The sequence below is a fragment of the Sinohyriopsis cumingii genome, chromosome 1, assembly GCF_028554795.1.
Source record: "Sinohyriopsis cumingii isolate HCF-2022 chromosome 1, ASM2855479v2, whole genome shotgun sequence".
In the NCBI taxonomy this organism is placed as follows: Eukaryota; Metazoa; Mollusca; class Bivalvia; order Unionida; family Unionidae; genus Sinohyriopsis; species Sinohyriopsis cumingii.
This window is the reverse complement of record NC_142961.1, coordinates 103,700,737-103,810,252: the sequence shown is the minus strand read 5'-3', so window position 1 is coordinate 103,810,252 and position 109,516 is coordinate 103,700,737. Positions and strand designations below refer to the sequence as shown.

Sequence of the window (109,516 nt, the reverse complement as noted above, 5' to 3'; positions counted from 1 at the left end):
ATGAATAAAAATACTTCTTTGTAGATTCTTTTTTTTACTTTAGTCTGTTGTGATACATTGAATTGGAGATATACTGCTTGGCATGTCTTTGATAACACACAAATGACTTGTATTATTTTCCCTCGTAAAGCTAGTATTTACATTATGGATTTCTATGGCTGTAATCAGAATGGTTCTTCCACCTCCATTTCCAGATGAAAATAATCAGAATGGAATAAAACCTATTAATAGTGTTGCATTTGAATCAACCCCCCCCCCCAAAAAAAAAAAATACATCGGAGCAGAGAGAAAATAGCAAGTACATAGATGTATTGATAGATAAACTGATGATCGAGGAAAGGATAACTGAAGGTATGGAATGATATACCTTGATATAGACATACATACAGACAGAAATGAATAGGTAAATATAACTATGTGCTAACTTGTCAGTGTTGAACAACCATGTCAAACTGGCATACAACGCACGTAATAGCAATAACACACATAAAACAGTAATTTCTTTCATGGGGTCAATGTACACATTTGTTGAGAATGGACCGTAATGACATTTCTAAGCCAATGATATTACTGCCAGACAATTCTAAAAGGAACCTTATTTCTATATGTGTACTGAGATTAGAGTTTTCTCGGAATAAAATGGGGAAAATGGTAAGTCATGCGCGATTTTTTTGAAGCTAATGTAATCCAGCAACCTCACAAATTTATCTTCAATTCGAATTTTTGCTTATTAAATAGGTAGGGGCTTTTACATTTTCGCACGGTTATATATATTTAGGAAGGTTATTTTATCCTTCAATAAATATTGCTCACAACATTCAAATTGATTCCAAACGCCAACAAGTTGACAATGTTTGGGATCCCCTGACGACAATCAGGTTAGAAATTATAAATCAATAACGAAATAACTACGTTTTTTTCTTCGCATTTGTTGTATGCCCTTGAAACCTTTCTTGTTTAAAAACAGTAGGAGGGGGGTACAAATATCGGGCTGGTATGCGAATACTACAATATCGTGGAAATGATACAGTCTGATTCTGATTTCCTATGAAAACATCAAATTTTATTTTATTTCATATAGCTATCAAACCAGACCATTACTACGATTATTATGGACAGATAGTCCAAATCCTGAGGGTCCTCAATAAAGAGATCACTGCAGTAACAGTACTTGTTGATACAGATCGTTGACATTAGTCATCGCTAACGGATTTTTATTACAACTGTATGGTGCACGAAAAAGATAACATATCAGAACTGCTTATCAGCTTTTACTGGTATTTTTATAGATTCGCAGCTAGAAGATAGTGGTTCTACGCTTTCAATCTGTGTCTGCACGCCATGGGGACTCCTGAGTAATAGAAGTCATAGGAAGAGAGATGTATATTCCGAAATGAAACGTAGTTTGCTCGACATTCAGTGATTGTCATGAATACAAATAAACGTGATTTTCCTTGGATAAACTTTTCAATCCAGGAAATTTAATTAATTTTAATCAATGTTTATATGCACCATACAAATTTAGTTTAGTCATGAAATTTACGACGAATAAAATTTGATTTTGGGCTCGGTCAGAAAGTTATGAAGACTTTAAAGAATTTAGCCATGGAACGCTAGGTCTTTATAGCTTACATTTCCTCATTCATACTATTAATCTTTTCGAAACAAGACTAGACAAATCAACAGCTTATTTTTGTGGGGGATGGGTTTAAGAAGTGTTCATTAGTATCCATTTTACATTTGTATACTTCGATCAATTAAAGGATTTAAGTCGCCTACGCAACTAGAGCTTTCGCGACTGGTTAAGTCTCGAAGGTCGAGATTTTCAATTGATCGGGACTGTAGGAATGGAGCCACTACAGTCCCGCTTTTATGTGCGGCCGAGGCAAGGAGGCACGGGACCCGCGGGACGCGAAACGCCACAGGAAAGCTGTACACCCAGAAACGGCAAAACGCGTAAAATCAAATCATGTCCAGTTGTACTAGTGGACAGAAATATATTCCAATGGTGTGCAAGCCACTCGTGTAATTTTCCTAATTCTTTGAGTTGTGTAATTTCATTACTATTTAAATAAAGTTGGAATTTGGTGTACATGGTGTACTTTTGATTTTCCGAAATGTTGTCAATCAGCTGGGTGTCAAGCACGCTATACATGTTTGGGTCATGCTGTGTTTATTTTCGGTTTTCACTTTTCATGCTGATATACAAAGGATCGAGTTAGGGTTGTGGGGATAGAGCTTTTATAGAAAGAAGTCTTCAATAGCCAAAGGAAGAACCTCATATAAATTGGCAATTTGAAAGTCGATGTCCGTTTTCTTCTTTACTCCTTCTTCATTCTGTGTTACCCTCTTTCTTTCTTCTTCGTGCTGTTGTAGTGTTTGGCTGTTTTGCTGGAGTTTGCTGTTCTGCTTCGACTCGACTTCCATTGCCTTAGATCTTGATGTTTGCGACTGGTCTTTTATCGCCATGATTCTTTGTTTAATAGCTATACTGAATTGTGTATAATGTGTACTTAATGCCTGAAAATTATAGTTATAATGCGTATTCTGATTGTTCGCAAGATGGTGCCTCACATCAGGATGGGCAAAATACTGCCTGCGGGCCGGATCTGGTCCTAAGATCTGATTTTTATCAGTCAATTTACAGCATACCGTGAGGCATTAAAAATCACATACGCGACCTGCTCCATGAAGGAAGTTGCCCATGCGTGGGTTAACTGCTGCTGTTTAGACAGCTGTAAACCGCTTCGTAATAGCGATTTACCGGTATATTTTACCAGATGAACCTTTTTCAATAGCGGTATATCACGATAATTTTTACTTTTTTGGTGACTCGTTTTCTGAAAGTGGTAGAACGTTATTTAAAGAAGGTTAACCGCTATCACGTTGCCAATTTGATCCCTTGCATGTATTGTACAGCTGTGTCTTGGCGACAAGAGGTGAAAAACGGCTGCTTGATTTTCCTCTTTTACGAGAAATAATACCTATAACAACGTCGTCCATCTGGCATCAGAACAGCAAGTACTTTATCAAAAGCAAATAAAATGTTAGTCCAGGATTAAAAATTGCAATGTTTTGTGAAAGCGGGATCGTTTTTGACATTTCTCTTTTGTAAATCATACAATTTTGTACATGATAGTAATTTTAATTAGCATTAGTAATAGGTCTAAATACAAACAAGCACATGTGTATGAGCAAATGTTCAAAATCGCACAATCCTCGATGCTCCTTTCGTACTCACGGTACTAATTCAGTTCCCATAGTAAACCAATGCAAATACCATGATATTAGATATTCAATAACTTTACATTTGTAAAGTGCTCATTGTCAAACCCATATTTTTCGGTATAGACACATCCTTGATGACGGCTTCTACGTTGGGAAGATATGAATGGCGGCATTTTCTGGATCTACATGTACTGAACCATGTGCTTTGTATACCACACCAAAGCGTCAGGCGCTGATTTCAGTAACGAGTCTTCCAAACTCTGCTCTGTAAAGGAACTGAAATTCTATCAACAGAATAATGTCTCTGTGATTTTTTTTTTTTTTTTTTTTTTGATTTTTTTTTTAGTTACAACTAGGATAAGTTCAAGAATGACTTTTTTATACTTAAATCTATCTTTCGTTATCAAACGGTTATGGCCAGCCAAACCCACATATAGCCTCTTTTATCTTTACCCATTTATAGACTGGTTCCCATTCTTCCAAATCATTGGTACCATGAGTCTTTAAGTTCCCCTCCTCTCCCTCTCCCTCCACCCCAACTGTTTCTCATACGAAAGTAGTTATCACGATGCAGAACTAAAGAGAAATATGTGTCAGAATAAAAAATAAAGATCAGTTTTATGCTCATGTCGTAATGGACTAAAATAATTTTGACATAATATGTGTGAATGTATTCGTGTTAATTGTCAAAAACATTTAGAAATGTTGTATTCATCATGTCTCATTAGTGAATTTGGACACGCGCAGTAAGACACGTGAAACGTATACCATCTTGGACATAGGTCCTTGCGTATATAGTCAGACATATGGGCATTCGTGCGTAGCAATGACACTCGGATGGCGACCCAGTATTTAACTCTCATCTAAATACACAGACACAGCGGATATATATGAAGAGAGAGAGAGAGAGACCCTAACGATACATAACTCAGAAAATTTAACATATTGTTGCCTTAGGAGTTGCTTCCCTTGAAAGAGACAATTGCGAAGCCAGAAAATGCTGGAATAACAGATATTAGCCCGAAGCTTAAGCATGTCATATTTTTCTGTACCTTTCATGTTATGGAGGACAATCCTGACAGGTATTGTATTTCTGTACCTTTCATGTTATGGAGGACAATCCTGACATGTATTGTATTTCTGTACATTTCATGTTATGGAGGACAATCCTGACAGGTATTGTATTTCTGTACATTTCATGTTATGGAAAACAATCCTGACAGGTATTGTATTTCTGTACCTTTCATGTTATGGAGGACAATCCTGACATGTATTGTATTTCTGTACCTTTTATGTTATAGAGGACAATCCTGTCAGGTATTGTATTTATGTACATATCATGTTATGGAGGACAATCCTGACAGGTATTGTATTTCTATACCTTTCATGTTATGGAGGACAATTCTGACATGTATTGTATTTCTGTACCTTTTATGTTATGGAGGACAATCCTGACATGTATTGTATTTCTGTACCTTTCATGCTATGAAGAACAATCCTGACAGGTATTGTATTTATGTACATTTCATGTTATGGAGGACAATCCTGACATGTATTGTATTTCTGTACCTTTCATGCTATGAAGAACAATCCTGACAGGTATTGTATTTATGTACATTTCATGTTATGGAGGACAATCCTGACAAGTATTGTATATCTGTACCTTTTATGTTATGGAGGACATTCCTGACAGGTATTGTATTTCTGTACCTTTCATGTTATGGAGGACAATCCTGTCAGGTATTGTATTTATGTACATATCATGTTATGGAGGACAATCCTGACAGGTATTGTATTTCTATACCTTTCATGTTATGGAGGACAATCCTGACAGATATTGTATTTCTGTACCTTTCATGTTATGGAGGACAATCCTGACATGTATTGTATTTCTGTACCTTTCATGTTATGGAGGACATTCCTGACATGTATTGTATTTCTGTACCTTTCATGCTATGAAGAACAATCCTGACAGGTATTGTATTTATGTACATTTCATGTTATGGACGACAATCCTGACATGTATTTCTGTACCTTTCATGTTTTGGAGGACAATCCTGACATATATTGTATTTCTGTACTTTTTATGTTATGGAGGACAATCCTGTCAGGTATTGTATTTATGTACATATCATGTTATGGAGGACAATCCTGACATGTATTGTATTTATGTACCTTTTATGTTATGGAGGACAATTCTGACATGTATTGTATTTCTGTACCTTTTATGTTATGAAGGACAATCCTGACAGGTATTGTATTTCTGTACCTTTCATGTTATGGAGGACAATTCTGACATGTATTGTATTTCTGTACCTTTCATGCTATGAAGAACAATCCTGACAGGTATTGTATTTATGTACATTTCATGTTATGGAGGACAATCCTGACATGTATTGTATTTCTGTACCTTTTATGTTATGGAGGACAATCCTGACAGGTATTGTATTTCTGTACCTTTTATGTTATGGAGGACAATCCTGACAGGTATTGTATTTATGTACATTTCATGTTATGGAGGACAATCCTGACATGTATTTCTGTACCTTTCATGTTATGGAGGACAATCCTGACAGGTATTGTATTTCTGTACATTTCATGTTATGGAGGACAATCCTGACATGTATTTCTGTACCTTTCATGTTTTGGAGGACAATCCTGACATATATTGTATTTCTGTACTTTTTATGTTATGGAGGACAATCCTGTCAGGTATTGTATTTATGTACATATCATGTTATGGAGGACAATCCTGACATGTATTGTATTTCTGTACCTTTTATGTTATGGAGGACAATCCTGACAGGTATTGTATTTCTGTACCTTTCATGTTATGGAGGACAATTCTGACATGTATTGTATTTCTGTACCTTTTATGTTATGGAGGACAATCCTGACAGGTATTGTATTTCTGTACCTTTCATGTTATGGAGGACAATCCTGACATGTATTGTATTTCTGTACCTTTCATGCTATGAAGAACAATCCTGACAGGTATTGTATTTCTGTACCTTTCATGTTATGGAGGACAATTCTGACATGTATTGTATTTCTGTACCTTTGATGTTATGGAGGACAATCCTGACAGGTATTGTATTTCTGTACCTTTCATGTTATGGAGGACAATCCTGACATGTATTGTATTTCTGTACCTTTCATGCTATGAAGAACAATCCTGACAGGTATTGTATTTATGTACATTTCATGTTATGGAGGACAATCCTGACATGTATTGTATTTCTGTACCTTTTATGTTATGGAGGACAATCCTGACAGGTATTGTATTTATGTACCTTTTATGTTATGGAGGACAATCCTGACATGTATTTCTGTACATTTCATGTTATGGAGGACAATCCTGACATGTATTGTATTTATGTACCTTTCATGTTATGGAGGACAATCCTGACAGTATTGTATTTATGTACCTTTCATGTTATGGAGGACAATCCTGACATGTATTTCTGTACCTTTCATGTTTTGGAGGACAATCCTGACATATATTGTATTTCTGTACTTTTTATGTTATGGAGGACAATCCTGTCAGGTATTGTATTTATGTACATATCATGTTATGGAGGACAATCCTGACATGTATTGTATTTATGTACCTTTTATGTTATGGAGGACAATTCTGACATGTATTGTATTTCTGTACCTTTTATGTTATGGAGGACAATCCTGACAGGTATTGTATTTCTGTACCTTTCATGTTATGGAGGACAATCCTGACATGTATTGTATTTCTGTACCTTTCATGATATGAAGAACAATCCTGACAGGTATTGTATTTCTGTACCTTTCATGTTATGGAGGACAATTCTGACATGTATTGTATTTCTGTACCTTTTATGTTATGGAGGACAATCCTGACAGGTATTGTATTTCTGTACCTTTCATGTTATGGAGGACAATCCTGACATGTATTGTATTTCTGTACCTTTCATGCTATGAAGAACAATCCTGACAGGTATTGTATTTATGTACATTTCATGTTATGGAAGACAATCCTGACATGTATTGTATTTCTGTACCTTTTATGTTATGGAGGACAATCCTGACAGGTATTGTATTTATGTACCTTTTATGTTATGGAGGACAATCCTGACATGTATTTCTGTACATTTCATGTTATGGAAGACAATCCTGACATGTATTGTATTTATGTACCTTTCATTTTATGGAGGACAATCCTGACAGTATTGTATTTATGTACCTTTCATGTTATGGAGGACAATCCTGACATGTATTTCTGTACCTTTCATGTTTTGGAGGACAATCCTGACATATATTGTATTTCTGTACTTTTTATGTTATGGAGGACAATCCTGACAGTATTGTATTTATGTACCTTTTATGTTATGGAGGACAATCCTGACATGTATTTCTGTACCTTTTATGTTATGGAGGACAATCCTGACATGTATTTCTGTACCTTTTATGTTATGGAGGACAATCCTGACATGTATTTCTGTACCTTTCATGTTTTGGAGGACAATCCTGACATATATTGTATTTCTGTACTTTTTATGTTATGGAGGACAATCCTGACAGGTATTGTATTTCTGTACATTTCATGTTATGGAGGACAATCCTGACAGGTATTGTATTTCTGTACCTTTCATGTTATGGAGGACAATCCTGACAGGTATTGTATTTCTGTACATTTCATGTTATGGAAAACAATCCTGACAGGTATTGTATTTCTGTACCTTTCATGTTATGGAGGACAATCCTGACACGTATTGTATTTCTGTACCTTTTCATGCTTTGAAGGCATTACTGTTGCGTGCATGATCCATATTGAATGTGCTCTCCATTGTTCAAGCTTCTTTAAGGAGAAATAGTAAAAAATAAACTGACCCTTGACTATCGGGACCATTCGTAGTTTTATGAGGCAATTGTGGGACAGGAGGCAAATAACATCAGCCAATACCTTTACATTGGGGGACACTTGGGTAATAAGGGTAAATCCTGTGTTAAAATTGTCCATATATTTAAAATGGTGTAGTGTTATAGGGAGAATTGGCCAGAAGTTTATGGGGACAAGAAAAATGAGATTTTAATATTTTATCTAAAATCCAACATACACCTTTACTATCCACTACACCACATATGCTATTAAGCAACCGCATTTTTTATTACAATCCAACGCACCACATATATTATCCAGCATCTGCATTTTTATTAAATCAACCATACGCCCCTACTTTCCAAGACATCCCAGATACATACATACATACATACATACATACATACATACATACATACATACATACACAATTTAGGATGTGTTCACACACACTTCTATACCATCTTGCACATACTGTCACAAGAGAAGTGTTTAAATGTTATTTTTGTGGATAAAGACTAAGACATCCATAAGCATACACAAACATACACTAAATATGAAACACAAAATGTGGCAAATGATCAGTATCACTCGTTTCTAGGTATTCTGGTGGCCCTAAAAGGTCCCATTTTTATTTAACCTGATGGGGTTTACACAAAGCGGCATCGTTTGACTATTTACTTCTTCTCACACTTCCTCTTACTGCAGGATAGTAGACTAATACCTGCTTTAGATAAACTTTCTTCTCCACATTAACTCTTCTCTTCCATATCGTTGTGTCTCAGGTGCGTTTGGTCGCCCACTATGCCTTCACATATATCAGGTAGTTCTATTTTTAAAAAAAACATACCCGAAACGATTACTGAGGAATCTGCGTTTGTCCACATTGTGTATGAATTGACTTGAGACAAGGTGAACCCATAATCTAATGCGCTTGTACATATAATCTAAGACTTGATCGAAACGGATCAAAATGTTCCACCAACCAGAACGCGTGTTACAAAATTCAGTTAGAGGATGGGTTCTCCACACCAATCAGAAGAGAGCGGATAAGTGTCATCGCTTTCAATATATAGGCGCAAGAGCGTTCCTACAGTTCAATCACGAAATTTAAGACTGAGAAAACGAAGACAATGTATTGGGGTGTGCCTGCTGAAAATACGTCGAATACTTGTAGTGATGGTACAATAATTACGTTTATTACTTTGGCTGAACCAGTATTTTTCTTACAATGTAGGATGACAATCATTTTTGATTTGGCTGATTTTCAATCGTCTCCGCGGGATTTTTGCTTCCGACGGTACTATCTACACATTCTTCTTCACTTTTACTGTTGGTGGCTGATTTCAGAAAGAACCAAAAGAAAGAATTAGATAATTTTTGGCAAAGACAAAAAAGAAGCTGAATAATTATTTATTTAATAGCATCGACAAAAACTTGAAAAAGAAAACACGAAAGCGAGAAGAAAAGAAAAATTCAGAGTCTTGAACGCCAGAAGGGAGTAAAAACGAAACGAAGAGTCAGTTTAGTGACATTTTGAAGGAGTTAAAGTACCTAAGAGAAATGTATCAGAGAAAAAGGCCTTCGCGTATCAAAATTTATAAACCTACAATCACTAAATCAACTATCACAAAATCTCAGATGCCAGCAACTGTTTCTGCTACTACTACCAAAGCAACAACCGCATGAGGAGTAGGACTTGGTCGTAGGCTGGGATTAAGACAGTTAAAGCTGATGATGTAGTTGTTGTTGTTGTTGCTGTTGTAGGGTTTAATGCCATTTTTCAGCACATTATAGGCTATACATGGCGGCCAGTATTAATGGTGGAGGAAGAATCCGGGAAAACCCCGGAAAGAACCACCGACGCACGAGAAGATACTGGCAAGCTTTCTCACATACCAACATCGGCCGAATCCGAGACTCAAACCTACGCAGACAGAGGTGAGATGGCAGTGATCCGTAATTGAGAGCGTTTTAGACACTGATGATGCAAAGACCATACGTATTGTGTTTTGTTATTAAAAAGCCAACGTTCATTTTCAGGTTCATCTATATCTCTCAGAAAAAGATAGTACTAAAGATGACGATCGTTTGAGACTCTTCTTTACTCACGACAGTTTGATTTCTTCTGTCTGGATCGAGCTTAGTACACCGGCAGAGATAGCACCATGCAAAATCACGGGCCAAATTCAACACATCCAACAATCTAATGTCGACTTGAACATCACGTGTTTCGACGACCGGATTTCTCACACGGAACATGAATCATCATCAATTGCATTTTGATGTACTTATTACCAATGTCACGGGATTTCTTGAATACTGATACTATTGTAAGAAATTTGACTCAGGTTGGGACGAACACATTTATTATGGAGAGAGATGTTCTTGGTGTTTAGCGTCCAAACCATGCATTTCTGAAGGAAAAGATTGAATTCATGGCAATCGAACCTTTGTCAGTCCAATATGTTACGAATAACATCGCATGAAACAAGTTAACCAATAGAAAAATGTTTACGAATTATTGCGATTGGGGTCCAACTTGCTGAAATCTTATTCGAAACAATCCCACAAGGCACATTGTTTTCGTCCAGGAAAGAAACAAATGGCGTTTACGTAACCAAATCATGTACTTTGAGCATCAGTGTTACATTAAAAGATATGATAATAAACTCCAAAAAGACATCAAGAAAGATCATTAGATGAAAAAACAAAGAAGTGGATTTTATCTCTTTTTTATGTTGAATATACAGAGATTGGCATTCGCATCCCTGATTTGTACATAACTCGTCGTGCTTGTGATGACTGTATCTGTTTAGGACGCCGAACCATCTTAGTTATTTGTATCGCATTACCATAGTTACCTGTATATTATTATTATTACAGCTACCTGTATTTTGTTACCGTAGTTACCTGTATATTATTACCATAATAGTAGCTATTGATCAGCTCTATTTAATGTAAATGTAATATATAAAATAGCACGATTGTAACGCTGTGCTAATTGTCCATCTTGAAAAGAATCCGTGTATAGTTTTATTGTTGTCATCTCGATACTAGTGTGCTAGTGTGAGAACTTTTTTGTATTTTTATTCTATTGATGTTGTTGTTTAATGTAAAAATAGACTTGTCTATATGTATGCTAACGTGTTTTGGGTTTCTTTTTCTAAGTTAATTTTAGATAACTAAAATGTAACCATACGCTGTTCAAGTTTTCCGAAGTCAAATTCGGACGTTGGTGTTTACTACATTTTCGTCTTCTTTTTCTTAAACATAGCTTAGAATACGACTTGTTGAACGAAGAAAGAAACCTATGCAAAACAATTATTAAAACTTCTATATTTTCACCAGGATTATCAGAATAGGTATGAAAATTAGAAAAGTAAACGTAATTATTCTTTGTGAGTTTCTACATTTTCTTGGGTTTTTATAATGAAAGGCATATTGCCAATGTTGAGTTAAAATATTAATTTTAAATGCATATGCTCTGCGTAAAAGTCTTTAGAAACTTTATCAATTGTATTGTTCTCTCTCTAACCACTTGTATGTAAAAATATAACGTTTATAATCAAAGATGTGATCGGCCTCACACGCCATCCAAAAATATAACGTTTATAATCAAAGATGTGATCGACCTCACACGCCATCCTATATCTCATCTGATACTATCTTAGTTCTACGTCGCTATTTACCTTGAGGACAAGTCATTGAAGTAATGAAGTATTAAGATTCACCTTAAAAAGTCATGCTGTAACTATCATCCGTCTTAGTGTTTGTGTAGACAAACCCCATCCTGTAACTAACAATTATTAGAGTCTTTGTGACTATGCAGACAAATCCCATCCTTTAACTGGCAAACGTCTTAGTGATTACACAGACAACCCCCCCCCCCTTGTAACTGGCAATTATCGTCTTAGTGACTACGCAGGCAGCCCCCATCCTATAACTAGCAATTATCGTTTGTGACTATGCAGGCAACCCCCTTCCTGTAACTGGCAATTATTGTTTTAGTGACTATGTAGACAACCCTCCCTCCTGCAACTGGCAATCGTCGTATTATGACTACGTAGGCAACTCCTTCCTGTAACTGACAATCATCGTTTTAGTGACTATGTAGACAACTCCCATCCTGTAACTGGCAATCGTCGTCTTAGTGACTAGGCAGACAACCCTCATCCTGTAAATGGCAATCGTCGTCTTAGTGACTATGTAGACAACCAACACACATCCTAAAATGTTCTCCTTTAATTCATGTCAAAGTAACATAATGAAGGCGAATGGAGAGAAAGAAAATGTTATACAGAAAATGAAGTGGGACTTGAGACTCGTTATCTAAAGAAATGCTCATAAGACCAAAAAAAATGAAACTTAGGCAGCACAAAGTTTATTTGAACGAAGAGACAAGGCAATACTTAAGAATATGTGACGAATTTATATGAGTTTGTTCCAGAGGGACTTGCAACGGCTGTATGTCTGCATATCTTTTTTCTTGGTATACATTTCATGAATGTGCCTGAAAACAGAAACAAACAAACTGACAATGACCAAATAACTATAAAAGTATATATCTGTGGTCAGTTTTAATATATATGCCGTAAGTGATAGGGTGAAAAGTGACACCGCACTAAAAGGGACTATATTAAATAATTATGGAATACTTAATAACGAAACAAAAAAAAAGTAAAGTCCAAACTACCTTAAGCTCACCTCTATTAAAGTAAGAGACTTCTGGTTATCAAATCAACATCCTTCTATGAAACTTGTGATGAATTCAAAGAAATATTGTAATATTATACTTCTTAACTAGATACTGACAAGGAATCATATAGCAATTGCTAGATGTTGACAAAGAATCCGATAGCAATTACTAGACACTGACAAGGAAGCCGTTGGCAATTATTAGACACTGAAAAAGAATCTGATTGCAATTACAAGACACTGAAAAAGAATCTGATAGCAATTACTAAACACTGACAAGGAATCTGATAGTAATTATATTTGTTTTGTCCATATTCAGAGTGTTATTAAGAATGCCAAGATATGACAAAGAGCTTAGACTTTTGACAGATATTATTATAAAGCCAGGATATGTCGAAGAGCTTAGACGTTTGACAAATATTATTATAAAGCCAGGATATGACGAAGAGCTTAGACTTTTGACATATATTATTATAAAGCCAGAATATGACGAAGAGCTTAGACTTTTGACAAATAAATGAGATGCAGATACAAACTCTGCAATAAGCATTCCAAGTTGTCTGCCAGCTGCATTTGATGACGCCGATGCTGCTAGTGCATCCATTAACGGGCGTCTGCACAATGGCGTAAACGATCCCGTTGTCAGCCCAGCCACAGCTGCACTGCATGTAACCCATCTGGTACGCTTCGTATAATTCCTCGAATCTAGCCAGACGGGTACCAAGATTCCGGCAGTTCCGCCTTGCGTCACTCAATGTCATTGTGGAGTTATCTGAGCCGAGTGGGTCCTTCAACAAGAAGACTGCAAGAAATATTTGTATTGATGAGATTCTCTACTTGAGGCATATATAGAGAAGCGAAAGAAAGAGACGTTGAGAGAGTGAAGTCCTTAATAGAAAATGACTACATGATATAAAACAAATAGTTTAAATAATATAAATCGTCGTACACTGTGTTTAATGTATTGCACGTTCTCGTATTGATTTACCCTTTCATAATTTGCAACAAACTCTCTCTCTCTCTCTCTCTCTCTCTCTCTCTCTCTCTTCTGTGTATAAAACATCTGAATGGTTAATTTCTTGGCTTGTTTTGTTTTTCTTAGAGCAACACACAAAGTTACGGTATCATTGTTGCCTACGTAACAAAAGAGACCTACCAGGCATGTCAGCTTTGGTGTATACAACCCAATTATCGTCGTTTGTAGACGTAGACCGATCGTAAGCAGAAAGAGTGCTCAATTCACATCTCTTTTCAAAGCTATTGAAACTGGCGGACACACAGAAGAGGGTTTTTGTGCACTTGTCCGCACATATAGGGGCTTCTTCTGCTACAGTGGTACCCAGACTGACCATAGGATCTGAATTCATCCGCCTGCCTTGGATCACCGCATAATCCACGGCGCTGGGACTCGCTGACATAAAATAAATAAACAAAACGTTTCCTTTGCAATAAGATGCAATTACATTTAAAAAGTTACTTGATATATAAAGACCATAAAACGTATTTAAACTATGTCAAACCATGATTAAAAAAATATTTAGCTTACTAAATGCACGTTCATCTTCCGACATCTCTGAAATGTAAAGATAGGAACGAAGATTTATCTTTAACCGAAATTATTCTGTTGTTCATCATTGCTCCCACAAGCCCCTTTACAATACGGCAACGAAGATGCACACAGAGGTACTAATTAGTGATCTATATATACCAAATATTTATATTTCTGTCATTTTTACCGTTGCAGTAATCCTTTCTTCAAACGCAATAACCTAATGTCGTCAAAAAGCAGCTATAGTTTATTTTACGGTAATCTGTCTCTTTGACGTAAATCCACTGATACAAAGCTTGATACTGAACGTGAACTGCAGACACATTGCAGCTGGTGCACGTGCTTGCGGTAAGTATTTAAGTTAATGGGTAGAAAATGTTGCGGTCTTCTCCATCAGTGACTGTTAATGACCATACCATAGAATTTATGTTGTGGTAAACGGACACAAAGTATTCTGAAGGGCTGTTTTATAAGGATATTTTACAATCAGACTTTAACAGAAAACTGCACTTTATGATGTAGGAATGTGTGTTGTGCATTGAAACTGATTGTTAGATAAACAATGTGCACACTGTTTCCAGTATCTAGTAAAGCTCTGAAAAATCTTGAACTAAATTATAGATCAAATACATCGTATCGATGGAAGCAACAAGAGATGCAACGGTTTACATAAAACTTAGTCATACCCTGAGGTTTATTGATTTTGCAGTACACATCCCAGGTGGACTGCCACGTGCAGCTGATGATACCCACAGAAGAAAGACAGGCGTCCATTGGTTGCTGCATGACAATATATGCTATTCCATTGGCTGCCCAACCACATCCACAACGCTGATACCCTTCTTTAAAGGCGGACTGCAAGTCCTCAAGTGTGGCAACAGAGGCGCCCAGGGACTCGCAGGTGGCATTGGCATGTGAAAAGTCCAAACCATATTTGGGTTCAGTTGATGCGTATGAGACTATAATATAAACGAAATTGTAAGATTCAATTAATTCAGCTTGACAGGGTGTGCATATCCATCAACCCAAGCATGCATGCATACATACATACATACATACATACATACATACATACATACATACATACATACAACCATATGAAAAGCTGTTTTACTTCTGTAAACTGTAATGCAAGTTCTGTTCAGACTTGGTAGATATGTGCTTAAAGAAAGTTATTTACGGAGCTGTCAAGAATCCTTGAGTATCAGGAGGGGGCGACACATATCTGCTGCCCCCACATTCTCACCTTTAAATGGTCATTTTATTTTAATAGTTTAGGTTCTTGAAGGCACAGAGTTTTTGGGAAGACTTTACTATTTTCCTACTTATTTGAGTGTTAATCGAAAAGCTTACCTCTTGTAACGAAAAGACTTGTATCTTGTAACTTCTCGCAACTCCAAAATCAACTGGGATTATCCATTGGATCCTTTTTATAGTATTAATGAAGCATTATTTAAAGAAACACAGTACTGCCTATATATGCTAGTATTTAAAAGCAAACTGTCAGATTATATTAAACAATTCTAATATGAATATTACTTTTTTAATCTCAACAGTCAAAGGAAGCCGAATCATAAACATGAGATGTGAAACAAAATGTGTTACACAGAAAAATATAAAACAAAAATGGAATATATGCCTTTCAGAACACAAAATTATTTATTTTACCTGAGAAATGTTTAGCGAAAACCACCCAACCGGATGCCTGCTCTATAGCACTGATGTCAAAAGCAGACACGCGAGACAATTTGCACGTGCCATTGGCAGCCAGGAAACTTGCAGACAAGCAGGCATTGGTCTCGGTACATTTCATCCAGCAATCCTCTCCGGATGACGTCACCAGATTCTCGATGTCGGTGATTTCGTTGAAAGATTTCACCAAAAACCCTTCCAAACCCTCGTGCTTTTGGATAATTGGTACCCCTTAAAGAGAGAGAGAGAGTAGATATACACCACTTTTAGCTCACTTCACCTATATAACTGTTTAAAAACGATAAATCAAATACAACATACATAATCCAACAAATTCATGTGTCTTCATTATTACTGAGTCTTCTGATACAGTCTTTTTAATTGATCGCTTTACTTTCCGTAAAATGGGGGTGGGGAAGCGAGTGGCCTGGTCGTCTAAAGCGCTCACCGTTACGGATCACTGCCATCTCACCTCTGTGGGTTTGAGTCTCCGATTCAGCCAATGTGGGTATGTGAGAAAGCTTGCCAGTAGCTTCTCGTCGGTCTTTGGTTCTTTCCGGAGTTTTCTCTTATTCTTCCTCCACCATTTATACTGGCCGCCATGTATAACCTATCTTGTGCTGAAAATTGCGTTAAACCCTACAACAACAACAACAACAACAGCAACAACAACAACTTTCCGTAAATCCAAATGCCAAATTCACAAGTGCTACAAAAGTTAATGGGAACCGGAAGTGAACTACGATATTTTTGAAGTTTTTGACATTGTTCTCCTTTTTTTCTCAATCTTTATGGTATATTTGTATTACATACAATTATATCACGGTTGAATTATTATGAATCTGTTTTCGTAAAGAGGGCGAGAAAGAAAGCTCAGAAAGTATAAGCAGTAAATAGACACCATCGTAGTTTGATGTTGTTTATATTTAAAATGTAAAAAAAAAGTGTCACGGAATTGTATAAATCCTTTTATGCATTAAATACATGTACTCGGGTTTCGTTTTTTATGTACAACGATACCCGAGGGTGATTTATGTATATGGTACAAAAATTTCAAAATAGTGAGTTCAGTTCATCCTACGCCGCTCGTACGAAGTGCTTTGGATGGGAAGAAACAAATACTTTCTGCGCACAGACGATGTATTGCGTCATCGTCTGTGTATAAATACCTCACCGTAGGTCAAAATCTTTACATTACGGAACTTCTTGTCAGTGAGCGGTCTACATTAAGGACTTGCACATCTTCAGCTTAAGTTATTAATTTATTGTGTATAAGCTACAACTACTGCACTACCACGTTTATTTTTGTATATTTTCTATGTAGCTTCGGCTTATGTAGTATCATGCAAATATTTTCTATTATTGTTTGTGACTTAGCAAGAGATTTATATTAGCAATATATAAAGTTGCATTTTTAAGAAACTGTTTATTACCGTATGATTCCTCTCGGGCACGGTTAGGTTGACTTTTGAACTTGAGTATTGTTTTGTAATTATTACGCCGATAATGTAATATGTGTAGCTTACCGTATATAAATCATTACGTTTTATCGTATATGCCCGTGTCATGTATAGTACACGGTCTTAGATGTATTTTCAGCTGACCAGAGTGATCAGAGTTATCGGAGTGATTGACGTCGACGTGGTACCAGCTGCACAGCTAACCAGAGTTGACAATAGCAGCTGTGAAGCTGAACCATAGCAGTCGTAGAGCTTAAGTAAACAGTGTTGCTGGTCGAGTAGCAGGAGATCAGGCGTTGCTGACTGAGATTGATGGGCGCTGATTGCTTGATTGACCAGTGTGACTGGTAGCCAAGTATGCTGGTGACGGAGTGTGTAACCCCATACATCTTATCTTTTATTTGATACAAATTAATGAGACTGTTGGTTATAATTATATGTACATTATGTTATATTAATTTATTTATTAACTAGGAAGGGAATATGTAAACTCTATTATATTGACTTGTTTATTGACATCTTAAGACTAAAATAAATCCTTTTTTTCTCATTCAGATTTTATGTTGTTTATATGCTTAGATAGATAATTTCATCTCGAAACAAAACATCATTCACCGTGGTTTTCAAACTATGTATGTTGTATAAAAAGAGACACAACCATAAAGAGCTGCAGAGTAACTTAACTACAGCCTAACGTGCTTCATTGAGTATAAACCAAGCTTGCACATGGAAGTGCCTTTTAATTCAAAAAGCTGACTCGATCATGATGGAATCTGGATAAAATACTCAGGGAAACGTACACAATGATTTTATTTTGATACAATCCCCAATGAGAGGTTCTTTTGCAGATTATAGTATGAGAACGATAAGGGGAGAAAGGGGGCTATATGGGATAAATCGGGCTGTATGACCAGTACCAGCATCTGCTAAGCAACACTCACGTATTATAACCAATACACAGAGTTGCTGACCAGCAACCACCGCAACTGACCAGCACATGCACTTACTGGTCATCAATAACATCTATAAAGAGATATGTATTGTTAGAATATAAAATAATGGGGTAATCCGGATAACCACCTAATTTTAGACAGACAATGACTCGTTATCACTATTAAACATGCACACTTTTTATGGTCATCTAGGATTTGAAGAATGCAAAAATGTCTGTTAGTAAGCATCACAGACACCCATTCTACCCTCATCTATTTTCTTTGCAATGGTGTGTGATGGATGATAGAAATATACATTCTTTCTAAGGACGTGTGTTAGAGATCCTACCCATTGAATATCTTACATACACTTTCACACGAGCTTATATGTGTGCAATGTTGGATAATATGTTTGTCTTTAAATAGATTTGAGCCTCAGCTTTTCCCGTTTTCTCTCCATTGTTCTGTTGCAAGTAAATGTTTGATAGTAAGTGTTTGACTATCATCCAGTCCTTACATATCCCCTTAGCTATCCGTTTTGTTTGTAAGTGTTAGAACTGGAAAGTAAAAAGGTGTTTTTGTTTGTAAATATCACTCAACATCACATAACATACAACCCTTTCACATAAGTTTGTATATGTATGTAGGTGATGGACAGTAAATGACATTTCTTTAATTGTAATTATATGTGGTAGCAGTGACATACTCTTTGTGCCGGTTCATTTCCGGCCTGTTTTTAGTCTCTGACGAAGTCTGCACTTCTTAATTTAAGCATTACATTTAGTTACGTCCCTTTGAGTGGTTCGAATTAGTTCCCTTGATTATAGATATTTATGACGTCAGTACAATATGTGCAGATTTATCTATACCACCGATATATATCTGTTATTCATTAAATGAATGATTGTTTGTGAATGTTACACATGGTACTAGTTACATAATTTATAAATGGTAAGCAAGCTTTTGGGTTATTCACGTGGATAATGTCTTAGGAAAATGGGTGTTTTTGCCTTCGTAGTACTAGCATGGAAATTATGACGATACATTATTCTGGTGCAAGCATCAGCCCGGTAGCATATGTTGAGTATAGCCCTGTGTCTATCTTGTCCAGTGAATCATCCCGGAAATAAAATATCACATCCTCACCCATAAAAGCTTAATGTATGAACTTTTTATCAATACATCTTACGTTGGCCAATAAATGATCAGTCTGATACAAAACATGACGTTCTTAGGGAGCATAATCAGTGGCTAACGGAGCTAAAATGCATCCCTATGCGGATTATTTTATTTATACCCTTATAAGTCATCAATGGCAGCATCACCAAATTTTCTAAATAGTATAATCCTTTAACCGCCCACCCTCTCTTTCTTATTTCTTTTCTTTTCCTTTTTTTTTTTTTGTTTTTCTCTTTCCCTTTTCCTTTTTTTTTTCCCCTTTTGTTACCACTACTTAAGCGCCAACCTGGACGATTCGCCACCATTGCCTGCCATTCGGTACGCCAGTGAGTATAATGCATACTCATTCCACAGACATTTACATGAAGTGAGAACATATTAGGCACCTCAAGAAGGCAAATACTTGCATATCAATGCTTTGATGATTCGATTAGTTTGCTTTTGTCTCCACAAATTAATCTAATTTCTATCACTGATCTTTTCAGAACTAAAATTACTCTTATGATCACTACTTTTTTAAATCTATGTGAATCTAATGATTACTTCTTGAACGATGATCAGTTTTCTTTAAGCGTGTGCTAATCAAGAACGTAACACAAGACAAACCTTAAACTTCATATTGAAATGAACATTCTAAAAATCCTAAGACTAACAGACGGTAAAATTGTTTCTCTATTTAAGACTAGACGAGAAAGTTCGAATATTCTTGAATCTATCTTTCTGTATTTGTTTTTCTGCGACCCTTGAAATTATCAGACCGAAAAATAACATCCAATCAGATCATCGCTCCGACTGTCGTAATAACAACAACAAACAACAAGGGGAATGCAGGAACACTCAGACGATTGGCTTGGTAACGTTATCACTAATTCGATCGTAACGTTGCTCTGAGTCAATGGTTAATGTTTCATAGGATTGCTAATTACGCAAGCTAAATTCATTTAATTAACTTCCTCGTTCATAAATGCCAATTATATTAACGTGAACGTAACGGTTACATTGTGCATTAAAATTCTTGGCCAGTGTAAACTCAAACAAGATACATGGTGAGTTAAATACCTTTATGGGGAGATAAATATTTATATATTTTGTAATTACGTATTGCGGCCCAATATACACCAGTATTAGAAGGCTAATTGTCCATAGTCTAAAAGGTAGATGAAGAATACAACCTCGAATATACAGTAATCTTACCTTCGGGAGATAATTTTGAAACCGTCTCTTTAATATCGATGATTTGTTTATCTAATCGTTTCAGCTGTTCTTTGATTTTGTCCATTTCTCGAGATGACGAATCGCTTAGGATATCCTCCAGTTGTTCTAAACGCATTGAATTTAATGATTGTGTCCTTTCTAACTCAGAAACACGATCTATAAACATCACCAGTTGTCTTTCAATACCGTTACTTTCGTCGACTGCTGATTCCATGGTAACGGCAGATTCCTCTGGTCGAGGTTTCTTATCAACTTTTTTTTTAGCTGGACCTCGTTGAAGTTTTCCGCCATTCTTCTTCTTGTCACTGGGAGATAAGCTTCGAGCCGATTTGTCTTTGTCTGTCTTTCTGCCCTTCCTTGATTTTTTTGAGATTTTGTCGGAATCTTGAACGGGTCTGTCATTGTCATTTTCATCTATGTCCTTCACCGAGCCATTTGAAGGCATGCTATGAATCTTCGTGTCCAATTTCTGGGTTGACCTAATCAACAACTGGTCCTTATTTTCATTTCTCCAATTATAACCGGAAGCTTGAACTGCACTGCCGTCTTTCGCATCCATTTTCAGTTCGTTACCCAGCCTCTTACTGCTAATATCCTGGGCGAAAACAATGACCAGGATAACCCCAAAGAGAAATGTAAATAAAGGGTACATTTTCATCACCTGATTTGAGTTTTGCCTACAGAAATGCTTCAATGTGTATCCTTCTTTAGCAGTTGCCTTCCATGTACTTTGTGTCCACGGTTTCAAAAGACACTAGAATAAGTATAGATCACTGAAGTTCCTAATGAAAAGTTAACGTTTTAGGCGTGGAAATATTAAGGCCGGTTCTCTGTTTCCTGAGTACGCGGAACCATTTGTTATGGCCATTAACTTTAGGAAAATGTATACAGATTCTACTCTCACCTATCAGATTATTCTCTGTATTGTAATTGACAAGTTATCTTCCCTCTTCCAATTTATAAACTGTTATATATGTCCGTCGAGAATTCCGTACATTTCGAGGGCTAACTGCCTAAAGACGATGTCAGGAGTATGCCTTTTATGTTTATATCCAGTAGCTCTTTCCGCGCTGAATCACTTCTGGTTTCTGCCTTAGCGTGTGATTAATAGCCCGGATCTGTGCGTTTTTGGGGTACAATAAAAACTTGTGATTAATAATGAAAATATGTGGGTGCTTGAGTACAATAAATACATCAGTCGACATGGTGCGAAGATTCAATGCCTGGCACAGTCGTAACATCTAAACTCGTTCATGTATGCGCCAGCTGTTCAAACGCTATAGTTGAAACACTACGCTACTATACGGCAAGTAGATGTTCTTTGGGCATCGATTTTTAGCGCCATTTCTAATCAGCCTGTAAAATCAAGCAACTTAAGTTATTTTAATTTTGTCGATTTCTTTTTTGTTTCTTGCCTGCTTTTTATTATTCGAGATAGTGTTTGACGAGTGATCATATTTCAAGGAATGAGTATCTTAATGAAAACAAGACGAAATCCTGACTTTCAGAGATCTGTCGATAATTATTGTTTTTCAGTCTCTATGCAGACACCACCATGAAGTAATAGCTACAAACTGAGGAAATCAAAAGGATTTTTCATAGAGGTGAGCGATATTACCGGAATACCGGTTTATCGCGTCATCTGATTCTGGTATTACGTACTACAGTACATTTACACTGTACATGTACTTCGGTAGTTTTCGTTAGCAAGCAATGTACAAACATTTCCTAGCAATCTTGTTTTCGTTTTTCAGGACAATGTTTTTTTAGAAGTACTTGTCACAAATTAATTTTTAATATTACAAATATAATCTTATGTACGACCCTTTAGTCACATGTTTGACAAGTGTCACTTATGTCAACGTGTTGGCCAAGTGATATATTGTGAGAGATATTTCAGATTTTGGAAACATTATAGATTTTTTTTAAATGTCATATTTTATTTATTTAATAGCGTATGCTATGACTTAGGTACTTACATTCCTTTCTAAGACAGCGAATAATCCTAAGCTTCTCAGGAGAATAGTTGTTTTCTGTTAGAATTATAGGTCATTTCACAAGTTCACTAAATATTGTCTCGTCTGTTGAGTTGATGTGTTCTGTTTTTACTGGCCTTCTCTGATAAATATCTTGCCCGGATATTGGCATCCCACTCAAAGTTTCCCTGCCTGTTATATCAATTGTGTAGTTAGCAAGTTATGCGCTTCAGTGTCAACGATGTCTTTGTTATCAACAAGTTTACTAATATCAGCACAGTTTCTATGATTAATCATCCCCCTTTAGTTACAGAATTTAGATCACGACTTATACAACAATTAACAAACACTTAGTAAATTCATCTACTATAAAGAACTGGACATTTAATGGAGGTGATGCGATTTTCTTTTCAGCTGATACATTTTATTTTATCTCAAGAACATACTTTTTATAATGGATATAATTCTGTGTTATGTCGCTATAACTCAGAGCAAGCTATTTTTTCCAGAGGCTGACAGACAGAAAGTTTTAAAAAATGGGGAAGTTCCTTGCCCCAGAACATTAAATTGTTGGTCCGCAATATAATACCAATGCACACAATTTTTCGTGGCACCAATCTCTGATTTAAAATGAAACTGGAAAATTCTAAAATTATTTCATTTGTTTGAAATTTTAATATATTTTCAAATAAAATCAAGTCAACAGATATAAATGACGACTTTCTTGTTGACTTAAACAAAAGTCAATGTGCGTGTGTAAAAACGTATTGCCTGATTCAGTTTATCTTTAGACTGATATTTCAGTTTTCAGAGAACGTTCATTATGGTTATACACGTGTGCGATGACTTTTGCCGACGGCTCAGGGGGCGCCATAAAATATGACAGTAAAAGCACTGGTTGCAAGAGAAAAACATTTTATTAGCCATATTTACTGCACACTTGGTGAACATAGAACATCTGGAATACATAATATTACAGGCTTGGCTTCAGTGGAGCCAACATGCCATTATAATTAAGTCATATATGTGGATTTAGATGTCTTTAATTATGGGATTCGATAAAATGTATTGCACGCTTCATTTCTGTTGCATTTTATGATCGCAGATGGAATTATGTATTGGGCATAATGCATATCTAGCTTCCGGTTACTGGTGCTAATAATGACAAACAACTATCTCATAGGACCATCAGGGTAGTAATTTCTAAATGAGTGACTCATAATTGAACATTGTATTTATTTATTTATTTTGTTATCATTTGTTACCTATTTATTTATTATTTTACTTATCATTTATGTATTTATTTATTTATGTATTTACTTATGTATTTGTTTATTTGCTTATCTTAGTATTTCTTTCTAATAGCTATAAAGTTAAGCGTTGAAATTAAAATTTCAGTTAAGAATTTCCCACTAATCCTTAGGACTACATTTCTCATGCATTCGGCGCTCAAAATTCGACACTCCCTTTGATATCGTTAACAAATACTACATACCGCCATTTTTTTTCACACATTGTCAGAATACGCGCTGTTTGCAAAGCATCTATTACCCCGTTCAAATGCACAACATTTGTATCTGATGTGCACGCGTATTTATTGTCAAATTTGCAGTGAGTTCATCTCGTTGTTAAGACGGTTCTCCAGATTAGTATATTTTACTAATGCGAAAATTATAATCATCATAGGATATGTCACGGAAAAAGACACAAAATTGTTCCTGATATTGATGATAAAAACAAGGAAGACGACGATGATGACAATGCTACTGTTTTATTTATTTATTTATTTATTTATTTATTTATTTATTTATTATTATTATTATTATTATTATTATTCCGCCACAAACCAATAATGTAGGTAAATATTTATACCTATATTTTGGCAATATTTGGACACGTTCAAACATAGGCATTACTTTTATATATCTGCCTCTGTACAGGTACACAAGATGAAATTATATACCAGAGGGGCGGATCCAGTCCCCACAGCCTTTGCAGACATAACATGGCGGGCGTAAGTGGGAAGGGGCCTGTATTTCTAGAACTCCCAGAAAAAAACCACTAGAACCACTTTCCCAAATACAGACTGACTTTTCATCCAAACTGATCCTGACAATTTAAAAAAATGAATAATTAAAAAATAGTTTCGTGGCTATATTATTGATACATAATTTGCTGATCAACACGAAATATGCATGCCGTGCAAATGCATATATGTGCAAAAGTGTTTGCGTTCCATTTGGAGATGGTGCAAAATAAATTATCATGCAAATGTACGTGCACACACAAATCTTGATTGTTTGTACTTGGTTTTTTAAAATTGTTTTTGATTCTGTTGTCTCAACATGAAGAAAAACCACTTACACACATACACGTGTCAAGATATGGACCTAACATAATTGAAAAGGTATGAAATTAAAAGCCAAAAACTTACCATAAAATGTAAAATATTTAGGTCTTTTTATCTCATTAGTCTCAAGTTGAATTATGATAGAAGAATCTTTTTTAAATTCCGTTTCTGATGATAACGCCCCAGCAATATTCGACACAACGTGTCACTTATGTCGTCATTATGCCGTCTGCTAAATGGCATGGATTCCTTGGAGCGCGACCAAATTATTTATGCGGTGCAATATCGAGAAGACATGTCAAATTTCAGTGTCCCCCCCCAAAAAAAAAAACAAAACATTTTGTTGTTTTTTTTTTTAAATTCAGAAGTGTGGCCCTAGTTCGACTTTTAATTTCTTTCTTGACTTGTGAATTCTGTTTCAGGGCCCCTCTCCCAATGATAACTATCCCGCAAGAACAACTGTACCAGACATTCCACTGAAGAAATTATAAACCCAAAGGTCCTGATAAGGTAGATGATTCGAGTAAAGCCCAAGGCGAGTCACAAGGATATGCCCACCAATGTAGAGAAGCATTGTGAGTGGAGAGAAGAGAACGACAAGCTCCATATATAGGACCACGATGAGAGACAAAAACAGACGCACGTCACACAAACACTACAAAGAAATAAAAAAGGCTTCAATTTTTAATTAGTTTTTCTATATTTGAATGAAAGAAATTTGTCTCATAGAAAATAAAAGAAAACTACGAAAAATGGAAAATCAAAATGAGGAGAAAAGAACGAAGAGAAAAAGATTAAAGGGGGAAGAGATTTAAAAAAATATATACAGTGACTAGACAACCAGGACTGAATTCGATTACGCCAGCCCTAACACAAATACAGTGAATGTATGCACACAAAATAGCATCAAACATAGAGCAAACACAAGACAATATCTCTTGACCAATATCATGAAAACGGGATGGGGGTGGGACCGGCCTTTGGCTTGTGCCTACGCAAGTTAGTACGACTCCCATAAGCTGATCTCTATAGAACTGGGTAAGGGAAATTGGAAGACCTGAGACTAGGAACCTTGATAATTTCTAAGCCGCCAAAAGTTTAGGGAAATCATAGAGAAACCCCAATCCCAAAACATATTGAAATACATTTTTATACCTAAATTCTTTTTGATTTTTTTACGAAAGACACAAAACAAAGACCTTAGGGGGACACACAAACACATAAAATCATTTATAAAATTTAGCCCCAATTGGGGTCCAGTGGTGGAGGGAGCTCCTCGAAGGTTACTGGCTAGCATGGCTAGCAGTTTGAGAGGGACCCACATAAAGATTGACTCCTGTTTCTTCGCCATATCTGTTGAAGAATTTCATTGGCTGAAACCAGGAGTTTTGTTTCTTTGTCTCTTTGCTTTAATTGGACGCAGTGTTTTGTCAATATTTAGCGTCAAGGTAGTATTTCTAATCATGTTGTAGCATTCTATTCAGACATATTGATTTTGTTTTAGTCGGGGTTACAAATTATGCAATTTAGATTTAGGTCATGACCAGTCTGTTGCAATCAAAAATAATTTATCACTTGCATCATAGAAAGAAAAAAATCACTGACATCGCACATTAAAAAGGTAAACGTTTGGTTTTGGGGGTGGGGGAGCTGGTGGGGTTGTTGTTTTTCTTTTGGAGGGTGTGTGTTTATTTTTCTGTTGCAGATTTCAATTCGTTCACCATGGTTGCCCTCTTTCTTTCCTTGATCAATATACGACTAGAAATTATGATGCAATATGAATGTTTTTAAGACGAAGATTTAATGTCTTCTTTAGCCAGTACATTACAAAACGATGACTGTATATCTCTCTGGCTGTGTGTTAAAAGTCAGTGGCTCTGTTCATACATATAAAAAAGTCATATCAGAAGTACATTGAAACGGTGAATAGAACATGTAAGTTAATGGGGGGGGGGGGATGTGGAGGTGTATTTGTGCCTAAAACTGTCAGAGCAAAATTCCTCCAAAAAAGAAAAACAGTTGCTAATCCATGAGGATTTTTCTCACATTTAAGCCACTCACAAAACTTCTTCCACACAATTTTAAGCGACGGCTTAACACTTATATGGTGAAATTTAAAGAACGTAGGTTTCAAGTTCATACAGAAAAAACCGTTATATGTAACAAATGAGCTGACTCTTATCAGGAAGTGAGACTTAATTTTTTTAAAGAGTAAACGTTATTCATTATTACCTGATTTGTAATTGGTTTATGCTATTCAGAATTGTCATTCTGATTTCTTTCATCTGTATTTGTCATATGTATTAGACACTGATAAGGAACCAAAACAAATTATTTTCAATGAATATGGACAATGGTAAAGACTACAACATAACGAACATGTGTGTATGTCTGTGGGTGCGTGCGCGCGCGCGTGTGTGTGTGTGTGTGTATAGGTAAAAACCTTTGTGGAAACGGCAAAATAAAGTATGTTACTCTGAGAGTGTGGGTGTGTGGGGTGTATGATGATGATATTCTTTTATTCCTCCATTTTCTGAAGATTTTAAGACAAAAAGAAATGCATTTAAATACATAGAATCACAAAAATAGCGGATTCGTTACTTATTAAATTATTTCCAATAGCAAACGAATAAATAAATTAAAATCATTACTAAACTAGATAGATATATATATACGATAGAACATTTGAAAATGTATCCTCACAACAAAAATAGTTAGTTTCCTAATCGCTTTGCAATCCAGAAATATGATATGATTTGAAATGTTTACACTGGTCAACAGTGAAATCATTACTGACTTGAAAAGGCCCTAATCTGTAGTATTTTGGTGTGCCGAACACGAATATAACCGTGAAAAATTTGTATTGGCTCTCGTTTTGAAGATATTCATATACCTCATTTTCTATGTTTCACTGTGTAAATTTCTCCAGTAGGACTGCAGCAACATCCGGAATAATGATGTAACATTGCATAATACCATCATGCTCACATCATCCACAGTTGATTGCATCATTTTCTGATGCAATGCAATACTAATGCCATGCGGCTGCTGAAGTAAGTTGACGTCAGCAGTGTACTATACATGTGTAGGCCTATTATACTAATGCCAGGCGCCTGCTGAAGCTGACGTAAGCAGTGTACTATATAAAGCCCAATCAGATAGGTTCAGCATTTAAAATATTTTAGACGTTGTGCGAGACAGTTCAAGCTACTGTTACATAAAACTTATTATTTTATCCATTTACGTACAATAAAGAACAGTAATGCCTCGAAAGTGTGTTAATACCGCGGACAATTTTTGCTATATTTGTGGGGAAGTGACATTTGCCAACCAGAAGAAAAGTATCAATTCTCAAGTGAAGAAGGCATATCATCTTTACTTCGGATGCAAGGTTGGTGACCAAGACAAGCCTTGGGCTCCGCATATATGCTGTGCTACATGTACAACACAGCTTTCACAGTGGTTGAATTGCAAAAGGTCATCAATGCCGTTTGCAGTCCCAATGGTGTGGAGAGAGCCAAGCAACCACCTAAATGACTGTTACTTCTGCTTGGTTCCTCCTCTTTCCGGCGGAATAACGAAGCGAAAGAAGTCGAGAATAGTCTACCCAAACATTCCGTCTGCATTGAGACCAGTTCCACATGGTGAGGGACTTCCTATTCCAGAACCTCCAGCAGAATATTCTCTTGATTCATCTGACGAAGACAAAGGTGAGTCGACCTGTTCTTCTCCTGGTCCATCAGCATGCAGTGATCCAGATTTTCACTGTGGTGCATCATCAACCCCACACAGAATAACACAGGAAGAACTAAATGACCTGATTCGTGATTTGGACTTATCAAAGAACAAGGCAGAATTGCTAGGATCAAGACTCCAACAATGGAATCTTCTAGAAGAAGATGTCACAATTACTGCATATCGAAAGCGCCACCAGCAATTGGAGCCTTTCTTCAGAAAGGAAAGTAATCTGATATTCTGTTCCGATATTGAGGGCCTGATGAATGCTTTAAAAATCACTCATGACCCACAAGAATGGAGACTATTTGTGGACTCTTCGAAACTGAGTCTCAAGGCTGTGCTTTTGCACAATGGAAACATTCTTCCATCTATTCCAGTAGCGTATGCTGTCCACATGAAAGAGACATACGATAACTTAAGGCAGCTACTGAATTCCATTGAGTATAACAAGTACAGCTGGCACCTCTGTGGTGATTTGAAGGTAGTTGCCCTTTTAATGGGACTGCAGCAAGGATATACAAAATACATGTGTTTCTTATGCGAGTGGGATAGCCGAGCATGGGAAATGCACTACATGAGGAAGGAATGGACTCACAGGCAGAATGTAGCCATTGGAGAGAAGAATATCCAACACCCAGCTCTGGTTGAGGCTCAGAAAATCTTGCTACCACCCCTTCACATCAAACTAGGTTTGATGAAGAACTTCGTGAAAGCCATTGACCGGACTTTGCCAGCATTCCGATACCTGCATGAAAAATTCCCTCGACTCAGCGAAGCAAAGATTAAAGAGGGAGTTTTTGTGGGTCCTCAGATTCGAGAGCTTTTCAAAGATGACCGGTTCAACAACTTGCTGGAAGGTGACGCGAAACAAGCATGGAATGCTTTTCGCCTAGTTTCTACAAACTTCCTCGGAAATGTTAGGGCAGAAAACTATAAGGAACTAGTAGAAGACATGTTGATGAAGTATAAGAAACTTGGCTGCAATATGTCTCTAAAGATTCACTTCCTTCATTCCCATTTGGATTTCTTTCCTAGCAACTGTGGTATTGTTAGTGATGAACACGGCGAACGTTTTCATCAAGATATCGCAACAATGGAACAAAGATACCAGGGAAAATGGTCCACTACAATGCTGGCTGACTACTGCTGGACACTCCTCAGAGATGCTCCCGAACAGCTGTACAAGAGACAGGCGAAGAAATCTAAGATGTAGTCAATGACTTGATTTTTTATAGGTAGGCTATTACAGTTGACCTTTTACTGTTGGAATGCATTTCGTTATGTAAACATTAATTTCTTGCAGATTACAAAAAAACTAGAGCCAATTTTGCAATTTGACTGTCATATTCGTGTTCAGCACATAAAAATTGATAAGAATTGACTAATTTTATTTCAGTAACATGACTTTTGTAAAAATTTGTTGTCCAGTGTTATTATGTTAATAAGCCTTAATCTGCAAACTTTATTTTATGTGTGTAATACTTGATATCTTGAATGGCATAAGGTCATTAGATATGCCTGAGCGCAATAGATAGGCCTGAGCTCAATAGATAGGCCCAATGTCAATATATGGGCCTGACGTCAAAAGATAGACCTAAGTTCAAGAGATAGACATGACGTCATTATATAGGTCACACGTCAATATATAGGTCTGGCATCAATAGATGATGATGATGATGATGTTCGTCCATCGGTGTCGATGAGGACCATTTAATGTCATCGATTCACTGGGGGTGGGTCCGGAGATGGCTGATTAGATGGCTGATTAGTCCGATCCGGGCCGAAGAGTCTGTTGCAGTGGGGACATGGGTGTGCAGGTTGCTGACCGGGAGTTGCTTAACTGCTGTTCCTGGATTTATGCAGATCACGTTTTTCAGCTGCGTCCACCAGTCTTTTCTGCTCAAAGGCTTCCCCACCAGCGTTGCCTTGCCTGCGCCAAGCAGATCGGTTAGCAGCGACACTCTCCCAGCTGTCAGGATCAATGCCTAGGTTCTTCAGCGAAGCCTTGAGGGTGTCCTTGTGCCTCTTTTTTTGACCACCATGAGATCTTTTGCCTTGTTGTAGCTCTCCATAGAAGACCTTCTTAGGTAGGCGTTCTACCGGCATGCGGACAACATGGCCAGCCCATCGGAGTTGTGCCTTGCACAGCATGGTGTGGATGCTTGTCATGCCGGCCTTAGTGAGCACCTCTGTGTTTGGTACCTTGTCCTGCCATCTGATTTTCAGTAGTTTCCTCAGGGAGCTCATATGGAAGTGGTTCAGTTTTTTAACATGGCGGCTATACACAGTCCATGTCTCGCAAGCACAGAGTAGGGTGGGGAGAACAACCGCTGAGAAGACTTTGAGTTTGGTGGCAAGTTTGATGCCTCTGGTATCCCAGATATTTGAGCGGAGTCTGCCAAATGCTATGTTGGCTTTGGCAATCCTAGTATTGACCTCATCGTCTATGTGGACTGCTTGTTTGAGGGTGCTGCCGAGGTATGTGAACTTGTCTACATTTTTGAGCTTATGGCCATTGACAGTGATGGATTGTTCCAGGTAATCCTCTCCAGGAGCAGAACCTCGGTCTTGCTGGTAGAGATGGTGAGTCCGAAGTTGGAGCACGCTGTGGAAAAAAGGTCCATCCTCTGTTGCATGCCTTCCTCCGTACTGGAGTTGAGGGCACAGTCATCTGCAAACAGACTTGGACTTTGATTTTGGCTTGAAGCCTCCTCAGTTTGAACAACTTCCCATCCAGACGGTATCGGAGACATACTCCAACATCGCTGTCCTTGAAAGCATCCATCAACATTGCGGAGAACATGAGGCTGAAGAGAGTGGGGGCTAAGACGCATCCTTGTTTCACACCATTCGTAACTGCAAAGGGTTTGGAATAGTTACCCTGGTCCTGGACTCTGGCAAGCATGCCATCATGAAACTGTCTCACCATTTCAATGAAGATTTCTGGACATCCAAATTTGACAGTGTCGAATGCCTTAGTCAGGTCCACGGAGGTGGTGTATAGCTGGACATTTTGTTCAAAACATTTTTCTTGCAACTGCCTGGCAGCAAAGATCATGTCGATGGTGCCTCTCTCCTTTCTGAAACCACACTGGCTTTCTGGCAGTAGGCCATGATCAAGGTGTTCTGTGAGTCTGTTCAGCAGTAGCCTGGCGAGGACCTTGCCAACGATGCAGAGTAGAGAGATTCCTCTATGGCTGTCGCAGGATTGGCGATTGCCTTTGCGTTTGTAAAGGTGGATGATGGATGCATCTTTGAATTACTGGGGTATGCGTTTTATCTTCCACATGCCACAGAACATCTCTGTTAGTCTTCCCACTAACATAGGCCCACCAGACTTGTAGATCTCAGCTGGGATGGAGTCTGCTCCTGGAGTTTTCCCACTAGACAGGAGCTCAATGGCCTTATGAGTTTCCAGCACTGTTGGAGGGTCAGCCAACCTATCGTTGATCTCCACCTGGGGAAGACGGTTGATCGCTTCATCGTTGATGGAAGAGGGTCTGTTGAGGATACCGTCAAAGTGTTCCGCCCAGCGATCCAGTATCTTCTCCTTCTCGGTTATGAAAGAGCTGCCATTGGAACTCAAGAGTGGGGCTGTTCTTGATGTTACTGGGCCATAAACATCACGAAGAGCACTATAGAAATTCTTCATGTCGTGTCTGTCGGCAAAGGATTGGATATCATCAGCCTTTCGGCTCAGCCATGTGTCCTGCATTTCGCGTAGTTTCTTCTGCACAGCTTGACATCCTGCCTGTCAGTCCTACGAACTAAGATGTTGTCGATCTGATGCCAATGCATAGACCGTCTGTGCATCCAAGTTGTTTTATTACGGTTAGGCAGACGGAAGATGGTGTTTGTGATCAGGAGATCATATGTTGCGCACATTCTTAAGAGCAGATGTCCATTACTGTTGCAGTTGCCAAGTCCATGTCTACCAATAACTACCTTCCACGAGATGTGGTCCGCGCCAACTCTGGCGTTAAAATCTCCAAGAATGATCAGCTTGTCTGACTTTGGTACCGAAGTAATCAGAGTTTCCAGATCCTGGTAGAACTTGTCTTTGGCTTCCTCCGAGTAGGTCATGGTTGGTGCATAAGCACTAATGAGTGTGGCTTGCTTTTTTCCATGTAAGGGTAGCTTCAGCATTATAAGCCGGTCATTAATTTCCTTTGGTAAGATGGAGAGCTTATTTGCCAAACTCGGCTTGACAGCGAATCCAACTCCAGACTCACGACGTTCATCGGTACCACGTCCACTCCAGAAAAGGGTGTAACCAGCTCCAACTTCAGTCAGTTGGCCCTCGTCTGCAAAGCGAGTTTCACTTAGGGCTACTATCTCTATCTTGTAGCGAGCAAGTTCTCTTGCAATCAGGGCAGTTCTTCTCTCTGGTCTGTCAGCCTCTGCATGATCCAATAGAGTGCGTATGTTCCACGCACCAAGAGTGATTGGAACCTTTTGGGTTTTCTTTGTGTTTCGACCGCAAGAATGGGATTCCCTCCAGCCGGGGTAAGCTGGTCGGGGTAGATGAAGCAGGCTTTTTAGGGCACCTTTTCTAGCCCCTTCCTCAGGCTATGGAGGTAAGCAGCGCTATCCAGAAGAGGTCTGCTTAGTCGCTCAGACGGCTGCCTACATCCATTTCTGCTTCAGATCAATGGAAGACGACCATATGGCCTGAGCCGCCCGCGTGCAGGTCCGCAACTACGGCTGCCAGTGCATCCACACCTGCCGCGTCGCAGCTCGCCCATCTCCGCAGGACTTGGGCACGGGTGATGACATAAATGACGTGCGCGTGAGTTGGATTAAAGTGAGGAAGAGTTGCACTGCATCAGCCTCACTCTCTCGTCCAGGCTCCACTTTATCCAGTTGCAAGACGTAGTCAAGACGGCTGGAATCGAGACTGGATTCATTGGATGACCAAGGTGTCCTACGTGTCTTGCCGTGCTCTTAACGCTCCACATCGCTTTGCTGGGTCCGCCGTCCTGTCCATTGACCAGCTGGTGGTTCCTCCGCGCAGTCCGCCAGTTCCAGTCTTAACATGCAATGGGTGACAATCCCTGACTCACCAGGGCTTTGAGACCCGTCGGATACCCTCAACCAGGTTTGGCCGGCCAGTCGAAGCCGTTGCCCGTGGTGTGGCTGCTGCGCATGCTACAGCTTCTTGGAGCCACAGATGAGAGCTGAGCGCCAAGTGGAGACCAAAGGTGGACTAGCTACCCCAAAGGGAGTAGGACTGCTACCCCCACCAGAGGTACTACCCCTCCATGAGCACCCCTTATACCAATGGCATCAATAGATAGGCCTGACTTCAATAGATAGGCCTGACGTAAACAGATAGGCATGATGTCAATAGATAGGCATGACGTCAATAGATAGACCTGGGGTCAATAGATGGACTCATGATTGATTGATTACTTGGATTTACGTCGCGTGCGCCCAAAAGGGTATGTGCGACGGGTTTATTTCCGCGCAGCGGGATGCTAATTTTCCTGGGAGAAGGAATTAGTGCCACTTCCCCCAGCCGTTTATGTGCTCGAGGAGCACTGCTATGTAACCGTCAGGTCGTAGGACTACATGTCTCTAACGACCTGAATGAAGGGCTTTCGTGAGTGGGAATGGACCCAACACACACTCATGTTAACAAAGAGTTGATTTCAGTCCGTTATTGACTGTACTAGGTGTCGACCCAAGCAGTATGTAATGCCCGTTGCGATTGGTCTTAACGATGAGGTCACATCGGGACACATAACTTTAGGCGGGTAGAAATTGTTCCACATCTCCGCCGTTATACGATGTCCGAGAGAGGCAAGAGGGCAAGGAACTCGGCAAGCCAGCCATGGATGTCGTGCACTCCCAAGAACGCCAGCTCGTACTTAGTCAAACTTAGTTTAGTTGTTCTAATGGACAATAAAAATGCCAATAATGTGTTAGCCACCAGTGCAATTGGGTCAAATCAAAATAAGTTGTAAAATTTTCCTACGTCCAAACAATCGGAAAAAATTCTAGTACATAGTGTACATTGTAGATGCCCTACACATTTTTAATAACTAATATGTCTGAGCGACATATAAAAAGTTTGGTCACTGTTAGGTCATAAAAGTTTTGAATTTGGAAACGGTGGATTGAAGGATCAAGTTAGTGTACGTAATAGTTTTATCGAAACGGGATACCAAACCAAAATGGATAAGAGGCAATATTGGTAGCCCTTAGAAGGGCTTTTTAAGCAAAAGTTCCCCGTTTTTCTTCTGCTTCTTTACATTTCTCCGCAGTCTTTTTTCCTCTCAGGTAATTTCGGGGAAATGGTAGCTGTGTAGCGTAGAAATGTAGTTAGCTGCTTCTACTAGCTGCTGGACTGGGTAGTTCTTGTAGGCTTCTTGAGAGAATTGTGTGAGGATTCTGACGCCATAGTGCCACTCGCTACTCATTTATTTTTGCTTTTATTTATGTTAGGTGTTGCACGCGCGTTGCACGCTTATTTGTGTCCGACCAAGGCAAGAGAGGAAGTGACCAGGAAGGCAGGCGACCATCTGCAGACAGGAGTCCGCTCATTCCGGGGTACTGGTCTAAATGGATGTACTTGCACGAATTTGAGTTTTGGTTCTTGTGTCCGAAATTATTCTAAAGATGAGCTAGGTTGGACTGGATGGAAAACTCTCTGCTGCTTTAGTGTTAGTATGGTCTGTATTACAGAAGTAGGCCGCAGTATTACCTTAGCTGTCTTTCATGTTAGAACTAGGTAGAGAGCAGAGAAGAAGAGGTTTGATTGTTGTTGTTTGTTGTTTTTTTGTTGTTTTTTTATTATTTTTTTTAAATATTATTTTTGTTGATTTTTAAGGATATATTTGGGATTTAAGAAGACGGGAATAATTGCTAAGTATTCAGGTCCCTAGGGACGTACCAAAAGCGCCCGTCTGTCTATGTATATTACTCCGGTTATAGAGAGTATTTGGGTGGGTTATGTATGTTTTACAGGTTGTTATTTTTGAGCTAGAGGGACACCCTTGCTGAGTACTCAGGTTCCCCAGGACATGTCAAGGGTGCCCATCTGCTAGTCGAAATTTATTTTTAAATGAGGTCGGGTTGTTTATTTCATGTTTTTTGGGTGTTTTGTATTTTTTCTTTTAGCTTGGATGTGTCTAGGAATTTAAATATGTTTTGGTAGGTCAGATTTATGTTGGGGTTGTTATTTTTAAGGAAAGCTGAGTAAGTGGCAGGGGATCCAATTCTTGGGGGAGAACGGCTTTTTGAAATTCCATTCTAGCTACCTGACATTTTGAGCAGTTACTGAATATATGCAAAGATCTGCAATGGTTTTGCAGTGATAGCAATTGATATTAGCAGGCTTGTGTCCTAAATAGTCTTGGGGAAAGTACATTTTATCACTTTGACCTATATTTATTTTGATATGTTGCATTCTCTGACCAATTGAAAAGGCTTGGTATACAGCCTGATTAGGCTTTGATTATTGCACAGTTTTCATCTGCATTCTCTCTTTAAGTACCATGTAACTATGTTTATAAACAATTACTGAAAGTCATTCAATTAGATCATATAATCATCCATCATAAACACATAAATTAATGGCTTAGACCCATAATAAATGACCTAAAGGCACAACTTAAAGATGCATTCAAGTATTTTGATAAAAGGCTTGATTCTGACTTTGAAGAATATATTCTCTGACAGTTTTTCAAAACTATCCACCATTTCAATTTGTATAAAGAGTAGGAAGGCATACATGCGGATAATATTGATTATCAATTTGTGAGACTTTTTTTTACATAATTTTTAAAACTTTAATTTGTTTCAATTTACTTAATTAAACAAAAAAAATCAAACTAATCAAAATTTCATGTGACTATCGTTAATAGCAAGCTTTGGATACCATTTAGACTTTAATGGCTATGCTACTTTCTTGTGCAGTCTCTGCATTTGCTACTCAGTACTGAAAATTTTACTGTGTCGAAATCCTAATAAATCATATGGTAATATAACGTACATGCAAACATTTTAACTCACGGTGAAGTTTTGTCCAAGAGTTCACTTCCGGATCAGCATCAATGCCTCATCATCCGGTTACGACTCGATAGAATTAAATTATGTTACAGAAAAGAAGTGAAACTAACAATTTAAATGTCTGTGTCTCTGTGTGTTTAAGGTATGATTTAGATTTAAGGCAGCTTTAACAATATAGTCATATTGCTACGATGTCTGCAGAGCGGCAGTTTATAGTGATGTTTAGCAATGAGGCATCATGCCACAGACATGTAGCATGATGTCCCAACCAATCACATTATCCTGATACCAGGCCGACGTGTCCTAACAACAGCCTCTAAATGCTGAGAGATAAGTGCTGAGGCGGCTAATAAACTTTTTATAACTCAACAATTTAAGTAAAATTCAATAAATGCCTTATTTGCCTAGAAAATCAATGTGAAAATACAAAAGACGCATAACAGAATTGTTAATTTGGTCCTAAATCCTAAGTGTTCAGTCACAAGTACAAACGTATATAATGTTTCAAATAAATTCTAACAGTCTTGTATGTCTTCATACTCCAATAGTCTTGAATATGCTGGTGTACCAATATGATTATATCTGAACACAACTAGAAACTCTGACCAAACAGTCCTAACGACTGATACGAAACAGGAATGAATATTTTTTTAAGAACTTTCACCTGACCGCCACACAATAAATCGTTATGAAATTCCCAAATTTCCGATGGAAATGACCAACAAAATGTCAACAAGTTCTTTTCTATAACATTTTAAGCACGTAAACAAGGATATGCCTTGAACTCAATCTTCAGTAAATCTCTTATTTGCCACTTATAATTGTGACAAAAATCAACAAGGCACAACCCTCAATCACGGACAAAGGTCAAGCACACAATTTAAATATAAATAACAACACCATATTTACTGTCGCTAAATACATATAGAGAACCACATCATAATGCTCCTATTCTAAAGAATAAACAATTGCCTTTGCATCAAAACGAAGAATTCAAAATCTAAATCTTGTATCACTACCAAAATGAGACAGGAAAAGGAATCTCTAAAATAGACTGGGGCTACATTCGTAATAATAAGTGTGACCTGATTCCATAAAAGCTTGACATCGATTTACAGACATGAAGTCAATAGATAGGCATGCGGCCAATATATAGGATTGATAAAATAGTATATATTTTACCCGTCAATAGTAGCATTTCGGCTTCTGACACGTGTGTGTCAGAGAGAGAGAGAGAGAGAGAATATCTTATTCAAATTTTTAAAAAATAATGACATGGAGACTCTTTTGGGGTATATTCCCGTGAATAATAATGACAATAAAATTTCCAAAACATATCACAAAACACCATTTGTTTCATCGTTTCTGGAGAAATAACATCAAAAACCAGTCAGTGTATATTCTAATATAACTAATGTCACAAACACAATAGGTATTTCTCCATACTTTACGAAGGTTACATGAATTGTTTCTCACCAAAAGATTACTTTCGCTCTATTCTGTTTTTATTTTAATAAAACATTTTCTCTTCCATTTTCGTACTCGTCTTCATTGTCCATTGAAAGGCCGCATATTGTTTTTCTTAGGTTCGCATTCCATTCTTAACATCTCTCAAAATAGGCTTAGCGGTCTCGCCTGAAGCTTTCTTAAGAAAGGCTTTGAAGATATTGCAATAATTGTCCATAACATGACAAATCTGGTCGAGCCACCAATGGTCCTAAATCTTGTTTCAAGTGCGATTTCTCAGTGAGTTGGGTATTAGAATTAATTAGTAAGTGATATATTAATTTGTTCGTAATAATAGTTGAGTTCCATCCACCGTTTGTAAGGAGAAAAAGGTAAATTTTCGTCCTTCCATAAGACCCATGCCATGTGATCAGATCAATACCTCCCCTAATAAAAGGTCATGCAAACTATTGTAACATACGAACAGCAACTTCTAACAACAAAACATGTCAACATGGGAAGATTCCTACTTATTGAACAAGCACTCTTTTCTATTGATAGACTAGAATTTGCCTTCTCACCATTTGGTGAAGAACGAAAAATGTCGTAATCGCTGTGTCTGCTTCTTGGCCAAGGGAACAGTGTTTTGTGTATGTTCATCCAACATTCACACACCGTATCGATGCTTTCTTTAGGTGCTGCGTGGATGGTCTGTTTTTGCATCGGTGTATTGCCCTTGGTAATTACTATCAAGGCATCCCAATGTTTGCCTAAATGAGAAGTAATATCCTAGTTTCCTTTTTTGGAAGGTCTCTTTTTACGCCGACGATGGTGTGATGTCTGAGGCAAACACGCCTTTCTAGAGAAACTGATACTTCTTTTAGACTGGGATTCGTCTTCGCTGACAGTCGGGACGTAGTACCAACTTGATTTTGAGTACCACTAAAGTGTTGTCAACAGACTAAATCTTGCCAGTTATTATTTGGACAAATCCAGTTACCTTTGTAGCATGCATGTTATGTAGATGAAGACGACGGAGAAAAAGTAGATGGTTAGGCCTAAAAACACTTCTCTAAAATCAAGTTTCGCTAGCATTATCAATACCGAAGAGGAGATTGAGAAATGGCCTTTTGTCGAGCTTTTCGTGAGCGTGTGCACGTTCTATATGCAGTCACTCTTTTTCTTGAAGAGTTAGTTTTGCTTTTATGTGTGAGCTGGCCTGTCTTCGGCCGTAACGGAATAGTCTTCCAGTTCTTTGTGCCAGTCAGTAATCCTCCCTTTGATATGCGCCCTTGATCAGTGGTGTTACAATGTAGCGATACAGTCTTGATAACACAAGTGACCTGGGGCGAACGTAATACGTTTTAACTTGGCAAAGCTCACAAAATGTACATTTTCTGGCTCTTAATTTCCGGCATGTCTTACTTTTAAAGGTGTGTAATAGTTTGTGGAACATATTCACATTAAAATGACACCTGGAGTGCTGAAGAGTGTCCCTCATTGTAAATGTGAAACCAATATATAATCACTTGTGTATCACGTTTGGGGGCACAATGGGCAACAATAGTAGCCCACATGTTAACATGAAGTGATCGTATAGGGTACAATTGGAAATTATATGTTAAGTGGTCCGTAGGATTAACAATAAAGTAACATTGTTAGAAGTGATTGGTCTGAAATGAGTCACATGATAACATTGTTATAGTTGACCTCAATATGAGTCACTCTGGGTATGTATAGGAAATCCTATGTTAAAATTGTCCGTCGGTTAACAAGCGGGAAGTACGATGGGCACAAGGGGAATTAACATTATGTAGTAGGTTAACACGCGGAAGAAAATCTTTCCCAATATCATCCTAAGTTCAGAGCCAGAACATGTCAACATTTTGTAAGGTTTTTCCAAGTTAAACCGTGTTAGGTTCGACCCAGGTCACCGGTATTATCAACACTTCATTGATACACACCTCTACGAATGTGCTTATCAATGGAACGATTACTTACCTCCGATCATCGTAATCAGGAAATGTATCGTTAGCAAATAAATTGTGTAAAGGAGTTAAATTTACAGCATAAGGTCTCTTCATGTACTTCTTTACTTATTTGTAAAGGGTACACATACCGCTTCTGTAAAGGATACTTATACAAATGTATTTCAATTCTATTGAAATACTTATTTTGAGATGCATGTTGGGTATTTTAAGAAGCCTGTTGAATTATATGCTTTAATGATAGATTTCTACAGATAGTATCAAATAAGTGGTAATATGAGGAATCTACAATGGGAATATGAGAAATATACGATGTGAATATGGGGAATATACAATGGGAATATGAGGAATATACAATGGGAATATGAGGAATATACAATGTGAATATGAGAAATATACAATGTGAATATGAGGAATATACAATGGGAATATGAGAAATCTACAATGGGAATATGAGGAATATACAATGGGAATATGGGGAATATACAATGTGAATATGAAGAATCTACAATAGGAATATAAGGAATATACAATGGGAATATGAGGAATATACAATATAAATATGAGGAATATACAATGGGAATATGAGGAATCTACAATGGGAATATGAGGAATATACAATGTGAATATGAAGAATATACAATGGGAATATGAGGAATATACAATGGGAATATAGGAATATACAATGGGAATATGATGAAGCTACAATGTGAATATGAGGAATATACAATGTGACTATGAGGAATATACAATGGGAATATGAGGAATATACAGTGGGATTGTGAGGAATATACAGTGGGGGAAAGTGTATTTGGATAGAGTATATGCAAATATGAACATCTCCTATAATAATCTTTGCTGGTGCTTCATGTGCTGTCAGCGGAGTGCAAATTGAACTTCAACATTTTTAATTTAGTTGTTAATTATGAGGTTAATAAGGCATACATTATATTAGAATACTAAACAAGGTACACTCACAGAAGAAACATGTCGATGATTCAGCATGCTTCTCTGTAGAGAAGAAAGATATGTTATAAAAGTATTCATGGCTTAGATGGGTAAACACAAGTCAATATGTATATATATGTATATATATGTGTATATATGTGTGTGTGCACATATTTATATATGTATATATACAAATTCACAATGTCTCCCTTTCAAAAATGAAGTGTTCTTTGACTTTAACAATGATTTTTGTATTTGTTTCTTTTTTCCCCTGTAGTCGATGTACCTACTACCGAGTCATACCAAAGACTAAAAAATTATACTAAAGGCTGCCTCGCTGGGCGCTCAGCATGAAGAGGTTAGTGTTAGGACTGGTCGGCCGGGTGTCAGGATAATGTGACTGGGTGGGACATCATGCTACATGTCTGCGGCATGATGCTCCAGTGCTAGACATCACTATAAACTGCCACAATGCAGACATCGTAGCGTTCTGACTGAATTTTTTTTTAAAAGCTACGTTAAAAATCCAAATCACTCACACGTACACAGAGACACACGCACACACAAACACATACACACACAAACACTCAAAGGTTAAATCTTATTTGAATATTTTGTAAGTCGCACTTTTCGACGAAGCTTCAAATCTTGCACTCCATTCCTGTATAAATCATCATTTATCTATTGTGTAACGCTGCTTTCTGACCTTGAGAGTTACGTACTGATGCTTGGTAGAGAAAATCAATTCTTCAAATCGAACTCAATATGTTTCTGATATGCGCAACCCACATATAAATAAAGGGAAATGAATATCACTTAACATGCTTTTGTATAACTTTTGGGAATTTAAAAAATAAAAAAATATTTTGCTTTTATCCAATCATGCGACATTTAACGTTAAGTTCCGAATACAGGAACGTGACCGGTGTACTCTTTCTTTATAACTTAGGAATCCGGTGTGAACATTTTCAATAAGCTGTGAATGTTCGACCCTCCCCTCCCCCAAACTTTACATCCATACTGCAAATTAGGTAGAATTGTGTGATCGAACAGTTGTAACTGCACATCTGTGCGGGTTGTTATTCTTTTGTATAGAAGATGCAGGGCTCTTTTGGCTAGCTGAACGTTGTGTTTTATACTTTTAATAATCTCCGACTTTTGTTAGTTTCATACCATGGTATTAAAATTAAAATTACTCCAAAATAGAAATAGTATTTACGCCCAATATAAATTTGAAATGACTGCAATTATGTGATCCTAAATTTTTGTTGTTGATGTTAAATTATATTTAGTTTGCAACTATTAGTGTACTCAAAGAAAACATTTAGCTTTTCTTGGAAAAAGTCAACATCAGTTCCAAATGTTACATTGTCGTCTGCATATAGTAAAAGCAACAGTTTCAAGTACATTTCGGTCTCATAACCTTCTATTCCTAATACAATTCCCATACAATTATTTCCGTGTAGAAAATAATCCAGGTCGTTCGCAAACAGTGACAATAATATTGGCGAGAAATTTTGACCTTGCCTAACACCACAATATACTTGGAAAAAAAGCGAAGAGAGTTTCAGGTTTATTGGTACTTAGAATACACTCGTGTCCCAGCTATAGGTCTGACCATTCCCCGATGATACCTTTCAATTTACACAATTTAAAATGAAAAAATTAAATTGCTAAAATGACGAATAATATGTAGAAAAGGAAAGGAAAAAAAATGGAAAAATAAAGTCACTACTACTACTACTACTACTACTACTAATAATAATAATAATAATAATAATTATAACGATAATAATAATAATAATAATGATAATAATCCATGATCAATTATTCTTGGAATCAATTTACTAGAAATCCGTGCAGACGCATTTCAAAACATTCTTCTCACAGAAAAGAAATAAAAAGAAAAGAAGTTTGAATGAAACTGATAATTTAGAAAAAAAAAAATTTAAAAAAAAAAAAAAAGACAAATTTAAATATATTGGGTTCGGATGTAATTGAAAATATGAAAACATCCCAGAAATAAGACACGAAAAAGTTAAAGTGATGGTTGTACGACAAAAAAGTTCATGGAGTCGGATTTTACATTGTAGAACTGCGTGAAATAGGAGTGGATTTCGAGATTTCTCTGCTTCTCATTTTATTTGGAACTTTAAAAGAATATTGACAATCATGTTTTGTAAATCTAGTATTATTACGAACAAAATCTTTAATATTTAGGTCAAAATTTCGAGGAAAAAAATCTGCAAGATCTTTACTTTGATTTGACATTTCATTTTAAATTTGAAGCAAATGAGACTGAACGAGGGAATCCAAAAGCACGAAAGTTATTTACCAAATGGAATCGTGTGAAAACATATTGTATAGGGAAACAGGGTAGTGACTATGAAAGTTTAGTAGTTGATAACCGTGAATAAAGTCGTGCTTTTTATCTTTTTGATCGCTGGATGGATTATTGGCTTTGAGAGAATAACTTCTCTCTCACTCTCTTTCTCACATGTGTATGAGGTAGGTATGCGATGATATGTATTTATCACACAGTAGGTATAGTTTTCCTATAGTATGTGCAGTTTCATATTTTTTACATTACCACAAGTTAAATTATCACTGTTTATGACTTCTGATTGGTCCAAATAAGCCCATGAAACTATTGTGCAGTATTCTCTTTACTGATTCGCTGCGATCGTGGTGAAACCTTTTTAAAGGTCACCGGCCATACTCGAACATTTTCCTATTTATATCAGATTTGCATTACATGATTAAAAATAGTTATACTCGCACAACAAAAAAAAAACATTTTTTTTTTATCAAGTGTAAAGAAGAAATAATAATTTAATTACTCGAAATAGAAGTATACAACGCTGTTACTTCCCCTTAGTTGCGATTTCCCACCTATAGAGGACGCAACCGGAAATGACGTACATTTATCCCTACAAGACGAAGTACGTGCTTCCTGTTGTCGAAAAATAAAACACTATAAACTATGGATAGGGAATATTTAGATGAAACTAATGAAGACTAATTTACTGTTCAGCCTTATATCGGTATGCGTGCACGACGCACTAGATTGTGTCGCTTTCAAAACTGTTCCATTGTTTCAATTTATTTTGAAAATTCCCGTTAATACAGGTAAAAAGAATCAAAGCTGGCTTCCCTGTGTCGGCAGATTTTATATATATATATAAAAAGATAAAAGAATCGGCACACTTAAAGAATCCAAAGGAACCAAACTAGACTTCCTTTTGTCGGCCGACTTCAGAAGAAAAAATCGGCACACTAAAAAGATACCAAAGTCAAGTTTATGGGGTTGGTTTGCATTGTAATAAAATAACCTATGATTTGATATCCTGTCGGTAAGTTTAAACAATAAGTTTATTGCTCTATGACAGTTGTGTTTATCAGCCGGGCTTCTTTTGTTTGCCATATGTAATCATAACTGATGTTTGCAGGGTTAATATTCTACACAATAATAACTTGCTTTAATAATACTTTTGTAACCCATGCTAGCAAAAAGAGTATCATTTGCACTCACATTGAATGTATTTTAAAATAATGATCTTTTTCTTTTTTTATTTGCGAGATACCGACTTATAGTTAACCTGGATACAATACAATCTGGGTCAATTTGCAATAAGTAACTTATCATGCGTAAATGACAGGTGCCTTCAAGCAATCGGGCGATACTTTCGTCTCATTTGCGATTTTGTTTTTTGACATAAGCGATACACACTACACTAAGAATGCATACGCAAGCCGGCATCCACTACATATACGGAGTTCGTGGATATATATATTTTAAAAATAATTTTCGCATGATGAAAGAAGGAATATATGATAACAATGCAAGGTTAATTTCTTTCATTTTATTTTCAAACAAGTGTATGTTTATCAATTTCTTTTGCACCGTAAGTGGGGGGGGGGACAAATTAAACACAAAATTATTTCCTTTCTAATTTGTACGGAATAATGGAGCAAATATGATTGACGATATTGACCAGTAATGACAAGCTTTCAATTTACGCGAAGAAACTCTACTACAACTTGAAAAATAAAAACAAACAATAAAATTAACTGGTAAGAGCTTCATATTGCAGCAACTAAATACTGACAAAATGGTCAACATTATTCTCTCTCTCTCTCTCTCTCTCTCTCTCTCTCTCTCTCTCTCTCATATGTAATCATATGTATTGCATGCAGCTGTGTTACAACGTGAAGCCTAAAATTAAGTATATTTGTTATAATATCTCATGTACACTACCCATAGCAAAATGTATACGTATTATGTAGAATATTATCTGTTACGTATTTTTCTTTAATAAATGATTATTGATAATTTGACCGGAAGACTTAAATTGAGAAGGTCGTTGTGCAGATGCATATATTTGTTAGCATAATAAACTGTATATAAATATTTTAATTAGAACAAGCAAGATATGTCAGTTTGTGTTTTCTCTCATGAATATGTACGTTACGAAGTATGATTATTTTCTTTGAAAAAATTATCAAAATAGTTTGTTTAAATTTAGTGTTTTATTTTCCTAAAACCTATCTTACGTAGCATCTACTTTTTTGTTGAAGAAAAAGAACGTACAAACTATTATTAAGTTTGGCCGAATTGTATTTCGGGCTGGGCCGAATTGTCTTTGGGCCAAATTCACTATAATCCGGAATAAATTATACAACTTTCCCATCCCTCCCCTATTCGATCCCACAGATTAAATACATTTTTTTTCTGGTAAACATGGTTTTTCGGAATAAGAAAGGACGCTTTTCCCCATCATCACCCTTTTGGTTACATCTGTATGCAACACAGTGCACCATATTTGCTGTACAAAAGCATGATCGTACGCTATATCACATAGACATTTACGTGGGGAAATTAAGCACTTGATATGACTGAAATTTTTTAATGCTATGTTAAAAATCCAAATCACACACACACACACACACACACACACACACACACACATTTCATACACATGCATATCGAAAGGTCACAATATCACCTTCTTGTTGGCTTAACGCCATTTTTCAGCAAAGGATAGGCTATACATGGCTGTCAATGTTTATGGGTTAGAAAGAACAGAGGAAGAACCAATGACCCACAAGAAGCTACTGGCACATACACACGTTGGCCAAAACGGAAACTCGAACCCAGGCAGATAAAGGTGAGATGTAAATGGTCGGTAGAAGGCGAGCAACTAAGGCCATTCGGCAATACTGTGCCTCGCCACAATATGTAAACATGAGAGAGAGAGAGAGTTATCATCAACATTAAGTCTCAGGATAACTGCTGGGTTAAATTGTTCAGTGATTATGAAGAAAAATTATCGTATGTATTCTCTCTTATACAAATCCTATTAAATGGTTAACAAATTTGGTAGAACAACGACTTAAAGAGCAATACATACAAGCTTGCCAGCTAACATCAATACGTCATCTAAAAAAACTAACGTCATTACGTCATCTAAAGAACTAACGTCATTACGTCATCTAAAGTGCTAACGCCAAAACGTCATCTAAAGGTCTAAACTACAGGTTGTTTAAAACTAGTTTGGATTTAGAAAATATACATTTCTCATTTTCCCCAAATATATCTAAAAATTTAATTAAGTTTAGAACTGTAGATCATATCGTTTACCGTCAAAATTGGTAGGTGGGCTAATGTTCCCTATAAAGGAACAAATTGCACGCTGTATCAGTCTCAAGAAATTGAGAATGAATATCATTATCTTCTGTTATGCTCTTATTTTCACGATGAAAAGCAAAAATTAATACCTCATTTTTACACTTCAAGGACTAAAGTTTATAAATATAATCCTTGAATGAATACAGATAACGTATGACTTGTACCTCATATGTTGGAAATTTTACAGCCTGAATGTATTAAAGTCTTGTCTTGGTAACAGCCAACTTCCAGCTTTCAATGTACTTCGTTGCAGCTTTCAGTGTGTGAACGTCTTACCTGTGTAATACTTAACTTTGTGAAATAAAATGACATATGTCAATTACTAAGGGAAAATGTAGGGTTGAAAAGACAGAGTTAAAAATGTCAACGTGTGTAATATTAAAAGTGCACATAGAATCACTGGTTTGGATTCTGAATACACGAACTTGCAATATTGTAATATCATACCTAACACACTCAGTAATAATACTGTAACAATCCAAGGGGTTTTACTGACCAAGCGATGTCAAACCTTGGCACGATTCCGCTAGATGTCATAAGTTTCCACTAATTCCAAAGACCTCTACATTACTACTCCTGTTGTAAACTGGAAGGTCCAACATGTCTATTCTATAAATAACTCTACTTAATACAATACCACAGATCTTACAACTTCCCAATTCTCTATCAATTGTACAACTGCATGGTTTCTCTTCATTAACTTTTCGTAACGTACCATCAGCATTTCACGCCGTAAAACTATATAACTCCCCATAATACAGAGAACTATTTTTACTATGCCAACTTAGGCCAGTGAAATCATGGTTTCAAGACACAATTCTTCTGTAACTTTGCATCACATTTACCACCATGGCAACGATAAACGGCGCCTGCCGACGATGGAACGGTCCCTATTCGTGTATCCCATTGTCTAATTTACCAGTCTGCACCTAGAGTCACACAATGTACACAACTTGATTTTAATAGAGACTGTTGAACGACAGGGACACTCATGCGGCTCTGACCTGAATTCGCCACAAGTAAACCATGACATCATGGAAACTCACTAACACTTTACTCCGTGACGTTTGTTCTTAGTAACTGGCTAATTATTTCGGTCTGAGGAATATTTCCCCAAGACTGACTTCCCAAAATCAAACAAGTAATCACAAACATCTAAGAAATCCTTAAAAAGAAGCGCTATAAACAAATGCGCATATTTCAGATTTATTACAGTATTGTCAGTTTTACAGCCAAAAGTACCTTGACCAAAACTTATCCAGGTCAAAACGTACTCAAGTCAAAAGGTACCCAAGTCAAAACGTACAAATAAAGTAGATTGATTCCATTCTCGTGCAATTCCGAATAACCTGTGTTTGTGTTATATTTTGTTTTGCTGTATAAACAGCTATTGTGTTTGATGCAATAACAGTTTTGATTTGAATTTGCCTTTTCATAAGCTACATCTAATACCTTATCTATCTATCTATCTATCTATCTATCTATCTATCTATTCGGCTTGTTTATTTTTCATCCCCTACAGAGGATCTGATTTGCAATTTACACCTCTCAGAGTACCGTTTCGAGTTATTCCAAATAAAATGATTGAAAGAGGTTTTAATATCAAAGGAAATGTAAAAGCCAATATGTTGTTACATCATTCAAGGTATAGTTTATATAATGATCAAACAAAATCAATCTAAAACCAGCCATGCTTATTAACAACTGACAGAGAAGCTGCATTTACTGATATGCAGATTTGCTTTAATTTGGATACGTTTTGACTTATCTAAGTTTTTACTTGAGTGTGTTTTGACATGGGCACGTTTCGGCTTGGATACGTTTTAGCTTGGGTACGTTTCGGCTTGGATACGTTTTAGCTTGGGTACGTTTCGGCTTGGATACGTTTCGGCTTGGATACGTTTTAGCTTGGGTACGTTTCGACTTGGATACGTTTCGGCTTGGATACGTTTTAGCTTGGGTACGTTTTGACCTACTTCCATATTGGCAGATGAAAAGATGTCTAGAATGTGCATCCCACACACACAGATAATTCAAAATAGAATACACAGATCTGAATATAACGGACAGAATTAACAGCAAAATAGAATATCACAGGATCGAATATACAGCATATAATAAATAATATAAAATACATACATAAAATTATAATCTTCCTCCATACGTAAGACTTGAGATCTAGCGGTCACAGTCGTGTGTCAGAACAAGGTCGACTCCTTTCAACTGATCACTCGAACAATGTTAAATTACCCTAGTCGTTCACAAATTTGATCAAAGATATCACGGCAAGAAAACGAAAGGTGAATTCAAATTTTTGTTTTATAGATACGGTTCATTATGGAGACGCTACTTCCAAATTATTTAGTGAGCTTGAAATTTCTGAATTGGCTTTCACAGACTTGCTCAAAGATGAGCAGAAGTTTCACTATTACTTGCAATGAAATTATGGTATAAAATATTTCAATGATAAAACAATTTTAAAACTCGAGTTCCAAACGTGAACTTGTTTAACAAACAAAGGGAATCGTTTTGCTATGCAAAAAGCAGTGTCACAATACACAATGTTTTGCAGGTACACAACGAGTCACGCATGTACGGTATGTGTTGAAACTATTGCAGTTGTGTTATTCACGATCTTCAAAGATTTGGTTACCGTGAAAATAAAGATAATTTGTTTAAAAAAAACGAACATTTTCATTGGTAAAAGTTATTTATTGACAATTATTCCCAACGCGATTATAAAACGAGTATTTTCAGCCACTAACAGCTGTCGCTACACCTGTCCCTTCAATGTCTTCTAGATGTCTAGCCGGGATGGCACCCTTTTTTATTTTTGCAGAGTCAAATTGCAAACAACAAAGATTCTGGTCTGCTGTATCATAACGTGCCTGCAGATTAGAGTCTATGTTGTTTGTTCTACTACTTACTCCTAACAAACTGCGCAGACCCAGATCTGCCGGCACATTATGCAGCGACAGATCTGGATCTGTGGTTTGCAGCTGAACTCGTTTTATAAGTCAGTATTAACGGTAATTACATTATAAGACGGCAGATCTGGGTCTATGCAGTTAGCAGTTGGATTTGTCTAATACGTCAGTAGAGGAGGTAATTGTAAGTCCACTTTAAACCCATTGAACCCTGGAGATTATTTTAATTTTCACCTGAAATGAGGCTAGGAAATGCGGGGGGGGGTACTTCTGAATGCATCCAAATAAACCTGTTTTGGGGGGTAGATTTTCATTTAGCCCGATACTCATGGGCATGAACGTCGCTGTTGTTTTTGTTGTTTTTTTTTTTTTGTTGTTTTTTTTTAAACCTTTGTTCGTTTAATGGTATCTCAGCCTCTCTCTCATTAAAATTACTATAATAAAACCTTTTAGATTTTGTAATGCGCTTAAATACAATCGAAATTCTTGGCTCGGAAATTTATTTTTCATCTCTCTCAATATGCGCATGTGAATCTGTTTTTGTGGGCGAGTCATTAAATATTAACTTAAAATGACCATTCTGCACTGTCTACTACAGTCCAGCCGACAGGTTAAGTTCCATGCAATGTAGTGGACGTCCGTTATTACAAAATATTATTGCTGTAGCTTTCTAATTGGGGTAATAAGGGACACACAGTACAAATGATATAGAAAACTGGGAACCAGCCTGGAAATGGGTGAACCTAAAATAGAGTATACATGGGTTAGGCTGACCAGGATTGGTTAATAATGTAAGTTATGGTGTAGGAAAAAGAATCTCTTGAGAGCTTATCCTAGTTGTAAGTGAAAAAATAGACATTGTTCTATTGATGAAATTTCAATCCTTTATCAGTCTTGAGTTTGGAACACTAATTACTATAATTAGCACCTGACTTTTTGGTGCGGAATTGAAAGCACATGTTCCAAACACATGCAGGTCCAGAAAATGCCGCAGTTCATATCCTTTCCTCTACACAGAAGCTGACATCCAGGTTTCATCTATACTGATAAATATAGGTTTGATCATGAACACTCAAAACTTTTAAGTTATTGAATTTTTTAATATCATAGTGTTTGCATAGGTTTACTATAGGAACTGAATTAGTACCGTGAGTCCTAAAACTTAATCCGCGTACAACGTGCCATAACGGGAGCATCCATGGTAACCACTATATCCTATCTGTGACGGAAACAGCGTGAACGGATTCATTTCCCCCACGGGAACACAAATTAATTTTCCGTAATCCACAATTGATGTACTGTATCTTTTTCTTGGCAAAAGATGTGCGTGCGTTTGGTGAATTTATTTGGAAATTTAAGCAACATTTTTGTAAAAATTAGACCTAAACGAGGAATTTGGGATTTGCATAGAAATCTATATCTATGTCTCCACCATGACCTTTTGTAACCTTCATTACAAAATTGATATGAAAAATACACAAATAAAACTACCATTGATATGCTCTCAGTACATTTAAAAATGTATTTCTACTAATTTCATTTCAATAATTTATTTTCAGTTACCCATTCTGATACTTTAAAATAAAAAAGTAAAGGTTAACTAATAGTAAAATGACATCTTCTCACGGGGCCCCGAGTGGCCGAGTGGTCTAAAGCGCTCTCCGTTACGGATCACTGCCATCTCACCTCTGTCTGCGTGGGTTCGAGTCTTGGATTCGGCCAATGTTGGTAAGTGAGAAAGCTTGCCAGTAGCTTCTCGTGGGTCGGTGGTTCTTTCCGGGGTTTTCCCGGGTTCTTCCTCCACCATTAATACTGGCCGCCCTGTATAGCCTATCGTGTGCTGAAAAATGGCGTTAAACCCCACAACAACAACAACATCTTCTCACATACATTATTTGTTTTTGCTGATTATCATAACATTACATGAAGGAACTAAAAATGTGTGTCATGAAACAAGAATGCCCAGCAAGTGGTGACCTAAGGATAACACTGAATCAGACAGACGGACATAAGGACGGACATGGATAATGCTAGACATAATTCTAGCACGCTGTCTTCACTATGGCAAGATCCCCGTTTCTTGAAGATGAAAACATTTGATTTACTTTATCATTCTTTCATCTTTCCCACAAATTCTCAAATTCACTTAAACGAAACAAAAAAATACAACTTGTTACGCCTACATTAAGAAAATTAGATTAGGCAGGTCGGTACAAGCCTTTTTTCTTGATCCAGACAGATTTAAATCAAACACAAACTAGCAAAACGTGCGCCATTTGCATCCTGAACTTAACTTTCATCGTAGTTACATCACTTTGTTAATTTTTTTCTCCCGATTTTTTTTTCTCTCCAATCTTTTCTTTTTTTGGGAGGGAGGGGGCTTCAAAACAAAATGTACGGTCGGCAGTTAAAAGTAGGGTCGATCGGGTAATCAGAACCACACATACTTCTTTTTATTTTGCCGTATCATACAATTACATAAACTTCCAAAGTAGTTGTGAATAAATTTAAAACAATATTGGAAGGCAAAAACAATTTTACTAACCATCAAAGGAAAAGCATTCTATACGAGCGAATCAGATAGCAGTGTTTGATTGGTTGAATGCGAGTGATGTTGTAATTGTGTGTGTGTGTGTGTGTGTGTGTGTGTGTGTGTGTGCTACTTGAACAATGAGGAAATATTTTCATTTAAATTTTCATGAATATAGACTCATAGTGTTCACAATCTGGTCTATATATTAGCAAAGCCCGAAGCTCCAGTTTATGCAGTTTATGCCACTTAACTTCCAGTATTAAAAAGCTAGCGAGCTGTCGACTTAAAAGTTAACGGCGGTATCAGGTGATGGAATCTTCAGCCACGCTGGTGCAAAATCATGTTTCGGAGCGTTGTTTGTTGCTATCACAAGAAGTTAACCATAGTGAATGCCTGCAATGAGGAATACTATTTTAGCATTTAAGAGCAATCCAAGTTATCAAATAGAGACCAGGGGATTTTTCGACAAAATAAAGGCATAAATTGTACTGTTTTAAGGCATAAATTGTGCTGTTTTAAGGCATAAATTGTACTGTTTTAAGGCATACGTTGTATAGGACTGAAAATCTGCACGATTTCAAAAAAGATTACTTTTGGATTAGGATTTCCTTATATTGCAACTTAAATAATTATTCACCGTTATGACCCCCTAGAAAATCCTCCAAACTTGAAGTAATATATGTTACTTTTTGTGTTTTCCTGGAAACAATCTCTCTCTCTCTCTCTTTCTCTCTCTCTCTCTCTCTCTCTCTCTCTCTCTCTCTCTCTCTCTGTAAATATGTTCACTACACTTATTTCGTTGACTGGGTCCAGTCCAATATACCTATCTGACCTCATCCATGTGTACACCCCATCTAGAAACTTAAGCTCTTTTTCGACACTCGCATTCATACAGTTTTCACTGTTAAAACGGAGTCATACGCACAACGTTCTCTTGCTTAGAAAGGAATCGACCTTGGATCCTAGATACAAGGAAAGTGTGATCTCATTTATGAATGCGCTTAAAACTCACCTATTTCGGCTACAAGAACAGACTCAAAGATTTAATATTATTTACTTGCAATTAATTATTACCAACCAGCATGTTTTGTTTTGTAATTTCATGGCGTTTATGTGTTATCTAATATTGTACATATTATTATTATTATTATTATCATTATTTAAAGTAAACATAAACCAGGGTTCTCTAAAGGATTTTTAAGCTGCAGTCTACCTCCTTAAAATAGTTGCAACCACAGCACTAAAATTTGCAGACCCAGTAAATATATTATTTTTCCCCTGCAGTAATTTAGACCATTACGAGTGTATTGTTTTTCATCAGTATGTATGTATGTATATATGTATGTATGTATGTATGTATGTATGTATGTGTGCCATCAGATTGCTCATTCATTGTGAAATATTTAGTATTACAATAAACAAATGTGTGTGTGTGTGTGTGATTTGGATTTTTAACGTAGCTTTAACAATTTTTCAGTCATATCGCTACTGCAGTGTGGCAATTATAGTGATGTCTAGCACTGGGGCATCATGCTGCAGACATGTAGCATGATGTCCCACCCAGTCACATTATCCTGACACCAGGCAAACCAGTCCTAACACTAATCTCTTAATGCTGAGCGCCAAGCGAAGCAGCTGTTAGTACCATTTTTTAAAGTCTTTGGTATGACTCAGCCGGTGATCGAACCTACGACCTCCCGCATCCTAGGCGGACGCTCTAACCGCTAGGCCAACGGAGCGATTGTATAAATGATAACTGTGATTTTATGTGATATTACTATTATAAATATCTGTGCTTTACTTTTCCATTTTTTAATTTTGTGTGCAGCTAGAATGAATCAAGGAGGTAATTACATTTTATAAAAATATTATTTAATGAATTAGCTTAATTCCATTTAAAATCAATAAATTTTCCACGACAATGTAATAAGAAACAAATGACCATATTCCATTCACTTTTTCATTTCATCTTTATGCAACACAGCAAACTGCATTAATTAAAACAAAGTAGAATTTTTTTCCGCCACATAACGTTTAGGATCAAAATCCTTAATTTCTCGACCTGGTGTTCCTTGTGTTGTCATTTCTCCTTACAATCCATTGCTGTCATCTAGTCGTTTTAAGCAGCCGTAGTGATGTATCACACACCTGTTCCGTATAAAGGAACTTACTACAATATAATGGACACCTGTTCCAAACGATGGACACTTTGTCATCAAGGACATCCGCCCCAAATAAATTACACCTGTCCCACATAAAGAATGCATGGTCATAAAAGACACCTGCTCCATCTAAAAGAAACCTGCTCATAAAGGACAACATTAATGCATACGATCAGTCAGTCCCTTGAAAACATGGCCGATTTTTAATAAGATTTAATGAGTGCCAGTATGAAGTTATGTTCTGGTGTTACGTTAAATGACAAGTCAAATTACAAATTTCATCTCAGTGAAAATGAGAAATGTCATATAAAACATATAACATACCCTGCCAATCAAAATGCGGTGCTTTGTCTGATAGCTTTCAAACAGTAACTAGAACGTGAATTCCAACGATCTCATGAAGGCTTATTGGTGTCAGTTGGATCACTATTGTGTCGTAGATTTTGATTTTAATCAGAATAAGATTTAGCATCACGGACACTTGACCACGAAGGACAAAATGTTTGGTCATTTCAGTTACCTTTGTGGATGACAAGCATTAATGTCTACCGAACGATTTATTTCACCTTTTTGAAAGCTGCATTTCCACTGGCTAATACAAAGGTCACCAGAACATGACCAACAAGCGGTCGTCGTCAGATCTTTATGTAGGACAGCGGAAAACTGATTTTAATCCGATTGCACACATAAGAAACCAACTTCCGAGTTTCCTTTCTGAGTAATAAAGCATTTTTTGGGGAGTTGTCACGTACGTGCATTCAATTATTCCCTTCGTTGTTCTCAAAGTTACAATATATTTACTTATAGATATATCTGCCTCTGGACCAGAATCTCATTTGTTTAAAATACATAACGACTAAAAGGTGAGTTTAGGGCCTCCCGACATATTTAATTATTTTAAGATGTTTTAGAGACTATCTGGTCTGAAATATGATAATAAAATTAGGGGATTTTTGCATGGAATCACACAATATATAAGGATATTGATGTGATAATATTACCAATCGAAAAGGCCACATTACAATGGATTACTCTATAATTCTCAACTACAGCGTACATATTCATGATGAACTACTGCGTGTACTTTTCATTTTATAACTAAAAGAAAATTGGTAGGTGGTCCTCTCAAAGAATATATCAAAAAGGGATTAAGGCAAAATTACAGGGATAACAAATATTGAGATTTTCTATGAATTTATCTAAAAATATACGAAGGACTGGTAGGTCTACATGTCACATCTATGAGAAAAGAATGTCTGTTCAACATGACCTTGACCCCAATGGCACAAGGTTCAACATGTCATAGTGAATTGCCTTGCCTTCATAATATTTTATGCTGAGTATAAGAATCTTTCAAATAGTTTAGGAAATGTATGCTACTAAAATACTTAAACCACATCCTCAATTACTGACAAACACAATTACTGCCACGTCTTGATTCCCACTTATGTGTGCATCAAAAAACCTCGACCAACTAACCTATTTTCATTTTTTATACATTACAATTACTTAAAATTAATGAATCAAACTTGAGAATAAGCAGAAATGAAGCCAAAACTTCCCAAAAGTCGGGAGAATGGCCAACACCACCACAGACCCTGATCTGCCATCACGTGTAGCCAACTCAGGGTCTATTTTGTTTGTTTTACTGATTACTCATAACAAAATGGACGAAGATCTGTCTGTGCATTGTGCGAAAGCAGATCTGAGTCTATGCAGTTTGCAGTTGGATCGAACTTGTGATCGTGTGTGTGTGTATGTATATATATATATATATATATATATATATATATGACAGAACGGAAAGTGATATCCCTAGGTTCCTATAGAAGAATGCTTGATAATAGTAGGCAGAATTAATATTTTAATACAAATAATACTATCATACATGTTAGAGAACATGTGTGGTATATATATATATATATATATATATATATATATATATATATATATATATATATATATATATATATTAGTTTTATGCAAACTGAAAACGATGGTGTACTTAAATTATTCAGACTTCAATTTATAGAAAATACAAATTATTTCAAAGTTACTTCTCTGTCAGAAATGAAAGAATTTTGTAAATCAATGCTAAGGAACAGAAGGCTACTGTAAGTTTGTAAGCAAGTAAACAACAAAGACACAAAAATCTTTATGCAAAATGCAATCTTTATTATTTTCAGATTTAATCTGTGCATCTGCAGCAGCAGCAGCAGCCAAGTACATCTGTTATTCAAAGCAGATGTATTCCAGCAGCCCAGTTAAGATGGCTTGCAATGCATGTAATACCAGTACTAAAATCTAAACATGAACAATGCCGATAATGAATTAAGATCTCTCTTTTTCACAAAATAGCCTGACAATATATGATTAACCTCTAGGATAAAACATAACCTGATTTTGTTTGGTGCTGTGAGAGGTGGTAAGTGGGGAAAGACAAAAAGGCATAAAAATGTTTACATGGGATGATAACTCTCCCTTTACACCAAAAGCCACCAGGTGTGGTCATTTTTTTCTGATTACCGATTTAGTATGCATTTAATAAAATAGGAATAGCCTGCAGATTATATGCAACACAAGCATACCTATCACTCTCATACACCTAATCAAAGAATATTCAAACCTGAAGCGAACTGCAATCATTTACTAAGAAAAATCAGAAAACAGATTCAATCACACTGGTTACATTAAATTGAAAAGCATTAAATAATTATATTTCTTAGCTTGGCATTATATACTGACATAAGAAAACGCTGGTGGACAGTGCTTCAAATGGTGTTGAACCTTTAAAATGTTGCAATTTAACTATAGCAGTAGACTGAAACCTCTATGAAATCAAGTGTGGACATAACAGTAGTAATTTAAAATCATTATGGACAGAAAGTTACCCTATAGAAATTACTGTATGTGCAAGTCGACTCCAAATGCAAACTGCATAGACCCAGATCTGGTGTCACATAATGTGCCTGTATAATCTATGCATTTTGATTGGAGTATTCACTAGAACATGATCCCTGATCTCCCAGCACATTATGCAACGTCAGATCCTGGTCTATGTCGTTTGCAGTTGGACCTGATTTGAGAATATATATGGTATGTCACATACAATGTTGCAATAGAAGCAATGGATTAAACCTTTCAAGTATACCGATTTTATTCTCATTCTATCACACAATAATAATTAGTTACATTTAGTATTTGCAAGATCATGAAAAAATCAAATCTGATTAATGACCACTATATCCGTCTCTAGTTTAAAAACAAACAAAAATGATCATGAAAGGAAAAATGAAAAGTTACATTTGTACAGTTTATTATTAAAATATTTACGCACAGAAAATCAAATAATGCAGTTGTGTGAATTATTAATTACCGTCAAACTTGATTTATCTAAACTCCAATTTAAAAAAAAAAACATTTGGATAAATACATTTCTGGATGAAATATTCACACAGAATCTGCATGATTTGGGTATAAAATGTGCTTTAAATTATCAAAATAACTGACATTTTAAAATTAACTGATGTTCTACTGAACTTGTTTGTCTGGGGAAGTTTTAATACTGCTAATATTAATGATAACTAAAATGAGGCTTTTTCCAATGTCTCTGAGTGGCATGCAGTGTTTGCAAACCCTAACAAACACCGATTAATATTCTCTCAAGATCACTTTTGTGAAGATCCAATTTGTAATTCTATGAATACCCTCAGTGGCACGTACATAAAGGAAAGTGACTAACATTATGACAATAGCATACTATTAGCAAGGTGTGTAGTCAATAACTTGGACCCATACTAAACGACATCCCTTACTTGCTAGGTTTTATTTTTCCATGTAGACAAGAGTATTTTATCTCAATGAAAGTGTAAAATTGGAATCAAATAAAAAATTGCCAACTCCACCCACATGTCTGCCAACTGCTGAAAACCTGAAATTTGGAAAGACTAAAAACTAGTTAATCAACAGCAAAGTATTTTTCATATATTCCTATCTGCAACTGTATTTTGTATAGATTTAGCAAAGCTTTCATAAAATGTCACAATTGGAGTTGGTATTCCAATCAAATTGTATCATTCCATGCCATTTTCAACATAAAATATGTTCATGAACATGTATACCATATCAATTCCCAAGAAAATAACCTAAATGCAAACATAACCATAGTGATGGGCAATACAAGGGTAAAACTATGTCTGCCTACCACATGATTCATGGTGGCTCACCAAAAAATACCCAACACCTTATTATATGACTAATGTGACTAGCCTGTTATAAAGCACGCGCTTGCATCAATGTTTCAACTAAACCTTGCAAATAAAAATTTAAGTCGACTATACAACCTTGTCAAATTAAAAATTCTAAGTAAACATTGTCATGAACTTTGAGTATGATTTTTTTAAATAGAACATTTTAAGGGGTGGGGCCCACATCGTGCCAAAGTTTCAGTAGAAAATACCATGATAACAGGTGAGCAGAACATGGCCATTCCTTTTGTTCATGTTTCTAAAACCAAATTTTTAACAGAATTAAAAATCTCCACTGGTGTGGAACAGTACAGCAGCTTGTGGTTTCCAAAAGTTTCTGGAACTTAAATTCTCCATCAAAAAAAAAAAGGAAAAAAGGAGATCAAGAAGAGCACGTGGTATTTGTACATTACTTTTGAGAATGAAAAAAGGACATTATTTTTTCAAGAATGTCTAGGGTATTTATATCACAGAATTATTTATATTAATGAGGTATACAAAACAGACTTGATTACAGAATTTTTCCTATGATAACCTTGTCACTGTGGGGGTGTGTATATGTGTGTGTGTGTATATGTTGGAGAAGGGTGGTCTTGTAAATTTGCTCAAATGGATGGAGGGCAGGGTTAAAAATTAATGAACAGTTTACATATCAACTTTCCAAGATTTTGTACTTTAAAAAAAGGGGGGTTGCTTTTTTTTATTGAGCATAGGCTGTTTGAGAAATATGATAAGATTCCAATGGCAATTCTTACCCAAGGAAATGTGTACATACTTAGGGGAACTGCATTTCAATATGGTATCCAAAGGAAGGCATTTATTTAAATAAAAAAAAAATAATACTTAAATTACTCAAACAGTTCATATAAAAAATATACAGAATTCTAAATCACCCATGGGTGACTACTCCATGTTGATAGTGCCTTCCTTGGGTCAGAAATGTTTTACTGGAAATGCCCTTAAAATCTGATGCAAAAAAATTAGTCCCTCGCACAAAAGGAAAAGACAATGTCAAACATCAATAATTATAATGGTCACCTCTTTCTTCAAACAAAACAGTATTAAAGGGGAATACCGAAACTCCATCAATTCCATTTCTTCCATAGACAGTCCAACAGGATTTATGAAATGTACTTACTTATCACATGCTAGTTATAATCAGAAATTTTTAGTTTTAACTGGATTATCCCAATATTAAAGGGTGATGGTGAAAGGTATTTATTTTGATAATATGGATGATGGTGCTAATACAGGCTGATGGTCCCCACCTACATTTTATAACAGCTACAAGCAGCCTTTTAACAATTTAATTTCATTCAAAAGACTAAAAATGGCAACATCTTCTTAGATCAGTTACTACGTACACAGTAGTGCAATTTTGTTTCTGATAGGCACAAAATCCAAAATATCATTATAAATGTGAAAATAATATATATATAAAAGCAGGTGCCCCAGTGGTCTAATGTGCTCGCCTTAATGATCACTGCCAACTCACCTCATGGGGGTTGGGTGGGGGGTCTTACCAGGAGTCTCCAGGGTTCTTCCTCCACCCCTTTATGTCAAATACCATGTATAGTGTCTCTTGCACTAAGAAATGGTTTTAAACCCAAAACAACAACAAACAGGAATGTATAAAAGCATTAATTTGTACTCCTGTTTATTTTAACAGAAACCATAAAGTAATTACAAATCGCAAATAGTATCAAAGAAGTAAAATCTGATGCTCATTAAGAACAAAGCCATTATTATCTACTATTAAAGACTGGCAGTGGAACCATCTGAAAAACTTCAAACAAAAAATAAATGGAATAAGAATTAAATTATCAGATATCTGGGATACATACTGAGAAATTTTGTAAACCCACACATATCATGTTAAAATAACACCACTGCTGTACACAGAACTAAACCCTTAAGCTCACTTTGTTTTGCCCTAAAACCATGCTGGATAAGAAGCTGAAACCATTCTGCAAAAGAAACTTTTTAAGATAATGAAGATAAAGTTGTGAATTCCACCATATTTATTACACATTTTTCTGATCTTCATATACAACTCTGATTTCATGAACTCAAAAGAGTTATACATTTCTTGCTGATTCTTCAAGTTATATGATATTTCTTACAAAACTTGTACAGTAAGTTTCAACAAATTTTGTTTAATGTTTATCAACAATATAGGAACATTTAGATGGAATGAGCAAAAAAACAATATTCCCATGGCTACAAAACATGATATTTACATACACTACTAGGATACTGTAGCAAATGTAGAGTCAATGCTGTATGAATGAGTAAAAGTTCAAAAGCTTAGAGGAATGTTAACAGATTCTTAAATTCAAAGATTTTAATCCATTTGATAATTATTTGTTACAAATGAGCAAAAATAGTTTACAGGATAGAAAAGGTTTAAATTCAATTAGAAAAAGGAACATAAGTGGTAAGATTGTTTCCCCCAATAATGTCTTTGTGTTAGGGGATAATTGGGCAAAACTTATTTTTGTCAAATCCCCACCACTCCTCACTCTCCACCATGATCATACATCATTAAGAGCAAGCTAGTTTTGTCAATTCTCCATTCCCCTCACACTCTCCATCCCAAACATGTTGCATCTGATTATCAAAGAAGCCTTTTGAAAACTGATATGAACGTAATTTATACCACCCATTTTTCTTGACCACCAAAGAATAAGTTCAACTCTATTACATTCATTAGCCTAACTACATTGAAAACTAGACCTACAAAATGATTCATACATGATTAAGAGCCCCGCTTGCTAAATTGACTCCACTTGGTCTTAAACAAAGAAACCCGTGTTTGGAAGCCACAGTTAGGTGAAGATGGCATTCCATAGGTAATGACTTCTAAATGATAAAGCAGAACGCTTGTGTTTCAGTGCCTTGGATATCTCATCAAAACAAGCAACATCCCATACATAAGGTTCTGAAATTTATCAGGACTATAACTCTGTCCAAAAATAATGTACCAAGATGACACCCAATATGCATAATGCTTTTTGAGATATACCACTTAAAAATAACACCCAACATACAGATAGAAAGTTGCCTGACAAGGGCCATAACTCACACTAAGATGTGTAGACAAGACCCATACATGGCACATCAACATGAAAAACAACAATGTTCTTACCAAATTCCATCAGAAAATGCTGAACGGTTCTTGAATGCAATAGAAAGTCCAAGTTTCCATATGAAGACAAAAATTCACTCCAAAAAGGGTCATAACTCTGTCCAAAATGGAGTTGAGTCTAAAACCATAAACGACACGTAAGTCGATTAGACAACAATCACACCAGATTACACCGGAATATGTTGAATGACTCGTGAGATATGCTGGTAACAAGCAACTTTCAATGTAAAAATAAAAAATTAATTGACACTCTATCCAAAGTGGAGTTTAGTAGATAAAATCTATAAAAGCACAACACTATGTAGAAACCATATTGCATCAGAATGAGTGGAATGGCTTACAAGCTATGCTGGTTACAAGGATTTACTATAGTGGAGGTTACAAGTTAATCAAAAAATAGCAACAGCTCTCTCCTCTCAAAATTTGACTTGAAAACTTTAAAAGGCACAAATAGATAGTCAAGAGGCAAACCACCTACCAAATGGCATCGACTTGTGTGAAAAAGGTTGCACTGCTTTGGTTCTTACAAGTTTCAATGGACAGACAGACAGATGGAAAATGTTATTACAGTTTGGCTCCCATATCTTGATCTGGGACACAAATAACTGAAAGATATTTAGGACATGATGCTAATCAGCAATCATGAGTCGTGCATCAAGAAAATCCTGCCTAGCAACAGAAAGTTTAATCATTCCACCAGCCAAATGCAAGTCATCATTACTACATACATTTCCTAAGCAAAGACATATTTCTACAATATGTGCAACATCTTTTGTTTTTTCTTAAAAAGAACTGATATACAATTTTTAATCCATACCAAAAACCAAGAGGTATGGAGAAAAAACAAAGGTTACAGCATATGAAAAAATAAAAATGAACATAATACTCGGCTCATGAATACATAAATAAACACACGTAGGGTGGGATCATAATTGGCAGTAAAACATGTTTTGATAGACATACGAAATGGTATTTCACTAATCTTCGAATAATTAGAGTTCAGCATAAGTCAGACATAAACAGAAACAGTTCAGTGTTTTCGTCAGTCTGGTTTTGTTTACTATTAGATTGCAGTTAACTAAAAGAATATCTAGATTTGGATCTGTCATTGCTAAAGTAATTGTCTAGTTGGATTTGTCACTGCTAAAGTAATTGTCAAGTTGGATTTGTCATTGCTAAAAGTAACTGTCAATTTGAATCTATCATTGCTAAAGTAATTGTCAATTTGGATCTATCATTGCTAAAGTTAACTGTCATACCACTGACAGTATTTCCTAGCGAAAGCCTTGTAAATGAGGGTTGAGTTTCTAATGATCATCTCAGTTACAACATTCCTGGGTCAATTCAATGAAAAATATTGTCAAATATTATACTTATGGCAACAATTTAAACTTTATTATGTTATGTACATCTTGTCATTTTATCAAGCTCAATAAATACATTTTAACAAAGTTATGAAAAAGATAATCTTTCATGTCTGTATATCAATCAATACGGGTCATTAGCAGAAAACAGTCTTACATCCTTGCCTGCATTCAAACTTAGTCATGAGAAGAAGAAATAAATCCATGTCGGTTTTCCCGTAATGCTGCTGACGAATAACTCTGTTGCTAACATAACGCTAAAAACACAGAGCAAATATTGCCTCTTAGCGTTGTATCAAAATCAATTCTTAACACAGACATAATTAACATAATGAAAAATGAAAACAGTGAAAAGGTACAAGTCTGCCCCTTATTTAATAGTCTTCTCTGCATATTATATTGGTTGGGCATGGTCAACTCCTGAATACTGACCCAAGGGTTTCAATGACTTTGAATCATTTGGCAAGGTATGCAATACTACACTTGCTATGGAGAAACCAGTTTTTGTAGTGAACATAAATTCTGACTTTCAGACCCCAAATCTACAGGTTTCTTTCTTACCCTATGTGCAAAACCATTGAAAAGATTTGGTGAAGGAGTTCACTTGCAACAAAAATTATTATGCAAAGCACCTTTTCTTTGTGTCCCACTGACTATGACATTTGATAATTTCGCCCCAAAATCGATAGGGCTTCACAAAATCTGGTTCAAATAAGTCTAGTTCTACATTTATGTGCAAAACATTTTTCTTCTTTCAAAGTGATCTTGACATGTGACCTTTTGACCCTAACATAAATTGGGTTCTTTCATTTTCCAAATGCAAACAATCCAAAGTTTAGCACAGGTCTATTAAATATAACAAGAACTGTAATGCAGAAATTATTTTTCTTCTTTTAGCCAGTGGCCTTCACCTCTGACATCAAAACTGACAAGCTATTTTCTTACTCGATGTGGAAGCCATCTACATAGTTTTGTCCCAATCTGTATGTAAAACAAACTTATTTATTGTCTGTAGAGACCATTTTACTTTTTTCATTCAGTGAACATGACCTTAGAACTTATGACCCCAAAATCAAATGCAAGCCGCAACAAAGTTTGGTACAGGTAGGTCCTTTAAAATTGAAGTTAGTGTGAAAACAAAATAAAAGTAATTTATGAATGGACGTAGAGACAGATGTATAGCTACATGCACAATGTCCTAACAATATATGCTCATTATTTCTGGCATGTACATAATAAATTTACCCAAGGTTTCCTTACATAAATTTGACTGAATTTATCACAAGAGAATACTGAATCACAATTCTAGTTTTTGGACATCATCTACAACAGACAAATTTAATGGTAAAATAAAAATAAAACCTCCTCTGACTCAGTTTTGCAATTTGTTTACACATGTAAAAAAAATTTATATACATTCGGACACATGTACATGTATACAATTTTAACAGAAACTTGTGATTAAGTCAGTATCCAACTAAATGGCACCATGTCAATAAGTGCTGTTTAACAGAACTGGCTGGTCTATTAATAAAAATCAGTAGTGTATTTGACCTGGCCCCACTAAAATAAAATAGTCCTAACAAGGACTCTTAACTTAAAAAGTGGAACTTCTGGTAGTACATAACTTTTCCCAGTACAGTCGGCATTTTTGGAATTTTCGACTTCACTGTACTGCTTACAAGCGTATTATCTGCGTGATACCAAGAACATCTAAGCATGTCTGAGCATCCCAAATTTATGCAGTATTTTCTCATATAACTTTTAATTTTCTTTTTGATGGGATACTATTTTTTTTGTGATACAAATATACAAACTTAAAACTCTTTTCATACAGTATTATCATAAAACAATTATTAGTCCTTGCTGGATACTAAATTGCATACTGTATATACACAACTTTCTTCCTCTAAGATCTTGCATTCCAAAGAAGGTATGGAATAACAGCAATAAGGTTTAATTCAGAATTATTTATCAGAAATATAAGTTAAAAGATGGAAAACTTGGCAAATACCTCAGAATTAAATATAGTGCTCATACGTTTTTCAAGAACCCTAACATCTGATTTGACTGCCAATCTCAATTTTCCTAGTGTAATACCATATTTAAATTTGTGTAAAAACACCCAAAGCAGACCTGCCAACCCTAACAAGGTGTAACCAAATAGCAACTACTAGAATTATAAAACATGCATTTGAAAAGTTCCAAAGTTTGAATAGATTCACCAAAAGATAACGGTTATGTAGAACTCAAGCTTGTGACATTCTCTTTAAAAAAAATGCAGATAAAAAGCTTAATTCCAAATTCCATGCAGATTCAATGACTTCTTGCCAAAACTCCATGAAAACTCTTTTGAATTTTTTTCATGCTGGTGGCAATCGTCTTTTCCATTATAAGCAATACTCTGACCAATTCAAGAAGACCAATCAATGTAATGGTTGCCATTTTGCCTTTTTTCAGAACCTTATCTTGCTCTATACTTCTGTGTGCAATTATTTTTGTTTTAAAGCAGCTCATAGTTCGTATTGCCTTCAACATGTTTTCATTTGTTGGACATTTCTAGATAATGTTATTGGCAAAAGTTAAACACACCCATGAATACATGAATAACATGGACAGAGCAAAGTATGTGAGGTAATCCTTAACACTAAATCACGTTCCCTCACCAATTGCACTCACTCAAATATGGACATCCAGATTAAAGTTAAAACTGGACAAGCTACTATTCATAATTGGAGCAGTATTTTTTTTGCTCTTATTTCAAGTCAAAAATTTCATCATTTCAGTAACATATGGTCCAATTTTAAGTGTTGGCAGGCCTGCAAAAGGAGCACAAAATTGACCCTCATGTGCTGGTGTATAAAGACTACATTGTTTACTCAACTTTTAATTTTATACAAACATCAGCAGTGTTGGGTCTACCTTGCTCAATATGCACATTAAACAAGGGCTGACATCTCAAACTTTCTTTCTTGAATTGAGATATTTTAATTTCTTCTTGCTGGGTTGCTAACATTCAGCAGGAATCTGATAAAAAAATATTGTAATGCTCTTGATTTTGTTTTTAAAGAGTCAAATCTTTCTTGAGCAAATTTAGATATAGTCCTCAAATTTGGGGAATTTCTTGCTCCATTTTTCTACTGAGCGAATTTTCAAACTAAAAAAAATCATCTTCCCACAATATCCACCTGAAGTATTCTAATCAACGTAGTACAATGTCATAATCTGAGAGCAAATTTTGTGAATTTGTAAGTGAAACCAGGGCCTGGATAATAAATGCTGCTTATCAACACCTAACTGAGTCAAGTATAAGAACAGATGATTCAGCCTGGCTGTATCACCAGACCACCCAATATTCAGAAACTATAAGCATCATCAACATCATCCAGAAGCCCATCTCAAACATCAGAAAGAGTTGTGCAAAGATTTTAGACAGTAAAATCCAAAATTACTCTACAATACACTCTTAAACTGCAGTGATAAAAAGTTTAGTTTCTCATTTGGTGATAAAGTACATTCTCTAAGTTCGTGATAAAAAACTGTTTCAATACACACAGCATACCTGCACATAATCAAATGTAAAGTAACTCAAATATTTACTGCTGGTAACATAATGCATAAGCCTGTGTCAGAACCAGATGCATTATATCCATTTTGAAAATGTTCATAATTGCATGTAAAACCCTACAAATTTGACTCAAATTAAATGATCATGGCAAGTACATAATGGCAATTTTGTATGGTAATAAAGAGTTGAATTTAAGGCACACGTACAAGACTCGATTTATAAAGCATATTGTCTCCTTACAAAGATGAACAGTGAAGAACATTTAATATCTCTGACAAAATATTGATGCCCGTTTATTTCCAAAATTAAAGCTGCCTCAGGAAAACACTGCAAGACAAGAAGCTGGCGATGTCCTGCATGTTAAGTCTGCCTTGAGCTTCAAAAATTGTTGGCATTTACTTAACTCCAACTATCAATATTAGAAAAACTTTTAACACTGAGGTATGCTCACGGAAGCAAAAGTGATTCATATGTCAAGTTTCCACCGACGCGGTCTCCACAAAAAAAATAATGAGTATATCAGTGCTAATCCCATTCAGCTGAAACTGATAAAGGAAAAAAGCAATTTCGAAATAAAGAAATAATAAGGAGGAAATTATAATTAAGGTGAACAAAATTTAAGTCTATTTATCAACCAGCTTCAACAGAGCTCTGGAGAAGCAGTGCATTTGCACATTTTACACCAATTAAATAAAACACATTTTTTAAAGCCAAATTTATTGTGCAAAACAATTTAATTTTAAGCATTTAGTCCACAGCTGTCAGCTTAAAGCACCTGCCATAGAACAAAATGCTTTATGATGCAACACTGAATCATATAATCTATATTATCAGAACAAGTTCTGGATGTGCTATGCATGTTTGAATCAATACTCTTTGATCACTGTGTGACCATTCACTCTAACAAAGCCACACAATAGAATGTACCCTGAATTAAATCACCCTGCCACAAGATAGAAAGCACGCTGAATTAGGTCACTAAGCCACTTGACACATTCTAAATGGCATGAAAGGCATCTTGAGGATTAAGACTATCTGGTATTGTTCATTGGAAGGGCCATGGTTTCATTCTGAATCTTCTATTCTCACATAATACCTCATGAATATTTTTGAATTCTTTTTATATAAATGAAATTAATTTTTAAACCAGTAGTTAAACTCCCAATATATAATTTCTTATCCAGAGCTCTGCCTGAAGTTTTGTCACGTCACCTGGAAGGTAATATTTGACAAATATGCCAGACAACATTAAAGAGTTAGATTTTGATCAAGTAAACCTACTTTAGAATGATAATTCCTATATCGGTTAAGAAGCCCCCAAGTTAAGACTTTTAGGATGGGTTGAAATCACGGTAAACTGAAATTAAATAAAATATCTGATAGGTTCTACAGCTCACAGGTTGCCAGGTTCAAACTTTGAATGTTTCTTGTATGTGCAAATTAATTTTTAACAGTTAATGCGAGCTTTAGATTCCATGTCCATGTAATAACTCATGACCTAGTGAATGAACAGCACAGACCAAACTAAAAACTAAACGTGTTCAACATTCACAGCATTACTAATGAAACTGGTATGAAAATGGGCTCTCACAGCAAAGTGGTTTGGAAATACAGTCAACTTCATAATGTTCACAAAAATGTCCGATAAGATAATTACCCCCCCCCCAAAAAAAACTAAACTAGAATGGTTCTCTATTCATCAGGGCTGTGCAAGTATGCAATCCATAGCTAAAGTATAAAATGACAACCGTGACTATTTCATTCATAACATTTAACAAATCAAATCATGATTAATTCTCAAAAAATATACTCTTGTTGACATTGCAAAAAACTATAGCTCTGAGTTCACAATATATAATAACATATTTCCTGTATTTATTTTAACTCTTAATTTCAGTTATCTGAAATATTATGAATCAACACATTTCACAAACTTTTTCCCATTATAGCAATAAAAAATATCTTACATACCAAATACAAGCAATGTACCAAATTCTGTACAGTGATAAAAAGTTCTCACTCTACAACACATTTGCTATGAAAATCAGTCACTGTCCACATATTAAGTGACAGGCTTAACACCTGATCACACTAATTTTTTTTTTACAAAAAATATGACTTCTCTCTACTTTTTTATTGCTGGCTACACACATGGACCTGTCTTCCTGGAACTGTTCACTTTTACCACAAATCAGCATGCAGAGAATTTGGAAACAGTTTGCTTTTCTTTCTAATCCAACATCTGAAAGTTGATTATCACAAGATGACTGATCCTGATCTGTAGGTTCAAAATAGACTGTACGTGACTATATTGTTATCTTCATCTGAGATCTGAAGCAAGGGGGGTAACTTACACATGAGCAAATAACAGGCTCTCCAAGCCAATGAAGGTTAATCACAATGAATCATCGGAATCAGAATCAGATGATAAAGTTTCATTGAGTTCCTGCATATCTGCCTGATACACTGGAATATGCTTAGGACTCCATGTCTTGGGAAGTGTGCGTATGAGACCATTACGTTGTTGCTGCGCCTGCAAAATAAAATGTTTTCATGATCAGAATCTGGATTACTATTTCTGTGACAATGCATGCTGTTAGCAGTAAAAGACCTGAAGGACAGGATCGATTTTCAATGGGGTAAAATAGCCATAAAAAGTAATTGATTTTACAACTTGCTGTACCTGTTACAAATACCTTTATCTTTACCTTTTGAACTCACCTCAATCTGCAGTATGAAACCAAATTTATCATTGCAGATACAGGTAAACCACCAATTTTCCGACACCCTTGGTTCCAAAGCCTTGCTGGATTAACAGTTTTGCCGCACCAACCGAGGTCATACATCACCAATATAATGTAGTTTCATCTGCTTTATACACCTGCTCGGGACTGAGGTTCTCATCAACTACAAGCTTCTGAAATTTGTCCACATACTCAACAGCTCCTTCGTGGTCAGCAGACTGTTTTTCTCCACATACTTTATGCATGGAAATTCTATGCTTCTTGAAACTTTGAAACCATTCTTCGCCATAGTCACACTCATGTTCTACTTTAAGTTCTTTATGAAACAACTTAGCCTGGTCCATTACTACCCTACCCTACAAGTCCACTCTGTCACTCCAACGTTGTCAAAACCATTCCATCATCACTCGGTCATGCTCAGTACTCTTACCATCTTTCATAGTTTTTCAATGTTCATTCGCTTCTTGGAATCACTGTCTGAATAGAATTTCAATATTTTGGCCCTCTGCTTTTTAAAATCTTAAACAGTCGATGAACCAATACCATATGTGTCACACAGTTTTTTCAACAGTTCGAGTTTATCTTGTATCCATATTGACCGGTGTTTATGCTTGACACCACCACTGACACTTGCATTTTTCTTAGAAGGGATAAATGTTAGTAAAATAAGCTAAGAAGCGGACAAAATTCAAGTATCACCACCAACAACTGCAGTGTAAACAATCCAAGTGAGTGTGCACCCAGTAAACTAATTTAGTGATATCGGGAATTTCAAGTACCCTCACGTCATTTTGTCTGGATTAAAAGAGGTGGCCCGATCATCTGTTGCTGGAAAAGCGGTGGTTTACCTGTACTACAATTCTATTTTTTAATTCTGATGAGAACCAATTACATTACGGGCAGCAATATTTTTCATCTTTAGGCACTAAAACCAGCAGGGCTGTCCACCAAATACATGCTGAAATGGAAAGACACTGACAGATATTATAACTGATATAGTCCCATAAACCTTTGTGGGAGGGGGTGGACGATTATAAAAATGTTTTTATTGGGGAAATTAAATGGAAGGCATAGATTTAGCTAAGAATTAGAATAAGCACCTCAACCCCTTAATGTTCAATTAACAAAATTCTGAGTAGGAATATTACCATGTCGGCTGGAAATCTTTATCTTTATCAATGTGCATGTAGTCTCTACTCCTACCATATGACCATAGTTTGTTGGTTCAAGACCTTCACATCTCATGAAACTAGGCAACTGGACATTATCCACTTTAAATTCAGATCAAATTTGTATCCTCCTTACAAACCAGTCAATACATATCAATCTGGTTTCATCTGAGTCTTTCTTGTTAAGAGTCAACAAAATACAAAGAGTACTACTAACAGTATCATATATACTAGCTTCAAAGTTGAGTCCGAATGCAAACTGTACAGACAGATCTGTCATTGCATAATGTGCCTGCAGATGTGGGTCCGTGCAGTTTGTTAGGAGAAATCAGTAGAACAAACATATACCCTGGCCAGCAGGCACATTATGCAATGGTAGATCTGGTTTCTTTTCTTGCAAATTGACTCATTTTATAAGCAAGTATATATGACACATAATACATCCAACTTGTGTTAAACAGTACTATAAAGTGATCCAGTGTGACATGCCCAACTCCTACCAACATCAGTCCAGTGCTGTTGGATGGAATGTATTTTGGTCATAATGTTGGCAGTGTGTAGACACTGTACAGAGTAAAAGGGAAGAAGGAGAATGTGCAGAGAGAAGGGAGATGAATTATCCATAAAAGTAATGTCTAGTTTCGATCTTTAGTTTGTATATGTTGAAACAGAATGGGTATGAGCCAGTTCACAAAGTCTCAGCAGCAAAACAAAAAATATTACGCAGAAACATCCTCCTACAGTCGGCAATTGTGACCTTGACCTTTGATTTTGCAACTACTCTTACTTTCTTCCTGAAGAGTGCAAGCCACTGATGAAGTTCACATTGCAGGATTTGTATAATTCCACTCAAGTGAAGATCAAGGACTTTCCAGGGCTTCAGAAATACAGTGGTCCCCCTCTTGAACGGCCCCCCTGACCAGCAGCCACACACTCCTTACGGCCAGAATCTGTTGGCACCGACGACTTTGTGTTCAAAAGTACCCCTTGCAAAAGGCCACCTGGCTAACGCGACCAGCGGCCAGCATATTAGTGCAATAATATAAAATTTACCCATCACAAGCGGCCGCATTTTATTTGAATATGTATCCAGAACCAGTATTTTATTCATAACGTGTGTTAAGTAATCCGATTTCTGTTTCCCAATGTCAGGTTTTCATTTCTGAAAGAAGTGTTGAGTAAAGTACATGTACCACTAAGGTTAATATTATATAATTTATGCCTCACGAGAATACAAATTTATTCCATAAAAAGTGAGAAAGACTCAAATTTTAATCCATACAAACGGGTAAGTACATGTAATCCAATTAGCCTTACTGCTGTGTTATCATAAGATGTCCGGTTTAGTCACTCTGATAATTGTTAAGATTACAATTATTGAACAGTAGTAACAGCTGAGAAGTGACAGTATTGATGTACAATACCCAAGTCAGCAGGAAAATGGTTTGATAGTATTTATGGCTTCCCTTAGTAAGATGTTGAGCTTGTTCACTTCGATAATTAGTGGCTATTACTACTGACAATAATTGTCAAAATTACGAATCCTAACAGCCGCAACGTCAAACCTGCATGATGTTAATGGTACATATCGAAGCCGTTTTGGCCTCTCTCACTTAGTGTAAAGAAATGTATAAAAACAATAGGGTACCTGACTGCGACTAACGAATCACGTGACAAGATCACTTCCTTTAAAAACACGGCAATTTGTTTAGATGCATACAAAATTGTTTCATCAGTATTGTAGTTGACAACATGAATAACTTACTGCAAAAAGATCAACAAGTCATCGAGGAAAAGAAAAATTCTCAGTTTAGAAGAGAAAATGAAATTAATTCACCTGACTGAAAGGGGGTGGGGGTGGTCGAGGATCCTTGCAGAAAACTGATGTTGGAAAGACTCAGATGAACAATATCGTGAAAGATAATGAAACAATTCTACAGAAGTGGGAAGGTGAAATGGACGGAGAAAGGAAGATTGTTTGAGCCAGGAGATGTTTGTATCCCGATTTGAATGACAAGAAAAAGCAACAATTTTGTCAGTTGAATTGGGATATGACGACTTTACCGCAAGTAACAGATGGTTGCACAGATTTCAAGTGCGACACAATATTAAGTGTTCTGTCCTTAGTGGAGATCAGCTGATGTTAATAATGAAGTTGTCGAAGACTGGAACAAAAGACTAAACGATATATACAGGGAATACGACAGCAAGGATATTTTTAATTGTGACGAGACTGGTTTGTGTTTTAGACTGTAACCAGAAAAGTGACAGATGATATGATCTGTAATATAATTATAAAGACAGTTTTAAAACTATATCAATGATTATTCATAGCATTCTTTTGAAAATGATGACAGTTTATTTTACATTTATTTCACAACATGCATGTGATTTTTTAATGAAAATATTAAATGTTTTAGAATTAAATGTATTTGTGACTTTCTTCATATGTATTTATTATTCGCATTTGTCATCCCCCTCTAGAAAGGCCACCTGCATTTTAAGGCCATTTCCCTGCTGCATTAGGGGTGGCCTTATAAGAGGGGGACTACCGTATATTCTTATTGGAGTTATTGTGAACCTGACCTTTTCTAACCCAAAATGATAGGTTTCTTATGTACATATGTACAGCATCTAGAAATTAAGTAACCAAATGGACAGAGACATCGATCAATTGATAAACTGGTCTTTAACAGCACAATATCACGTTATAGACTATCTTGCAAAATGACAACAGAAGTGTCCTGCCCAGAGGTATGCGAAAGAAGCCAATCTGGTATGGTCTAGAAAGCATCCTCACCTGCAACCAACTGACTGTGAATTAGTTATGATCAATACCAACAGCGTTTTCATGGACTCAAGGAAGATTACTAAATATGATATCCATCACTAACCTGTTTTGAACGATTCTGAAACTCTTTCATGTCATCTTCTGTTATTTCATATTCCTCCTCATCTGCCTCATTCCAGCCCATTTCTCTTAGCAGGCGTTGCTCAGCTTCTAAGGAACTGGATAAAACACATGAATCATTTGCTTCCTCTATCTCTAAGTTATCAATTCCATTCACAAGTTGATTTTCTCCTGGCTTGTTTTCCTAGAGTAAAAAAGAATTATGATGGGAAGTGGTAACTACACATGGATATGCAAGTGATAACTATATGTCAAAATAAGGTCAGATTTTGTTCATGTACACTTAATTTGCCTAAAAAATTATTACAGTCCATGCACATTAAAAGAAACATGGAGATATTGTTATCAGTTCATCTTTCCACATGTCTGAAATGTCCTAAAAACTATTCTTATATCAGTAACACATGACAAATGAAATATGAAGCCGTTTTTAACCAAACATTTTTATTATCCCTGCACATTAAAAGAAACAGGACTATTGTTATACAGTTCATCTGTTCACTGTACATAAATCTCAAATGTCCTTAAAATCTTCCTATACCATTAGAGCCAACAATATCCATGATAGTCCTATGCTTTAGACTGTGTCATGTTTTAAAATTATAAACTTGCAAGAGATGGCTAGAGGGTAGTGGTAATGTTTTTAATTTTTTAAAAACTCCCAGTTGCTTCTCTCACATGACAGACTGTTACCTCTACAACTAGTCCCAAATTTCCTCTCACCCTTGCCACCCCAGGGATCGTCCTGGGCTTCGGCAATGTCGCAAATTGCAATTTTTTTTCCTTACTGGCGACAAAAATATCCCATCTGGCGATTTTTTTTGGCGACAGACTTTTTGGTTATTTAATTTGTATATACAATCATGGATTTTGACTGGATAAATTAAAAGGGAGAATGAAAGGAAACTTGACTAAGCAATGCTTTGGAATCAATCTGTTACACAAACGATCCTTTGTTCGTATTGACAACCCCATCTTTAGAGTGCATTGTTACATCATAATCTGCTTATGCAGTCATCTGGGCTGAGTACTGTATGCTGTGATACAGTCAATCATGCTACCGAACTATACCTACAACTGACCGACTTCTGAAGACACGAATAGAACAGATACAATTAATTGAATGGCTAATCCTTCTGTTGTTGTTTTTTTTTTTTTTTTTTTACATATACCAATACAACAGTTTTGCTGAACCTTCATAGAAAACTGATAACCTTTGAAGTACCGACTATTGCGTATAAATACAAAGCAAATGGAAAAATTCTCAATCACAATTATATCTGTTGTCAGTGCAGCATTTTACTCATTGATCTTTTCCTTTTGCCATCAATCCGTGTTATGGCTGCAGAGACTTAAACTCCGCAACAAGAAATAGCAAGAAAAAAAGTTTTGCATAATTAATAATAATTATTTATTTCTCAAAATACAGGAGTGAAAGAATCCTTAAATTGGGTGTGAATTTATGCTTATATATACGGTCCAATATTGCCAGGTGTTGACTCATGTAAGTTTCATTCGTGGGAATGGAGATCCTAGTTTGCTTGTCAAGAAAATTTATACAGCATTCAGTGATCATTCTTGGGATTTAGGAAGCAATTCACTTCAAGCTTTGTGAAGCTAGCCATGGGGGGGGCTGCCGAGAGATTACTGGTGTCATGTCTCAGCACTGTAGACTGTGAACGTGGATTCAGTAAGATGAACCTCATAAAAACTGACATCAGAAATAAACTCTGCATCTCATCTCTTGAGAATTTAATGAGAATCAACATGTACAGATGTGAAAAATTAGACTTTGAAACCGCATTCAACAAGTTGGCAGCCCTAAAATCGCGACGGATCTTCATATAACACTTTGTAACATTTTGTTAATGCTTATTGTAATTAGAGTATTAACTAACCCATCTTTTGTAATTTTCATTGCCTGTTACATTAATAGACTAAATCAACACTTCAAAAAATGTACACTACTTGTTCTGGCGACACTTTTTGAAAATTGGCGACAAAATATTGAGGTTGGCGATTTTTTTGGCGACAGCTTTTTAAAAGCCAGGACCATCCCTGCCACCCCATTTCTGATATTTGGACATCGATGTTGGGGTGTAGGGTCAGAGTCCACTGCCTATCGAAAAGTTGGAATTCGCCAGCATAGAGTAGCTGCTAAGTAGCCAGCCTAGCAAATATGAACGACTTTTCAACAAGACATACCTGCATGAAATCGATAGGAATATGATTTATTTTCTCAGAAATTGAGAGCAATCATTTGTTAGATCTTTAATCTCTGACAGACAAGACGTTAAGTACATAATTGCTGAAATTTAACCTGGATCTTGCCATTTGCATTCCGAGTCACATGACTAAATAAAGCTCGCAACCTACATGTCAATGACATCAGCGGTCATATAGTCACGTGACATCAATAATTACCCATTCCTAGTGTTGATGTAGGAAAACAAATCAAACATATTAAAGTCATATAATCTTTATAAAAAAATGAAATAACACAAACTTCTCAAAATATTTATTTTGAAAAGAATGACCGGAAATCTGTAAATGTTGAAGCAACTTGAAGTAAAACTAGATTCACTAAGCAAAGTCAATGCGGCAGTCACATGATACCAACAAAAACATTGCTGATACGTGCTCAGTACTTGATGAAAATGGTTTTCTCCACCCTGCTGTGATACCAAGTTTTCTGGTCATTGTTCTCAGAATATATGTTGAGAATTAAATATGCATTATATTTATTAACAAACATGACTTCTATATAATATTTCCAAATTCTATGTACAAAAATTCTGGAGGTTGTGAGATTTGTATATAGTCATGTGACTCAGAATGCAAATGGTGAGATCCAGGTCAGATTTCAGCAACGATGGGGTGGCAAGGCTCAGAGGAAACGTTGACTACTCTACAACATGCCAGAGTTTCCCAACCCCTCCAGACTTTATCCCTAGCTCATAAGACAGACAACAGACATGATATCCTCACCTTGTAACCATTTATGTGCTTCCTGGGCATAAAAAAGACGAATTTATATATGCAACTGATCCTGTTCACAGGGCCAATCATTAACCCCAAGACTAAGCCCCTGAAACAACCAAAACACCAACTCAGTAGCCACATATGCACTTACAGAGCATAAAAAAGGCATATGTGCATGCAACTGGCAAATTTCCACTTCTATTTACAGGGACTTAATCCACTTTGAAACTATCGAGATTCCCACCCTATAACCAAATAAGCACTAACTAGTCACAAAACAAAGGAGATTCACTTATGCAACTAACCCTGGCCCTGGGGTACATCTACATACTCCAAGTGACTAAACAGCATGGTCATGGATTTGAAAACTGATGTGATCCCAACCATATAACCATATATGTACTTATTAAGAATAAAAAGATAAATGCATGTGTGAGTAGTTTAAAGACACATTGGCTGTGTATTAGCTATTTAGTGCCAATTAAAAGTTCCCAAACTCTAAAAAATAAAAACTGCACAAATTTGTAGGGAGATAAACCTTTCTAAATAAACATACAAAATATACAAGATAAAATATAAATGTCAAATCTGTTAAAATTCTGTCAATAGTTCACCGGATACAAGTTATTTATACTTCAATAATGAAGATTTGACATGGTAACCAGCTCAAGAAGGTGCCATCTTTCCCTGTGGTATTACTGGTCACTGATCTATATAATACCAGTACATGTCGGACTGGATGGCTGCAAGCTGATAAGATTAAGCTGTTTTCAAGATGTTACAAGTACTGCTATAGATTTGCAATGAAACACAACCTCTAAAAATAATACTTAAACAGCCATTCACTAGTACATGGACAGTTGTCAACTTTAACATTTATTCTCAATGGTGATTGAGATTACTGTAAATAGACATTTTAAATTCTAACCTAATAAGAACCCAAATTTTACAACAAAGTCGTGATTTGATGGCCCTAATAAATCTGGACTATGTGAGGAAAATATTTTACTTCTTGGAACCTAAAAATGTAAATAAGAGTTACCGGTATTTTTTCTTGTTTCTCAGGGGGTGTTTTCTCACCATCCTCCACTTTGCTGGCATTCTCCTTACGCAGGGTTTTAAGGAACTGACTTTTCTTGTCACCTAATGTTTTTGGTGTTGTGACAAACCGAGTGTTCAGAATGTCCATGGGTGGAGTGGGAGAACCATGAGTTGACTGAAGAAATAAAAAAAACATCTTATTAATTTGATACATTGATTTATATGGCCTTTCACCTAAACATTCTCATAAATACACCAAGACAACTGACATAGATGTACCAATGTACATACTGTGGAAGCCAAAGAAAGGTACACTAACATACAAAGATATATCCAACTACTTTATTTGTTTATGTGCAATACACACACAGCAGTGAAAAATATAAACTCAGATCTTTCTAACAAAATGGAACATTAGGGTCTATACCGTTCCATCTAGCTGCTATAAAAAACGTCTAACTATCAGCGTTTTCTAGCAAGATAGCTGAATATCGATATCTTTGTTTAAAGCAATGATATGCATTTAACACAGTTTGAAATTAATCATATCTGTGAAAAAACACCGACTGAAAAAAGACATGGTCAAGAGTAAATGTGGAATGGTTTATTCAATGCAAACTGGTGAATCTGTGATTCTTTTTCTGTGTAATTAAGACAAATTAAGTGCACAAGCCTCAAAGATCATTAATCTACAGAAACAGTATAATTATTATTACAATTATGACCGTAGCAAAATATCAACTACCCATATCTTGATCATCATGACTTTTCAAAACAACTTTCTGCAGTCATAACAAGATTTTCCTGTAAAATGCCAGGTCAGATAAACAAGGCATTACAGGAAAATACTAGCAAATCCTCATTCCATCGTCAAGGAGTGACAATTACAAGATGGCTGACATGGTAGCCATATTGGATATAAGATTTGCAGCATTTCCATTTGAGAACAACACCATAAGGAGTCTTTTGGTGAAAGCACAATAATGATATTACCAGCCATATCGGAAAAGCAGCAATAATCATATTTTCAAGATGGTCATTGTGGCAGCTGTAATGGAGGTTCAATCTCTATGATTATCCATTTATAACCAAATCTGACATCACACGTCTTTCAGTGAAAACCACATGCTGATAATACCATCTGTTTGGTAGCAGTGTTAAGATTTTCAAGATGGCCACTGTGGCAACCATAGTGAATGTCTGACTGGCACCATTTTCATCTACCGGATATTGTAAAAAGTCTCTTAGCAAAAACACCATGTTAATACAACTATCCATTCAGGACAAGTAGTGACAAGTAGATTATCAAGATGGCCATTGTGGTGGACACTGGTAGTGTGAGATGCAACAGTTCAATTAGGGACCAATTAAAATCATAAGAAGTCTCAAAAACCCCTATCTCAATAAAACTTCAGGAGGAGTAGCAACAACAAAATTTCAAGGAGGGATGCCATGGTGGCCATAATGGAATGTCTTTCAGTGAAACTGCATGCTGATAATACCATTCATTTGGTAGCAGAGTTAAGATTTTCAAGATGGCCACTGTGGCAACATAGTGAATGGCGCCATTTTCATTAATCGGATATTGTAAAAAGTCTTTCAGCAAAAACACCATGTTAATACTATCCATTCAGGACAAGTAGTGATTATTGTTCCTGTTGTATGGTTTAATGCCATTTTTCACCACAAGATAGACTGTGATGGACACTGATAGTGCGAGATGCAACAGTTTAATTAGGGACCAATTAACATCATAAGACATATCAAAAACCTCTATCTCAATATAACTTGTAGTTCAGAAGGAGTAGCAACAAAATTTCATGAAGGGATGTCATGGTGGCCATATTGGAAGACTGCTACCATTTTCATTTAAGACCAACAAGATATCATAAGACATATTTTAGTGAAAACCCATTGTTGATCTGGCCATCCATTCAAGAGGCAAAGCAAAAAGATTTTCAAGATGGCCACTGTGGTGGCTCATTATAAATGTCTGAGTAGATGCATTTTTATGGTAATTCTAAAATCAAAATAAAAGGAATTTAATAAAGCCCACTGTAAAAAATATCAAAAAGACTCAATTGATCGCTCTACATGAAGCATTTATTTTATAAAACCATGTAGAAAATTTAAAATAGATCGCAAAAAAATGCGTACGTTAAAAGAAACAGAACATTAAAGCCTTTGAACTGAACTTAACAATTTCAAACAACAAAAAAAAATTCTGATTTCCTTCCAAGGCTTTATAGTTGGCAATGATGGTAAACTGTCAAGGAACAAACTAAAAATCCTGTGGCCCAGTGATTAGAGTGTCCGCCTTGGATGCGGGAGGTCGCAGATTCAAACCCCAGCTGAGTCATACCAAAGACTTAATAATCATGGTACTAACAGATGCCTCACTAAGCACTCAGCATTAAGAGGTTAGTGTTAGGACTGGTCTGTCTGGTATCAGGATAATGTGACTGGGTGCGACATCATGCTACATGTCTGCAGCATAATGCCCAGTGCTAGACATAACTATAACTGCCACAGTGCGGACATCATACCGATATGACTGAATTTTTAAAAGCTACATTAAAAATCCACATAACACACACAACCAACTTAAAATCATTCCAATACAGCACAGCACAATTTACCCATGCCTGTTGTCAGGTCACAAGCTTCATGATAAAGTTAATTATTATATATGTAGTGGTGACACTACATATCATAAAGAGCCATTCAATGTTGAACTGTATTGCAAGGCACATTGTAATTGGGCTTATTCATATACAAATAATACTTTTAAAAACTAAAAATAATCTCTGATTTAAATAATGTCAAAACTTTTTTATTTTAGGATTCATTTTAGCACTAGAAATTATTCAGCATCATAAAAGTGTTGAATCCACTGTTATCTAAACCTATTTATTACTCATCAGTCCTTTCACCAATCATTACGTTCAAGCAATCTACCAGTGTGAGCATCATTTTTCTCTCTGGGGATACACTTATACGTAGTGTCGATACAGTAATTTATGTCAAAGCAACCTATCTGAAAACCACTTTTTCCAGTAATCAATACTTCACCACTTCCTAATTCCAGTCCAATCCAGTAGGACTTGATCAATAAGCTCCGCTCTATAACTGTCAATCAAAGGTTTTATCAAGGTATGAAGCACCTGTTACAAATATTGCACATGGAAGCTTTACCAAAGTTTATAATAATGATTGATAACAACTTACTTCTTTACTATAGGATGGCAAGCTAGAGCTGCTTGATGTTGGTGGCCTTATCACACCAAATGATGACTGATCTCGCCAGCTTCCATTTAGTCGTAATCCATCACGACTTGTCTTATTTGAAACGGAGGTCTACAAAACAATATGGATATGCAATTATTATAGTCCTCTCTCTTTCTTGCAATAATAATTCATATATAATAATTCTCTGTCCAGCTTTTCTAATGACCAGTTTGATGAAGGACAACTCTTAAAAAAAGAACAGACAAGAGTATTATGGACAGCTGCTTACTTCAACACAAAACATTGTGCAAGTTACCCTTCCCTCCACCTCTAATCTCTACGGCACTCACCTTTATAGATCACCAATATCTCACCTGTGTGGATTTGAGTCACAAACTCTGCCAACATGGGTATGTGAGACAGTTTGCCAGCAGCTTCCACTAGGGTCATTGGTGATTCCTGGGGTTTTCCTGTCAAATATAATGGCCACCACGAATAGTCTATCATTTGCTAGAACATGACATCCCGTCAAGGCTTTGATTCACTGTTTGCAAACGAACACATCTAACTTTTCATTTATTTTAGAGAGTGTAGTTCCTTTACAACGTACACACTTAATTATTTTAGTACTGATAAGTGTATCAATATGCACCACTGATTTTGAAAAAATGCCGTAACTTACTCTGTGGCTTCCCTAATGTTAATAAACTGGAGGATCTTAAAAACTGCACCACAATGATCATATCCATGAAATAAATGATGGCGTTAAACATAATACCTGGTCAATTTTGGGATTTTTAGAACATTTATATAGCTGTCCCACCATCTTCACCCTAGTTAATGGCATGCAAATGAAGAATACATTTTGATTTATGTGTGCTGATTTAAATCAACTTTCTGCAAAATCATGTTGATTATTACTCTTCATATTTGCATAAGTACCTATTGGCTAAAAAACTGTTAACAAGAACTGATAAGATAGCAGTGTTATAAATATTCATTAGCTACAAGTGTATTTATTTACCTTGGGAACAAGTGATCTATAAATTTGCAATCCACCATGACTTTTAATACTGGAGTGACCAGTCTTCAAATCTTCTTTGCCCTTCCCCAATGGAGGATTGTCTGAAAGAATGAGAAATTGAAATGGACTACTAGTTTTGATAAAAAAACGAACTTTCCTTTCTAACATCCAAACATGAAAGCTCACATTTTTATACGTCATTAATGCTTTCACTGATAATCGATGTGTAACCTTTTTGGCAAATTCAAAAAACAGAAAATGCAAAAATAGAGTACACAAAGAATTGCAATAATAAAATCAACCAACCTAATTACTGTACATCCAGCATCCAATACCACTCTATTGAAACTTTGGCCTAAACATTTTTTTCACAATTTTCAAAAATGCAGAATTCAAAGTATTTGAGAATACTGATGGCTTATAGGGTTGGCAAACAGTACATTAAACAAGATCACTAATAAGTCAGGCCAGTCCACATCAGCGGCCTCAGTGTGTCTTTGGGAAAGGTATATTGCTCCTTTTTTCTCACTATTATATAACCAAGAAAGTGTTCAGTGTACTTAAAAACCAACCAACAACAAAAAACTAAAGAACATAAATATGAAATACTCATGTCTGTGTCCTTTTATGACCACAAGCAAATATTGATTATGATCACAAGCAAATATCGATATTCATCTGTAATTATGCAATATGTCAAATGTATTAGGTCTTTTCTTTATCTTATAACAGAACTGATTAAAACTTTCTAAAACACTTTCAGATACAAATATTTCAGCAACTACCTTTTATGAGCACTTTCTATTAAAATCAATCTGTGTGTATCTGTATGTGTGCATGTGTGTGTCATTTGGATTTTTAACAAAGCTTTAACAATGTTTCAGTCATATTGGTATGATGTCTGCAGTGTTGCAGTTTATAGTGATGTCCCCCAGCTGTTAGTACCGTTTGGTATGACTCAGCCCTGGTTTGAACCTGTGACCTCCTGCATCCAAGGCATACATTCTAACTACTAGGATACTAGAGCAGTCTAAAGGAATCTATCTGAAGCACTACACACACTGTATATCAATTTAAAGGGAGGTAACCACCATGAGTAATCATTTCCTGTTAGTATAAAATGAGTTGTGTTCCTTGAAACAGCTAGACATTTACAGACTATTCTTAGCAACAAGAGCACAGAAAGTATGCCATAGGCACAATAAGGATAAATCTCTCAAAAATAGTGTTCAACCTTAACTTCAAACAGAAATACCACAATGTTTTAATCACACAAAACAACTGAAATACGGCACTCCTACATTATAATGCTATCAACAAGAGTGATAAAAGTAGACTGCCTAACAGGTGAGGTCACATTATATATTTTTTTTTTTATATATAACATTACTAATATACAATGAAATGGGATTCCTAACCACACTTACCTTATATCAATGTGCATTATCAGGGAGTAATACAGATACTTGTGAATATGGATGAATACAATTTGGAAATTTCCTCAATAAATTTGTAAAAAATTGATGGCATTTTTACGACTGCTTACCCCAGACACCTGTACCATTCACTTGTTTGCTGCCTTTGGTATCTTGCTGGTCAAAATCTCCATTCAGGGAAGGCTGGAAAAAAAAGCTTTTACTGAGCACAAGCATGATGTTCACATTACTATTAAAATAAAATTATCAAAATACCACATTTGTGTAAAAACAAATAATGAAAAATCACATTTTAGCTATACTGCATCAAAACCTAATCAGGTCATCTACTTATGCGTACAAACATCTAATCAAGAGCCCTTACATAAAGCTGACCATTTCTTCATTTTAACTGCATGATAACACTAAAATGATATGACCATCTGTTCGAATTGGTAAGAAGATCTGCATCACGTACATTGTGACAGCTCTAACAGAGGTCAGATATTTCATCCAGGACTAACCAGATTTCACAATTAGTCTTCTGGTGATTAACCGTGTTGATATGACTTTCCATTTAGAAGGAGTAGCAATAACAAGATTTTCAAGATGGCTGTTATTGTTGTCATACCGGATGTCATATTGGCACCAATTTCATTCAACAGCAACTATGATATCATGTCTTCGGGTGAAAATGCAACGTTGATTTGACTTTCCATCAAGGAAGAGTAGATTTTCAAAATTGCTGCTTTGTCTGCCAAACTGGATATCAGGTTTACACATCTTATTTAAGCAGAAAAAACTCCAACATTCATAAGAAGTCTTCATGTGAAAAAAAACAATGATGACATGACCTTTTATTCAGGAAGAGTAGAAAGAGTAAGATGGCTACTATGGTTACTTTATTCAGTATCAGATAGGCACCATATTCATTTGTAACCAACTAATAAGTCTTTTAATGGAAACCCCATTCAGATGGATTCATTTGTAACCAATGGAAACCCCATGTTGATATGACCATCACATTCAGATGGATCCATTTGTTACCAATGGAAACCCCATGTTGATATGACCATCCCATTCAGATTTAGAAGATGGTCACTGTGGTAGCCAGCATTTTCATTTATGAACAATTAAACACCATAAAAGGTGTTCTGTTGCAAATATTACTTTTCATTCATGAGTAGTAGAGAAGATTTTCAAGATGACTGCCATGACAACTATACTGGATGAGACTGGTACATGTTTTATTTAGGACCAGCTAGACGTTATAAGAAGGTTTTAGACTGAAAACAACATGTTGATAAGACCATCAAGAGGAGCAGCAGAAAGATTTTCAACATGGCCATATTGGACGTCCAAGCTGAACAATTTTCATTTTGACACAAAAATTCTGGTGAAAACCAGAAGTCTATGTACTTCCCGTTAAAGATTTTATTTTTCACGTTATCAAAATAGTCATACTGGATGTAGATCAGAACCATTTTCATTCACAACCAAAAGCCTTTAGATGACAACCCCATCTAAATATGACCATCCTCTATGGAGGGGAGTGACAATTAATATGACTCTATGGACTTAAAACAAGAGAGAGAGAGAGGAGCAAGAAGCTCTGTAAAATTCAAACAATTTATTTCCTAGAATAGTGAAAAGGCATTAAAAAAAGAACTTAAATATTGCAAATTAAATCTTAAAAAAGTCCTAATGATTAAAGTTCTGAATAAACTTTTGTGGAAATCCTGTGGTGGCCCCCTGTAGTGGTGTGCCAACAGCCTTTGGTTGGATCATAATAATACAATCCAAGAATATATATTTATTTGAAATTTCATTTTAAATTCAAGTCTCTATTTCCAAGAATGTTATTTTCAATGAGCACTTGGTATTTCAGTGAATAAATAATTTAAATAAATAAAATTCCTGCACAAATGAATAGTTTTTCCAGTAATAAGATTATATAGTCTTCTACTTGACAATGGGTCATAATAAGCATTTTCTGTTTTTTTAAAAACCAAACTAATACCTAATTTAAAAAATAACCTAATAGAATTTTCCTAAGGCTTAAAAAATAAAACTTTAGCTAAAAATATAAAATGTGGCAAACATAATGTCATCAAGTCAGGCCAAGATATTAATCTTAACAGTTAACCCATACTCATAGGAAACTATGTATTTGTTGTTTACTGATTTAAAAAACTCAATGATTCAGTAAAGTAGAAAATGAACTTGATTTTAGACAAGTCTAACAATTTTCCATAGCATATCATGAAATTAAAAAAAAATAAAAAATTAGAGATACCTAACACAAGATGATTGCCTGTCAGAACGGTATCCTTTCATTTAGAACCAACCTGACCTACCTCAGGATGAATGTGTACTTAAAGCTGCAATACAGTGTACTTCAGTAGCAATAACAGACTTGTGCCAATAATCAGACAGACAGAAAGACAGACACTGGAAGTCAGGTGTGTGCCGACAGGCAACAAACCACTCCATATGCTCTTTTGACTTATGACCAGCGGAGTTAACTAACTACTGCTCTAAAGGACTGAAAATCAACATACGCATAATATGACTGGGTCTTTCCTATAACTGACAGTCCCCATCAAAAATTGTTTTTCCTATTTCATTTTAAGTACAAGTCTACAAAGTAGAGAAATACTCCTGTACTCTCCCTGTCTGCATTGACATCTGCATCCATAAAACCTTACTGATCAGAAACCATTATTTCTTCCTAGGTCCTAAGCAACAGTTTGGAGTGGATTTCATATATCGTGTGTTTGTCATTTGGATTTTTTTTAACACAGCTTTAACAGTTTTTCAGTCATATTGCTATGATGTCTGCAGCACAGCAGTTTATAGTGATATTTAACAATGGGGCATCATGTCTCAGACATGTAACATCATGTCCCACCCAGTCACATTATCCTGATGCCAGGCCGACCAGTCCTAAAACTAACCTCTTATTACTTAGTGCCTATTTAGGCAGATGTTAGTAACATTTTGACAAGTCTTTGGTATGACTTGGTCTGGGTTCGTAGTTCATATCACCTATCCAGAGGAGTTGGGGATTGAGTGAGCTAAATGGCATAACATAATATTCATCCACAAAATAGAGATATATTAAAATAAGATGTATGCACATATGTTAAACACGTGTGATAATAGACAGTATACGTTCAACAGATGCAGTGGGAGTATATTAAGCTAGGTAGATGTGATGGGGTCATGTCATGTTCAACAGAGGAGCTGCAGATTCATAGCATCAGACTACTAATCAAAGGGTTGTGGGTTCAATACCCACCCTGGCTAGCCTTGATAGGTTGCCACAGTGCATCTTTACGAAAGGAATTAAGCTCCTATTCCATTTCCTTGGCATGATTTAAGTAACAGTGTCTAAAAAGTGGCCACCCACCCCAAAAACATACAAGAAAATGAAATTGTGTTGATCAGAATATTGTGATAGTAATGATGGTAAAAAGAAAATGTAAGACATCAGCAAGAAAAAGGAAGATTTGGTGCATGCTATATAGACAAATACTTGAACGACTTAATCAGTTCTAGAATATTCATTAGCTACCAAATTTTATGCATAAGATTTTCATTTTACTTCACAGATATATGCATTTAGGATGTAACAAAAACACTTACAACCGAGTGTGCACTTTTTGGCATATGCTTATTTTTAACAGCTTACAGATCTTACTGTAAAAACAATTAAAATACACTTGTACAAAGTAAACTTACAAAGTCATCATTAAATGGCTTATCCTTGTCTGTGTCCTTATCTTTCTTTTCTCCTTCTTTGTCCTTTCCTTCCTTTGAATTGCTTCTTCCTTCCTCTTTATAATACCCTCTCTTTGAGCTTGAGCTCTGCTGCGGTCGGGAACTTGTATACCCATTATAGTAAGCCTCTCCATAGTAATCGTAAGGAGGCATCTCATAATATCCAGGGAAAGCCCCATTCAACTAAAAAGTTTAATTAAAAAACATTAACACAGCATGCCCACCTAAGTACAAAAAGCATAGACCTAGATCTGCTTTCACATTATATGTAAGCTCAGATCTTTCCTAGTCATTCTACATTAACTAAAAATTAGCATCATATATGCAAAACTACACATACAGCAGTCTACCACACAAACATGAATGAGTCATCCAAGGGTATCTTCTCCCCTCTGATAATAACCTGTGATGCTCTAGAAACATATCAGAATACATGGATATTTTTGTAGCTGCATACAGCTTTTTGCTTTTTTTTAATCTATTTTAAGATTTTTGGCCTCTTGATGTTTGCAGGAAACAAGATATTCAGTGTGTAGGAAGATATATTTGGTTATGTCGTCAAGTTGTTTTTTTGGTGGTGGCTGTTATGGAAAGAGGTTGGGGGTTGGATATGGTGTATACAATTTACAGTGAAAAGAAACTGCAAAACAACAGGGGAGAATCACTCTTACACTGAAGGATTATACATCAGCATGCATGTAATATGGAAACTATCTTAAGCATAAGTTGTTGCTGCTGCAGTAGGGTATAATGCCATTTTTCAGCACAAGATAGGCTATACATGGCAGCCAGTATAAATGGTGGAGGAAGAACCCGGGGAAAACCCCGGAAAGAACCACCAACCCACGAGAAGGTTACTGGCAAGCTTTCTCAATACCCACATTGGCCAAACCTGAGGCTCGAACCCACGCAGACAAAGGTGAGATGGCAATGATCCGTAATGGTCAGTGCTTTAGACTACTTGGCCATTCAGGGCCCCTCTTAAGCATAAGTAACAGTGACTTTGAAGAAGAACAACAAGATTAACAGAATGATATAATAAATGTTCATATTTTCTGTATAATAAATATTGATACTTTCTGTAAATCCTGATGGTAAAAGAAATATTGCAGAGTAAATATTCTGACTTGCCTGTCCAAAACGAGCATTGGGATGCTGATATTTCCCATCCCTGGGTCCCCCAGGCCCTCGAAATAAAGATGGCTGAGAGGTGTAATGCACTCCGTATCCATTGTAGTAGCTGTATGGATCATATGTATACGCATAGTAATCGTCATCTACAGAGTGGTGACGGAATTTGCTGTTTTGACCAGATGGGTATCGTTTACCTGGAAAATTACAAGTAAAGTAATGTTAAGTACTGGCTCTTATCTCTCTAAAGTGTAATCTTTATGTTGTTGGACATTTACAGTCTATTTGACAGAAGTTACCCCACCAGTATGTGTAAGAAAATGTGAAGTAAAAAGTAGCTTCATATTTGGAGTGCTGCAAATAATATTTACCATTTTTTTACCATATATAGCACTACCTACTTAGCTCAATATCCTTGGGACCAAGAATACAAATGAAATTTTAATGGGATGAACTGTTGCCGGCAAGTAGGATTACACTAAGAGAAAATAACAATACAAAATGTTATCAACTGCGGGCAAAACTAGTTTGTTTGAAACAAACTTCACACTGACAATTCATAATTGTGTTACCAATATATAATACACTCCCATACTTTACATGTATATGAAAATGTCATAAATTCAAGCACTGGTCACATGTTAGAAAATTCATGTATCAGTCATATCCCATTAGAAAACAAAAACACACTTTGTCTTTGTTTGCTCCATATCCCATTGCCACTAAACACATAGATCAGAACATCGCTCAGCCATTTCAATCAGATCTTGAAATAACCTCTTTAGTAGTTGTAGAAATAAATACCAATTCAATGTGTCTGGTGATCAGACTCTGGTGGAGTGAACCAAAAATTACAACATGTCAGGTAAGGATTTTTCTGACTGCGACTTTGTCTCTTTCTACCGCCAAATTGTTCCATATCAAACATAAGTAGTTCAGAATATACTTCTTAATGGTAACGAGTTACATGAGGGTTTTTCACGGCCTGTGAGAAGAGGTTGAGGCTGTTCCGACTTCAAACAAGTAGGACGCAGCTCTATAATCATTTACATGCCACTGTCACATATACTTAAACTGACCTAGATTCTGGTCAGCCTGAGACAATAAACAACATCTTGCTTAGGTTACCAAGGAGATGAGGCTATTCATATGGAAATGAAATTTGTTCACAATTATCTTTGCAAAATGCCCCACCGTTAGTCTCTTAATGCCTTTAATGGTCTGATATTTGGACCATGAACATAACATAATGAAATCACAGCAAAATCTTTGGAGGACCAAACATATGTCTACTCCTTAATGCAAACTTATCATTAAACCATGACTGCAACATCAAATAATTGTAGAACAATGGGTAGGAACTTGGGACATAGGGCTTCTGTTAACAAGCACATTACACCATTAAAATTATTATACCTTGGTATACTACAGGAGTACTGATTATACCGTGATACGTAATACAGTATATCACAATTACATTAAGGATCATAAAGGAGATGACAACCTTTTATTACAAATTCTGGTCATCAATAAATGGTATAAATATCTATTTATAGTAAAATAAAAGCATATTATATTCATTATATTATCTGAAAAGAATTGTCGCGAGATAAAAGTACACTCCCCCCATCACCTAACAGTAGATGAATTTGCTGTATATATGTGAATAGCTAGCTGTACAAGTTGAAATCTAAAAACTCTACCTAATGTGGAAGATCAAGCTTGAACTATAGCCGACACCCAGTGAAAATTATTGTGCTGACATGAGAGCCTGTTCGTAAAATTAGAAAGTAGTGACACTGAAGACCACAATTTACCAGCCACACTACTGATATAATGGAGAGTTAAACAACCAGGCAAGATATTTCACATGAAGAGCCAGTAAACATAAAATACACTTGCCCAACAACCCCGAATAAACTTTAAAAATCTGCATAAAATTCAACCAGAAAACAAGTGCTCTCCTAAAAATCTTTGAACAATTTGCAGTGAAAAAAATAATGTGGTATATACCACTGGAAAAATATTATATGGTAAACTGGTATACTGGTAATACTGTGCACCTGCGACACACATAATCAAGACAAATTTTGTATTAACAAAAGACCAAAAGACCAGGACTTTGCATTTCGTTGTCGATATAAGCAAGTAGGACTCTACTCATATCAACTGCAGAGACCCAGATCTGTCACAGCATAACATGCTGGCAGGTTTGGGTTAATGCAGTTTGTCAGGAGTAATCAGTGGAACAAAAACACAACTGAACCTTGGCTAGCAAATATGTGATTTACCATGAAAAGGCAGTATTGGTAGTGGTAGTTCTGTATCTTGCCCCCATTTAAGTTTGGTCTTATTTAACTATATGTACTATATAATAATATTATATAGGCCATATTATTATACAGTACATATATGACATGTAAATTGTAAGCAAAGGTATTAGCACCTGTGCACATTCTCAATTCTAAAATTCACGGCAAACTACTGTGCAAAAAGCATAATGTCCATCGATGTTTCATGGCTGAATGCAAGGTTCCAATCTGTGCTTCACTTTGTGTGGACTACATATCATTTTCCTTGGAGGTGAAAACATTAAAAGTGCATTGTAGCTTAATTAAGAAATGGTATTAATCCAGAAGATGAAACATCAAACGGTTAACGCTTAGTGGTGTCAACGCATGCGTGGAAAATTTGAACACAATAAAATTACGATATATGCTAATTATTCAATATCTATAAAAAAAATTACCCAAGAAAAAGCCATGTTCATTTAGTGTTTATTTAAAAAAATTACAATTTCTTATGAGTATGTACATGAATTATTTATTTTAAAAATCAGTTGGACCCCTTGTTTCCTAAGAAATATTTGTAAACCTTTTGTTTGACACATAAATTATATACTTTACCATGCAAGCTACAGGGCAAACAGTAACAACTAGATACATCACGACTAGCAATATAGGAGTGTTATTGGCATCAGTGACCATTGCTGCTATCTTAGTAGCATTAAAGGGGATAAAAGTTTTTTTATTCCTAATTTAAATTTTAAGCCAACTGAGAATTCAGGAATTTGTGATTTTTGCCTGCAGCATGAATCCGCGATTCGCTATCGAGAGGCGTGAATTTCACACCAAACTGGCGAGGGTTGGCAGGTCTGCATGATGTGTAAAACGTGATTAAAGGGTAACAAAGATAATATTGCTGTCCAGGTTAATTAATTCTCTTACTCTAGCCAAATGCGGGATGTTTTATGAAGGGATATAAGTAATAATGGTATCAAAGGTGGTTCATGGTTACTCTTTTAATAAAAATCTGGTGATTTTTAATTTTTGTATTGGTGAATTGTTCTTAAATTGCTCAAGACGTTTCCAGAGGATTATTTAATTTACACAGAAAAGCAGAAACATACAGCTTTCTCCCAATATTTAAAAATAAAAACCAGGGAATATATCTCATGTCCAACTCTGAAACTTACTCATGAGGAAGAATGTGACCTGGATGAGTAATGTAGAGCTGTAAGCAACTTTAAATAACTATCCATAGAAAAACTGAGCATGGTTGTTTTGTTATTGCCACATTGTAATGCCAAAATGGGCCAATTTGGACCAGATAACTACTAAGAACATGAAACCTGATAATCACAATTAATGTCATTAGTGGTGTCCAGTCTGTGACCTTGTGAATGAAACTAAAAATGCTTGGATTTTGGTTTTTAAAAATTCTTGGCAGTTAACTATGAGACATGCATCTCTTGTTTCATCATGGGACTGTAATACACTGGCCAATATTAATTAATAACAATGGCTCAAGAAGCGTATGTCAGTGATGATCATTTCGACCCTCCAAACGTTAACGATTGCAAGGAGAATAAATCTTCTAGTCAAAATCTTGAGCATCAGTTACAAAGTACTGTCCAAGTGTTTCAATTTATCTTAGACACCCATCTGATCTACAGAATAAACAATCCCAGCTGTGAGATCATGACTAAAAGATGTACTGTATTCCATAGAGTGGTCATGTAACTTGAAGTGTAATTTTTGGTTTCACTGACTTTAACTACACTAAAAAATATTTAGTGCAATGAATTTTAGTACCATTCATGTTAGCCATTCACTGATTCTAATTTACTTTGGTGTTAGACAATTAATTTCATTTTTTCAAGTCTTCATGTAAAAATTAAATTACCAAAATTCATATTAAATATTAATGTAAACTTTGCACAAGCTGGTGGATACAAATCTATCTATACGATGTCGCATCAGCCTTCACCATAAATGCAATTGTATTCCCATGTGGACTTCATTTGGCCCCTACAATTATCACCAACAGAGACATAAATGCAGTTTTATTCCCATGTGGACTTAATTTGGTCCCTACATTTACCACCAACAGAGACATAAATGCAGTTGTATTCCCATGTTGATTTTATTAGGTCCCGATGTTTACCACCAACTGAGATATAAATGCAGTTGTATTCTTATGTTGATTTTATTAGGTCCCTACAGCTGCCACCAATGGAGACAACATGATACATGTACAGAGAAAGAGCAAGTAAGATTCTGCACTGAACATGGCATGCTGCATGGAAAATGTAGCATCAAAGATCACTTACAAGAGAGATAACCATTCCAAGCAGTGGTGGACAAGGTGCAAGAATAGTGAGTGATAGCCAAAAAGCTGCAGGACACAATAAGCAGTATAACTGTACAGACAAAATTTGTAAATTCTTACTTCCTTCATAGTAATTTTCAAATGAATGCTGTCTATGCAATCTAGAATTATCAGGCCCATATCGGCTATTGGAACTATGTAAAGAATCTTCCTTACGAGTGCGAGAAGATGACTTGTCACTGGTTTGCTCTGCCTGTCGTGATGTGGATGGCTTCTGTAAATGGAAAATAATGACTGAATAGATACCCAATGTCAAGCAGGCTGGAGAAACAAAAATTTCTGCAATTAAATTCTGTCACTTGCACCAATATTTATGCCAAATACAAGTGACCTTTAAATTTTGATTGCATTTATTATGTTGATTTTGGTATGACCCTTGCATAAGGTATAAATACTAAAGAAAAGGATAATTACTGTTGTCTTGTATCGTGTTTTATGGCACAACAATATAAGCAGGTTATTTCGAGCTGAAGCAAGTGACTTGCCCATGAACACACAGTACACCACTCTCTCGATAACTCGCACCCTGATAACTCGCAAACCCGCTTATAACGCGGTATCAGGTGTGGATCCCATTTTTTAAACCTGAAAATACCTAAAAAATTATCCCTATCTGTTAAACTTGAAGAAAATCACTATCAAAATTGGTAACAGAAACTCTGATATATCACTCGTTTTATCGTTGAAAACGGTAGATAGGACCTGGAAATTTGAATCAACACTATGAAACATCAAATTTAAAAATAACTCATACAATTTTTACATTTTCTTTCCAAACTACATTCCTAGTACACCGCAATTAATGATACGTAAGAAAATTTTGATCAATGAAAATGTCACTTACGCCAAGTGGAGGCAGTACTTTAATGAATAAATAGAAATTAAATACTTTTTTTAATCAAATGAAATGTGTGTTCTAGTTCCATCTTTTAGTTCCTTTTAAGTGTAATCGTATTAAGTGCAATGTGTCATCTTGTAATTAAACGTAAAATGCATCAATCTACCGTAACAGCTATGTCCGCGAGTGTTTCTCTGAGAACCTAATTAAGTGCCAACCGTGTTTTGATAACTGACTTGCGTAAGTATTTGTTGTATTCTTGCACTGAATTAAAAGCTGGCCTCTTTTATATTATCACGTTAATTATGTCTTTTGAATTAAAAAAAGGAGGTGGAATAAAAGAAAAGTTAAAAGGCACAAAAATTGGACTAACTTAAAATCTAGCTGCCTCGGTCATATGAACTCGCTTCATTTGATCAATTGAACACTGTAATGAACATTTTTGTGTATGTAACAGAAACTACCTTAAATTAACTGACTCTTTTATAACTGATCAATGATAACAAGGCAGCAAAGCAAAAAGAATACTTTGTAAAATAAAAAGCTTGATTTCACAGATATGGACCACTGTGGGCAAGCAAGTTTCAGAGAATTCTTGAACTGGCATTTAGAGTTATCCTCAGGGATGATAAGAAATTTCATTATTACTTCCAATGAAATTACGACATTAACAATGTACAAATTGAGTTTCGACGTAGACGTGTCACGAAATAAATGTCACATGTTTTTGAAGAAGAAAAAAAGGAATCTTGTTTGGTGGTATATCAGCAGTTAGTCTTGTTCATAAATTGTGGACTACCGATTTGGCAAGATACTTTTAAATACCACAAAGGCAACCAGACTAATCAAGAAAGCAAAAAGCAGTGATGTAATACACAGATTTTTCACGTACACGTGATGGTTGTTCAAACCAGTTGGAACGATCTTTCATATGTTGGATATTTTGAGGGGAAAAAATGTTACTGAAACAGAATAACGAACTTCATTAGAAAAAGCACATTATTGAAAATTATTATCAACGTTATTGTAAAATGAGGATTCAGTCATTAAACAGCCCAGTTCCCTTAGGCCCCCCCCCCGCGTTTTCTCGATGTCAAAGTGATTTGTTTCAAATTTTGGAGGTAACTCACGCTTCGCTTATAGTGCAGTCTATGTTTGGGGACCCTGTTGTGCGAGAGTTATTGAGGGAAAGGTGTATATACCATTTGTGTGTTACACAACTCCCCTTATAACTATTGCCAGGACAACTTGCAAACCCATTTATAACATGGGGCAGGCATTGGTCCCATTTATTTTAAACAAAATGTCAAAAGAATTGATCCTTCTTTGTTGGTCATAAACAAAATTGTGATCAAAACAGGTTAATGAAACCCCTAAATACTGCTCAGTTTATCGTAAAGAAAAAGGTGGTTAGTGTCTGAAAACTTGAATCTACATCGTGAAATTCTCATTTTGTAATACTTACTGTGGTATCAGGTGATGGAATCTTCAGCCACGCTGGTGCAAAATCATGCTTCGGAGCGTTGTTTGTGGCCATCACAAGAAGTTAACCATAGTGAATGCCTACAATGTGAAATAATATTTTAGCATTCAGGATCAATCAAAATTAGTTATGTGGAAACCCAGGGATTTTTTCCATAGAAATTGGAATAAAATTTTAAGGCATAACTTACACAATTATAAGGTGTACATTTCTTAAGATTGAAATATCTGTATGATTTCAAAATTGTTTTACTTTCGGATGAAGACCACCTTGCATTGCCAACTTGGATATATTTTGGATCCCTGAAAACCTTTAAAATCCCAAAACCTAGAATTTACGTTAACTTATTTTCCCAAATTCCTGGAAACAAAATTCCGTTCTCATGTTAAACATGAACCAGGGTTCTCTGCTGGATTTTGAAGTTGCAATCCCATTAACAATAGTTTTCCACCTGGAATAATTTACAGTGTATTGTTGTGTCCTCATAATGTTTTCAGACTGTTAATGCTCACTGTGAAATATTTACAATAAACAAATGAAAAATTAAAACAAATTATCACTGCTACAAGTGTGATTGTGATGTTATTATAACATTTCTCAGTGCCTTTACTTTTCCATTCTTTTAATTGTGTGCAAAAAGAAGGAATCAAGGAGGAAATTACATTTCCTTTCTCTATATTAATTACTGAGTCAGTTTAATTCTATATCAAATCAATCAATTTTCCAAGAAAATGTAATAAGAAACAAATGACCATATTCCATTTACTTTTTCATTTCACCTTTAGGCAACATAGCAGACTACAATTCATTTTTTCCATGTATTAAACAAACCATAGATGCATTTACTAATTTCTGTGCTTATCTGCAACCACGAAAACATCCATCTCTACCTATGTTCAGTAATCTTTTAAAACAATGCTACAGTTGCAAAAAGCAATTAGCCAAAAGCATCAAAATGGAATGTTCTGAAACTTGATGGCAAATGTATATTAATATAGTAAAATAAGAATCGTTCTATTGGAAGCAACTGATGTGATATGAAATCAGTTGATGCATCCAGTTTCAAATGATCACTTTTTTTTACACTTTGTATATATAAATATTATCAAAGACTGATTTTACAAGATTACGTGCAGTACATGTATACATTCTGACTCATAATGCTTATGTTTCTAAACCTTTTTGGTTTACACCTCTTTCTCTTTTCCTTCTTGTGCATGACAGGTATGATGAAAAACAAAACTGTTTCTTGTATCTAAGTTCTCTCTCTCTCTCTCTCTCTCTATATATATATACACACACACACACACACACATACATATGTATGAGAGACAGCAATGTGCTGAGTAGCACTAACTTATGCTAGAGTATCATTTTCTAAAAATGACTTCACAAAAGCATGTTTCTGAAGTGCATTTTTCTCGCGTTGCCACTAAAGCCATGGAGTATGTTAGAGTTATTTATGGTGTGTTTGGCAATAGACTTCTCATTCCAGCAGAAACTTTGCCAATTTATTAGTAGTTGTGATTCAAGACATTAACTATACATGGGTACTCACTCGCTGACAATAACCTAGTACTAATATTAGTACCTTTACTTGTACCTCGTGGACAGGGTACTAACATGAGCATATACGTGTTAATGGAGCAAGCCGTTGTGATTCACACCCAGCGCTCTTTTAGCCTAATAATAACACTTTAAACATATTCTTTGCATATAATCTAATAAATTGAGTAGTCCTCTTATTTAATACCATAAGTATTGAACATCTTTGTAGAAATAGTTGTAAAATCTTGTTTACATTTTTTAGCCGATATTTTCGTTTAGATCGTCCGCCATGTTATTTCAAATAATGATTACTTCTGTTCTCAGCCTCGTTTGTCTTTGTGCCTTATAAGGACAATGATGCCTTATTTGGAAATATAAACAAATTGTAGTAAAATTTTGGCGCCATTTGGGTCAGAAATTCTGTGCATTAAAAGTAAGTACGGTTTATTGGCAACTTTTGAAATTCCACCAAGAAGCAATTATTCGCACTTGATTGATAATAATATAGTGTAGAATACAAAAAATATGGTCTGGCAAGCTTTACGTAGAAATGGGGTCATGGCGAGAGTCTCGCGTTATCTGTCATGGCGGACAGGATAAGGGTAGAGTAACCATGCCAATTTATTTTATCGTGTAAGGGCTTAATAAATTCAAAATAAGCCAAACTTCTTTCACAACATGATTATACATGTACTTATGTAGTTGAATTGTACACTGTTTGTTTTTCTGACTTTAGTGATGATTGTTTTTGCTCCATTACATGATATGGGATCAGTTCGTAGCCTCAACCACACCAAATCAAGTTGAGGCTACGACATCGTAGATAACAATAACCCAGCTAATAAAATGAACAGGGTACCCCTTACAAAAGTTTTGAAATTCATATCGACAGAGAATAATGATTACAGTTTAAGGCATCAAGTCGTGTGCAGTTTTTCATCAGAGATTTGTATCGTTGCTTATAATTAATTTGTTATATATGTACATGTACTATATCATGATCAGACATGATTTTCGTCTTCCATAAAAACAAAGCTGACATTTTTGTAGGGAGTTGGTGGTCTTCCCCCAACTTGGCCTTCAGGGGTAGCACCCCTGATAAGGGGGGGGGGGCCAGAAAACGCATTTTACAATCATAAAAAACTGCTCCTGGTGCAACTTATGACCATAATAAAAAAACAAAATCATCATTTGAAAAACTAAAAAACAATTTCACAACATTTACGTAATTTCATATGCATGTCAATGTTCACATCATAATTAAGTCACAATAATTTGTCAATTTTTGCAGCAAACATGTAATTCTCTCTCATAACAAATCTGTAAAAATAAAAACCGAAATACATCAACTATATACAAATAATCCCATACATTCACTTGTCTTTTTCTCCACTGTTGATATGCCGGTCAAGCTCTTTCTGCGGTTTTAGCAAAGATTTCTTTAGCTTTTTTTTGACACCACTGATTTTATTTGTGCTCAATGTGCAATTGTTTCTTTTCCTTCTTAACGCGAGTCTTTTTCCTTTCCAGCTGGTGCTTTTATTGGTGATATGCAATACAGATATTCTGACAGAGGGCTACATCTGTTCTCTCGTTCAAGAAATCTTTCTTCTTGTAGTAATTAATTGCACTCTTTCCAGATGCCTTCTGAGCTTCAATTTTTCTGTATGCAGTTTCTTTTGTAGGTGCTATTCCCAACTCTTTTAACTGTGATTACTGTAATTCAGATCTTTCTTGCTGAGGTCACAAAATGCCAGTCCTCTAGCATTCAGTTTTCTTATAAACTGACCAACTAAATTTCAACAATTTTTCATTCCAGCCATTCCCATTTCCATACATTTTTTAAACCTTTATTTAAACTTTTTGTGTCATGGTCTCTCTCAACAATTCTGGATGCCATGTTTTGCAAGCATGCTTCTTCTTTCCATTGCCATCAGTTTCCATTATACAAAGATTCATTGGATGAATTTAAACTTTTCACCAATCAAAATACTCTTTACAAAAGTCATGTGCTAACTAATATATTAAACGAATAATTTACAAGGGTCATTGCTGAATGAGACCAGACAGACCGTTTTATAAAAACCGGATTAGAGGTGATATAAAAACGGACTAGATATTTTTTAAAATCTGATTCAAATCAGAACAAAAGTGGAAATCCTCTTTAAAATGGAGAAAAATCATGTCTGAATAATTCTCGCAAGACCTATTTAAGAATCAACGCTGATTCCTCAAGCTAGATTTCGCACAGCATTATAAACTTGGTTCAAATGCTTAGCTCAGGCATTCGATTTTGTATACCTGTCCAAAGTATGGCTTGCAATCATACCTTTATTAGCTTTAATGAATGCCAGACCATTATCCCATACCATTCAACAATGTTGTGATCACACCCACTTAAAATGCAAGTGCAACTCAGTGAATGGAATACTGCCCTCTTACTGGCCAATGGAAAACATCGTACCAAACATATTTACAACTCATTCTGTATTATTGTATAGTACATTTATAACTGATCATTAAATTGGAAACAATGATACAAGATAATGTGTTTATCATTAGTCCTCCTACTTTCCTTATTTTCTTTTTATAGTATCCACAAGAAACAGTTCAAAGAAACAGCCAGGTTTCTTGAATGTGAAACATGTCACAGATGCATTCTATTTTGATACCACATAAGTGTACGTTGCAGACCAGTGAAAACTGAAAATAAACGGAACCATATATCGTAATAAATGGGCTTTATCAATGTGATTGATGGATGTTATATGACATTAAAAGATCCTTCATCTTAATCTTACTATAATCAAATGATGGAGGCATATTTTTCTACATTACCTGCATTGTGCTAATTACATTGATTCATTTACTATTAGTTTTATCATCTTATCAAATTAATTTATAAACACTGTCCTAGTTTAAGGACAGAATTTTTTAATCAAAGCCCAAGCAAATTTATTTTTATAAAATATATTAGGCTAACACCAGTAATCTGAGCTTTAGTTGTTGTGGTTATTGTTGTGTTTAATGCCATTTTTCAGCACACAATAGGCTATGCATGGCGGCCAGTATTAATGGTGGAGGAAGAACCCAGAAAAACCCCGGGAAGAACCACCAACCCATGACATGTAATCAGGTTGGGTATTATACTTTATCTGAAGGAAAACTAGCTCCATACCTATAATGCAGTGAAAAAGAGTGCAGTCTGCAACGAAGATGGTTGACATCCAAAGAGGCTAGAATGAGTGAGAAGGAAAGAAATATAACAATGCTGACCGATCACTAACAGAGATCAGGAAAAAGATGAAAAAGAAACTGGGTGATGCTGATATGCTGACAATTTGAATTTGATCAGTCACTCAATTATATGATGAAATTGTTTTATTGTTGTAACAATGGCTAATTGAACTTGGCACAAATTAAATTGTTTTATTGTTGTAACAATGGCTAATTGAACTTGGCACAAATTATGTAACTGTTTAACACATTAACCCCTGGAGGATTTTGTTGTTTTTGCCTGAAATTCGAGTATGACACACATTTTGAAAGCTATTTTTTTTAATACATCCTAATACATCAACTTCCAGGTGATTTTCCAATAACCTAATGCCTAGTTGTATTAGAAACATTGTTTTTCATTGGCTTTTTGGCTTGTGCATGAGCAGAAGGTTATAAGTTTGTTTTGTTTTTTTTGGCTTAACGGACCCATTATTTTCATATCTAAGCCACTCTTTATTCCAAATGTAAATATTATCCTACTTTCTGCAATGGTTCATCTGTCTGTTTGCAGTTCATATCGGTCTGCCTTGGATCTGAGGTCAAAAAGTCTAAAATCGAGACACAAATTTGGATCCCGACCCGTGGCAAATTTTGGGTGGAACAAAATCGGGTAAAAAGATGAGGTTTTTCCCCTCTGTATTTTGTAGTGCAACTAGAAATTCCAGATTATTTGGTATCATTGTAGAGCTACATCTGTCTAACTTTTAATAATACCATCCACTTTAGTGAATCATACATGCCCTTGACGCTACAGAGCTCAGCAGTAGGCTACTACCTCCTGCCACATAAACTTGTCGCCAGGGCTTAATGTGTTCAGAGAAAGTGAATCATTCAAATGACATATTCAATTTCATTTTGTTTATGTAACTGATTAAATTATTAATTTTATATGTAGGTGCTCATATTGTTCTATTCAATATCTCTGCCCAAATTTCAATCCATTAATTTCATATTTTATTTTATTGTTTCCATGATCCAGACAATACCACCATGATCAATCATCTCCTAGATAATGATAACCAAAGCACCAGTGGGATATCACACATGGCCCATCCGTAACAGTTAACAATAAACAATTTGCATAATTCAATCAGACTTAAAATCTAGGATACTTTCTTACGTTTTTTTATCAGAGGAAAAAAAATAAAATAAAAACAATTGACCAACAACAATGCCTAATTGATCAACGATGTGATGAAATTCACAGTACATAGGACGCCCAGCAAACAGATCTGATTGAACATGTATATAGTTATGTAAATGTACAGATTTTGGATATAAAGCATAGATAAGTATATTTCAAGCTGACATCACCTTATGGCACGTATAAAAAATATGATGCTAAAACAAAACAAACATTTTAACACTTTCCTAGAAGATACAAACAGAACAAAACCAGATGCAATCTTTCCCAGTGATGGAAAATTCAGTGCCCCAAATAAGGTGGGGTTTTTTCCAGTCATTTCACTAAGATGTCTTCAGTATGACAGTCTATAGTAATGTCTAGCACTGGGGCATCATGTCCCACCCAGTCACATTATTCTGACAACAGGACAACTAGTCCTAACATTAACCTCTTAAATGCTGAGTGCCTAGCAAAGCAACTGTTAGTACATTTTTTAAAGTCTTTGGTATGACTCTGCCAGCCCAAATATAGCAAAGTGTTTCATAAGAAAACTGGTCACAAAGGACCAGGTTAAAAAGGACAGTTTAAAAGATTGATTAAGAAGAAATAGTACATGCAGTTATCCTTTCATGACAGTTTTTCTACAATATCCATATCTAATCACACTTGAGATGCAAAAAATGAAGCACTGGTCAGTGAGGATTAAAAATGAGACTCAAAGCACTGACAGCAGACCTTTACAGATTATACAAATTGCAGTGCCAATATCAGGAAAGAATCTACGATTTGCATTGTACATTTCACACTTCCTTTACCTGTTTTCTGTCTCAGATTTATTTAATATCTTAGGAAACTTTGATATTCACAACTGAGACGTGTTTACAAGTCTCTCAATGACAACTTTTTTCCCATACCTCAGTCTCAACAGAGCTTGGTGTGTCATATGATTTTAAGTTTTTGTAGCATTTACTAAGGCAACCTCGACTGAACTACCCCAGACAACTATCGGTAAACTTCACGTACGTGGTACCTGTGCCTCTTTCTTTACTTCACTCGTAACATTTTATTCATTATTATTTATACTTTTTTCCATTGCATATATTTTTAAGTGAACTTTCATTATTTTCATTTTTCTGATATTTTCAACATATTCTACATGAATTTATGTCTCTTTCAAATTATTATTCGTATTGAAACGTTTTCACCTGTGACTTTATCTAAGGAGGAAGATTTTGAAAATACTGACCATGGATTAGGCAGTTATATAACGAAAGCATTGCCATTTTGTTTAAAAATATGTAATTGGTTTTTCAACCATTACTTGTGTCAAAAATGAGGGTCTTTTTCTGGTTGAGATAATATGCTGTTTGATGAATGCACAATATTCAAAGATCGTACATTATGGTTTTTGGATCAACAATGGAAAGAAGCTTGATTGCTTTCATATAATTTTTTTTACAAATATTCAATTGCACCATACATTTCTGTAACAGCTGTTGAGACAATATTACAGTAAATTGAAATCAAAATTTGGCCCTATTTGTGGCATTAAATCAAAACGATTGAACCTTGCATCACACTTACAGTTCCATAATTGGACTTTTCTTTAATCATGTGTTTACGATTTGTATGCGATTGTTTTCCTTTCTTGAATGTCCAATAAAATCGTCTGTTCTTATGAGACTTTCGGAGAGCCACATAATTGATCACGAGTTGTAACATTGTGTTTCAACATAATTTTCTACCCAGCTTTCTGACATCTTGTGATGGCATGGAAATTATGCATAAATGTGTGCTATTATTCTAGAAATGCATCCTAAATTGTACTGCTCACTTTGACAGCCACTGTGTGCAATTTTATTGTGGTGTAATGTTCCTTGTTGAAAAGTGAATCTTTATGTATGCAAGTTTACACGTTTTTCGTCTGCGTCTACATCACTAAGTCATCTGAATTTGATAATCAATAAAAACTAATTGCTGCTTACATAAATATCATAGCCTTTACCAAAGTTATTGAATCTTTCGTGGTTGAGATTCTACTCGTGAAAACTTCGTAAGTACTGAATGAAATCCTGCCTGTGAACTGTTAAGCAATTTAGTGTATGTTACGTTTAACAACAATTTTAACCATTTTACATTTTTGGTACACATATATTATATGTGGAAAAATTTAAGAGTAATGTCCGATTGTTATAGCTGTGTAATTATTTTCCACAGAAGAATTTTTTTATGTGCTTCGAAATCTTGAGAGAACTCGTTCATCGTCATGTCAGTGAGGCCGCGTGACCAACCGTAGCTGCCATTTCCGATACTCGAAATTTACAAGGTTTTCGTGTGCGTCTATATCACTAAGTCATCTGAATTTGATAATTTATAAAAACTAATTGCTGCCTACATTAATATCTGAGCCTTTACCTAATTTATTTAATCTTTCGCGGTTGTTATTCTAATCGTGAAAACTTCATACGTACTGAATGAAATCCGCGGCTGCCATTTTGGAGAGTGGAGATTACGCCCCAGTTACTTTAAATAGCAGATATCGACCAGTGCATGAATAGCGACCACGTGATCTGACGTAATTGATTGAATAATCACTGTAAATATCTACATTTTCCCAGCTGGCCACCAGTCAGAGCCTTTGAACTTGCTGCCAAGCTATTGCATCATGTTCTAATAATGGCAACATGTACATCAAGGGGTCTTTCAGTCACTGAATTCTTTTATTGTAAATATCAGCACAGCTAATTGATCAACAAAGCAGCTGACTGAAGCAGGATTGGCAGGTCTTTGAATTTTGCCGCACACCTATTACATACATACAGAGGACTCCTGCCTTGGTGATTTTCTGCATCTCAGATTAAAAATTGGCTTCAAATACGCGTAATTAAGCGTTTCTGAGACCTCTGTGTGTGTGTGTGTGTGTGTGTGTATATATATATATATATATATATATATATATATATATATATGTATGTGTCTATTTAAATATATCAACAATAATATTTCTGATAGACATACAATATTCCTCAATAGTAACTAATTATATTCAACTTTAAACTGTCTATTAATACTTAGAACAGTTATAATTCTTGTACATTATTAATCTTCCTAAGTATTCAGTAATATTTGTTAGATTTTAAAGTTTATTGCCAAGGTTTTGCACATTTTGCATTCAAGCCACTTTCGTTGACCAGGTTTTCTGGATCAGGGTCAAAACAGACAGGTACCAAAAAGGCCCATGACTAAAACAGACTAGTGTTTAAAAGGCCAGACCCAAAATGGCCCATTTATGTATCAGTTACTTATTACTAGTATCATGTATACTAAAAATTAACTAATACGTAAATATGAAATCCTTGTTTTACTTTGAAATATCTATAAATAATGTGCAATAGAGAATCATTGTGCAGTATGTCACAATCATACGCGAGTGATTATGAAATTAATTGCAACACGCTATCACTTGTTCTTTGTAAAATGAAGAAAGAAGAAAATAACACAAGTTGCTGAATATGAGAAAGTTCAAATAAAATATTAATTGTGAAAGAAAACATTTGAAGCAAAGCAAATCAATAATATCTTTGTTATAATACTGAATATGAGTTGTGTAACCCACTTGTGGCTTGTGCATGACAGCTTTGTCATGATAATGCCTTAATTAAGCAACGACGAGTCCATTAATGATGGATAAATATTTTCGTTTGTGAAGACTATTGGCTCATTTCTTGTTATACATACATTCATGATCATGAGTACATGTATATGTGTAGTTTATTTGTATTGATATAATTTAGGCTTTATATAGACGTTTGTTGTGTTGTGTTTCTTGTATGCACTGTTATTGTGTTTTGGCTGCAATGAAGGCAGGTCAAATTTAGAAAGGATTAAGGGGTTATTTGTTTTTTTTTTAAATCTGGGATAGACAGACAAGAAAAAAGGTATAATGTCAAACTAGCATTAGCAACAAAAGACAAAATAATGCTAACTCAATTTCAGATTTATATATCTATTAACAATAACAACAATTGATGATGATACATAAATGTTAAATTCTAATATCAAATTCTACATGTACCTTAAAGTACAACAGTATAGAAGAAAAGGTATGATGTTTAACTAGCATTAGCAACAAAAGACAAAATAATGCTAACGCAATCTCAGATTTATAAATTTTTCTTTTAACCCTTTACCTCATACAAGCGTCTTTGGACGCCTCTACTCCATTCGCATGGAAGCGCCTTTTGACGCCTCTGCAAGATTCGCATAGAAGCGCCTTTTGACGCCTGCTGTAAACATCAGTCATTTTGAGATAGTTTTCGTAGCGCCACCTTCGGGGAAAACTCTCCTATTACATACTACATTCATTTCTGCGAATAACAATTACGTCAGATCACGTGGTCGCTATTCATGCACTGGTCGATATCTGCTATTTAAAGTAACTGGGGCGTCATCTCCACTCTCCAAAATGGCAGCCGCGGATTTCATTCAGTACGTATGAAGTTTTCACGATTAGAATAACAACCACGAAAGAGTAAATAAATTAGGTAAAGGCTCAGATATTAATGTAGGCAGCAATTAGTTTTTATAAATTATCAAATTCAGATGACTTAGTGATATAGACGCACAAGAAAACCTTGTAAATTTCAGAGGCAGAAAGACCCAGAGATTTATATGTGGTCATTTATAAAAGTACATTAAAATAAACAACTTTAGCTTTCGTCACTGTGTTTATTTCCAAACGTAGCGGAATAAGCAGTTCACGCGACCTCAGAATCAAGACATGCTTCACTCTTTTCTGTTACTTATTTGAGAGCATAGATTCATAACAATTAGAATAAAAAAGATGGGCCACAAATAAAATCATTCTGGTAATGAACTGGTCCAACCGATAAGAAAATTTGTTGGAACAAATTGTCAAAATTATTAATTTTTAAACCTTTCTCAATAGGATAATACAGAAATTTACAAGAATCTTATCTAATGCACTTCAGCAAAAAAAATATCTACAAAGAAATTTGCACCAATTGGCATTAATTGCTGCTAATAAACAAGTAGGTCTGCAATAAAAACATTACAAAAGAAGGGACACCAATGAAACAGTTGGGCCACCCCCCCCCCCATATGTTTTTATTTAAGCATAAAATACTTAAGTGTTCAAATTTTAAAATCAAGACTGGGCAGTTTATAAGAAGAATTTTAAATGTTTTTCAATGGCCCAGAAATAACCTTTTGCGTATATGATCTAAGAAAGTCTATTCTGGCTCTTTTACAAGGAAATGTTAAACACTGATAAGCAAACTTACCTCTGCAAATGAAAGAAGCTGCCGTTCGTGAACTCCTTTTCTTCACAGGATGTCTGCTTCTGTGACCTACACCAATCACCTTGTAGCAAGTCTGGCTTCTATTTTCCAGCGAGGAAGCAAATTCAACCATGTATCTCTAAGACTACATGCAAATGATGTTCCTCTTTCATCACATTTTTACATTACTTTCAACATTTTCTGGTAAAATTAAAGGCACTGCAGATCCATTTGTTGCCGTATGCATATAAAAACTATGGAAAATCTTAACTGGAGATATTACATAAAGATTAAGATAACTATGTACAAGTAAGAAAAGAATTCCTGAGAGCTGTTAAAGTTGAAGATGTAACCCTATTTACAACTAATATTTGTAACTAATACCGATCAAGATTTCATGTCCATTTGAACAGGATATGGAGTGTTATAAACTCATGCTGAATGACAGCAGAGAAAAAATGCAGCTTGAACAAATGTGCAAACCAATGGTGGTCGTACACAATTCAAGCAACATATATTTCATGATAGAAATTCTTCAGTCCTTAACATAAGCACCTGGGATTACATAATAATAAGTGTCCACTACACCCAATATCACATCGTTACTTCAACGCAGACATAGGTTCTTAATCCAGTGATATTCATTCAGCAGCGTTCATGCAGTTCTGGCTAAAACGGTCATTTCTGACAACAAAATAAAAAAAGAAAATGGCATATCCAGTAAGGATTTCTACTATGAAATTCAAATGTTGCCAAAAGTCGTATCCCACTCACAGGTAACCAGACAATTCTAAACCGAGGATGTCAACAACGCTATTACAATGAACACCTTAATATAGAATCGTTTTTTTCCTTTCACTCGTAATTCTTTGAGTAGAATGGTTGTAATTCTATAGTTCTGATCCTTATTTAAGGTGACGTTTTCAGGTAGAAAATAAAGTCCGCATGGCGTTGGTGAATAAATCCAGCTCTCCGATTTTTAAAACAAACTTCTAATGTCAGGTGCACTTTCAGTAAAATTTCTGCGTTACTCCAATTAGCAGCATTATGCTGAATATGTGCAATTTAATCTTATCTGTATGCTGTCAACGTTGTAAATGCTATGACATGTATTTTCTCATGTAAATATTGCGTTTTGTCGCTGTCCTACTTCTCCTTTCAAGACTTAAGATGGCGGAAAATATATCCCATAGTAAGTTCCTGCATTTCAAGGCCACCTCCGTATCTCGACTGGTTCTCGAATAAGTATATCCATATATATATCAGGAGCAGACTGAACAATGCATCCAAATTTAAACAAGTAAAATGTTATCTAAAACTACTGTTGATGTGTATAATAGCATGATATAAATAAATGTAAAGCCAATGCTGACTCGATCTTTTAGGCAAACTAGGCGGTCCAGGGCGTCAGGCTTTAAGGGGATCCTAATTTGGACGGAATTAAGGGGGGGGGGGGGCAAAGTCAGTGTTATCCAAGGGCGCCAAAACCGTTGGGCCGGCCCTGAGCAGTACATATCTATTATGCAAGCCAATTTTTCAACTGTGTTTTATGGGGATCCTGTTATAGCATTATTGAGTTGTGCAATTCACAATGTTTAAGAACATTACCTTAAAACTGGTTGTGAATGGTTATCACAGATAAAAATATATAAGAATATTTTCCCCCCGATTTAACAATAAATCATTTTAGTATAAACTTAATTTAAAATAATAATACGGTTCAATTAGGTTAACTTTTACATTTAACGACAAAATCTTTATGTTTCTTCAGCTGCATATTTTTATTTCCAGCATTCATTTTCTCGTAAGAACAAAGACACAAGAAGGAAACCGTTTCCCTGGCAAACATTATCATTGAAAACGACATTTCAATTAATGTTTATTTGTGTTCTTATATTCATTTATTCCGTTATTCTGCACTTACCGCGAGATAATGCCTGATCTGACGTTGGGGTGGTATTGTTTCAGGGATTACGCATAGATGAACGAGCGAAATGAACGAAAATAAATGTAAAACGTTACATCGGAAAGAATATGTTTTTGCTTGTGGGGGTGGGGGTACGTGGGTTGATTTTTTTTTCTTCATTTTTCCAAATAAACTTCAAAACAGATACAGAACGGTAGAATGACGTAGGCAGTTGGAGGGAAACTTATTGAATTTTGCTACGAAAATGATCAGGTCAAGTGTTGCGAGGTGTTTTTTTCACCCCCCAAAAATAAAATATAATCTACCCATATCAGAGGATGTAGAGACAAGGCCGGCCAAATACTTTTTGCCAACCTAGGCGAGCTATGACTTAGGCGTCCTTCCATAGCGAAAACGAACCAATTCCGTCTAATTTGGCGTCTGTAAAGCCTGGCGCCCTAGACGACCATCTAGTTTACCTATATGATCGTGCTCTAGTTAGGGACAGTAAAACAAAATATTTTGATTAATCTACGCGAGAAGAAATTAACAAAGTTACGTCAGATTCTGAGTATCTGCAAATTCAGATCTGAAAACTACTTTATTGAAAAAATTCTGTGGGATTTCTTTTAATTCTTTTTTCCAGAGGTCATTCATGCGTACTTATGCGAAATATAGACAAACAGAAATATGTGTTCACTTGTACATACATACGATCCGGAGGGAGAAAGACCCGGAACTAAAGTCTCCGGCTGCCATGCTGCACAACCGGAAATTCTTTTGTGTGCCAAATTTTCTGTGAGCACCTTTCTTCCCCACTTAGCTTCACACTTCAATACCGAACCATAAATCCATTTTACAAACTTATCTGCTCGAGCCATAATTGGTCACTACCCAAATATTTACCTCTGTTCTGTCATTTCCTCGTCGCCTTATCGTTCTAATCATCTAACTGGTTTCTCACGACGACCGAGAAAATAATAACTAATGAAATCACATTGATGAATAATATAGACTAATATGCCGATGGCGTGG

At 35.8% G+C, this 109,516-nt stretch overlaps 2 protein-coding genes across 3 annotated transcripts; both read right to left on the bottom strand.

Moving 5' to 3' along the window:
- Positions 1 to 12,448: 12,448 nt before the first annotated feature.
- Positions 12,449 to 21,918, bottom strand: LOC149807479 (uncharacterized). Its single transcript, XM_089967003.1, has 6 exons — positions 20,785 to 21,918; positions 15,996 to 16,250; positions 15,014 to 15,286; positions 13,935 to 14,189; positions 13,315 to 13,580; positions 12,449 to 12,593 (listed from the first exon to the last, which is right to left on the bottom strand). Exons 1-6 carry the CDS (start codon positions 21,461 to 21,463, stop codon positions 12,582 to 12,584), a joined length of 1,740 nt encoding a protein of 579 aa, XP_089823129.1. The 5' UTR covers positions 21,464 to 21,918; the 3' UTR covers positions 12,449 to 12,581.
- A 34,809-nt stretch (positions 21,919 to 56,727) lies between these two features.
- Positions 56,728 to 107,751, bottom strand: LOC149807478 (vasculin-like protein 1). 2 transcript variants are annotated; one of them, XM_089966983.1, is made up of 11 exons: positions 106,579 to 107,751; positions 95,305 to 95,402; positions 93,062 to 93,215; positions 88,331 to 88,527; positions 87,161 to 87,382; positions 83,548 to 83,620; positions 82,002 to 82,102; positions 80,978 to 81,106; positions 77,751 to 77,924; positions 73,710 to 73,910; positions 56,728 to 69,435 (listed from the first exon to the last, which is right to left on the bottom strand). In XM_089966983.1, the coding sequence occupies exons 2-11, from the start codon at positions 95,374 to 95,376 to the stop codon at positions 69,298 to 69,300; spliced, it is 1,461 nt and encodes a 486-aa protein (XP_089823109.1). In that variant the 5' UTR covers positions 95,377 to 95,402; positions 106,579 to 107,751; the 3' UTR covers positions 56,728 to 69,297. The 2 variants fall into 2 exon arrangements, with proteins under 2 accessions (XP_089823109.1, XP_089823116.1); XM_089966990.1 differs by having other exon boundaries at positions 93,158 to 93,215.
- Positions 107,752 to 109,516: the final 1,765 nt, after the last annotated feature.

Bases quoted from the DNA above. Each gene is read 5' to 3' on its own strand.
- LOC149807479 (XM_089967003.1), bottom strand. From the start codon at position 21,463: ATGAAAATGTACCCTTTATTTACATTTCTCTTTGGGGTTATCCTGGTC. The intron at 16,251-20,784 runs GTAAGATTACTG...TCTCTCTTTAAG, and splicing joins TTCAAAATTATCTCCCGAAG to GGGTACCAATTATCCAAAAG. The intron at 14,190-15,013 runs GTATGACTAAGT...ATTTTATGTCAG, and splicing joins CAAAATCAATAAACCTCAGG to CGAGTCCCAGCGCCGTGGAT.
- LOC149807478 (XM_089966983.1), bottom strand. From the start codon at position 95,376: ATGGCCACAAACAACGCTCCGAAGCATGATTTTGCACCAGCGTGGCTG. The intron at 77,925-80,977 runs GTAAGTTGTTAT...TTATTTCTTCAG, and splicing joins TGCCATCCTATAGTAAAGAA to TCAACTCATGGTTCTCCCAC. The intron at 69,436-73,709 runs GTTAGTGATGGA...TTTATTTTGCAG, and splicing joins TTCAGAATCGTTCAAAACAG to GCGCAGCAACAACGTAATGG.